The following is a 144,179-nucleotide window of genomic DNA, read 5'->3' on the forward strand; positions in this document are numbered from 1 at the left end:
GAAATTAACATGTTTTTGTGTTTACAGACAACCAAGAGATCGGGCTCCGGGTCAAGATGCATTGAAACTCCAGTGATTTGCATGTCAACACAAGAGTCAACCGAAGGTGGTGTGGAGCTGAAAGACAATGCAAATGCCTAGAGAGGACTCTGACCACACCTATAGAGACGCAACTTAGTATCTCCACTATACTTAGTATAGTAGGAAGTATCGCTTTAGATGCAGATTTTCTCTTTGTTACCACTGAGACTGACCTGACAATGGATGGAACCACTTATTTAACATGAATCAGACACAAGTGATGAATTTGCAGTCATGAAAGGCACCATATTTCCCATACTAACAAAATAACATAACTTGCATGCTATCCCCTCCTATAACCAATAACATGAGTCTTCTTTTAACAAACTAATACATTTCCATGACTGCAAATATCAAACCGCCAAGAGGTACACAATGATTATCAACAACATTGATCATTTAGCTGACACTTTTATCCAAAGCTACTCACAGGTTCTGTACGACAGGACATCAGGAAGGGCACAACTCTATCAGCTGAGTAACAATGTTCATCAAAGTGTTGAGTGCTACAGTGTAGGTTAGTTTATTAGGACAAGTGCATGACAGTAAGGTTAGTTAGGGTTAGATTTATTTGTATCAGTTGGAAGCAGGATAATCATTTACACAATGATTATCAAAATGCACAAGGTATATTAGAGGTAATTAAAGTAATGCTACTTAAGAGTAGACGAGAAAATGAATGGATGTATTTCATGCAAAATTAACTGGCTGCCTAGATTTTTATGTTTTTTCCCCATGCTAAATTATGATGAGCCACACTTAGATGTGAAGAAAACCAGAGAAGTCACAACCCAAACACTGTTAAGGACAGGTTAGTACGAAGATGCATCGACTCAATGGTAAGTAAAATAAAGAAAATGCATAATGGTATTACACAATAAATTAAACTATGAATTGAATTAACCCTAAATGATTTTCCTCTGTAGCAGAAAGGCGTTGTATCATTTATGTGAAGAGTTTTCTAAGGCAGTTTTCATCATCCTCAGATCATGAATTGGTGAGAGGACAGGACGAGTGAGACGACGCGTGACCTGAACCACGAACAACAGCAGAGGACCACAAAGGACACCGTCAAGGAGCTGCGGACGCAACCAGGGCGACGACAACAACCGTGGGAGAACCAACAACACAGACGACCCCAAAGGAGGGGGAGCAGAGACAGAAAGGACGACATGCTGCGCCACCCCGACAGCCTACGACAAACCAAGGCCAACGCCATGTATCTCCACCATCCGTGTGAGAGAGAGCGTCCTACTGACTAGCCACTACAACGGCGGGCCCTCGCCCTCCATCAAGTGGTACCGCAATGACGAGGAGAGGACAGCGAAACCAGCACAACACATTCAAAAACGCCCTGACCACCATGTCTCTGGGCCTGATGGGGGCCAAGCGTGAGCACAGTGGCGGATGTGTGGTGGTGATGGAGAGCAGTGCAGGCTCCAGGAAAAGAGTCTGCAAGGCCACTATAGTTGACCGCCACACTGCTACCGGTGACCCTGTGACCCTTGACAAGGTACACAGGGAATGGACGGCGACCTCCTGTAGGCCCCCTCTGAATGATGGAGGAGTGAATATTCCCGACTGCATCGTCAAGAAGAGACACATCATCAGACACCTGTGGACCAAGAGGCATCTGAACACACATTGTCCACATTATTACGTATTTATTTAATTTTTACTGTGTTACTGTTTGGCCCTGCCACACGACAGACAGAGAACAGATGGTCAACAGCGAAGCAACATCTGTCGGATTCATGCCTTCACAAGCAGGAAACGTTTCACACAATTGTATGTATCTGGAAAATGATGAACTAGGGATGTGATGAAAAGAAATCAATGAGAAAGCATTAACAATGGTTAGCAATAATGAGCTAAAATGTATTGCTGACGGAAGAAGTGGTCACATGATCACATTACATCACATTTGAATTACTTAGGTTACAAAATTGCCTGATTCTAAGTAAAGACCAACAAAACTGAGGCAATCACAGATGAAAGTGACACTCAAACTCAGGTTAAATACAACTGGATCCTAAGTAATTTCATCAAGAATCATTATAAATTGTGCATATATATATATATATATATTTTTGAACAGTTTCCCATAATCAATCATGTCAGTTTTATTAACCACTAGGTTAACGGTTGTTAAAATGTTTTTGTACACATTAGCCACTAGGTTAATGCTTATGTGTAAATCCTATTCCTAATAATTATGCACACGATTTTGTGTTTTCACCCTGTGAGCGGTTAAATCAGACCATTATTAATAAAAGAAAAGGGTAATATCTATTCCCACATCTCTGATATCAAAATAACACAGACTTTAGTCCAGTCAATCATGTCATGAATCACGTATATAAATATTTCTATTTAAACTATTATGCCAACCAACACAGACCACATTGGCCAAAATTCTCATTTATTTTAATTGTTTTTCGATTTCATTCATTATCTGATAACCGATGGATTACACCGGCCCCATTCTATTACCATATCTATTCACTCTTACCTGTTCCAAACAATGCTAGTATATTATACATTAATCTCACCCACATTATAATAGAGAAAAGTGAGTATTGTGGTATAATATATTGATTCCCCAACTCTCTCATGTAAAGATATTCCCCTCCCCTGTGTCCCCTTACCTGTACCCCCCCCCCCCCTCTCTGTGGAATAAGACATTCCCCTCCCCTTTCTCCCCAATCCTGTGCCCCTCTCCCCAAACCTGTATCCCCCCCCCCATTTTACCTATCAAATGGGACCACATCCCCCCCTTGTTAACTATATAAGTCTCCTCCCGAGATCAATCCAGGTCTTTTACCTGGGTCATTTCAGCTGATCACCTGGGGCGAATCCCTCAGCCATTCTCTCTTGTACTATGTATATTTCTATCTGTCTGGATAATAAACCATATTATCTTGACCTCGGTTGACTGAGAACATTCTTCTTCAGGATATCCACGAATATCCCACACTTCCAAATAAATTTTACTTTAAATTTAACCAGACCAAATCAATTATGTTCGAATTACATTTAACCAAACAATTGTTACTTGATCACAATGGACCAGATCCAACCCAAAGTAAACTAAACAACTTGCCAAAAGGCATCCCCTCCTATCTAGTTACACAGTACACCCAAACATTCATTAATTGGAATGATTCCCACAAAATTGCCACCAACCCAGCCCTCCACAGGTACAATTTATAGTGATTTAAATTCACAATTACACAACTACAAACATACATACCAATGGCGTCTCTGGAGTGATTCTTTCACTTGGTTCCCTCTTTTCTAATTGGGCATTCTTCTCCCACTGAAGGAAACTAGTCCTTCCACTGCAAAGAATTTTTTTCCTCTGCCTATTCCACCCCAAGATGGCATTCACACCTGAATTGCATTGCTGCTCATTACCCCCTGCAGCAATCAACTCTCATCCCAGCAGCTCAGGCTTGGCGGCCATCTTGTCACAAATCATACCCCTAGAATGTATTTAGGAAAAATGAACCATTCCCACATTGTATATATATAATATAAATAATATATAATATGAAACAAACATAAATGTAGACATTGTCTTAACAGTAATACCACCCTTCCTTGCGTACGCACGCGCACACACACACACACACACACACACACACACACACACACACACACACACACACACACACACACACCATAAGATGTGAGATACTGGCGTTGATATGCGCGTGTCTTTGTGTTAACAGAAGCCACCCCTGCGTCAAGCAGTAGGCCCATGGAAGAACCAGGTTGACAGTGTAATTATAATGGTAATTATTACCTATACTTTACTGCATGTACGCTACCAGCATACACATTCAAAATAAACCTATTCCCTTCTTATTGTCACACATTCAGATGATGACGACTGTGATCTCCAGGAGGTGATGTCAGAGATGATGCGATTCAGTCGGGACCCCCTCTTCACTGCTGGATTCAAGGCCCTGTCAAGACAGTTTCTGCTGCTGAAGAGAACCCCTTCCGCGCTGTTGTCAGTCCTCCACACATTCGGCAAGTCCGCGTCCGGGAGCCTGTCGACGAGGAGGGCTGCCATATTACGACGAGCTGCGAGACGTCAGGGCCCGATCATTGGCTGCCAGCCAACTGCAGTGGCACGCAGGAAGTTGCCAGCCGGCTCGCGGAGGCGAGTTGAAGCTGGGCAACCTGCGAAGAAACGTGCGAAGCAACACAACCTGAGCGCGTCTGTGGCTTTGAACATTAGTGGGGCAAAAAAGCATTGAAGCTCATGGTTTTTCATTTATATATATATTTTTTTTGGAACAAATGTAATAGTTATGTAATCACATAACTCTTCTTTGTTTCCTATCTATATGTAAAGGTTTAGTTTTACAAGGACAGATACGAGATCAATTACATTTTTGCTAATGTTGGCTACATGTCCTCGGAGCAGGTTGGTACACATACAGTGGTGCGTTATTGAAATCATCTGGGGTGACACGCACCACGTGCACGCGCGCTCCCGGCGCGTGCGCACGCTCCCGCGAATGCGCATTTAATGTCCCCTCGCTTGGGCACAGACTAAAGACAGTGCCTAATTGACTCTACGAATGGAATGTAACACAACAAGTTAGGTGTGAATGCATCTGAGAACGTATTTAACACACCTGATGACCGGCGCTATTGATATGCAAATAGCGAGTACTTATCATGGGGTGGCACGGAGTGCAACCCCGTCCCATGAAGAACGCATGCCTGTACACATATTTATGCTGGGTGCGGTGTTCTTGCTCAGGGGCAAGTCGGCAGTGTTGGAACCATCAGCACCGGGGATCCTGGGATGCTGAACCTTGACTATAATTTATGGAACAATGACTTGTTAGTCTTTAAGAGGTGCTTAAGGCTAAACAAACATGTAACCATTAGTCTGTATTCCATCTGAGCCTGATCTGTGTAGCCAAGGTGTAATTGTAATGCACTACAACCAGGGCCGCCTGGGAGAAATGCGAGGCCCTGTGCGAGACATAGTCTGTACATAGTCAAGGATCTTCAGTCACAGTGCTCAGGTATTCTGCCACTGTGTACTCTCTGTTTAGGGCCAAATAGCATTTCAATTTCTTTCCAATGTGTCTCTCTCTCTCTCTCTCTCTCTTTGGATTTAAGTGTTGATCTTTGTCCTTTTGGATCTCTCATACATGCTCTCTCTCTAACACACACACACATGACAAACACACATGCTCTCTCTCTCTCTCTCTCTCTCTCTCTCTCTTTCTAACACACACAGTCTGCCTAGCGGCCGCCATAGGCACACTGTGTGTGTTAGAAAGAGAGAGAGAGAGAGAGAGAGAGAGAGAGCATGTGTGTTTGTCATGTGTGTGTGTGTTAGAGAGAGAGCATGTATGAGAGATCCAAAAGGACAAAGATCAACACTTAAATCCAAAGAGAGAGAGAGAGAGACACACATTGGAAAGAAATTGAAATGATATTTGGCCCTAAACAGAGAGTACACAGTGGCAGAATACCTGAGCACTGTGACTGAAGATCCTTGACTATGTACAGACTCAGCGAGCACAGCCTAGCCATCGAGAAAGGCCGCCATAGGCAGACTGTGTGTGTTAGAAAGAGAGAGAGAGAGCATGTGTGTGTTTGTCATGTGTGTGTGTGTTAGAGAGAGAGCATGTATGAGAGATCCAAAAGGACAAAGATCAACACTTAAATCCAAAGAGAGAGAGAGAGAGAGAGACACATTGGAAAGAAATTGAAATGCTATTTGGCCCTAAACAGAGAGTACACAGTGGCAGAATACCTGAGCACTGTGACTGAAGATCCTTGACTATGTACAGACTCAGCGAGCACAGCCTAGCCATCGAGAAAGGCCGCCATAGGCAGACTGTGTGTGTTAGAAAGTGAGAGAGAGAGCATGTGTGTGTTTGTCATGTGTGTGTGTGTTAGAGAGAGAGCATGTATGAGAGATCCAAAAGGACAAAGATCAACACTTAAATCCAAAGAGAGAGAGAGAGAGAGACACATTGGAAAGAAATTGAAATGCTATTTGGCCCTAAACAGAGAGTACACAGTGGCAGAATACCTGAGCACTGTGACTGAAGATCCTTGACTATGTACAGACTCAGCGAGCACAGCCTAGCCATCGAGAAAGGCCGCCATAGGCAGACTGTGTGTGTTAGAAAGAGAGAGAGAGAGAGAGAGCATGTGTGTTAGAGAGAGAGCATGTATGAGAGAGAGAGAGAGAGAGAGAGAGAGAGAGAGAGAGCATGTGTGTTTGTCATGTGGGTTAGAGAGAGAGCATGTATGAGAGATCCAAAAGGACAAAGATCAACACTTAAATCCAAAGAGAAGAGGGTCTATACCAGAGAAACCAAAGCAGCAAGGAGCCAATGGCCGACATCAGCTAAATAGGCTAGCCAGGTACTGTGACACCAGGCCACACACAGCTTTGGCCAACGGCCCAACGCTACCCAAGCTACACAAACGACCAAGACATTCACACACAGCACATGTCGTATCTCCAAATGTTGTGAAGTAGCATATGTTTTGCCTGGAAAAAAACATCGTTATTAACAAAACATTCGGGAGGGGAAGGAAGGAAGAGTGGGGTAATGTCATGACATTTTCATTAATCTTACCTGCACCAAGGAACGCAGGGCGAAAGGCCGCAACACACAGGTCTCCACGTTGACGAAAGGCCTCTCGCTGGCGGGACAAAATAAGCCAGAACCCCCTGCTATTCTCACGGCTAATGTCAATGGTCGACTCGTAGCACAAGCTAACAGCTAACTCTAGCCTAGGCTAACTGATAGCATCAAAGTAACGTGCGCAGCCGGCAGCTAGCCGGCAGCTAGCTACGACGTTAGCTGCTGGCTGCGCACGTTACTTTGATGCTATCAGTTAGCCAGTTAGCTCAACCCGGCTATCGCTAACCATTAGCTAACGCACTACCACTGAAACTACAACATGAGAAAAGCAATACAGGCGCTGACACCAGGCCACACACCGTTAGCTACTAACTCCATACTACAACAGGCTACAGCTAGTCGACCAGTTTGGCTCCAGAGAGAGAGAGAGAGAGATAGATCCACGGCGGGAATATAATAATAGGTTGAACTCACCATAACGCAGTATCAATGCCAATGGTAAAGTTGGAAGGAGACTTTCTTGGCCCACGGTGTAATTTCTTCTGATCCATGCTGCTTTTGAAAAGACATCCACTGGCTTCTCTGAATAGCGCTGAATTAGATCATCCCTCTACCTCGTGTGTCTTCTTCTTCTTCTTCTTCTATTTGGTGTATTACGGCGGACGGGAGAAGAGCCCGGAAACACTATCCTAAAATCTGTAGAGCAGCAAAGCCGCAGAAACTGGAAAACTGCAGTCTGCAGAGCCGCAGAGGCAGGAACAAGTCAGACACATTCTACAAACGTGTCTAATGTGAAATATATAAGCATATAAGCAAAACTAGATTTTAGGTCTGTGATGAAAAAGGGCCTCGCGGGAAGGGGGGCCTCGCAAAAAAATAAAAAATAAAAAATTATTTTGCGAGGCCCCCCTTCCCGCGAGGCCCTGTGCGACCGCACTGCTCGCACACCCCCTGAGGCGGCCCTGACTACAACGCTTTATGCATGTAAATGGTAAATGGGCTGCATTCATATAACAGCTTTTTTCCAAAGCGCTTTACAATTTATGCCTCACACTCAGACATTCACTCACACACCGATGTTGGAGGCAACCATGCAAGGTGTGAACCTGCTCATCAGGAGGAGTTGAGGGGGTTAAGTGTCTTTGCTCACGGAGCTGGAATCTAATCGGGAACCTTCCCATTACCTTCCCCCAGACGACTGCTCTAACTCCTGAGCCACTGTGGCCCCGTGTCATCACGTGGTGTGTGTAACTGTACTGTTATTGTCAGTGTGGATTATGTACTGTTATTGTCTGTGTGGATTATGTACTGTTATTGTCTGTGTGGATTATGTAACTACTATATATATGTATGTATATATATATATGTATAAACACATATCTACTAGAAACACTGGTGTTCTGTTGTGTGACTGTGCTAAACTCTTCCACCACATGACCGACATTTGACATACAGTACACCTCCTATCTTAAAACAAAAGCTTATCTTACATTCCGATAAAACAAAGTGTATTTCATTTTCAAGGTCACGTGTGAGAAATACTCCTAATATTAGTATTCATAATATACTTCGGCGTTCTAAAATTTAAATAGTTATATAAATATTTAGGGATTTGGTTAAATAATAAGCTCTCTTTTTACACCCATGGGCCATGTGGAACACCTTTCTAAAAAGTTTAAAGTAAAAATATGTATAGAAACAAATCATGCTTTTCTGCTGCCAGTAAGAAGACCATTGTACAATAATCCACAATTATGTCTGTATTTGATTATGGTGAAATTATGTACATGCATGCCTCTCCCTCTGAAAGCCCATCCACGCTGTGTATCATAGAGACATAGAGCACTGGGTTTTATCACTGGAGATATATTTCTCACTCACCATTGTATTTTGCGCCATCTGACAATATCATAATGATGTGTTTTCTATATTATATCCACAATCATTCATCTAAAAAATTGTATGGGCTTTGTTTATACTTCAGACGTGATGTACAGTGACGAGTGAATCTGGTAGTTGGTTGTTAAAAACGCGAAACATAATAACGTTACGCTTTCTAGTTCAGCGCATTTCATAGCGCTCCACTGCTACCGCAGCTGAACACAAGTTGGTTGGAACAGCAGCTGAACACAAGTTGGTTGGTACACAAGTTGGTTGCCCGCGCTGCCGCGCTTGCTCCTTGGATTTAATTTGGGACGTGGGACGGCTGCCGCTTGCCTGCACGTGGGGGCGGGGGGTCGCGGCCAATCAGAGAAAAGCCGAACACAAGTTGGTTGCCTTTAATATTCACGCTTCCTGGACTCTAGTGAAATGTACCCTTAAAGGAACAGTGTTGCCTTTTTCTGTTGTTTAATAAATACGCCCTTGGTTTTGGCTAACTCTGAATACCTGTCTGTGTCGTGCAATTGGGGTCGCATTACAAACCATCACAGTACAGGCAGTACAGTACTAGACTCAAAGAGACAGGTCACAGGAGATCAAGTCTGAATGAGTCCAGAATGCAGTCAGCAAGGTACTATGGGCCGGGCACGCCCATAACAATGGTTTGGTTATCAAAGTTCAACACACTTTGCTATCAAAGTGTGAGTCTGTGAGTGTTGTATTTCAAGGTGTGGGGCCTCTCTGTGGTCAGCCAGTTTCATATCTGGCATCTGGATCATGCTATTTGTATAAGGTAGAACAATGCTGTGTGTCTCTGTGGTCAGCTAGTTCTATATAACGGCCATGCTGCCATTATCTGGGTCCTGAGGCACGCTTCTACGTGTCTTTAACAGTTTCCTGTAAGTTTAAATCTACCCAGGATGTTCTCAAAAGAAGAACAGCATGTACTCAAAATGAGAACAGTGTAATGTACCTTTAGTTGATAACAATAAAAGTTAATTTATTTACATACTTAAGTTACAGTAGATTTCATTCACGTTTTTGCTGCCCCGTCAGGGGCGCCTGGTGGTACTAAATCCAGATTGAACTCTGACATTGGAAAGGGGAGATTTGGCCCGATCCATAGATGTGTGACTTAGCCATAATAAGGTAATTTATAGGCCTGATATTCTATATTCTATAATCATATTTCAAATTGCATGTGTCCGGATGGCAGAATTCAGTACTGTATCTACAAAACCTCCTGTTAATCATCTGCCCTTTATCAATTTGCTTACATTGTTTGTACGTGTGATCTCAAGAAGGTGCTGAATGAGCTCAGTGGTAATTTTTCATGTCTAGTCAATTTTAGCATGGTGTTATTCACCGTCAAAGATGAAGAAAATTGATATTCTCTTTTGGTTTATTACAATTTACCAGGGGTGTAAAGTACTTGAGTAATTGTACTTTGTTCCAATACTTAAGTACTGTTTTTGGGGATTTGTGTGAGGGCTGATGGAACTCTGTTCGGCACTCCCCCGTTGGGAGGCCCAACAATCAGCTCACGCACCTGAGAGTGGTTGGCAATCAGCTCGTCGGGAGACTACAAGTACTGCTGATTGCCTTCCACTCTTTGCCAGGTCGTTCTGTATGCTACCATCTACCGCCGCGCTCCTGGTGAGACATCATCATCGCTCTCTATTCTTCCACGGGAGGATTCCTTTGTTCTCACTGGGAGACGTCGTGCCATTCTGTACGCTACCATCTACCGCCGTTTCCTGGAGTGGGACATCGTCTTCGCTCTCTATACTTCCACGGGAGGATCCCTATGTTCTCACTCCAGACGTCATGCCATCTACATTGCTACCTTCTACTGCCGCATCTCCGGCGTGAGATGTCATGCCATCTACATCCTACCACCTACTGCCGCGTCCCTGGTGTGAGACGTCGGTGTCGTTCTCCTGCTGGGACGTTTTCATGCTCCTGTGGATACTCCCTGTGTAATCACCGCTTCTGTGCGGTCCTCGTTTTTCAAGTTCCCTGTCGGCACCTTTGCCTGGTGAGTCTCTTGACTACCTGAACATTTCCTTGATGTCCTGGATGTTTTTTCGTTCGCCCTTAAAAGGGACAGCGCTGCATTTTTGTTGTTCATGTACTCTAGTGTATTTCACTTAATAATTATCCTGTTCCACCCCTCAGGGTCGGTACCGACCCCTTTTGCCATTATGATCATAGATCCATATTTTTATGAATGATGAAAATCATTTGCGATTTTAAAATCAACCGTTTTCAAGTATTAATATCACAAAGATGTCACAAAAGCATGTAGAATGTAAAACGTTAGGTTGGCAATAGGTTAGCAATAGGTTATAAGTGTCATAATAAGGTTTTACCTTCTCATTTTGAAGAAGTATATCCGAGCCGGCGACCATTTTGTAAATAAAAGAAAACGCAAATTGTAGTTTTTTTGCGGCCATTTTGTCGAGGGCACTCAGGGCTGTCGATGAGCGTTGACATTTTTTCAAACTACATTTCCCTTCAAGTTCTATGGGGGTTCAAAGTTCAGAGTTGAATTATGGAATATGTCAATAAATGTTATTATTCTTGATAATAAGCCACAAAAGGTAACGATTTGACAAATATTGAAACGCAGTTAGTTTCTCCTCCCTATTGTTAGCATATGGGAACAACTAGATCTGAAATTAGTTTCAAAATGCTTGCACTATGAGAAAAATAAAAAGTACAGTCGATTACAGTAGATATTATTATCTGTTATTATGCATGCCTGGTGATACTAAATCCAAATTGAATTCGGGCATTTGAAAGATACTATATGTATATATATATAAATGTGCGAATTGGCTATAATAAGGTAATGTATAAGCATATATTCTATATTCTATAATAATATTTCAAATTGCATTGGTCCGGATGGGAGAATTCAGTACTGTATATACAGAACCTTTGGTTTTATCATCTTCCCTTTATTAATTTCCTTAGATCTTTTGTACACATGATCTCAAGAGGGTACTGAACGAGGTCAGTGGCAGTTTTTTAAGTCTGGTCAAAAGAAAAATCATAATTCATATTTCCCTGTTTCATCACAATTTAAGCAAGCCTAGTAATAGACACAATATTTCTGACACTGAGAATACATTCACTGAGGTCCATAGATGTACCTAGATACCAAGAATATGCAAATAGCCCTTGTAGAAGTGGAGCAATATTCCATTTACCTAGGTATACATTTTATGCAGATTTTCACCTGGGGTGGAACAGTAGGGTCAGTGTTGCTTTTTTCCCCTGTGAAATAAATAATGCCCTGTTTTTGGCTAACTCTCATACCTGTCTTGTGTTGTGCTATTGGGGTCGCTTTACAAACCGTAACAATTTGTACTTTACTCTAGTATTATTAGGTTTGTATACTTGTACTTTTACTCAATTACATTTCAGAGAAAAAACAGACCTTTTACTCCTTACATTTAAAATGCAGACCTACAAAGTACAAATCTCGCAGGTCCAACCATTTTAATTAGTATATTTGTTTCTCTGGCCGAACTAACGTTAATGTTATTAATCCTGCGGCCGCCCTTTATTTAAAAACAGCCAATCAAATCCCCATCAATGGAAAATGAACCCGCCCATACCTATGCTGATTGGTCCTTGTGCAAGACTATAAAGCGGGGATCTTTGATTAAACGCCTGCTATCAGAAGAATAGACAGTCAGAGTGACAATCTACAGAAGATGGCTGTTGAGATCAGAGGCTCTGTGTAGGATTGTTAGTAACTGTCTAACTGTACATATGGATGTTTACACTAGTAACTGTTTACCTGCATATATGATTGTCTCCACCTGTGATTGCCTAGTTGCATATATATCTGTTCCCACTGGAGGGCGCTCTAGGCGGAGCCACCCAGGTACTCTACCTTATGGCAACTATAAAAGCAAAGGTATACACCCATTTCGTTCTCTCCCCCAATGTCTCTCAGAGAGAGAAGACTTGTGTTACTGCTGCTTACCATGTGAATAAAGACAAGTCACGCCAGTTCAGGCTCAAGATAGAAACCATGCCTCTTGACCACATTATTTTTGCCCTATAGCTGAGTTCTGTTAACAGGTTATGGGCCCAGATAACGCCGGGGCGAAATAGTGGAGGTACTGTAGCAAGCTTAGCTGATGTTATAGGCTAGGATAGCACCGGGAGCACCGCGTGGCTAGTCGCTAGGCCAACAAGAGTAAAAGCTAAGCATAGCATTAACGAAAAGGATGGAAAACAAGAGAAGAGACAAGTGGCCGACATTCAATGGAAAAGCAGAGAACTACGAGCTCTGGGAAGAGCGCATGCTGTGCTGCATGCACGGGCGGGGCTGAAGGAGACGATCCTGGGGGCCCCCACCGGAGAACTGACAGCGGAAGAGCAAGCCCTGGACGACCAGCGGAATGCTAGCGCGTACTGTACTGGGGCTGATATTCCGTGACCCTAAAGACAGAGGCCGAGAAAGCCTGGCGGTACTGAGAGCATTTCATCGGGCGAGGAAGACCCAGTGTCGTGGCCCTCTACACAGCACTAACGGGCCTGAGGAAGGGGACCACCGAAACTGTGACCGAATACGTCAACAGAGCGGAGCAAATCACGACGCCATTGAGGAGTGCCGGAGAAGCACCGAGCGATGGGCTAATGATGGCGATGATAATGAGAGGACTACCGGAGCTGTACAAACCGTTCACACTCCTGATAACACACGGTTCAACGGACATTACGTTGGGACAATTCAAATTAAGGAACTTCGAGGCCTCAGAAGACACCCACCCAGCCGCCACGGAGGAAGGGGAGAGGGTGCTAAAGAATCTAGTGACGCCAAGAGAGAGAACCAGGACCACGACGGACCTGGCGTGTTGGCGATGCGGAGATAAAGGCCATTGGAGAAGCGAATGCACAAAGACTGTCTGGTGTAGCTTCTGCAAATCCACGGGGCACACAGACAGAGTGTGCATGAAGAAACGCAACCAGAGCGAGCGATACGCGCATGGACAAGATGGCGGCTACGGACGAGACGACGGCCATGACAGAGGCCACGGACAAAATGGCGACTACAGGCGAGACGAAAGCCACGGACAAAATGGCGACTACCGGCGAGACGAAAGCCATGGACAAAATGGTGATTACGGACAAGATAACAGCTGTGGACAGGATGACGACAGTGGACACGACAGCGGCGACTATCGACGTGAGATGAATCGAGATGACGCCCGGAGAATCGATGGAGGCGACTATCGACGGGAGATGAATCGAGACGACGCCCGGAAAATCGATGACGGCGACGATCGACGTGAGGCGAGTCGAGACGACGCCCGGAGGATAACGGGACAAGAAGACTGCGCTTTTGGAGCGCGGACGGCGGGCATCGCCGGACCGGCCCAGCTGCAGCGTGCCCAGAGAAGGGGACTGATCGTGGACACGGGCGCGTCGTCCCATGTCATCAACGACAGGAGTCGGTTCAAGAACTTTGACGACACTTTCCACTCGGAGAGGCACTGCATGGAGCTGGCAGATGGTAGACGCATCTACGGATTGGCACAAGAGAGGGGAGACGCACAGGTATGCCTAACGGACAGCAGGGGGCGCCGGCGTACGGTGACACTAAAGAACGCTCTATATGTACCATCGTTCCCACAAGGACTATTCTCTGTAATAGCCGCTACTGCAAGCGGCGCCAAGGTATTCTTCAATAAAGGTAAAAATGTTCTTGTAGAACCTGACGGTACCCGGTTTGACATAAAGATGTACCAGAGAATATTTTTTCTGAAAACGGAGTGTAATGACAACGACCAGTGTAACGATAATGATGATGTGTGTAGCGGGACGGCCAGTCACGATATTCAGACATGGCACGAGATTATGGGTCATTGTAATTACGAGGATTTACTAAAACTGCAAGTAGTGTCAGAGGGCATGCACATTGAGGGGGAGAAGCGTAGACCTGACAAAAATTGTGCAATGTGCAAAACGGGGAAGTTTACCCAACCGATATACAGAAATCCCACAGACAGAGTAAGGGTACCACTTGCACTAGTTGACATGGACCTAGCAGGCCCAGTAAGCAACGAGTCCATAGGAGGATTTAGATATGTACAGACTTTTACAGACGTGTGTACAGGGGCAGTGTTTGTTTACTTTATCAAAGAAAAGAGTGACACACTCCAGGCCACAGAAAAATTCCTGGCAGACGTAGCCCCTTATGGTACAGTAAGATGTTTGAGGTCAGACCACGAAACCGAGTTCACAAACAGAGAGTTCCAATCACTGTTGGGAAGGTATAAGATAAGACACGAGACTATTATGTATTCAAATAACGCACCGGACTGCGGCTTGACGTTTGACGGTTTATTTAATCCGCTCCACCAGTGCATAACACACACACACCATCTCCCGTTACCACAACGCTTTACGGTATATCACAGCAGTGTCGCAACATTACCGTGCCATCTTAAAGGCCCGGTGAACACCGTTGTGATTCACATACACAACATATTCCCCCCCCCCACAGGGAACCCCGAAGAACATCCCCATACAGTTTAATTCATATTTAATTCATACTAACAGTCCCTGCAGCCTACCTAGGTGAACCGGGTAGACTGCCAGTCACCGACATAGTCTTGTGGATTATTCTGCCACGCAACAGACTATGCTCTGACTAAACCGGTCAATGAATAAATATAAATAATCTGTAACATAAATAGTCTATCTCTCAAGTAACATAGTCTCTCAAGTAGGCCGGTCTATTCCGGACGCGGACTGGCCGTGCGTCCCGGTGAACCTGGGGCTCGACTGGCAATGGCAATGGTGAGCCCCGCTGGGCGCGGTCTGGAGAGGCCTCCAGGTGAACCTGGGGCTCGGCCGGCAATGGCGGGCCCCGCTGCGGCTCATCTGGCAAAACCCAGTCCTCAATGTCCAGCTCTGAACCCTCCCTGGACTCTGGGTCCGAGATGGGGTCGTTTGCCACCTTCTTAAGCCGGTTTGCGTGCCACCGTGATCCATCGGCCAGACGAAAGGTGGCCGGGCCCAGCCGGGCCGTGACCCGTATCGGTGCCGACCAGAAGGAGAGCAGCTTGTGGTCCCGGTGGGGACGACGAATCCGGACCCAGTCTCCTTCTGTGAAGGAAGGCGCTTTCACCCTCCGCCTCCTGTCGAACCGCTGCTTCATTCGACGCTGAGCATCTGCGACCCTGGTGCCCTGGCAGGGTATCACTGCCGGCGCGATACTTGCCGGGACCCTCAGCCGATCCAGGGGAAGCTGCAACTCGCGTCCCATCATCAGGAGGGCTGGGGAACTGCCCGTAGTTGTGTGCGGCGTTGCCCTGTAGTGCAGCAGAGTGCGGAGTAAAGCGGCTGAGAACGGCAGACCCTCCGTCAGGTGCGCTCTGATGCCGTTCTTCAATGTCTGATTAAACCTCTCCACCCCCCCGTTTGCCTCCGGGTGGTAGAAAGCTGTACGGACGTGGTTAATCCCCCTGGCCTCCATGAAAGTGGCAAAGTCAGCAGAGACAAACTGCGGCCCATTGTCCGTAGTGAGGGTGTCTGGAATTCCCCACCGGGCGAATAGGGCGGAGAGGAAATCCGTGACCACACGGGTAGTCACAGACCCCGAGGCGGCCACCTCCGGCCACTTGGAATGGAGGTCATAGGCAACCAGGAGGAAACGCTGGTGGTGTGGGACACCATGGAGCTCCCCACAGATGTCCAGCTGGATGTGCTTCCAAGGTGCGGGTGGCCATGGCAAAGGCTGCAGCGGCGCTGGGGTCGGCGGCCCCGTCTTACCGCTGAGAAGGCAGGCTGAGCAGTCCCTCACCATTGTCTCTATATCCCGGTCAATGCCCGGCCACCACACCAGATCCCTGCAGCGCTGCTTCACCCTCACGATGCCCAGGTGCCCCTCGTGCGCCATGGTCAATATGCGTGCTCTGAGGTCACTGGGGATGACTGTGCGAAGCCCCCGAGCCACACAAACACTGCTCCAGCAGGACAGCTCATCCTTGACCCGATGAAAAGGCGCCAGCACCTCCGGGACCTTCACGGGCCACCCCCCCCTGATGTAGGTGCGGAGCTGGGCGAGCGTGGAGTCCCCCTCCGATGCAAGCTGAAGGTCCTCCAGGGAGACTGTGGCCTGGAGCGGGCCGTGAAGCTGAAGGACAAGCTCCGGTTCCATTGGATCCGGGCACGTTTTGGGTGCCGGATCAGGGGTGGCACGGGAGAGCAGGTCAGCCACTACATTCTCCCTGCCGGGAGTAAACACTGTGGTGAAGTTATATGGCTGGAGCCTCTCAGACCAGCGGTGAATCCTCAATGGCTTGTGGCCCGACCCGGATGTAGCGAGCAGGGCGGTAAGAGCCTGGTGGTCCGTCCGCAGCGTAAAATGTCGTCCGTACACGTACATGTGCCACCGTTCACACGCCCAGACACAGGCCAGAGCCTCGCGCTCCCCCACCGAGTACTTCTGTTCCGCTGGGGAGAGAGCGCGGGATGCAAACGCCACTGGGCGCTCCACGCCCCGCTGGACCTGAGACAGCGCAGCCCCGATCGCCGTATTGGACGCATCACAGGTGACAAACGTCGGGCTCGCCAGATCGAAGAACGCGAGCACTGGTGGTGAGGTGAGCTGCGTTTTAAGTTGGCGAACAGCGATAGAGCAGGCTGGGGTCCACTCCCAGACCGCGTCCTGTTTCAGGAGCCTCCGAAGCGGGGTGGTGGTTGTGGAGTATTGGGGAAGGAAGCGAAGGTAGTAGGCTGTCATCCCTAGAAATGACGAGAGCTGCGCTGGGCAGGACGGCTCAGGCAGGCGCAGCACGGCCTCCACGTTAGACTGGAGCGGGCTGAGGCCATCAGCAGACAGGCGGAACCCCACAAATTCGATGACTGGGACAGAGAAGGTGCACTTGTCCCCATTCAGCGTGAGGTTGTGACCGGACAGGACGTCCAGCACCCTCGCCAGGCGCTCGTCGTGGATGGCTGATGTTGCACCATGGACCACTATGTCATCCAAAAAAACGACCACGCCCGGGATGCCGGCGAAGATGGTGGCCATTATTTTTTGAAAACAGCTGGGGGCTGAGCTGAGACCAAAAGGCATGCGGGTATACCTAAACACTCCGACATGTGTCACGAAAGCCGTAAGGTAGCGACTGTCAGGATGCAGTGGAACCTGCAGGTAGCCCTGGCGAAGGTCCAGTTTGGTGAAAACTGAGGAGCCGTAAAACTGTGCCGCCAGTTCCTCCACTGTGGGCAATGGGTACTTATCCGGAATCACCGCTTTGTTCACCTGCCTGAGGTCGACGCATGGACGCAGTCCCCCTAATTTCCTTTTTACTATCACCAGGTTGGAAACCCATGGTGAAGCGTCGACGCGCTCGATGATGCCCGCATCCAAAAGCTTCTGCAGCTCGGCGGTGACATCGTCGCGTAGGGCGAGGGGCAGGCGGCGCAGCGGCTGGATCACCGAACGCACCTCCGGGATGAGGAGAGGCTGGTGGTGAAACGCAGTGAGGCAGCCCAAGCCACTAAACAGAGCAGGCCAGCGCTGGTGCCAGGGCGAACCCACAGACAGAATGTCAGCCCCTGTATTGTCCACCAGGGAGAACCCAAGCCCACAAAACAAATCGTAGCCCATGAGGTTGGCTCCCTGATGAGACACTTGGAAAGTGAATGAGGGAAGGGCCTTGGTCCCATAGCACACAGTGAAGGTGATTGTGCCTGCCATTCCTATCTTAGAGTGTCCATACCCATACAGGTCCTCTGCTTTGGCGGTGAGCGTCCGGCGCGGGAAAAGTCGACGAACCGTGGAAATGTTCAAAAGTGACTTGGAGGCCCCCGTATCCAACAGGAGTGGGAGAACCACCCCGTCCAGTTCCACCGTGCACCATTTAAATGCACGAGAGGTGGCGTCCACTGAATGGATGGTTGTCGGCGTAGGTGGACGTGGCGAGCGTGGCGGCGTGCTATCAGCACCGGGAGCAGAGCGGCAGACCCGGGCGAAATGGTTCTGCCTGCCACAGCGTTGACACCTCTGTCCCCTGGCAGGGCAAACTGGAGCCCGGCTGGGGTGTGATGAGGAGCCACAATTTCCACACACGGCCCGGCGTGCTGTTGACGCGGCCGTACCCCGGCGTGCAGCGAAATTTACCTCCAGGCTGTCATCCGGGAAAACCGGTTCGGGAAACTCCCCGGACGGCGCCACTGTTTGAGTCAACATCAGAGGTTTGGGGAAAACATTACAGGGTGCTAGCTGTGCTGCCAAACCTGCTACTGACTCGAGATGGAAAGCAATATTAACAGCCTTTGTCAATGTCAATTCATCTGGCATCATTAATAGCTTATCCCTGAGCTTAGGGTTGTTAGTATGTTCAGCTAGCTGATCCCGTATCAGTTCATCTTCCATCACTCCAAATTTACAGAGGCTAGCCAGCCCCCGTAGGTCAGCTACATAGTGGTGGATCGACTCACCCACTTGTTGACGTCGCTGACGGAAAACGATCCTCCGGAGCATGACGTTTTGTGGAGCAGCGAAATGTCCCGACAGCAGTGTGACACAGTCCGCATAACTCGGTGCAGCTCCGAGAGTCCTAAAGATCCGTTGTCCCTCGGTTCCTAGGTTGTGAATGAGCAGGGCTCTCTTCCGAGCAGCGTTAGCGTCGGCGAGCCCGACGGCTATTATGAACGTATTAAACGCCTCCAGCCAGTGAATCCACGGAACCGGTGGCTCACCAGGCAGGGCGAGGAACGGAGAGAGAGGTGCAAGTAGGGAATCCATAATCCCATCCTCGTCGCCAATATTATGTATTCAAATAACGCACCGGACTGCGGCTTGACGTTTGACGGTTTATTTAATCCGCTCCACCAGTGCATAACACACACACACCATCTCCCGTTACCACAACGTTTTACGGTATATCACAGCAGTGTCGCAACATTACCGTGCCATCTTAAAGGCCCGGTGAACACCGTTGTGATTCACATACACAACAGAGACGTCACGTCCATACCCCATGCACCAGAGCGGGGTGGCAGAGAGGGAATGGCACACCCTTTTCGAAATGGCTAGGTGTAAGCTAGCAGATAGTAACTTACCAAAGAGCCTATGGCATTATGCGGTGCAAGAAGCCGCTTACACCAGAAAGCTTTAATAAGCACTCTGGCACCACTCCGTATACAGCGCTTTCAAAAGAGACCAGACTCATGCATATTATGCTATAAGTATAAAGTATAATAAATCGCAAATTACTTTGGGTTTGCAATCGTCATAATTTTTTTTTAATTAGCCACATTTTTGCCCGATGCAACGATGTCTTTGCTAACATACCAAATACACCGGATGTTGTTTTTGTTGACACCATGAGCCACAGGGAGGTGCTGGTCATAGAAGTAGGCTGTACCTTTGATCTGTACATGGACCAGGGCTTCCGGGACAAGTATATCAAATACCAACCACTGCTCAGTGTGATGGCTGACCTTGGGTATAGGTGTAGATATAGTGTACTTGTATTCGGAAGTCTTGGCCATGTATACAAATGCACCATGACCGGTCTGAGAATTGCTGCAATGTCTAAAAGAAAAGCCAAACAAATTGCCAAATATTGCTCTGTCTCAGCTATTATTGGCAGCTTAGCTACGTGGAGAAGGAGGTGCTATGTGTACCCTTAAGTGTTCAGTGCTGCTTGGCCCCGATACATTTGATTCCCTGTTTATGTAATATAATCTGTGGAACCAAATAAAGTATTACATTTGATTCCCTGTTTATGTAATATAATCTGTGGAACCAAATAAAGTATTAAAATGTGCGTGTGTGTGTGTGTGTGTGTGTGTGTGTGTGTGTGTGTGTGTGTGTGTGTGTGTGTGTGTGTGTGTGTGTGTGTGTGTGTGTGTGTGTGTGTGTGTGTGTGTGTGTGTGTGTGTGTGTGTGTGTGTGTGTGTGTGTGTGTGTGTGTGTGTGTGTGTGTGTGTATGTAATATAATTTGTGGAACCAAATAAAGTATTAAAATGTGTGTGTACATGTGCTCTTCCTCTGCTAAACCAATCCTTCCAACTTTATCTGGCTGACTGATCTACTGACCTTAAACCTACTAACCCTCAATCGAGTAGAGTGCACGGGTTAGACAGTTCAGTGGGCGGGGCTTAGGAAACACATCAACAGGTGCACAGATAAAGCACAGGGATGCTGTTACTCACACTCATATTTGACACAGAGAGAGAGAGAGAGAGAGAGAGAGAGAGAGAGAGAGAGAGAGAGAGAGAGAGAGAGAGAGAGAAAAGAGAGAGAGAGAGAGAGAGAGAGAGAGAGAGAGAGGGAAGCATCACCAGTTGCAGCAGTGAGGTTGTGTGTGTGTGTGTGTATGTGTTGGAGAGACACTACATTGTATTAGTCAGTATAAAAGAGGGAGAGGGATAGAGAGACACCTAGACACCCTACCATAGCACCTCACTTTGGCTATCAGGTAAGCTGACTGATTATTATTATTTTGCACATAATTGCACACACATCCAAAAAGGGGGTCCGCAAAGACAAAATACAAGTTTATTATATTTTGACAATCTTGTATAAAAAAAATGAAAAAACAACAAAAACAACAGTATAAACAACACCAGCCAAAATAATAATAATAAAATAAAAAGCATACAACAGTAACATGTCAACAACAACAACACAACGACAAGAACATAAACAACAACAACAACAACAGCAATGACACATAACATAATGGGTTCATATATCTGTTATTATGATATTGAGGTCAAAAGCATGAGCAGGTCGTCTCACAATGAGAGGACAGCATAGTTTTAAACTATTTAAAAGATGATATTGAACGGATGTGGACAGGTAGACTATTCCAGTCGGATGGAGGTTTAAACATAAAAGATTTTTTACCAGCTGATTTAAAGGTTTTTGGAACAGAAAAAAAGTGTTGAGTACAATGATGAAGTTGATAATTAGAAGTTAAAGGTACCATATACTGTTTAAGGTATTGAGGATAATTAAAATAAATACATTTAAAAATAAACTGTAACCAATGTTGTTAGTCGTCTTATTGTGGGAGAAGGGAAGTGTTAAATTATGTGTTATATGAACAGCCAAGAACAAATCTGCATATAGATGGTGTTAAGAGGAACAAGGGTAGTTTTCACTAAACATTATATAATCATATTATAATTAATTTGTATATTATATTGAACTATATTTGCAGTATGTACTATTATATTATGGTACTATATTGTATTGTATATATCATGTACTATATATCTCACATCACATTATAATGTGCTGTATACACTATTATGTACTATATACTATTATATACTGCAGGTATACTATACTGTAATGTGTACTGTAATGTGTACTATATGTGTGCACTGAAATGTGTACTATATGTATCTACTATGTATGTATGTAAATTTTAAAATTTTAAAAAATTTAAAAAAAATATGAAACGTAAGTCTTCAGGGGTAGGGCCCGACAAGCCTAGTGCTTCTCCCTAGCCCTTTTCGGACAATTGGACAATGCTGCAATAGCAGCTGGTAAAAGTTTGGTGATTTATGGAATGACCGTTGTTATGTGTCCAAAGCCCGAAATAAAAAATAACTGAACTGAACTGAACTATATCAGCATAGTCCATTATGGGTAGTATGAGTTGTGAAATTTGCTTTTTTATAACTGTAAATGTAAAACTTTCTGTTGCGGTAAAGAACACCCATACTGAAGTAAATTTTCCTCATGATGTTATCTATGACATTTAAATGATAGTTCTTGGTCAAGCCATACTACTACATGACCTATTACCCTCTCTCTCCTTCCAGGATGTCCATAACTATGGGTCTTCAGACTGACAATCCGTTCCTGTGTTCTATATGTCTGGATATGTTCACCAGCCCCTCCTCCACTCCATGTGGGCACAGTTTCTGCATGGCCTGTATAATACGATACTGGGATGGAGCCAAGGTGGGTGATGGATTGGGAGAGAGGGGGAGAGAGAGAGAGAGAGAGAGAGAGAGAGAGAGAGAGAGAGAGAGAGAGAGAGAGAGAGAGAGAGAGAGAGAGAGAGAGAGAGAGAGGGGGGGGGGAGAGGGAGAGAGAGAGAGAGAGAGAGAGAGAGAGAGAGAGAGAGAGAGAGACGGAGAGCGAGAGAGAGAGAGAGAGAGAGAGAGAGAGAGAGAGGGGGGGGGAGAGGGGGAGACAGAGAGAGAGAGAGACGGAGAGCGAGAGACATTCAGAGAGAGTTTAGAAAGTTTCTATGACAACACTGACCCACCTTAGACTCGACCAACATGTTTCATGGCACCCTTATCAAACGTTCTACTGCAGACATTTATGGTGCTGTAGGATAATAGTATTGAAATAGGAATAGAGTCAAATGACTTGCTCACTCAGAGGGTCCAGATAATAAGGTTTATTAACCAGATCAAATCAAATCATTACAACAATAGAGAATATGGCTGGAGATCTTACCTAAACAGACCAGCTCCGTCAGTCAGGTAAAAAGATCCCTCTCCCCAGTTGGGGGAGCAGTTAAGTACCAGGTGAACAATGGGGGGGAGGGGAGGGGAGGAAGGGGGCGTAGTTTATACATAGGTTAAGAGATATTGGCAATATATTCCACAGTTGGGTCCTTTTCTCTTTTATAATGTGACTGGGACAAGTATTCTCAGATATATGACTGGAATAGGTAAGGTCAACATAAAATGAGTTTAAAATAGTGAACATGAGATAAAATAGTAAAATTATAAACTTGTTGTGACCTATTTTGGTCATAGGGTCAATGAATGACACAATTTTAAGGAATGAAAAGAAATATAAAATAGTAAACACATGAGATACACAATTTAAAGGAATGAAAAGAAATATAAAATGAATTAATAAATGAGATAATTTGGTGAAATATAAAATAAACAATTAAAGGAATGAAAGTAAATATAAAATGAATTAATAAATGAGATAGAATATGGTGAAATATAAAATACACAATTAAAGAAATGAAAGTAAATATAAAATGAGTTATTATTTAAATGTCAGTATTTATACAGTGTGGGTTAAGATCTATGTGTATTTTCAGGGTTGTGAATATCGTCCCTTTTACTTTTTACTTGATGGCAACACCTTTTACTTTAGTATATACACTGTCATCTGGCTATGACCATCAGGTCAATGGTATAATATAAAATCATTTAAAGGTTGGCAATGGTAAAATATAAAATCATTTAAAGGTTGGCAAAGAGATATAAACGTGAATGAAAGAAATGAAAAGAAATATAAAATGAATTAAAATAGTAAACAATGAGATAAAATGGTAAAATATACATCATTTAAAGGTTGGATAAAGAAATGAAAAGAAATATAAAATGAATTAAAATAGTAAACAATGAGATAAAATGGTAAAATATACATCATTTAAAGGTTGGATAAAGAAATGAAAAGAAATATAAAATGAATTAAAATAGTAAACATGAGATAAAATGGTAAAATCATTTTAAAGGTTGGATAAAACATGAATGGAATAGGACTTAATGCAAATATGACCATTAGCTCAGTGAATGACACAATTTACAGGAATGTTAAAGAAATGAAAAGAAATATAAAATGAATTAAAATAGTAAGGTTTAGAGGTTCTGCATTGTGGATTCTAGTGCGTATCTGTGGAAGTATGGTGCGAGGGGGTTGGTGGGTTCGTTTTGCATTTCTTCTCTCATGGTCGTGGCGATCATCATGGTTATCGGGGGGGGTTGGCTTGTGCAGAGTACTTTTGTGATGTATCCAACTCCGAATTTTATAGCATGCACACACACTACTAGGATAACAAATATTATTACTGCATACATAATGTACAGTACCGAACTACCACTGCTCCTATTGTACCAAGTTTCTCGGTCATCCAATCGGACATGGTATACGTTGGGGGGATGTGTGCGGCTCTGGAGATGTTGTGCAGGTGTTCAATGATGCTTGGTATAGTCATGTTGTCGTTTGCAGGTATGTAGACACAGCATTCTTGACCGATTAGTTTACATGTTCCTCCAGTACTAGATAGCAGGAAGTCCAGCGCTGCTCTGTTCTGCAATGTCATCAATCTGACTGATGTCAGTTCGTTGCTGACGAGTGACAGTCCTTCAGCATCTGTGTTGGCTAAGTCTTCTATCAGTGTGGATAGGTCTGCGATTTGATCTAGGGCTGACATCACACCATAGGAGGGGATTAGTGCTCTGAAAAAATCGCATGTATTGCAGGCCCGGTCATGTGTGTGGAAGTCATTTGCGTGGCGTGTCTTTCTAGTCAGTGGGTGTTGTGGTAGGGTCGGTGTCACTCTCATGGCTGGCACTAAATATCCTAATGCACATGTGCCTTTCCATCCGGGTGGAAGGGATGGGTAAGCTTTTGCGCCACATATCCAGTAGGTCCCAGGCGGGGCTGGTGTTGTCGTTCGTTGTGTGCTTTGGGGGGTGGTGGGGGGTTCTTTGGTTGTAGGTTTCAGTGGCGTCTTTACAGGGTAGATGTTGTCCCAGGGTGGTGTTAATCTTTGTTGGCGGATGGGGTAGATATTGTCTCTGGTCCGGGGGGATATCGTTCTTCGTTTGCGGGTCGCCTGGGGCACTTCACAATGTTCCAACACCCCGACATTCTTTCCCCAACCCTTTTGAGACACACAATCTGTAAACTTCACTGGGGTAATAGAAACTGGTATTCCATTAGTATCATGACTTTGTCGAATCTTCATATTTGATTTTGTGCAGCTTTCAGCTGTCCCTGTGGACTTGTTTAGAGAGGCTTTGTGGCATTCTGTTAGTGGGAGGCCCATTAACGGAATTCCATCTTCGGTAGAATGGGGTATTAAGCCGCATACATAGCAATTTGATTGGTTAGCAAAATGTGCGACTGCTTGGCTTAGCTTTAAATATAGGTTGTTGCGGTGACTGTTAACATATCTTTTGGTGCGTTCAACTGCTTTCCCCTTACCGCCCTTAAACCCATTGGTCCATGATTGAGGTTCGTCCAGTGTCGCCCACACAATGCATCCCGCTATGCCGCATGCGATGATTAAGCAGTTCCAGTTGGTGGTCATTTTTCCTATTGTTACTGGTCTCATGGTAGATTTGCCCTTTTGCAGTGGGATGCGTGGATCCAGGATGCTTTTCCGTCGCACTTTACTGCCGTGTCCGTTACTAGCAACACCTGAAATGGACCAGACCATCTGGGGTTTAGTTTACTTTTTTCTTTTGAACACCATTATATATACATAGTCACCTGGGTTCAATCCATGACATGGTGTTGTTGGTGGTTGTGGTTGTGCCTGCCTCACTAAGGGGTGGAGTCTCTTCATCTGGGCACACAAAGCTTTGTAATAGTTAATAGCAATTTCGTCTGCTAGTAATAACTGGACTTGTGATAGCGGGGGAAGCATTGTGGTCGGGGCCGTCATTGGACGTCCAAATAATATCTCGTGAGGCGACAATCCTGTTCCTCTGTTTGGCATTGATCTCATTTGCATTAATACTAAGGGGAGGGCGTCGGGCCATTTAAGGCCTGTCTCTGTACATGTCTTAGCTAGACGGTTCTTGATGGTTGAGTTTTGTCTTTCTACCGCACCTGCACTTTCAGGGTGGTAGGGTGTGTGCAGGTGTATTTTCATGCCTAATGCGGTAGATAAGTTGTTTATCAGTTGTGCCGTAAAGTGAGTACCTCTGTCTGAATTTATGGAGTGTGGACACCCGAATCTTGGAATTATTTCTTTGACTAATACCTTAGCTACTGCTTGAGCGTCGTTGCGTTTGCATGGGAAGACTTCGACCCATTTAGAGAACATATCTACTAAGACTAGTGCGTACTGGTATCCCATGCTTTTCTCTAATTGGATGAAATCCATTTGGATGTTAACAAATGGTCCCCAAGGTGGTGGGTGGGCGCCACGTTTAGTCTTTATAGCTTTACCTATATTGTGTTGATTGCATACAACACATCTTGAGCAGTATTGGTGAGCTAAACTGGTGATGCCTGGCGCGTGCCACTGTGAAGTGATACTGCCCACCATTGCGAATTTTGACACGTGGCTAAGTCCATGTGCTAATCTTACTAATAGGGGAAGGAGTTGTTTTGGAGCTACAACTCTACCGTCAGCATGTTTCCAAATGAGGTGACAGCTGAGATTGTATCTATACAGTTATGTGACATTTCGTTATCCTCATATAGGGGAACAAAATTTGCTGGGTTTATTGGCGGTGCACGTTTTATGGTCAAGCTTGGGTTTGCCAATAGGATCGCTGTGTATGTAGTGTGTCTGGATGCTGATAAGTGTTGTGTAGCTGCGTTTTGTAAAATAATACACACAGAATGTGGGACGTAGACTGTTACTGGATGTTCTAGAGTAATGTTGGCGCTTCTCGATACGCAGAACGCGGCTGCAGCAACTGATCGTAGGCACGGAGCATACCCCAAGGCTACACTATCAAGTCTTTGTGAATAGTAGGCTATTGGTCTCATCTTGTCACAATGTCTCTGGGCTAGGATCCCTGTCGCATAGCCTTCTCTTTCTGCGGCAAAAAGTGAGAATTCCATACTGTAGTCTGGCATGCCAAGGCCGGGCGCTGTGGTTAAAGCTTCTTTCATTGCTTGGAACGAAGTTGTAGTGTCGGAGTCCATGTGATCTGTTTGGGTTGGTCAGATAACGTTAGTGCACGAAGAGGCTGGTCTAGCGCGGCGTAGTTGAACAAGTGTTGGCGACAAAAATTAGCTGCTCCCAAAAATGATAGCATTTCTGTCTTTGATTTTGGATTGGGGCAGTTTTGCAGAGCTTGTACTCGGGTGTGGGATATTACCCGTTTCGAACCGTCGAGTGTGTGTCCCAGGTATTTTACTCTGGTTTTGCAAAACTGTAGTTTTGGCAATGACGCTTTGTGTCCTTTGTGTGCAAGGGCAGTCAATAGTATGACAGAGTCTGTGTGGCATGCTGCTTCACTTGGGGATGACAACAATAGGTCATCTATGAACATTAACAGTGTACTTCAGCCGGGGAACTGTATATCTTTTAGGTCGTGGTGCAAAGCTTGACTATACAATGTTCCTGATTCTGTGTATCCTTGTGGTGCTCTTGTCCACGTCAGTTGTTTACCATTAAACTCGAAAACGAAAAGATATTGTGAGTCGGCATGGATTGCGAAACTAAAATATGCACTGGATAAATCCACGACTGTGTAATGTGTTGTTGTTGCGGGGATTAATGCCATTACTGTAGATGAATCAGAAACCAATGGGGTGATGGGGATCACACATTGATTTATGGCTCTCATATGGCTCTCAAGTCTTGTATAAATCGCCAATCGCGTTTGTTAGCCTTTATAATGGGACAAATTGGTGTGTTGCAAGGACTTTCGCAGTGTTTTAAAATACCTTGTGATAGCAGTGATTTTATTACTGGTGTTATTCCATCGATGGCTTCCTGTTTCAGCGGATACTGCTTTAGTTTGGGAGGGGTACAATCTGGTTTCAGTGTGACTCTGTGGGGGACTGCAGATGTCATTAGCCCGACCTCAGTGTAGTGCGATGCCCACAGTTTATGAGGTACCTTAGACAATGAAGTTTCAGGAAGGAAAACAGCGTGTGGGGGCTCTGGTATGCATATCAATGGCCCTTCAATCATGAATGGGGGTATGGCTATTATGTATCCATCTTTCAATCTAGTTAAATTCCACCCATTTTTCATCTTAACAGTGTGGGAGGTAGCCGTTCTTTTGTGTGTCTGTAGTCTTATCATCATGGGGGACAAGTCCTGTTCCCCTTCCGCCGTGTCGAATGCGATTGGTATGTGTGGGGTATAATCAGAGTCATGAATTGCCACTCTTTGAACTTCTGATAAGATTACTGTGGCTGTAATGCCTTCATGGGAGATGTATATTTCTGAGAATGCTGGAAACAGTGTGGTCTTACCAATGGATGATTTTACCTTTTCTATATATACTTTTGGTACGTCTGTATCCCATTTGGACGCTGTTACGTGGTGTTCGGCCAGGAACTTCATCTGTAAACACCTCGCGTTCACTCATGTGTCGGCTTCTGTTATTTCTTTCAATGCTGTGGAAACAAACTCATTGATAGGATCATTATTTAATTTCCATCTGTATTCTATCACGTTTCCCACTCGTTGTGACATCATCTGTTGCATTTCAATTCTTTCTCCCTTCTCTGGTAGCTGTAAAAAGACTCCATCCTGTGAGCAGTAAATGTTAGCGTTCATTTTACAAAGCAAATCTCGTCCACAAAGATTAACTGCTGCTTTAGATGTTAATAACAAAGAGTGTTCAGTTGAAAAAGAATCGCTAGTTGATTCTATTTTAACTGGTATAGACAGTGTCTGTGGGATGCCGCTTATCCCGACTGTTAATACAGACTGTCCAGACAATGGTAATGACATTGTACTCTCATCGATTGATGATTGTGTTGCTCCTGTGTCTATCATGAAAGTAACTTCTTTGTTATTTATCATTAAGTTAATTTTGGGTTCCTCTTCGGGATTTGCTGTTAATATTTGCATAACATTCTCCAGACAGATATTTTTTTCCTGTTGGCACCTCTATGCGATATTCGTCGCCTCGTCTCCTTTGAACGGATCCGCCATAGTGTAATCTGCATATGGTGGGGCGCTAGGATGGGGTTTGTGGGGCCTGCGTGAGTCTCTTTGCATATAGTCCCCTTTCTTTTCATTTTTTCTATTCTCCTTTTGACAATAGAACGCCACATGGCCCTTTTGTTGGCAAATATGACATGTTACATGGGAACACTCCTGTATTCGGTGTCCTGGTTGATTGCAGTGGTAACATGTTTGTGACCCGTTCCCCTGTGGAGGCCCGTTTCGCGTGCTCCCACCCCCACCCCTTTGGTTATTTCCCTGGGGGTAATCATTTCTAGCTGGGTAACAGTGTATTGCTTCCTCTTCTACCACCTCTGGTCGAGATACAAAGACTCCGATGTCTTTGATGACACGTTTCTTGTCGTGATGCTGTCGTTCTATATTGATGGCTGCGTTCTTAACGTTTGTAATAGGAGAGCTCTCCCAATCTAACTGGACGGCTTTCAAATGTTTTCCAACGTGTGGTAGGAGGCCGTTAACGAAATAGGATACCTGGATTGCGAGTCCCTCGTCTGCCGTTAATCCGCTGTTCGCGGCCCAAGCCGCTTTGAATTTACTGTAAAACGCATCGACTGTTTCAGACTCGTTTTGAACGCAAGCTGTGATATTTGACATGCATGCATTTCGCCTTGCCAAACCTTGTACCGCGGCTGCTATCGCAGTAATACACTGTTCCCTAGTGTTGTTTTCACTCCAGGCATCACTGCTTGGAATAGCCATTTGCGTTGAGACGCTGTGATATTTATTTCCTAGACATCCCAACATTAGCTGTTTTATGTCTCTAGGGGTCGGGCTATAGCAATGGCATATTAAATCCAATTGTTCGATAAAACCCATTGGGTCTCTGTCGGGTTTGGGAAATTGTTCAACGAGTCCTTTTAATTCTGTCGGTGACCATGGTCGGTAAACTGTAGCGTTTACATTTTCGCCTAGTGGGACAATTCTCATAGGATATGTGCTGGTCGGTTTCTCGGATCTAGTGACCATTTGTGATGGTTCTGGTGGCGTTTTAACCTTTTCTATTCTGTTCGCTGGTGGTGACGGCGTTGGTCCTGCGTCTACAATTTCTCTGTCGTCTGGGCTCCTATCTAAAACCACATGTGCACGTCTGTTAAACGTTACTCTTGTGGACACGTCATCGTCTGAATCGGCCTCTACCACGCACGCGGTCAGGCTTGGATATAGGCCTTTAACATTTTTGATATTGGGCTTTTTGTTACTTTCTCTGTCTTTTCCGTTGTCAAGCGTTTCGGTTTGAGACTGCGTTATAATAATTTTTTCCGCCTCTTCTTTTAACCGTGTCATATTTCTCAAATCTATTTCACATTGCCACAAAACCAATGCATGTTCGATACGACTATGTTTTCTCATGGTAAACGACCTGGCATGTTCACGGAAACTTTCGCGTACGCCCCTAAGTTTCCCGTTATGAAAACACCCTAGGACTGGCCAGTTGTTTTTTGTCCATTTTGACCATAATCCCAAATATTTTACAGCTATAGGTCCATATTTTGTTAGCATGAAGTCGCACGGAGAGTTGCCGGTAACGTCATTTTTGCTTAGTGAACGCCCCATGATACCAGCTATATGTTCCGCGTTGCCCTCGACGTAACGTCCCTGATATGATCACCCGTGTTGTCAAAACGGTATGACTGGTAAACAGTGAGGAGGAGAGAGAAAGAGCAGGAGAGAGAGATATAGACAAACAGATATAGATAAATAGAACAAATAAATAGAACAAATGCCCTGTTTTTAGTTATAACTAAATAATTGCATATAAGGTGGAGACCAGACACTCAATCTTATATACTTGGTATCTTAATTATAACTTATTTTATATACTTGGTATCTTAATTATAACTTATTTTCTGTAGCAATCTATATTGTTCTAGAGAACCAATTGGGCATTCATTCAAGTCAAAGTTAATTTGTCAGGGCTGATTCTAAGATATATGTATTTCAGTTGTATACTGCTATAACTAATTTAGATGTTGAATCATTATACATATTATCCCAATTACTTTATGTATCGTTATCACTATGTAATTTATAGTGCCGTTATCATTACCTATCGTGAAACCGGAAGTGGAACCAAAACTACAATTCCCAACCGGAAATCACTTTCCTGGCTTCCCTGTATAACGTTAACTCGTCTCCCAATGCTAGGCGCGATATCAGCCGGTTCGTTCTTAACTCACTAAAACACCTTCGGCGGGTTCTAATACTGTGCACATACAAACGAGACTCAAACAGACAAACAAACGAAAATACATAAAAGTTAACGTGTGTATATACCTCGTCTGTATTGGATCGCTGTTCGTTTAGTCGACCAGCACTCTGCCGCGACAAGGCATTTATACCCTTGATCTAAATATACATTGTTTTTAAAACATAACGACCGAATCCTGAACTTCGAAATTTAACAGCGATATATTAGATTATATATACCTTTTAATCATACTCTCTGTCCCTTCAACCCGCGACTAATGTCCCGTTAAATGTACATTCACGTACTACCAAGACATCGCCGGTCACCTTCCCGCTATCTGTATGATCAATTGGTTAATTCAATCTGAATACATCGTTTTCAGGAATGGAAGAGGTTGTGAGCTTAGTTTGAGGTTGAAACTATGAATATAATGACGTTACTCTGTTAAATCTAATTATGATTATAACAGCTTCTCGGTCCTAACTTCCCGCCTCTTTGCCAAAAGAATCACAGAACAGTTTCTAAGAGAGTAGCGTTTTCCAATGATATCACTCTAATAAGCTCACGTATCTCCTTTTGTTGCCTATATTTCAGTCTGCATCAGCTAGACTTGGGTTAGCAATCCAACAACCTTACTGTGTGCCTTAGATTTTGGTCGGCTCCGACTCGACCAGGAATAGCACTTCAACCTAGCAAATCCTATCAGAACCTCCTGATAAGGACCGGAGTACACGCGTTTCCCCCGTAACGAATCCCAATACAGCCCAGATATTCAATACACGTTATTCTATTGTCCAGCCATAGTCTCGAATATTAAAACACACTGTAATGCTCACCTTGTGTAGAGAGAAGTGGGGATCACACCAATGTGTTCCAGATACCGGCCGGCCTAAACTAATCCTTTTCTCTCTACACCTGAGAACAGATCAGTCTGCACAAAACTCGAAGTTCGCGACGCCAAATTGTAGGATAATAATAGTATTGAAATAGGAATAGAGTCAAATGACTTGCTCACTCAGAGGGTCCAGATAATAAGGTTTATTAACCAGATCAAATCAAATCATTACAACAATAGAGAATATGGCTGGAGATCTTACCTAAACAGACCAGCTCCATCAGTCAGGTAAAAAGATCCCTCTCCCCAGTTGGGGGAGCAGTTAAGTACCAGGTGAACAATGTGGGGGGGGGGGGGGGAGGGGAGGAAGGGGGCGTAGTTTATACATAGGTTAAGAGATATTGGCAATATATTCCACAGTGCACCATTCAAGAATGTAGATCAGAATGGGAACAGCTGTTTAATCATATCAATTCTAATTCAAATGTCCTCTGCTTTTCTCCCTCTCCTCTCCTCTCTCTCCGTTAACCATTCCATTCCAGGTGTGCCAGTGTCCTCTGTGTAAGAGAACCTTCCAGAAGCGACCAGACCTCCACGTCAACAGAACCCTGAGGGAGATCACCGACCAGTACAAATCCAGGACTGGAGAGAAGACGGGGGGAGGAGCAGGAGGAGGCCGGAGGAACCGGAGGGGGTCAGGAGGAGGAGGAGGGACTACAGGAGCAGGAGGAGGAGGGACTACAGGAGGAGCAGGAGGAGGGACTACAGGAGCAGGAGACACAGACATGCCTGGGGACCTGTTTGACAAGTTGTGGAAGAAGTTTCCAAGACCTCAACACAAGATTCCCACGATCTTCAGCACAAAGACAGACGGTCGCGGTAGGTACGCATACACCCCGGCCGCCTCCCGTAGCTTTGACATTCAGGCAGGTTCAAATCAAATCAAATCAAATGTATTTGTAAGGCCCGACAACACACGTTAATGTCCCCATGGGCCGGAAACGTCTTCTTTAAACAAGTCAAGAAGAAACACCACAATAAATCAAGAACAAAACAAAAACACCATGAAGTCCAAAACGTTTTAAATAAATTTAATAAATGAATGCAACAGCGGCTGGGTGGCGCAGCGGACATTGCGCTCGTCACCAACGCAAGAGACACCGGTATCGAATCCGGCTGTCTGCGTTGCCTCCGGCTTGGGCCGGCCGTCATACTAACTCAATTGGCAGAGTTAGCGGTAGGGAAGCCGGTGGGGTGGTATTCTGGTCGTTGTAAATAGCGACTCCTATAGGTCGGTTGGGGCGCCTGCACAGCAGAGACAGGAAAATGGCGGGGGCAGTGTGAGCCTCCTACACGTTACTCCTCGCCAAAATGAGAGTCCGCGCTGGCAGGTGAAAAGATGTGACTGGCTGCCTCCACATGTATCGGAGGGGACATGTGATGGGCTTCTATCCTCCCGACAACCGGCCAGTGGGGCGCACATGCGAGCAACGTTCAAGACAGGGGAGGGGAGAATTGGCACGGCTAAATTGGGATGGGAGAAGAAATTTGAAAAAGGAGGAGAAAAAGTGGATAAAAAAAAATGTATTAATGCAACACTCCCAGACATACCCCACGCGTAAGGAAAAACGTACTAAAACCTGGCAATAGGAAAAAATGCACCACAGGCAATGTGGAGGAGAGAAACCTTAGAAGGGCCCTTAATAGTGTTGCAATAAAACAGGCGAAACAGTAAGGTAAGCATGCACACATATACGTGTAATGAAACACAGATAAGTGCCTGCAATAGGTTGGAGTGTTTACATTCCTGGATGGTAAATGGCTTTTTTATATAGCGCTTTTTTATATAGCGCTTTTATCCAAAGCGCTTTACAATTTGTTACTCACATTTGACCCATTAACTCACACATTCACTCACACATTGACGGCGGAGGCAACCATGCAAGGTGCCAACCTGCTCATCGGGAGCAATTAGGGGTTAAGTGTCTTGCTCAAGGACACATCGACACACTGCCCGGGAGGAGCGGGAATCGAACAAGGAACCTCCGGATTGCCAGACGACTGCTCTATCTCCTGAGCTAGCAGAATAATAAGTGACCAGACATCCCCTGAAATGTTTCCGAACAGACGTTTGGATTCAACCAAAAGATCAGAAATCGAATGTATTCGCAAAATGGATCACCATTCAACAGCCCAATTGTTTTACCTGGCAGAGCTTGGGACAAGATTATCATTTTGAAAATGACAATATAAACTAGACATTTTGGGGGTGTGGTGTTAATTATATGATTTGAATAGCAAGCGTTATATCACTAATAGCGTAGTTTATGTGATTTTTGTGGGGGGCAGTCCACTCCCCTTAATATCTTGTTTTTATTGATGCACATATAACCAATGCGTTGTGTACTTTTTTACTGCGTTGTGTACTTGCTCCACGGTCTTGGGTGGTTTATTCTGGTAACACACAAAAGATCCTGGTTAGACAGGTTATGTGGTCGGCTCATCAGACCCCTCGAACACCGTTCACATGGGCTGCTTCCTCATGTAATGGTCAATATAATAACATGAAATAATAAACAATGTACAATCAAATGACAATATTTTGTACCTGGTAACACACAAAAGATCCTGGTTAGACAGGTTATGTGGTCGGCTCATCAGACCCCTCGAACACCGTTCACTACAGAAGAATTGGGAATAATTAGCCTACTAACATGTGGGCTAGTTATCTACATTTTCGACACAATCTCACTTAATTATTATTTTAACACATTTACCATACGGTCGCTACCTTCTACAATGTATTGTCAACATGCCTACATTAATACTTCCAACTAGTAGTGAGAGTTAAACATTTAGGAATGTTATGTTCATTCTGGTGTACTGTCTGTGAACCTACCATGGGCTGCTTCCTCATGTAATGGTGCCACGCTAACGTGAACACTTGGGTTGAAGCCCACAAGGAAACGCCCACCAACCAATAAGAATCCCTAGAACCATTAAATGCCATGCTATTGGGTCTTAGTTACCTTGACAAGTGGAATCACAATAAACTCTGTTACATTCCCCCCTGCTGAATTCCACTTGCCCACACACTCCCAACAGAAAAGGAAAGAAAACAAAAAAAATTATCCAAACCAGGCACAAAACACTACAGCATAATACAAATTACATTAAAAGAAAATCACATCTTATATAAACATTTTTTTTTAAATTCCAAGTCTAATTTGAGGATGCAGACCCTGCAATAAAACAGTCACACGTAGTCCAGTCAAAAGACTATTCTTCACAAGAATTAGAAAAGCAATTGGTCGGCCAAACCCCTTACTCCTCATAGGCGAAACATGCCTGTTACATGTTAAATATACACTATGACTGTTAACAGCTCAAACTAAACCCAAAACGTCCAGAGACCGGATCCCTCCCCAGAACCCAGCCTCCCATCAACACCATGTGAGACTCTCTCACAAAAGGCACGGTCAAAAAAAATTCTCATCTCTTTCCTCTGACTAGAATAAAGATGATAACAAATCAAACAGAAATACCCTGAACCCCAACTGGGTGAAAAATTCAAACTATCTCATATCTATGATCCATCATCTCAATTAACCGTGACACAGGCTTAAATAACCTGCCTGCTCTCGACCTAACATGACTCAATGACCTTCCAACTACAACTGAAATGGCAGTATTGTGTTGTGTGGTGATAGGTGCATCTTTGTCATTCATGTCAGACATGGAAGTACATGTGCGGTCAGTATGAGACAGTCCCTCATTTACATGTGCACTCTCAGGCTCAATTGAATCTTGAGGTACCAGTGCCCCAAGGATATTGCCAAGTAGAGCAGGGTATTCAGGCTGTGATGACCCCAGAGCTGGATCAAGACTTGGAGGGTCCTGGGCACCATCATCCTCCTGGCCCATGACACTAGTCCCCTCTGCAGGCAATTCTGACACCCAGACACTGGTTCTGTACTCAGCAGAAACCGATGAAGCTCCATCCTCATCTTCATGGTTACGCCGCTCACTGAGATCTTCAGACTCAGACATGTCAGACATGTCCATCTCCTCCTCAGAAGCAGCATCCGAGATCGGGAGGAAGTTGACTGGTGTTATCAGATTCCTATGCACTGTTTTCACTTGGCCAGTGGAGCCATGCTGAATCTTGAAAAGTGTGACCGTCAACATTCATCCCAACAACATGGTAGATGGTGTTCCACCAAACCGATCAGCAAGCTTTCGTTTACCACGCTCTCCCTTGTTGGCCAACAATACCCGGTCACCAACTTCGACAGGTGCTCCCCGAACTTTTCGGTTGTATATGTCACCATGCCTCCTCAACTGCTTGACTGCCGTGGCTTGTGCTATTCCCATAGCTTCCTTCAGATCCTTCCGCAAGAGCTGGATGTACTTATCATAGTTCACAACCTCAGGGTTGTCCAGAACCGTACTGAAGACCATGTCAACAGGCAGTCTCGGTATTCTGCCAAACATTAGCAAGAATGGTGCATATCCGGTGGTCTCATGGATAGTGCAATTGTAGGCAAATGTGAGAGACTTGAGTGCCTGCGGCCATCTGTGCTTTGCCTTTGGAGGCAGAGCCCTTATCATGTTTCCCAGAGTCCTATTCATCCTCTCACATGATCCATTGCCCATTGGATGATAAGGTGTGGTGTGGGACTTTTGAACACCAGCAACATTCAAGAGCTCAGCGATCAAAGCACTCTCAAAATTGGCTCCCCTATCGGAGTGAATGCGTCTCGGAAAACCATACACGCAGAAATAGTTATGCCACAACTGATGAGCCACAGCCTTAGCAGTTTGATTTGGGCACAAAAAGGCGTGTGCCATCTTGGTGAAGTGGTCCGTAGCGACAAGCACATCCAAGGACTTGTTTGCAGAATCCTCAGCACACCAGAAGTCTATGCTCACAAGTTCAAGGGGCTCAGTCGTTATGATGTTCTCCAATGGTGCTCTGGCTTCAGGCTCAGGAGTCTTGCTCATCACGCATCGCCGACAGCACCTCACATACTCCCTCACATCTTTCTCCAGGCCTTGCCAGTAGAACCGCTGTCTGGTAAGGTACAAAGTCCGCTGTTGGCCCTGGTGACCAGCCTCGTCATGGACACCTTTCAGCACCATGGCTTGCAGCGAAGCGGGGACCACATACAGATACATCTTCTTCTTTGTAACTGTGTTCCTTGACAGGCGATACAGCACACCCCTCCTCATTGTTAGCTTATCCCAGCCCCTCAGTGACCGAAGAACATCAACAGACTCCTGAGCACGCTCTCTTCTTGAAGGTCTTCGTCCTCTCTCCACAAAGGAAATCACTTTGTTTAACACATGGTCATCTTTTTGCTTATTCATGAGTTGATCATGTGACAGCACCTCTCCACCAATCTCTTCTGATGGCATGACTATCTGAGGAAGCTGTGGCAGCAGCAGCGCATGGGGCCCCATATCACTGTTTTGCAGCTTGTGTGACTCAAAAACAGCTGCTACTTCCTGTCTCGAAAGGGCACCAGGTTGGGAAACAGTCACACACTGGCATGCCACCGCAGGCTCAACATCGGAGGTCACGTCGAATGGATGATTAGACCAACGGAACACATCCTGAACCTGTTCTGTGCGCACAGCGTCAGCTTCACCCAGCAATGTCTTGTACGCAACCCTCGTCAGACGATGGAGTGCACTAGGCCGGATGAAAGGCTCTCTGCTCAGGGCATCTGCAACAATATTTTTGGGACCAGGGATGTATTTGATGTCAAACTGGTATGGGGCTAGCTTAGCAACCCATCTCTGTTCACACGCATCCAGTTTTGCCTTGGATAAGATGTACGTTAACGGGTTGTTATCAGTCCATACTGTGAACTGGTGTCCCCTCAACCAATGGTGGAATTTGTCACGGACTGCCCATTTCATAGCAAAAAATTCCAGTCTATGCGCAGGATACTTCGACTGTGCATAGGTGAGCGACTTGCTTGCGAAAGCAATTGGTCTTGCTGTTGTCCCACCCGCAGGCACCTGTGACAAAACTGCACCAAGGCCATTACTGGAGGCATCCACTGAGAGCAGGAAAGATTCACTGAAATCAGGATGGGCCAAAACGACCCGGTCCAGTAAGGCCTGCTTCAGCTGATGGAAAGCATCCCGGCACTCATCTGTCCAATCTGCCGCAGTCATTGTCCGTCGAGGAGGCCGGCGTTTCTTCCCTTTCCAACGAGGAGCCTTGTTCCCAGTCGTAAGTCCAAACAGTGGTTTGGCTATGGCGGAACAGCCCTCAATGAATTGCTGGTAGTATACCACCATTCCCAGAAATGACCGGATCTTCCGCTGTGATGGAATCTCTGTATCTTCTTCCATGAGGTCAGCTTCTGTCAGCGCAGTGATGGCTTTTACCTTGTCAGAGTCCGTAGCGATGCCATCAGAACTAACGACATGTCCCAGGAACCTCACAGAGCTCTGGAAGAAATGACATTTCTTCTGAGCCAATTTAAGGTTGTGAGCCTTAAGTCGTTCGAAGACCATTTCCAGGCGCTCCAAGGCCAGGTCTTCTGTAGGCGCGAACACCAGGACATCATCCAGATAGCACAGTAGACTGAGGAAGTTCTGATCCCCAAAGATGTTAAGCATCATCCGCATGAAGGTGGCAGGGCTGTTGCACAGACCCTGTGGCATGCGGTTGTATTCGTATAGTCCGAATGGCGATGTAAAGGCTGTATACTTCCGGTCATCCTCGTGCATCTCAACATTGTAGTAGCCGGAGGTGAGGTCCATGGTGGAGAAGTAGGCGTTGCCACCCAATGCTGCTAGAGCATCAGCCTGGTGTGGAAGAGGATGGGCGTCTTTGATGGTGCGTGCGTTAATCCATCGGAAGTCATTACAGAGTCTCAGGTCTCCCGACTTCTTCCAAACAATGACCAAAGGTGAAGCAAACTCACTATTTGACTTCCTTATGATCTCTTGTTCTTCCATCTCACTCAATGCCAGCCTGAGCTTCTCATACTGATTAGGTGGAACTTGTCTGTATGGCAAGCGAAAGGGTTTCTCATCACTGAGTCGAATCCGGTGAAGACAGCCTGTAGCCCTTCCACAGTCTAACTTATGCCTGGAAAATATAGACTGGTACTGAGCTATCAGATGCACAAGTTTTTCTTTACCCCAAGAGGACACATCACAGGAATCAAGATCTATGTCAGACAACCCTAAACCATGTAAGACTGAATCAGGACTTCCATCACATCCACCAGGTTCCTCTTCTCTGTCACATCTGTCCGATAAGGTGGATGTATCATCAGTCAGACTCGATTCATCACGGTGGTTATCATCTGCCCTCTGCACCTGTTGCTGCAAAAGGGGTGGTGAATCATCATCCACCTCAGAGCAGTCAAAATCCTCCAAGGCCATGCATGGATAAACGTCAGCAAGCTTGGCATTTCGTCTGAGGGTCACTGATCTACCAGAGGGATTTATCACCTTCATTGGCAGCCATCCATCATTCCTCAGCAGGGCCACTGTCTTCCCAATCAGGACTGATCCCGGTCTTGACTTCACACAGCTGGGCTCCAGAATGACAGCACTACCAGCTGAGATGTTGTTCACACTCTGTAACCTGCCCCATACCAAATGTTCACTGAAGGGCTCTAGAGTCACGGCTCTTTTTATTTTCACGGTCCCCACTTTGTCATGGATGTCATTTCCTGTCCACATCTCCACATTGGCCATCAAACTCAATAACTTGTGGTGTTCAGCTTCACCGTGTTCAGATGTGGGCCCCTTGTTCCACAAGTCCCCTGATATCTTTAGCTGTACTTTAGGAGGTTACTGCCAGCAATGAGGTCATCTCCCTGATTTTCAACCACGAATGTTGGGACAGTCACACGACAGCCAAACACCTCCATCTCCAGCTCACACACTCCTAAGGGTGTAGTCTTTGATCCACCGCATCCCACAAGAATCGCGTCTGTTGGGCTCAATGCAGGGCTTTTCAACACTCCTTCCTGTAAGAGTTGTGGCAAAATCTTTGCACTCAACGAACAAGCCATCGACCCACTGTCGAGCATGGCCCTCACCTCAACTTTGCCGCCAAGCAATACTTTTGCATGAAACAGATCGTCATAAGGGGAAAGCTTCTGTGTATTCTGCATTACAACTTCAGTCACTGTTCTCATTTCACTACACACACTCTTGTAAATGGACTCTAAATCATCATCTCTCATTACTGGGGTATCGATAGAAGGCCCAACACCCACCCCCCCCCCAAATGCTGGCCCTCTAGTTTCCCTGTTGCCCAGAGGTGGGTTCTGAAGACACCACACAAGATGGTTGCCACGCTGTAGACTTGGGGCATTCCGCACGGGCATGGCCAGATGCATAGCAGAGAAAGCAGAGGTGATTGGCCACACAATGGGAACGTGTGGTATGCCCAACATCCCTGCACACCTCACAGGCCACCGGGGGCCTGCCTCTGTTATTTTGGCCTCTTGAGTATGATCAGTATGATTGTCTGTCCTACCCTGAAACTGGCGCTGCTGAGGCCTTTGCTCAAGAACACGCTCCAGCATACCGATGATGCGCTCCAATTGGTCCGTGGGCCCCTGGGAAGCCTGAGTTGTAGGCATTGGAGCAGGCTCAATAGTAGGCTTAGCAACAGGTGATGTGGGATGACCAGCTGCACCGACTTCCTGTCGCAGCGTAGTGATGGCAGGGGTTACCTTTGGCCAGGAGGATTGTCTCGGATTCCTTCTGTGTTCAACCAGCCTCTCATGGACATCCGCAGCTGTCCACTGTGGTAAAGGCTTGCACTTGAATATGAGAGACAGTTCAGGGTCAGGGCAATGTCTAATAAACATGGCTGTGAGCTCGCGAGATGGATCGTCAATTGTCTTACTCTGTCTCTTTAGACAGTCCTCGGTCACGTCCATAGCCCTGTTTAGTCTGAGCCAATAATCAAAAGGTTGCTCACCAGAGAATGGGATGGTGGAATAAAAGTCAGCTGACGGCATGGTGGAGAAAGCAGTGTCACTAAAGTGCTGTTTTAGCATATCAAAAATAGGACCTGGGCCACTAGACAGATCAAAAGAGGGGTTACTGCGTATGCTTACTCTCACCACCTCTCGTGCCCTCCCCATGAGCCTACTCATGACCTCCTCAGCCTGCTCTGCCACTGAGATCCCCCTTTTTCGCAAGTATATCCTGACTACTGACTCCCATTCATACACTGTGCATGTATCAGAGCCATCACCTCTAAAGCACACTGGCTCCCTAATCTCAGACTTCACCACCATGTTTACCAGGGAAGGGACTGTCCCATCTGAGTTGAATGTGCTTGCTGCAACATTGTACCCCATCCCACTGCTCCCCTTTGACTCTAGGCATGCGGCAATACTCTCCCCTATGGAGATCCCAATCTGCTTTGCTATGCCTGCTACCATCTCCACTGAAGGATCTCCAATATTTGTGTCAGGTACTTCCGATTTAACTGCACTCAGTTGTGGCGGACCAGAGTGACTGTCATTGGCATCTGATAACTCTCCAAGATTAGGCATAGGTGTAGATGTGAGAGGTGAATGCTGAAAACTGGTGCTAGGCCTCCCAACTAATGGAATCGGAGTGTACCTCATTGCCCCCCTCCCAACTCCAGAGTATTCACCACCCTCCATCTGCAGAAGTATCCAGTATACTATAAAAAAATAAAAATAAAAATCCTAATAATCAGACTTTACCAGTACTCTTGTCCACCAAATAGTCAACCTATCTTGAACGACACCATACTAGTATCAATGAAAGAAAATAAAAAGGAAATCAGCAAGCTGATCACACTATCAGTAAAAGAAAACACAGAATGTTATGTAACATCACCTATAATACCAAAAAGAGAACCTCTTATATTTTAGAAACCTGTGTGAAAGTGTATTAGGAATCACCAAAAACCACAGTAGGCTACAGATAACTATAGTAGTTGAATAAAAATGTCTTAAATCCCTGCTCCACTCAAATCAGAACACAATGTGTTCGTTCTGATAAATAGATCAACATTGCCACCTTGTGGCGTATGTGCAATACTGCGCTCTGCTACCTGAGGGAAAACTTCAACTCGTTTTCAATCTGATAAATGATCCGATGCTGCCACCTTGTGGCGAATGTGCAACACTGCACCTTTATTTAACCAGCCTCCTGTTCATATAGCGTGAGTCACACGGACTCACTCTGCTGCAACACTGCGCTCGGACTGTTCATACAGCGCGAGTCAGGCGGACTCACTCAGCTGCAACACCAGTTCTTCTTCTGGAACGTGGCGAATCCCTCGATGACGATTCCAGAAGCACGGTCGCGGCACCATTATAACCAATGTGTTGTGAAGGGACAGATTAAACCGAATATATATATTTATTTATATATATATATTTAATTGTATTTGTATATTCTCTAATATTCCCTGATATCCCTTGTATATTCCTTGTACAATATGCATTGAATATCCATTCTAGCCTACTGAACATCCCATAATAGTCTCCATTCTACTATTGGTCGAGACCTTGGTGCCAGGCTGCCATACCCCCCCAGACCCAGTTCAAACGTACCGCTCAACATGTACGAACAAGTCCTAGTTCCGCGTAGGAATCTGGCTACCGCACCACTAATGGTACTATTTGTTCATAGTGCGTATATATACTGCGCTACTAAAGTAGGACTTCCCTTTTAGTCCAGTTTCTTACCCTCCAATAGAGTGACAGACGTAAAGCCTCCCCGCGACGCCACGTGTGGGAGTAAGGCCAAGTTCGGCCTACCATCGGTATTGAGACATCGTGTATATTAATATTTGAATAGTCATATTTGGCACTATATCGTCGAGTTGGACGTAGTCTATTAAGCTAATAATAGTCTATTCATATGTAGTGCTTCGTGCGGTGAGAATACTATCGTAGTCAGTACCCCCATCGTTTCGGGTAGAACTGGTTGCTTATCCAGGGTGGCCGACCCCATGTGAGGCTGCACCCGAGGAGCCCCAGAGCCGACGAGCGAGTGGACCTGCATACCGGATTATTCTACCGACGACAGCCCGCCTTCCCAGGCACGGATTATGCTTTGTATACAGTGATTATTCTATGGATAAAGACCAACACTGCCGTGTGTTGGAAACCCTCCCCCCCGGAGAGGACGACAGGTGAGGAGACGCTCTACACGACGAGGTCGCTTCACGTCTCTCCATCGTGGACCGGAGGAAGCCGGCCCACAGAGAGTCCAACTGCTTTCATCTGTGGATCGAGGATCGCTGAGGCACCGAGCCGCACAACCGTGGGTTCTCCCAGGATACCCTCGGCCAGACGGATACAGCCAGACTCTACCCCCCTCCCCCTTCTCCAGTTGTCTTACAAGCGACCGGAATTCCCCCCTAGTGTATCCAGTTCTATAATCATTAAAGTATCATTGCTATTATTCCTTAAATATTCCAGGTTGTATATTTACCGCCTGCGCCACCAGAGATTGGACGTTCTCTATTGATATACCAACGAATACTCATTTGCCATAAAAGTGCATCCTATTTCAAATCATAAATGTAATTAAGTGATTGCTCTACATACCTTTTGCTATGTATTAATTATTATTAAACGCAGACTTTCGACTTGGTACATTTGTGTTGGATCGTTTCATCTACGTGGGAGTGTTTACCATAATTATTTATGCCTAGTACTGGGTGGCCAGAGTCTAAAGTACAAGAGGTAGTGGTAGTAAGTATCATATCTAACAATACAGTCAGGGAATTGTACCCCTCAGTTACAATTGTCCTTCGAGCCGGAGGGTAATTAGTGTAATATTAATATAGTGTTATTAATATTGAAATGGCCTATGATGAACACTCCACGAAACGATCCTCCTAACCAACGCCCGCAGCGCGAACGACGGCTCCCTCAGTACTTAGAGGCTTACGCTGTCAGTCAACAACCTAGTCTTCTACTAACAGTAAACGCGGTAAAACTAGAAAGTAAAAGTATGTCTAACCCCAACGCCCAGACTACCCCGACCATAGAGGCCCCTACGGGTTCTAATGTAACTGACCAAGCTCACGGTGGGGACCAGGGGGAACCAGACATGACTTCACACCCCGCCAGTACTGAAGAAGTAGTCCCCGATGAGTCCCGGGAGGAATACAACGCTACCGAGAGAGAACTCGGCACGGAAGAAGACGGGGAGAGCACCGTGGAGATAGAGCTCCAAGGCTCCGCAAGGAGTACCCCGAGGGAAGGCTCCCCTATACAACCGCCTTCTCCCAGCGAGGCAGAGAGGACCCTACAGCAGGCCTTCCTCATCAGCCTGAACGCCGCTGCTGAACGCGACCGACTGCAGATCCAGCAGCGGAGCGAAGAAGAGCATATACGTCTAGAAATAAGACGCATTCAGATGGAAGAGAATGTGGCCCGAGACCGAGCAGACAGCCAGCGAGCAGCTGCTGGTGCTCTACGGGACGCAGAGCGCGACAGACAGCAAGCGCAACTAATAGAACAGCTGATCAGACGGACAACACCCTCTCCCTCCGCCAGAGGCTCCAGGAACTCGTCTAGACACACCTCCAGGGCGGCATCCCCTAGCCGAGTAAACAACCCTGAACTTGACCAACAGACGAGGTCTATACCCCCCACAGACCACCTCCCCCCACCGGTCCAAGCGAGACCTAGCAACCGGGAAGGAGCAGCATATCCTGTGGAGAGGCTAAACCAGAGACTACAAGCACTGGATGACCTAACTGAAGACGAAGAGGAAGAGGAGGAGAACCGCGCCCGACGACAGCACAGTACTCTACCGGACCAGGAGGTCCGGTACAGCCCAGGCTATACTCCCGCGGAGCTGCGCTACAGACCCCCGACTCTATACACGGGTGAGCACGACGCACGACCCGCACCGAGGAACAGCACCTGGACAAGCGGGCCATGGTACACTGCCGGTACCAGCCCATACCAAGGAGCGGGAGGAGACTCGCCTAGGAGGCCTCTCCCCCAACGCTCGCCGATGTATCCACAGTCAGCGTCATACATTGGCACGCCTATGGTACCCGACTTCACCCAAGAGAACCGGGCCCAGTATACAGAACTCCGCATGTGTCTGGAGACCATGTTGGTGGATGTATTGGATGAACGCCATAAATACGCCATCCTACTGAAGCACTTAAAGGTACCCCGCGCACATAATATAGCGCTCGCCTACGCGACTTCCACCACCCCATACACAGCAGCGCTGGTAGCATTGGACCAGAGGTATGGGCGCATATGGGATTACGTGATCCAGGAGATCCGACACATCGACCGCTTACCCCCAGCAATAGACAATCGAGCACTGGACGACCTGTCCATCAGAGTGCAGTCCCTGGTAGGGATGTTGGGAGCGCAGAGAGAGAAGGGGAGGCATGAACTTTACGCCAACTCAAATGTGGAAAGGATCTTGGAGAAGCTGCCGCCCGCTCGACAGGAGCGTTTTAGGCGGCAGAGAGACCACCGAGACCCGAATGGCCCCGAACCGAACCTCCTCGATCTAGCAGACTTCCTGGCGAGAGAAGTCAGCAGCCTACGGCTAGATACATTCGGACGGAGCACCCCTGGCTCCAGAGAAGGAACCAGACGACTAAATGATGGAAGAAGATCGGTGACTGTGATGCACCAATCGGAGTCAGTACCGAGCAGCAGGAGCCACAGTACCCCCTCCAGAACGGAGAAGTGGAAGATAGTGTGCCCCTACTGTGAGAAAGAACACTGGCTAGCGCAATGTGACTCCTTCCCCAAGCTGAACGCGGAGGAAGCAAGTCAATGGATAAAGTCCAACAAGCGCTGTTTTCGCTGTGCGCGCTCACACATGGCAGCCGAATGCCGCTTAAAGAAAAGGTGCACCAAGTGCGATGGAGCCCATCTGGACATACTTCACGACAGTAACAGACGGCGCCCTTCACCCGCACCATCCAGCAGCAAAGCGAGCGTCATGTACATCGATCCCGCCAGCAGCAGTGGAGCCCGAGTACTCCTAAAAGTAGTGCGTGTGACACTAAGCTACCAGAATAAAGTCCTGGACACTTACGCCGTCCTCGATGACGGGTCAGAGAAGACCCTTCTGCTCGCCTCCGCTGCGGCCCAGCTAGGGCTGCGGGGAAGCGAAACCCAAATGACAATTCGGACAATAAGACGAGATTTGAAGACGATAAAGGGCGAGAATGTCTCATTCTCTATCGCAGCAAGCGGCCAGCCTGAGCGACGGTACCAGATTACAGACGCTTTCACCAGCCAAGAAATAGGACTGTCGCGGTACACATACCCCGTCGCCAAGCTGATGGAGAAATATGCACATCTGCGCAAGTTACCGATCCCGCTCATAGACAATGCTATGCCGACCCTGTTGATAGGCTCCGACCATGCAGACCTCATTGTCCCGATAGACCGGGTTCATACCGGACCCCGAGGCTGTCCTGCAGCAGTCGAGACCTGTTTGGGATGGACTCTCCAAGGCCCGCTCGCCAAATCTCTCAACCGAAGTACAGCCACTAGATGTCTCCACTCCCGAGTCACAGAGGGAGAAACCGCACTCCTGCAACACGTAGAGCGGCTATGGACCTTGGAACAAATGCCCTTTAAGAACGGAAAGAAAGACATTCGCTCTAAAGATGACATTTACGCCATTCACCTCCTCGAGACAGGGACCAAGAGAGTCCCGGTCAACGGCGTGTTGAGATACGCCACGCCACTCCTGCGGCGAGAAGGAATGCCTACTTTCCACGCCAAGACAGACGCCACAGAACGGTACCTGCTGAACACGGAGCGGCGCTTAGCCAAGAACCCCGCCCAAGAGAGTGTATACCGCGCCGAGATTGAGAAGCTCATCACAGCGGGACACGTCACAAAGATGGATATTAAAGAGGCTGACCAGACCACTGAATCGTGGTACGTGCCTCACCACAAGGTCCATCACAACGGTAAAGACCGCATAGTATTTAACTGCAGCTACCAGATCGGATCCCAAAATCTGAATAAAGAGTTACTGCCCGGTCCCACACTCGGCCCCTCCCTACTCGGCGTTCTACTCCGCTTCCGCCAGGAAAAGGTGGCCATCAGCGGGGACATTAAAGGAATGTTCCTGCAGGTGAGATTAGTAGAGGAGGACAAGCCCCTGTTACGGTTCCTATGGAGAGAGAAGCCAGGAGATGAGCACCCAGCCATCTACCAATGGGAAGTCCTCCCCTTCGGAATGACGTGCAGCCCCTGCTGTGCTACATTTGCACTACAGAAACATGTAGCAGAGGACCCAGCAGCGGACGAAGAGGTCCGACACAGCGTAAAGAACAGCTTCTACGTAGACAACTGTCTACAAAGCCTTTCAACCCAGGAAGAAGCCGAGGCTCTCCTGATTAAACTCCGCGCCTCATTGATCAAAGGCGGCTTTGATCTCAGGCAGTGGGCCAGCAGCGATCCGCAAGTACTGCGCAGCCTCTCCTCCGAGGACAAGGCAGCCAGCAGCGAGACCTGGATGGCTACAATCCCGGGAGAAGCCCAGGAGATGACCCTGGGATTGGTGTGGCGATTCAAAACAGATTCGCTTCACTACAGACACAAGCCCCTGACTACGGAGCAGGGAAGGCCGGCGGCGGCACCGACCACCAGACGGAGTGTGTACACAACACTCGCCCGACAATATGACCCGCTAGGATGTATTCTACCGTACACCACCAGGGCAAAAATGATTGTACGAGCATTGTGGGACAAGGACCAGGGCTGGGACGACCCCATTCCCGCACACCTTGCATCCACCTGGAGAGAGTGGGAGATGGAGCTCCACTCACTCCCAGGCGTTAACATGCGCCGAAGCTACTTCCCACCCACGGTGAGGCCAGAGACATGTAAAATGGACTTACACGTCTTCAGTGACGCCTCAGAGGTCGCATACGGATCAGTAGCCTACTTGCGGGCCCAAGAAGAGGGGGGAGAGATCTACACAGCATTTGTCCTTGCCCGCTCGAGAATAGCCCCACGCAAGCAACAATATATCCCACGTCTAGAGCTCTGCGCAGCCCTAGCCGGAGCGCACCTAGCCACGCTCATCCAACGTGAGCTCACCATACCGGTGTCTAGAACAATCCTGTGGTCAGATTCCACGACAGTACTCGCCTGGATCAAATCGGACTCATGCAAGTACAAAGTCTTCGTGGGAGTCAGAGTCACCGAGATTCAAGACTTAACTGAAGAGTTAACCGGAGAAACAGAGTGGCGCTACGTTGATACAAAACAGAACCCAGCTGACGTCATCACCCGGGGAATGCCCCTAGATGACCTCACCCGTCGCAATGTCTACAGTGACGGCCCAGCATTCCTAAAGCTCCCGGAAGGAGAGTGGCCCACGCCTATCCCGAGGGAAGCCAGTCAAGAGGAGGCTGAGAATAAGAAACCTATGTTCTGTGGATTGAGCACTGTTATCTCCGCAGACCCCAACATAGATGATTGCACTACCATAGAGAGTGCACAACAAAGGACATTCCTGCGGCACCACCCGGAGTGTAAGTCCCCCGCTGAAATGTCAGCAGCTAACTACGAGGAAGCAGAATTGCTTCTACTGCAGCGAGCCCAGAGAGACTCGTTCCCCGATGAATTGGCCTGTCTACAGGGAGGAAAGCCCGTCCCATCCGACAGCAGATTAATTCATCTGGCCCCCGAGAGCGACGCTCATACCCTCATCAGAGTGGGTGGTCGCCTACGCAGAGCCCCCAATCTACCGGATGACATTAAATACCCGATCGTATTGAACAGCCGACACAAGGTCACAGAGCTGATTATAAAGAAATACGATGAGGATGTACATCACGCAGGAGCAGAAAGAGTCTTCGCGGAGATCAGACGTCGTTACTGGATCCTACAAGGAAGAGAGGCGGTACGACGCTTCCAGCGAACATGTCTAGACTGCCGCAAGTGGCGCGCGCAGCCCAGCATACCAAGGATGGCTGACCTTCCTCCATGTCGCCTCCGAATCGGTGACAAGCCATTCCACTCAACGGGTATGGACTGCTTTGGCCCGCTGCACATAAAGAAAGGAAGAGGAACCGAGAAGCGGTGGGGTATTGTATTCAAATGCATGACCACCAGAGCGATACACATCGAGCTTCTGCCGACCATGAGCACAGACTCATTCCTTATGGCCTTCCGTAGATTCACATCACGGAAAGGAAGACCGTCTACACTATTGTCCGATCATGGGACAAACTTCAAAGGCGGCGAAAGAGAGCTGAGAGAGAGCTTCCAAGCTATGGGCCCAGAACTTAAGACCCACCTCGCTCCAGCACAGATTGACTTCCAATTCAACCCCCCAAACGCACCCCACTTCGGTGGTACTTGGGAACGGGAAGTGCGTTCCATAAAGACAGCCCTGTACGCAGTACTTGGGGCCCAGACTGTGGCGGAAGAAGTCCTAATGACAGTCCTCACGGAGATTGAGGGAGTATTGAACTCTAAGCCCCTCGGCTACGTCTCCAGCGATGTGGCGGATATCGACCCAGTTACCCCCAACACACTCCTGATGGGGCGGCTAGATCCCGCGTTACCCCAGACAATGTACCGGCCTGAAGAAGCGAACGGCCGACGAATGTGGAGGTACAGCCAAGTATTAGCCGACAAGTTTTGGAGCAGTTTCCTACTGCACTACCTACCGTCTCTACAGACCCGCCAGAAGTGGGTAAAGGAGAGAGACAATTTGACAGAAGGAACAGTCGTCATGATTATTGATCAATCACTGCCCAGAGCTATGTGGCCGGCCGGCCGCGTAAGCAAAGTGATCACCGGTGCCGACGGCAAGGTCCGAGCAGCTGAAGTGCTTGTCCAGGGTCGCACTTACACCCGTCCCGTGGCGAGGCTCATAGAACTGCCCCGACTCCCAGACACAATCGATGATGACCATGACCCTATAACCCTATGACTTTGTGAAGTTGACTGACCCCTACAGCAAACCCTTATGTGTAAATAGACAACGCGATTAATCTGTCTCTGCTTAACTGATTAGGTCTGGGACCAATCAGGGGGTGGCTGTTGTGAAGGGCCAGATTAAACCGAATATATATATTTATTTATATATATATATTTAATTGTATTTGTATATTCTCTAATATTCCCTGATATCCCTTGTATATTCCTTGTACAATATGCATTGAATATCCATTCTAGCCTACTGAACATCCCATAATAGTCTCCATTCTACTATTGGTCGAGACCTTGGTGCCAGGCTGCCATACCCCCCAGACCCAGTTCAAACGTACCGCTCAACATGTACGAACAAGTCCTAGTTCCGCGTAGGAATCTGGCTACCGCACCACTAATGGTACTATTTGTTCATAGTGCGTATATATACTGCGCTACTAAAGTAGGACTTCCCTTTTAGTCCAGTTTCTTACCCTCCAATAGAGTGACAGACGTAAAGCCTCCCCGCGACGCCACGTGTGGGAGTAAGGCCAAGTTCGGCCTACCATCGGTATTGAGACATCGTGTATATTAATATTTGAATAGTCATATTTGGCACTATATCGTCGAGTTGGACGTAGTCTATTAAGCTAATAATAGTCTATTCATATGTAGTGCTTCGTGCGGTGAGAATACTATCGTAGTCAGTACCCCCATCGTTTCGGGTAGAACTGGCTGCTTATCCAGGGTGGCCGACCCCATGTGAGGCTGCACCCGAGGAGCCCCAGAGCCGACGAGCGAGTGGACCTGCATACCGGATTATTCTACCGACGACAGCCCGCCTTCCCAGGCACGGATTATGCTTTGTATACAGTGATTATTCTATGGATAAAGACCAACACTGCCGTGTGTTGAAAACCCCCCCCCCGGAGAGGACGACAGGTGAGGAGACGCTCTACACGACGAGGTCGCTTCACGTCTCTCCATCGTGGACCGGAGGAAGCCGGCCCACAGAGAGTCCAACTGCTTTCATCTGTGGATCGAGGATCGCTGAGGCACCGAGCCGCACAACCGTGGGTTCTCCCAGGATACCCTCGGCCAGACGGATACAGCCAGACTCTACCCCCCCCCCCTTCTCCAGTTGTCTTACAAGCGACCGGAATTCCCCCTTAGTGTATCCAGTTCTATAATCATTAAAGTATCATTGCTATTATTCCTTAAATATTCCAGGTTGTATATTTACCGCCTGCGCCACCAGAGATTGGACGTTCTCTATTGATATACCAACGAATACTCATTTGCCATAAAAGTGCATCCTATTTCAAATCATAAATGTAATTAAGTGATTGCTCTACATACCTTTTGCTATGTATTAATTATTATTAAACGCAGACTTTCGACTTGGTACATTTGTGTTGGATCGTTTCATCTACGTGGGAGTGTTTACCATAATTATTTATGCCTAGTACTGGGTGGCCAGAGTCTAAAGTACAAGAGGTAGTGGTAGTAAGTATCATATCTAACAATACAGTCAGGGAATTGTACCCCTCAGTTACACAATGCGTTGTGTACTTTTTTAATTGAATGACAGACACTTGCTCCACGGTCTTGGGTGGTTTATTCTGGTAACACACAAAAGATCCTGGTTAGACAGGTTATGTGGTCGGCTCATCAGACCCCTCGAACACCGTTCACATGGGCTGCTTCCTCATGTAATGGTCAATATAATAACATGAAATAATAAACAATGTAGGCCTACAATCAAATGACAATATTTTGTACCTGGTAACACACAAAAGATCCTGGTTAGACAGGTTATGTGGTCGGCTCATCAGACCCCTCGAACACCGTTCACTACAGAAGAATTGGGAATAATTTGCCTACTAACATGTGGGCTAGTTATATACATTTTCGACACAATCTCACTTAATTATTATTTTAACACATTTACCATACGGTCGCTACCTTCTACAATGTATTGTCAACATGCCTACATTAATACTTCCAACTAGTAGTGAGAGTTAAACATTTAGGAATGTTATGTTCATTCTGGGTGTACATCTGTGAACCTACCATGGGCTGCTTCCTCATGTAATGGTGCCACGCTAACGTGAACACTTGGGTTGAAGCCCACAAGGAAACGCCCACCAACCAATAAGAATCCCTAGAACCATTAAGTGCCATGCTATTGGGTCTTAGTTACCTTGACAAGTGGAATCACAATAAACTCTGTTACACACATACACTTTTACGCAAGACACTTTCTGTAGAAATTGACTATTTTATTTTATATTTATCTTACCTCATTTTGATATTTTATTTTATTTATCGTACTACTACTACTTACTACTTATTGTTATTGGACACACACACAAACACACACCCTGCGTGTTTTGACCCGTTCAGTTTGTTGTCGATGTGCACACCGAGGTATTTGTACTCCTCAACCATGTCCACATCGACTCCCCTGATGGAAACAGGGGTCACAGGTGCACTCCTCCTCCTCCCCAGCTCCACAACCAGTTCCCTGGTCTTCGCTAACATTTAGCTGCTGGTGGTTTTTATCGCACCATGTGATGAAGTCCACACTACCAGTTCCCGGTATTCCCTCTCATCATCGTCCTTTATACATCCCACTATCGCAGTCATCAGAAAACTAATTTTACTACTACTAACTATTGTTACCATTATTGTATTCATTGATGTTTCTTAATTGTGCACTGTTTAGTCTGAGCTCGAAACACAATCATTTCATTACCTGCAATGCCCCCTGTATTGTTGTGTATTTGACAAATAAAGAACTTGAACTTGGACAGCAACCGTTTTGAAGTAAAATTAATAAATAAGAATAAAATATTTTTTAAAAGTATGGGGAGCAGTCAGGTGGCGTAGCGGAGATTGCGCTCGTCACCTATGCAAGAGGCTGCGGTCTCGACTGCCGGAGTCAGCATTGCCTTGGCTTGGGCTGATTGCTATACTAACCCGTTTGGCTGGGTTAGGGGGAGGGAAGTCACGGGTGGGGATCTGGCGTTGTGGACAGCGACACCTACAGGTCAGGTCTGGGCACTTGCTCAGCGAAGGCAGGACTTGATGAAGGCAGCGTGACCTCCCACGCGTTACACTTCACCAATGAGAGTCCTCGCTGCCAGGTGAAAAAAGAGGCACTGGCTGTCGCCGCGCGTATCGGAGGAAGCATGCGGAGGACTTCAGGTTTCCCTTGTACCGACCAGTTGGAGAACATGCGCACAACAAACAGGTAGGGGAGGGGGGGAATTGGCACAACGACTATAATTGGGACGGGGAGAAAACAGAGAAAAATCAGAGAAAGAGAGGATTAAAAAAATATATATATTTAAAAAAGTATGTATCGATTAAATGTTTGCATCAATATTGCCGAATATGCCATATTGGTTGTTGTACAGTATTTCTATTTACAAATGTTTTTCTTAATAGAAGATTTAAAACAGGACAATGCCCTGATTTAATCCCAGGCATCTTGATATCATCAGTTGTTTCAAGTCATATATTAATCCTTATACATCTTATGTCCCTAAGGCGTTCCACTCCTGACCGCCTTCTCATCTACTAAATATCGTCGGTTGTCGGTACCAAACCCACGTCCGCTCACAGCCGTGAGTCAACACCTGGACGAGGCCTCCCAGAATGGGCCTCACCTACAGCCACCAGCCTCCACCTGGATCTCAGGTCGAAGGCGGTTCACTGTGTGTGTAGCAGACGATACCCACAACCTCCCTGTCTGTGAGATCCACCACAGAGGAATACTGGTAGGGTGATACTGATGCTTTTCATTGTTTATGTTGGATCCACATGAAAGAGCCTCTAGTTTTCCTGGGGTCCTGGACAAAACAAATACAATACAAATGTAGAACTAAAAATACAAATTAAAATTAAAACAATACAGTAAAATTTAAAATAAATACAAATATACAAATTCAAGGGGCGCCCGAGTGGTGCACCACATTACTGCGCTGCAAACCTACGTGGTCGACCCGGGTTCGTCTCCCGAGCCCGGACGTACATTTGCCGCATGTCCTTCCCCCCATATCTTCTCCCGACCTTTCTCTCCCTGCTCTCTGTCAGTCATGTCTGACCAGGAAAAAAGCTGTAAAAATGCTAAAAATAAATCTTAAACAAATATATATACAAATTCACATTATAACATTTAATTTTTTAAATACACAGATAATAATTACATACTTGACAAGTTTGCAAGATAAAGCTTAATATATTTTTTGAAAGTCATTTTGTTATGTATTGTCGATAAGATGTTTTTTGGCAGAGCATTCCAGAGTACTATTGACCTATGTGCCAGCCAGTGAGTTTGAGAAATTTAGATTTTTGTGCTGTTTTTGTTCTGATGTCACCAGAAGTGGCCCCTTTAGTGTTGTAACCATGTTCAGAAGTCATTTGCTTGCTACATGCAAAGCACCTCATAGACTGCCAATGACAGTCATTCAGTAATTCACCCACTCACAGTTAGCCACTCTGCCCCTAGTGGTGACTCCCGGGCATGGCACTGATGCTTCACATTGATGACAATGTTATAGGGAGGCCATTTAGTAGTTTAAGGGTTACTGGTTCAAACCCCTAGGGGCGAATTCACAAAGGGATTGCGCAGCTTTTTCTGACGCTATGCCTGTGCAAATAACCCCAAAACAAATGTTGCTATTCACAAAGCACTCGCAAAGGGTGAAATACCGTGCTAACTGCGTTGCCATCATCATTGTGTCTCTGTGCGTCTGTGCTATTTGCGGGTATGGAAATGAGGTAATATGGGTGGAAAACTTGCCCCTTTCTATGCAAATGAGCCTCATTGCAAAAACACTTGTGAAGGTATTTACGTCTTCAGAAAGTTGGTGGTAACTAAGCGCATTATAAGGGGTGTCATGGCCAGCGTCTCCAGTGATCATGGCAGCAGTGATTGTAGCCAGGCAATAATAATCCTAATAGGTAATAATCACAATAAAGAGAATTGTCCAACACTGAACACTGAGAAAAGTTACATTTGATCCGTTTTCAGGCTTATTTCCCCAGTCAGCTGCAGGATATTTCCTCATTTCCCTACCTGGACATTTAATATCACACTTATGAACCTAGAACTAAAAGTGATCTAAAACAAAAAGGTAATGACTATTTCTGGATCTTGGTAGACTTCAGTGTGATTTTCTAACCCCTGTTTTCCCCCAAAAGAAAATAGAGGCGTGGCCATCAGAATTCAGTGTGGATGACGTATTGGCTTAAAATAGAGGCGTGGCCATCAGAATTCAGTGTGGATGACGTATTGGCTTAAAATAGAGGTGTGGCCATCAGAATTCAGTGTGGATGACGTATTGGCTTAAAATAGAGGCGTGGCCATCAGAATTCAGCGTGGATGACGTATTGGCTTAAAATAGAGGCGTGGCCATCAGAATTCCGCGTGGATGACTTATTGGGTTAAAATAGAGGCGTGGCCATCATAATTCAGTGTGGATGACTTATTGGCTTAAAATAGAGGCGTGGCCATCATAATTCAGTGTGGATGACTTATTGGCTGTCTGATGTACCGGTTGGTTCTGTTGTGATTGCAGGTGTACTGCAGGACGGACGGTGTGTGTATCTGTCCAGAGTGTGCGACTCTAGACCACCAGGACCACAGCACCGTGTCCATAGAGGACGAATGGTTGAAGAACAAGGTACATGCTTGTGTATGCACATGCTCCGTGTTCATGTGTGTGTGATGTGTGCACTTGCTACCTTGCTATAATATCTTTGTACATATAACATTTATGCATGTTCTTACATACAGTAGGTATAATGCAATCTTTGTGTGTGTGTGTGTGTGTGTGTGACGTGTGTGTGTGTGTGTGTGTGTGCATGGGTATTTATGTGTGTTTGTGTGTGTGTGTGTGTGTGTGTGTGTGTGTGTGTGTGTGCATGGGTATTTATGTGTGTTTGTGTGTGTGTGTGTGTGTGTGTGTGTGTGTGCGTGCGTGCGTGTGTGTGTGTGTGTGTGTGTGTGTGTGTGTGTGTGTGTGTGTGTGTGTGTGTGTGTGTGTGTGTGTGTGTGTGTGTGTGTGTGTGTGTGTGTGTGTGTGTGTGTGTGTGTGTGTGTGTGTGTGTGTGTGTGTGTGTAGGTCCAGTTGAGTGTATCAGAGCAGGAGATCCAGCTGATGATTAATCACAGAGTCAGGAAGATAGAAGAGATCAGAATGACCCTCACTGACCTACAGGTATAGTGTCTCACACACACACACACACACACAAAGAAAATCAGCTGTCCCTTTTTTTACCTATCCCAAGCTCCCCCTCTTTTCTTTACCTTCCTATCACACGTTGCTTTCCTTGGTCAAGCTAAGAGGGGGCAGAGATACCTCTCTTACCCTACCTCTCTTACCCTACCTCTCTTACCCTACCTCTCTTACCCTATCTCTCTTACCCTACCTATCTTACCCTATCTCTCTTACCCTACCTCTCTTACCCTATCTCTCTTACCCTATCTCTCTTACCCTATCCCTCTTACCCTATCTCTCTTACCCTATCTCTCTTACCCTACCTCTCTTACCCTATCTCTCTTACCCTATCCCTCTTACCCTATCTATCTTACCCTATCTCTCTTACCCTACCTCTCTTACCCTATCTCTCTTACCCTATCCCTCTTACCCTACCTCTCTTACCCTACCTCTCTTACCCTATCACTCTTACCCTATCCCTCTTACCCTACCTCTCTTACCCTATCTCTCTTACCCTATCCCTCTTACCCTACCTCTCTTACCCTATCTCTCTTACCCTACCTCTCTTACCCTACCTCTCTTACCCTATCTCTCTTACCCTACCTCTCTTACCCTATCTCTTATCCTTGTCTAGTCTCTGGAGCGTAACAGAAAGAAGCATTTTGTATAAAAGTATTCTGTACTTCTGTATGACAACTAATAAAGAAACTTGAAACTTGAACTTATGTCTACGACATCTCTGTCTCTCTCGTTGGCATTGGTGTGTGCCACAGATCATTCTCACACACACTCTCTCTCTCTCTTACCGTACCTCTCTTACCCTAGCTCTCTGTAGAGCGTGAGACAGCAGGCAGTGTGAGTGTGTTCTCGCTGCTGTTGGGAGCCATAGAGCGCAGCCAGGCGGAGCTGATGGAGGTGATGGAGATGAATAGGTGCGCTGCAGAGCACCAGGCCGGCGCTATAATACGACAGATGGAGCTGGAGGTCGCGGAACTGAAGACGAGAGGCCACGCCCTCTCCGACCTCGCCCAATCAGAGGATTATTTACACTGTGTCAAGGTTTGTGTTTGGGTATTTGATGTGATTTTTATTTGGGTTTAGTCTGCCAGAAATCTGTATTACCGTACAATCATAAAATAATATCCAATATTATTTTGACCATAAGACACATTTTGGTGATAGATGACTAAATTAAGTTGCAATATAAAAGTATTTGGCGACTAGACTCCATCTTGAAATTACCCCATGGGTAATGAACTCCATGAAGGCAATAAGATTGGATTTCGTCCCAATGGAGTCTAGTGGTGGTGATTGTGTGGTGGTGATGGTCCTCTTCCCTCTGAGACCAGACACTGATGAGAAGACACTGAAGAGTTCCTCCTCTCTCTGAGACTAGACACTGATGGTAGAGAAGACACTGAAGAGTTCCTCCTCTCTCTGAGACTAGACACTGATGGTAGAGAAGACACTGAAGAGTTCCTCCTCTCTCTGAGACTAGACACTGATGGTTGAGAATACACTGAAGATTTTCTCTTCCCTCTCAGACAAGACACTGATGAGAAGACACTGAAGAGTTCCTCCTCTCTGAGACTAGACACTGATGAGAAGACACTGAAGAGTTCCTCCTCTCTCTGAGACTAGACACTGATGAGAAGATACTGAAGAGTTCCTCTTCCCTCTCAGACAAGACAGTTGTTGGATTCTTCTGTTATCAGCCGATCTCATCTCATCATCTCCCTCGTGACTCTCTCTGTTCTGCGTTGTGTTTGTATTCAACCCGTTAGTACATCCGTTAGTCATAAGAAACGACACTGCAACGTGATCTCTTTCCTCAGATCCTCATGTTTTCATAAACATAGCCTCGTAATCAGATGTAACCCCTTCTGTATTGTCCTTGAAAAGTCCAAATTCATTCGTCTTCACCGTCTCTCCTCTCATTAGTCTGATGGTTCTGGGCCTTGTCGTAGCCAACCACCATTTTCCTGTTAGCCGAAGCTAATGGTGATGTGTCATATTCCCTTCCCCCACCCAGCGAGGGTGGGGAAGGATGAAAGTCTCTGATCCACGTCTGCTCGCGTCAGCTTCGTGTCTAGATCTAACCCTACCCGGAAGAAACTCACATCTCATAACATTGTCCCCATAACAACGACAGGCCCGCCCCCTCTTCTCGTTACTATGTGACACGCTGTCTTTGACAACTGGTCCTTTGACCCAAATCACTATAGCAACGGCGATGTCAAACTCTCCCCATAGCTCTCTCTCTGACCAAAACCCTGCCTGCTCTCTGTGCTTATCTCGATTGTTGTTGTTACAAGCTGCCAAACGACCTCGGAGCACTGGGCTCTGTCTATTAGTCTCTAACACACTGACTGCCGGTTACTCAGACAGATCTATAGATCTGTCTGAGTAGATGCTGTCACCCACCGATATATATACATTATATACACATTGAAAAACATAGACATCCTTCACACTGATGAGAAGACACTGAAGAGTTCCTCCTCTCTGAGACTAGACACTGATGAGAAGACACTGAAGATTGACAAGCAAACAGCAACAGCATGTTCCTTTAGATTAAAGAGAATGCTGACTGGTTCTGATTTGATAAATGGGAAGAATGCAAAGAATGAATGAACCGCCGTGCAGTGCAAATAGTCTTCCTGATTGAACTTTTGTTAAACTTACAGAATACATTTACACTTAATCATTTAGCTGATGCTTTTATCCAAAGCGACTTACAGCAGGACACCTAATGTGTATTAATGTGGGGGTCTTGACTTTGACATGAAAAAGGTTGAGAACCACTGATTTAGAATATGACTAAAATATGAATGAGGCCTAAACAAAAGAGGCCTACCTAACAAAATACTTCCTTTTGTTGCTCCGCTCATACAGAGTTTTCCCGCCCTCTCCACTCCTCCACCAACCAGAGACTGGACTGGAGTGTCTGTGAGCCAAGACCTGGGAACGGCCACCATGTATAGGTCACTGGCTGACCTGTTGGAGAGGTTTCAGGAAGACGTGAGGACCATCGCTAAGACAGGTACATACTGTACATAGGAACTGTATAAATACGACATATATCGTTTTGCTCTGCACACCTGCTTAGAATGCTTTCAAAAGGGCATCAAAACGGCAGAGTTATAGAGGTTTATGGGCGCTGACATTGTCTGTCCAAGTTCTCTCACATGAACGTGCTTGAGGGGGAGGTGGAGGGTAGGACAGTGGTGGAGGGTAGGACAGTGAGGGTAGGCACAGTGATAATAATCAATTTCACACGCATAACTCATAATGATTTAAGACAAGCTTTTCTACACTTCTGAAAATGTAGGAGAGACCTTGCTCGTCAGTCATGGAGCAGCCAAGATACGAGAGAAAAGTCAAGAAAACACCAGCCTTCTTCTTTTTCTCTTTTGACAACTTTCCAGATATGATTACTAATATTTCTGTGGGTACAAAGGAAGAGACAGGGCAGTCCTACAGGTCGTTTTTGATGGCAGTCCTACAGGTCGTTTTTGACGGCAGTCCTACAGGTCGTTTTTGACGGCAATCCTACAGGTCGTTTTTGACGGCAGTCCTACAGGTCGTTTTTGACGGCAGTCCTACAGGTCGTTTTTGACGGCAATCCTACAGGTCGTTTTTGACGGCAGTCCTACAGGTAGTTTTTGACGCTAATCCTACAAGTAGTTTTTGACGGCAGTCTTACAGGTCGTTTTGACTACAGATATTAAATAATAATATTAATATCTGTGTAAAATAAATAAATAAATAAAATATTTGTGTCCATCTCCATTATCTGTGCTTTCCCTAATTCATATTCGGATTCAGGATATGAATATTTACAAGGGGTTGGGGAAGCTACACAAAGCTTCTATTCCATCTACAGATCAAATCTCTTCATGAATGTATGCGAACATATCCCATAATATTATTGAAAATGTCCAGGATTGGGTCTTTATCCCCACAGTCAGCAGAATGAACACCCAAACTCTCATTAGAGGCCGGTTAGTTTAGCACTCAAGGCTATGTTTCCCTGTGTTGTCTTCTCATGTCACCAACACCAGAGGGAGCTCCACAAATCATGTTAAACCCAGATTCGGCTCAAACAAGGGACTAAACACGTTTCGCAATTATGCGTTTATGCATACGTGGAACGCCCTACCCACAGCTGTAAAGGAATGTGAATCACTACCCACTTTCAAAACCACTCTCAAAGAGCACCTACGGGAGACTGTAATTCTAAACTGGCCCCTGTAAATGTCCAAACCCAACCCCCTTCAATGTACAGTTAACCCCCCCACCCCACCACCCAACCTCCTCCAATGTACAGTTTCTTCCCCCTCAAAAGTATATACTCTCTTTTTAGACTCTTTTTGTACTCAGAAACAGTACTGTATATTTGTAGATCTGGTATGTCATAAATGTAAAGATGTAACAGTAGCCTACTGTCTACCTGTATGTCATATGTTATGATGAATTGAAAATGGGGGACCCTGATGTAAACAAGACGAAAGTATTTCTCTGGTCTGCATCCCCTTAACAATTGTGTGTACTGAGCTGTACTGTATTGTACCCATTCTGCAATCTGTTAATAACATTTTCAATCAATCAATCAATCAATCACATGTCAGCCTACAGCAGAGAGCGGTGCAAGACTGCCCCCTTGTGGGAGAATTTATTTTTATTTTTATAATAAAAGTAGCTAATGTTAATTTGATATTGATTGATTGATTGATTGATTGATTGATTGATTGATTGATTGAAAACTTTATTAACAGATTGCAGAATGGGTACAGTACAGTACAGCTCAATACACACAATTGTTAAGGGGATGCAGACAAGAGAAAGACTTTTGTCTTGTTTACATCAGGGTCCCCCATTTTCAATTCATCATAACATATATGACATACACGACATACTGATAGACAGTACTGCCACATCTATACATTTGGGCAGGAGGGGTGGGGGGGGAACACTGTACAACTGTACAAGCAAAACTGTACATTGGAATATTGACAACCATACTTGGTCATTTACTGTACATTGGAGGGGGTTGGGTTAGGACATTTACATGGGCCAGTTTCGAATTGCAGTCTCCCGTAGGTATTCTTTGAGAGTGTTTTTGAAAGTGGGTAGTGATTCACATTCCTTTACAGCTTTGGGTAGGGCGTTCCACATTGATGTGGCATAATTGCGAAAATGTGTTTAGTCCCTTGTTTGAGCCGAATCTGGGTTTAACATGATTTGGAAACACTATACAAAGACCAGAACAGAACATCAGACACAGGAATTAGTCTAGAAGAGATAGAAAAAGTCCAGATCACGAAAAAAGAAGTTGAAGAGGCTGTGAAGTCACTGGCCACGGACAGATCGCCCGGCGAGGATGAGATCCCTGCTGAACTGATTAAGAACTCTGGTGACCGATGCATCGAGCTCCTTGTGAAACTGATAAACAACATCTATAACTCAGGAAATATTCCAAATGATTTCCTAAAATCAATGTTCATTCCGATCCCAAAGACCGGAAGAGCCACAGAATGCAACAATTACAGGACTATCAGTTTGATATCTCATGCATCAAAAGTACTCCTGAAAATCATCAAGAACAGAATAGAACCCATAATTGAACATCAGCTCTCGGATAGCCAAATGGGTTTTCGCAAAGGAAAAGGAACAAGAGATGCAATCTGCCAACTCAGAATCATTGGTGAAAAATCGATAGACCAACAGAAGAAGCTGTATATTTGCTTCATCGATTTCACGAAGGCCTTCGACAGAGTTGAACATACAACATTGATGAGAACAATGGAAGAATTCAAAATACCAGTTTCTGACCGAAGAATAATTGCCAACTTATACTGGAGGCAGAAGGCTAATGTTAGAATAGGAAAGGAGAAATCAAGAGACTTCCCGGTGGAGAAGGGTGTAAGACAAGGATGCATCTTGTCCCCTGTACTCTTTAATATGTACAGTGAATCACTGATGAAAAAAGGTCTGAGAGGAGGGAAAGGAGTAAAACTTGGCGAAGAGAACATCACCAATATAAGATACGCGGATGACACTGCTATAGTCTGTAACTGTCAAGAAGATCTACAGGACATGATGAATAAGCTGAATGTCGAATGCAAAAACTATGGAATGTCACTAAACACAAAGAAAACTAAAGTAATGATCATTGAAAAAACACCAGGAACTGTTTGTAAAATACAGGTGGATGGAGAAAAACTTGAACAAGTGAAGGAGTACATGTACCTTGGAAGCTGGATCAGTGAAGGTGGAAGAGCTAACATGGACATTAAGAGAAGAACCGGAATTGCAAAGGGCGCATTCTGGAACCATAAAGAATTATTGAGAAGAAACATAAGTTGGAAAACGAAGACCAGGATTTTGGAAACGTATGTTATGTCAGTCTTTTCATACGGAGCAGAAGCATGGACGCTGAATGAAGAGGCAAAGAGGATGATAGACTCTTTTGAAATGTGGACACTGAGGAAGATGCTGAAGATAACATGGAAGGATAAGATCAAGAATGAGGAGGTACTGAGAAGAGCGGATATGCAAGGGGGACAGCTGCTGGAGAGGTTGAAAAAGAGAAAGATGGAGTTGTGCGGGCATGTTCTGAGAGGATCCAGCGGGGAGATGTTCAAGGAGGTGGTGATGGGGAAGGTGGATGGAAAGAGAGGAAGTGGAAGACCAAGAAGAGGCTGGGTAGACGATGTCTGTGATTGGAGTGGAGTGAGAGGCGGAGTCACGGAGTTGGAGAGAAGAAGTGGGGACAGAATGGGTTGGAGAGTGATAGGCAACCTTCGGAACGAAGAAGCCACCTAATGATGATGTAGTCACAGCCCACAATCAACAATTCGCTCAACAGAGCGAGTGGAATTACTTCCTCAAACAGAGGGTGCCGACAGATAGCAGAGAACGAGCGAGCGAGAGAGAGAGATAGAGAGGGAGAGAGATAGAGAGGGAGAGAGAGAGAGAGGGAGAGAGATAGAGAGGGAGAGAGAGAGAGGGACACACACTACCTCCCGACCACGCAGGAGTGTGTGTAAATGTGTGTGCGCGTGGGGATGGAGCTTCTCCCCCGCAGTCGGGAGCACTCGCATATCACTGTCAAAATATCGTTGCGCACACGCTCCCACGCGCACGCCCATAATCCGATCCGTGCAATAATATTCACAGGGGTATATATTGTCATTTGAAACAAGTTACCAATGCATTGTCCCATGGGATTATGCCCCCCCCCCCCCCCCCCCCCCCTGCGGCGAAATTAATTAGTATCCCCCTCAATCTTTCTATCTCTCTCTCTGTCTGCCAGTCGCAGACTGTGGGTGACTGTCACTCAAAGCGCTTATTGGCGGAGCCCAGCACAAAACAGCTTGAAATCTTGAAGTAGACATTTTTTGCTTTAGAGTACTTTATTAAAAATATAAAACAATGAATTTTTTTGGAAAGAAACTTTACAGATGTGTTCCATAGACAAGAATTGTGTAAAGTTGCCCAAATAGTGAAAGGAATAGCAATGCATGTCCCCTTTAACAACAACAAAAAGCCAATGCAAAAGGCTATTTGAAAATATGAGTTGAGACAAGTAATTTTTTTACAGTGCATGGTGGAGCAAGGCACTATCACTATCAATCAGAGTTAGGGGTTCACTTCCCACGCGAGGCCATCCATACTAAACATGATGTATGCACTCATAGTAAAAAGCTGTTTAAAGGAGCTTTGGATAAAAGCTTCTGCCAGATTATGTTATGTTAGATTAGAGCAGTGGTTACCAAACGTTTTCAATCAGGCCCCACTTGGGTAGTTGGAAATATTGTTGAGCCCCACCTACGCAGGCCCCCACCTACATGTAGGCTAGAATTAATGTTAGGCTGCAAACGTGCCATTTCCACTACTACTAACAAGACAAGATGAACACAACAAGACACAATTATAGTTTTATATTTTATTTGAAAATGAACAAAAGCTTGGCAAATGATCATGTGCCACTGTGAAATAATTAGGCCTAATTAAAAATGTAGTTGTAGGCCTACAGTAGGATAGGAGATTTATTTTCATTCAAATAATAATAATTTGCCTAATAAGTATGTAGGCTTCTGAATGTGCTCTGTATAAAGAATAACACATGACAGTCAGTGAATTTTTGTTGACATTGGCGTTTATCAGTTTTGGTAGGCTAAATACATTTTAAAAGAATTCACACCCCACACTTTGGGAACCATTAGAGCAGTGTTCAGCTCCTGATCCATGTTTTGTGGCTCCTCTTCAGGTTTTCCAACTCTGGTAGTCTGCACCCAGCCCAGTGAGTAGCACCCACCTTTTTTTAAAGTTTTGAATCTCGGTCATTCATACCTTTATATACTAACTTATATGCCTATAGAGAGATTTTCTATTTTCATAAATGTTTCTTTTTTTTCTTCAGAGGTGAAGAGGATACAGGATTATGCAGGTATGTTTTCAATTTCATAAAAAGACAATGGATACGTCTCTCTCTCTCTCTCTCTCTCCATCTCTTTCTCACTCTCTCTCACCCTCTCTCTCTCCCTCCCCAGTGGATGTGACTCTGGACCCAAGCACCGCCCACCCCAGGCTTATCCTATCAGAAGACTGGAAGATGGTGAGTCAGCTCTCTATCAAATTAATGATTGAAATTAAACTGAGAATATGTTGATAACGTGATAACAAGTGTGTGGGGAGGGGGGGAGGTTGTATCTCCTGTGTCTCCCTAAAGCTCTAACCCTCTCATCATTCCTACTGAGTCAATGAGGATGAAATCTATCCCCTGTGTCTCCCTAAAGCATAATAAGTGCCGTGAACCTACTTAAAAAGAGGATAACTATTTGTAGCAGCTCTTTTGCCAATCACATGGTGGACACAATGGTTGCTGGTGGATAAAGGTGTTCTGACACATGCATTAATTAATGATTGAAATGTCGATCCAATTGTTGCAATTAGGGATGCTCGATATTGGCTTTTTTACCGATACCGATATACCGATATTGTCCAACTCTTAATTTCCGATACCGATATCAACCAATATCAACCGATACCGATTGCAGGGTCCCTTAATAATTTCAGGTAATTAACATTACATATATCTTGTTGTGGAATTAACACAACATTATGCATACTTTTGACAATAAATAAAATCAGAATTTGTTCTTACTTGCTAGCCTGGGTAAATAAAGGTTATAGAAATGTAAAAAAAAGAAAAAGAAAAAAAGAAAAATTTAAACCGATACAGATATTTTCCGATATCACATTTTAATGCCGATATCGGCCGATAATATCGGTAGGCCGATAATATCGGACATCCCTAGTTGCAATAATAAAGGGTGATTTATTGCTCACAGTTCATATCGTTTCCAATAAACAAACAAACACAAAGTGTCCAAAAAAATGTCCACCTTACTCTGTGATAATCTATCCCAATAACATACAAAAACAAAATTCAATATTAATTTACAAATCAAATAAGCCGCCACAACACGGTCCAAAACGTGTGCGCTTCCCATTGGTGGAAAGTAACGTAAAGTAAAGTATTTTCACTCAAGTACTGTACAATTTCAAACTAATTGTACTTTATGTGAGTATTTAAATTTTAGGGAACTTTATACCTTGGTGTTGTCCGCTCACATCACAGCGACAACCAGAACCTGCAGATTCCTCCTGAGCAACGTCAGAAGGATACGCCCCTTCCTGACAAAAGAAGCCACCCAACTCCTCGTCCAATCAACAGTCATCTCCCGCCTCAACTACTGCAACGCACTGCTTGCTGGCCTCTCGGCCACTGCCACTAAGCCTCTTCAACTCATTCAAAAACGCAGCGGCCCGCCTGATCTCAAACCTACCGAAGTTAGCCCATGTCACCCCACTTCTCAGGGACCTGCACTGGCTCCCCATTGCCGCACGAATCTGCTTCAAGGCCCTCGACCTGACATATCGTGCGGCGAAGGGAACGGGATCCGCCTACCTCCGGTCAATGGTCTCCAACTACACACCCTCAAGACCCCTACGGCCTACGCTCTGCATATTCTGGCCGCCTCAGACCTACTCCTCCCGAGCTCCAGGAGGGTCATCAAAGAGAAGTCGCCTATTCTCAGTCCTTGCCCCACAATGGTGGAACGAACTTCCAACCACAGTTAGGACAGCCGAAACCCGTCTAATATTTCGCCGTCGACTATTTCATTTCATTTCATTATCTGAAATTAAAATAAATTATTTAAAAAATAAATAATTAAAAAATATTTTTTTAAATCTAACCCTAACTAAACTTACTGTCATGCACTTGTCCTAATATACTAACCTACACTGTAGCACTCAACACTTTGATGAACATTGTTAGTCAGCTGATTGTATCCTTCCTGCTGTCTTGTACAAACTTGTAAGTCGCTTTGGATAAAAGCTAAATGACAAAATGTAAATGTAATGACAAAATGTAAATGTAATGTAATGTATACTTTTACTCCACTACATTTCAAGGGAAATATTGTACTTTTTACTTACTTGGAGAGGACATAATCAGAGCAGCATAACTGGGCCACATACCACTTTAACATAACCTTTCGACGAGAGTCTGAAACTGTCAAAATCCATCACAACCTTGAAAAAATCACTGAAAGAGGAACTGCTCAAATCATATCTCTAAATAGAATCCATACTTAGGTATATTAATTGTCTGTATTTATGTATCTATGTTGTAGTATGTATGTTATAGGTAGGTGTGTAAGCTACCTACGTTGTATGTTTTTGTTTGTTTATATTTGTGATCAGGCTCCCTCCAAAAGCTTTAAATAGCTTCTTGGGAGACCTGGCACACGCCACAATCTCGACGATGATGTTTTCACATGAAGATATGTAATATATTGTGTGTGTGTGCGTGTGCGTGTGTGTGTGCGCGCGTGTGTGTGAATAAATTCATTCATTCATTCATTTTTCGGAGCAGCATAACGAGTTATATGAGTACTGCGTCTTGCTCTTCGCCATCGAGATGTACCTCATCTCCGGTACCTACTGTACTTCATTAACGAAAAAACAAATGCACCCAGCATCTGACCAGGCCCCGCCCCAGTGCCGTACTATAAGGCACCGGGGGTGGTCACCACTCGCCCTTCCTCGGAAAAAGTTTCCATCAGAAAACCCTCCCAAGGGACCTCAGGGCGCGCTAAGAGCAAGACGCTCAGCCAGTACTCATATAACTAGGTTATATACATAACCTATCGTTATATAGTCGTACTGGCGAATCGCGTCTTGCTCTTCGCCATCGAGATATGGGGACAGAGCAGACGCGAGGACCGACAAATGCACCCCCTGAGGACCCGTAAGCCCACATCAGGGGGGAGGGGAGTCCCGTCACCCCTCCTTCCTAGTGAAGAGGGGGCGGCAGTCAACTCCACCCAAGTGCGAAAAAGAGGGAACTAGAAACCTCTAAACGCACAGCACAGGCGGGACCACGTGTGACACAACACCTTGTGATCCACACCCACACATCCCTGCTAACCCACCGAAGGTGGGAAGCAGGGGAGGTTCCAGACCTCAGAACCGCCTGGGAGACAGAACCCCCGGTCATGTCCATGAGGTAAAACCTTACGAAGGGACCCGGGGAGGACCATGAGGCCGCAGCACAGATGTCCTCCACCGAGGCCCCTCCTAACAGGGCGGCAGAGGCCGCCACCCCACGAGTGGAGTGCGCCCTGACACCCCCAGGGGGGCCAGCCCAGCCAACGTGTAGCAAAGGGCAATGCCCTCGCACAACCAATGGGATAGGCGCTGTTTCGACAGTGCCTTACCAGCGCGAGAGCCACCACAACAGACAAAAAGTTGATCGGTAGCCCTGAGGCCCTGAGTACGGCTGAGGTAAATCCCCAAAGCCCGGACCGGACATGACAGGTGAAGGCTCGCCTCCAACTCACTAGCGTGAGGAGGCAGATGAAAACGCCTGAACCACAATATCCCCGGAGCAAAAGAGCTTCGGATATTTTTTGGCACGAAGACTGGGTTAGGCCTCAGAGTGGCACCGCTATCGAAATGAATAGACAGACACTCAGGCCGCACAGAGAGAGCACAGAGCTCACCCACGCGCTTAGCGGAGGTGATGGCCAGCAGGAACGCAGTCTTGAACGACAGCTGTTCCAAAGGCGCTTGCTCAAGAGGCTCAAACGGGGCCTCGGACAACCGACCGAGGACCAATTGAAGATCCCAACTCGGAGCCAGAGAACGTTTCACCGGCTTAAGGTGCCGAGCGGAACCTTAGCCGCTTCCACTTGCCTCTCACCGGGTCTATTTCCATACTGGAAAAAAAACACCTCCGTAACCTCCTCCTGGGGTGAAGAAGAGGCCACGAGGGACCACGGAATGAGCAGATGCCATCATACCGAGCAGGCGTATCACGGACAGCGCCATAACCGTCCTAGGACGGAACCTCCCGAGCGTGTCGACAACACTCTCTGAGAGGGATGCCCATAGCACTCCACCCGTTGACTGGGAAGAGGAGTACTCTACTTCCAGTCTACAGCAAACCCCAGGCTGGTAGGAAACCTGCCTGGTATGAGACCTGACGATCCACCTTGACCGCCAAGGACCAGAACGTTGTCAGGACAGAATACACTTCGTAACCCCTGACGACGCAGAGGCCCCAGTGCAGCCTCCACGCACTTGGTGAAGATGCGGGGAGCCAGAGAAAAGCCGAATGGCAGCCTCTGGTACTCATACGCTAAACCCTGCAAAGGAAGCGTAGGTAAGCCCTAGGATGGAAGATTGGGGATGCGAATACGCATCCTACAGGTCTATGGAGGAGAACCAGGCCCCCACCTGACAGTGTTCAACAGGTAGGAGACGATCCAAAAAATGCTGAACCTTCCCATGGGACAGGTCCAGCATGGGTATGACACCCCCCCCCCTCCCGATTTCTCGGGCACCAGAGAACACCGGGAGGAAAACGCCATGACGATGGCTTGCTTCGTCCACAGAGATTGGATCTCGTTGACCTGAGCTGTCACTGCTGGTGAACCTTACAATAGGGTCTGTACCAAACCCGAAAACGGGTGGGGTTGTGCAAACACAAGTCCCCGCCTCAGCGTTCTCTCCATCCACCTCGACATATGGTACTGCTGTAGCCATATGTGATGATACTCCCAACGCACCCGCCACCATTTGGCGCAGGTCCGCTAGGATCTGTAGATAGGCGGCCCGGTCCCACCCGCTGTGCGTAGCCAACCCTGGACCCGTGCGAGCAGAGCGTTCCGTGGAGTCGGGACATGTGACCCTGACACTACCCACGAGGCAATCACACCCAAGGGGGGACCCCGACAGAAAGGGCCGGTTTGATACGGGGGAAGCTGACATCAGTCTAGGTGACAAATGCTCCCCCACTGAACACCCCTCCAGAACATGCTGAGGAGTATTAACGTGTTATCGCCCGATTCTATTAACGCCACTATTTTCTTTAACTCATGATTAACTTTTAAGAATTATATTTGTATTTTAACTTTCTTTTTTTTTTTACTTTTTTTAACTAGACTTCACTCAGGTGTATTATTGATGCGTGTGTGTGTGTGTGTGTGTGTGTGTGTGTGTGTGTGTGTGTGTGTGTGTGTGTGTGTGTGTGTGTGTGTGTGTGTGTGTGTGTGTGTGTGTGTGTGTGTGTGTGTGTGAGATATAGAGAGAGAGGGGGGTGAGAGAGATGAGGAAGGGGCAAGAAGGAAAGAGAGCTGGGAGAGTGTGTGTGTGAGAGAGAGAGAGGGGGGGTGTGATTAATCAGCCCTTGTGTGGGTGAATGTAACAAGTTCCTAACGTTTTCTTTCCCCTATTATTTCATGCACACTTTATTCATTGTTTTAAATTATTATTTTCTTTTATTAAGTTGTTTTGTGCATCACTCTGTTTTGAATTTGATGCAAATTTGCAATGCATGAGGGTCATCCTTTTGTGTTAAATGGCTGCATAAAGCAAGCATTTGTTGACTCGCATGTTGATAAGAGTATTAAAACTTGGAACTTGAAAAAGATCTGTTTAAGGTAGAAAATCGATTAATCGAGTTAAATATTTTAATCGATTGACAGCACTAATTCCTATGTCTCCAAGGAATCATGGGGCTCTGGGGAATAAAGGTTGGGAACCCCTGCTATAGCCTATCCTAGGCTATTTTATTTACAGTAGTCTATTTATGATTTGTTTCCATAGCCGGTCTCAGTTATGCTGTGGCTGAGATGGGTCGGGATTAATGAAGCTGATAGGAGACTGCTTCTCGGCTACGAATTAAAGCCACGATTTAAAATAATGTACTTCCTTCTTGACAATAGCATATACTATAACAATAATACAAGAGCATAAGAACAATGAATCTCACTGCCATGTAGCCTACGCCATGTATAGCCTGCCTATGTGATCAATAAAAACACAAACTTGAATTCCATCATCATATTTATATGTTGTGTCTGTCCACTATGTTTGTTACTTTGTTATTTTTTTCCCCTATTGTTCGCGCGTGAACCCGTTATAATTACACTACTGTCACTATTTTACAATTAACTATAATGAATTACGGGTCATACCGAACACGTCAGTCAAACTAATGCACGAAAGCTTATTTCGGCGTTGCAATATTCATATTCTACCGCTGGGCGCCAGGTACGCATGCTCTGAGCTGTGCGTAAATATACGCACAAAGTCAAGCACACGTTCAAATTGATAAGTCACACACTTTGCTTAGAAATTATCGTACGCACGGGTTACGCACATATCTGTGCGTACGCACCATTGATAAATGAGGGCCCAGGCCCATTGCAAGTTGCTGTACTCTGTCGTCTACTCTAAGCCATCCTAGGTTGTCAAAGTGAGCAGGGGTGAGGTGGGTTCTAGGACTAAGGTCAAGCAGTAGTCTGACCGGTTTGTTTTGTGATGTTTGTCATTTTGTTTTTAGCGCCTTTGAGGTGCTTTGGTACCATGAGGTGCAAAAATAGTCGTAGTACCCTTGAATGAGTGCTCCTGCCAGAGTCTTCAGGGTATTCTTGTTTACCAGAGAGGAGATCCGGTACAAGAATCTAGTTCGTTGGTTGATTTTTTTTTATTACATTGGATGCCATTTTGTCACAGAAAATATTTGCCTCTAGGATGGAACCTAGGTATGTAATTTCATGTTTCCTTGTGACAATATTGTCACCCACTGTAACTGAGAAGCCATCGATCTTGCTGAGTTTGTTATTTGAACCAAAGAGAATGGACTGTTTTACCCAGGTGTAATGATAGTTTGTTATCAGCAAGCCAGGTGCAGATTTTGCCTAGTTCCGAGCTCAGGGTTTTTTCAACCTGTAACTTGTTCTTGTCAGAGACTAGCAGGGCTGACTCGTCCGCGAACAGGAACAAGTTGCAGTCACAAGCTGACGACATTTCATTTGCATAAATTAGGAACAGTAGCGGTCCTAGTATGCTTCCTTGTGGAACACCACAGCTCACTGGGAGGGGGGGGGGATAGGGTACCGTTTACCTCCACCATCTGTTCTCTCCCCTCCAGGTAGCTTGTATGATTTCTACAACGCAGTTCGACGATTTGCGAATCTGATTGGCCAGGTCATTTCTGGTCATGTGACATGTACGCCCAATCGTGGGACCGCAAGTGTCTACACTGGTTAAGCTTAGGCGCTCTTTCGAAGTTGGTTAAGGTTAGAGTTTGTCTTAGAGCATGGCGATAGAACGCCAGGTGCTTTGCAGGCTGTTCGACACGGAAATGGTCAAAGACACAGCTCGTCACGCTATTGGGCGCACATGTCACATGTCCAGAAACGTCAGTGGCCAATCAGATTCGCAAATCGCCAAACTGTGTTGTAGAAAGCATGTAGATTGCATCCAGATCACTGATAAACTATCAAAACAAGGGATGTCCGATATTATCGGCCTACCGATATTATCGGCCGATATTGGCATAAAAATGTGATATCGGAAAATATCTGTATCTGTTTTCAAAAAAATAAAACAATTTTTATTTATTTTTTACATTTATTTAACCTTTATTTACCCAGGCAAGCAAGTAAGAACAAATTATTATTTTATTTATTGTCAAAGTATGCATAATGTTGTGTTAATTACACGACAAGAGATATGTAATGTTAATTACCTGAAATTATTCCGTTTTTGGGGGGGGGGGGAAACCCTACATATCGGTATCGGTTGATATCGGTATCGGAAATTAAGAGTTGGACAATATCGGTATATCGGTATCTGTAAAAAAGCCAATATCGAGCATCCCTAATCAAGACCAATTGCTTTTAGCTTGTCAATCAGAATGGAGTGATTGACAGTGTCGAAGGCCTTTTGTAGGTCCAGCATGACCATGCCACAGTATTTGCCCGCGTCCACCTCTTGTTTGATGTGGTCGTTCAAATGGAGAAGGCATGTGTCAGTGGAGTAGGATGTTCTGAAGCCAGATTGGAATTCGTAGATTAGATTTTTTTCCGCAAGGTACTTTTCAACCTGTTCGTATACTATTTTTTCCATGACTTTCGAGATGGAGGTAAGAATAGAAACAGGGCGGTAGTTGCCTGGGTCTAATTTGCTGCCCTTTTTGTGCAGGGGGGTTACTCTCGCAATTTTGAAGTCTTTGGGTACGTGTCCCTGTTTTATGGAGAGGTTTAAGCCCCATAGAGGCCTTTGGGAAGTATCGTTCGGAAAAATTCCACCGCTCATCGAAAGTTCTCGGTGTCCTCTTCAAAATGGCATAAAACTACAATTCCCGACGTTCAACTTTTCCAAAATGGTCGACTTTCGCGACCAAAATAGAAAAACGGAAATCTATCTAATAACACTTTAACCTATTGGTAAACGAACATATTGATTATTTACATTATAATTGCTGTTGTGACATGTTTTATTTTATTTGTATCTACTTTTTCTCCCCATTTTTCTCCAGTCCCCAATTTCGTATTGTCCAATTCTACCCTCCCCTGTCTCGAACGCTGTTGGCCATCCCTCCCACAAGCCGGCTGCAATGTGGACGAAGCCTTGCATCACGTGTCCCCTCCGAGGAGGCAGCCGTCGCATCTTTTCACCTGCACAGCGCGATCTCTCAGCGGCGAGGGTCTGCGTGGGAGGGACACGCCGCCCTCGTCGCTTCCTGATTCTACTGCGCAGGCGCACCAACCGACCTGTAGGAGTCGCTGTCCACAATGTCCGATCCCCACCCACCAGCTTCCCACCCCCTAATACTGCCAATTGTATTAGTATGAATGACCAGCCAAGCTGGTAGCAACGCCAAGAGCTGGGCTCGAACCCAGCATCTCCTGCGTTGGTGGCGAGCGCCTTGCCCACTGCGCCACCTAGCCGCCCTGTTGTGACATGGTTATGATATTTATACTTGAATACGTTTGAAAAATAAAACAATACTTTTGTCAGTCAAGACAGATTGATTTATGACATGATGTCATTTGCGGTCCGCCGATGAACCGCGCGGGTGGAAGAGGTTAATGGGATAGTCTGTGTGTTTTGGGAACCATTAATCCCTGGATAGGCTAAAATGGCGAGTTCCCAATAGGGGGGCTTGTCTTGGTGTGACCTTTAGGTGGCTGCAAACGTGGGTAGAGACAGGGACTTGTGTCCACTCGGGAGCACGTTTCTGGCAGAGGGGGTCGCTGTATAACAGTTGCTTATTCTGCCCAGAGTTTCAGTGCATAAGTACCCCCTACAAGTAGTGGCACGAAGACTAGGGTTTGAGTTATTTAGTTATCCAGCCTCACGTTATGATTGGGACTGGCTCTGACCTCGGAAAGGGCAAATACCGCCCCCTATCCTCTCCTGGATGGTATTGCACCCATTGGAATGGACTCAATGAAAATGCATGTGAAAAAAAGAACTCCGGATTCCACTTTTTACTTCTCAGGCATGTAACCCAAGACTATTGCATTCATTGGGGCAACCGAAAGCAGCGTGGATGATCTGTTTCGAGGTCTAATGTTGGATCAATAAACGCGATCGATATTTGGAATGGCGATCAGGAATTGGAATAATCTTTTTGCAGAACATCTGATCTGAGGTAAGGAATCTATTTTACCAGTTTTGGGGTAATCCGATGTTTTTTTCCCATATTTTACAGCGTGTCTATGTGTGGCTGTGTGTGCGTGTATGACGTTAGCGCTGACCAGGTCATAATCGATTTTTCAGCCCGCTTCTCTAGCATGCATAAGTACACATATACTATCGTTAATCTAGCGTTTATTTGAAAACTATTCATAAATCAGCCGGAAAATGACAACGTGTTGTGTGTATTCCAGTAAAGGGCGATTCCTGTGGAATCTTTTTTTTTTTTTTTTTTTGACATTTCCAAAACTATACTCTATAAAAACTATACGGTATAAAACAGAAATGTACCGATGGAAAAACTATCCGTTTCGTACATGTTGACTGCAAGCAAGTCATTGATAAGCGACGGGCGTATTAGACACAATAGCCATAATTTAAGATATAGTTTATGCGTTCGCCCTCTCATTGACTAAAGCGCTGGCACTCAAGCGATAAATAGCCCACACCATACTGGCAATCAAAGTGTTAAGAGTACTGGACCAAAAGACACACTTGGGGGTGACAGTGGCTCAAGAGTGGTGGACAAGCTGATAGAGCTGGATCTGGGCTCCGCTCTGAGCGCCTGGATACTGGACTTTCTGAGTGAAAGGCCCCAGGCGGTCAGGGTGGGAGGTCAGACCTCCAACACCATCACCCTGAGCATCGGGTCCCCCCAGGGCTGTATTCTGAGCCCCCTGCTCTACTCACTATACACACATGACTGTGTGGTCAAGTTCAGCTCCAACTACATAGTGAAGTTTGCGGACGACACAGTGGTGGTGGGGCTGATCTCGGACAACGACGAGAAGGCCTACCGGGAGGAGGTTGAGGTACTGGAACGCTGGTGCCAGGACAACAGCCTGTTCCTGAACATTGGTAAAACCAAGGAGCTGATCGTGGATTTTAAAAGGAAACAGCAGGGGACACACACACCACTGAGGATAAACGGGGCTACCGTGGACAGGGTGAGCAGCTTCAAGTACCTGGGGGTCAACATCTCAGAGGATCTGACATGGACAACACACATAGACTCAGTCGTAAAAAAGGCAAAGCAGCGCCTCTACCACCTGAGACGGTTAAGGAAGTTCAGAGTATCTGGGAAGATACTCCAGTCCTTCTACTCCGGAGCTGTAGAGAGCATCTTGACTGGAAACATCACTGCCTGGTATGGAAACAGCACAGCACAGGACAAGAAGGCCCTGGCCTACAGAGAGTGGTGCGCTCAGCCGAACGTACCACAGGTATTGCACTACCACCCCTGCAGGTCCTATACAACAAGAGGTGCAAATCCAGAGCCTGCAGAATAATGAAAGACCCCCACCACCCCAACAACAACCTGTTCAAGCTGCTGCGGTCACGCAAACGCCTGCAAACACCAGCAACTAGGACAGAGAGACTTCGGCTCAGCTTCTTCCCCCAGGCCATCAGAGCCTTGAACACTGAACTCTCCACACACAAGCACACACGAGCACACACACTGTACACACTCACACAATAGCAGCCACTTTAACATGAGCACACACACACACTCATGCTGCACACTAGGCCTGCCGCGATAAGCAATAAATCGATGAATTGCCGCGATAATTAAAATTAATGCAATGATTTTGACGGGCGCGATTAATTGCTATTTGCGCGTTTGTTTTAATGAGGCGGAACCAGTGCCCCTCGTCAGTCACTGTCCTTGTTGGGAGGCGGGCCGCTGGCTTTACTACAGAGCACAGCACAGGAGCTCCGTGGGGCAACGCCTCATAGCTTAACTACATTTCTCAATAGTGTTGCTCCTTTTAACCAAGTAGCGTTATTTATAGTGTAACGTTAGCTATTTTTAGACCCAAGTAGTTACTCGCTACTGCCCGGAGAAACTGGACTGCTAAATAAAGATGAAAGATCGAGTGTTGATTCTCATTCAATGCTAACAACATTAGCTAAATAGCTAACAAACGAAATACAACGTATAGCATAGCTACAACACAGAATAACGTTAATACAATTACATGCATCATTGTTTACAATGAACGGGTGGGGCTAGTCAAAGGACTGGACACGGGGACAAGTTAAACATGAATTCATTTATTATAACGTAGTAGGTAGTTTCGAGTCGTGCTGCAGTGCCTACGCACCACAGCTATTCTATTATATACTGCTTTGACGCTTCCTCCTCATCGTTGATTGCCTGTAGTAGCTGCATCTAACGTTAGTAGCTAACGTTAAAACTAACCTAAAGTTAGTTGTTCACCAACAATCTCAATATTTGTTTTATCATTAGCTCAAAAACACAGAACCGGACGAGACAAGTTGTCGGCTCATAGGTTCTGCTAGGATAATCACAACAATACTTCCGGTCCGGTCGGTGGGCTTCAAAATAAAAGTCTAAAACACCGGAAAAGACGGAGTGGTGGGCTTCAAAATAAAAGTTTTGGGAAATAAATTTCTAAAAAAAGAAAATCTCTAACCGGTCGCAACAATATCGCTTATCGCGATATTTTCGGGGGCAATTAATCGCCCAGCAAAATGTGTTATCGTGGCAGGCCTACTGCACACGCTCACTTATGGTCACTTTACAAAAGGAAAGGTCACTTTAAGAATAGTATAGTATAACTTGAGATTGTATAATATAGCATTGTATAGCAGTGTACATAAAGACCCAGTGCCTCATCCGTAGCGAACAGTGTATTGCACTACCACAGGACCTAGCATGTCCTACCATGCTCTGTAAATAACGCATGTACATATACAGATATGCCCTACTTTGTTTACTTGTTTTATTGCACAATGTCGTTCTATTGGATTCTTATTATATATTACTATTGTATTATGCACAATGGTTGCGGGCAAGACCCCCCACATTTCATTTGTATCCTTGTATGCCGTGACTAATAAAACTCTTGACTTGACTTGGTCATCTGGTAATCTGAAGGTTCCCGGTTCCATTCCAGTCTCCTCTTGGCAGCGTGTCAAAGTGTCCTTGAGCAAGACACTTAACCCCTAAAAGCTCCCAATGAGTAGTTTGGCACCTTGCATCAGTTTCATGGTTGCCTCTGCCGTCGGTGTGTGAGTGAATGGGTGAATGTGAGGCATAAGGTGTAAGGCACTTTTGGTAAAAGTGATATATAAATTCAGGCCGTTTTGCTTTTCACAAAACATTTAATTGTTTGCCGTTACATTTGATGTAAAGGGATGTTTTAACTATTGAAGTTGTGATGTCACACACACCACAGGACAGAGACAATATACACTTTCCATCTTTAATAAAACTAGCAAACCACTTTTATCTTGTATATGTTTTATGTAGCTTTTTCAAAGTTAAACAACAGACAACATTAACAAATGACAGCAATAAATGAATAAAAATGTACATGAAATAGACATTATCTACAATAACAAATTGTTACAAAAGATAATGTAACAAACTTTTAAGTCGGGGGTAAATTTTTTATAAATATGTGTTGCGAGTCTAACACTACAGAAAAATGTGTTATTAACCACACAGCCAAATGTCTGAATTATTAAAAACATTAATAATTTTGTGGGGGCGTGGTCAGGATTGGAAGTGTAACCGAGTGATGGTACCAATAGGGTATATCTGCAGAGCCGCGAGCCCAACGTCTGGGCGGGGCTTCGGGGCTTGTACTCTGTGTGAGGCGGGGCTTCGGGGCTTGTACTCTGTGTGACTGTGCGTGGGCGGGGTGTCAGGGCTTGTACTCTGTGTTGTTTCCTGTAAAACCCGGAAGTAGTCAGTTTGTGCTGTTTATTTTTACAAGCAGTGAGGACTCAACAGCATTTGCATTTCTGTGTTCCGTGTTGCGGGTTAAGGTTAGGGTTAAAAATAAACAGCACAAACTGACTACGTCCGGGTTTTACAGGAAACAACAGAGTACAAGCCCCGAAGCCGTGCCTCACACAGAGTACAAGCCCCGAAGCCCCGCCCATACGTTGGGCTTGCGGCTCTGCAGATATACCCTACTCGATGGTAGGGTATATCAAGCCTTAATGTCCTCGGAACACCACAGGGTGGCGATAAAGTACCACACAACTTGCTAAAACCAGAGACATTTAAAAAAAACAGGTTCTTCTCACTTCCTGTAATGAGCTCCACAAGGTGAGGCGCGGTGCACAATAACTCCTGAACACACAAGGTGAGGCACGGTGCACAATAACTCCTGAACTTCGTACAAAAAATTGTTTACTAATAAAAAAAAACATGTATTCCTGGCATCACATGTATTCCAGCCCTCTGATCCTCCGGGCCAGCTGGATGTCAGACACAAACAGTGTGACACGCTTCGCATGGATGCAACATAAGTTAGCATCAGACAACAGCAGCACCAGGAATGCTTCTGCAGCCTGGAAGAGGAGGAGGAAAAAGAGGGAGAGGAGGAGAAGGAGCAGGGAGAGGGAGATGAGGAGGAAGATGAGGAAGAGGGAGAGGAGGAGAAGGAGAAGGAAAGACAGGAGGAAGGAGGTGTTAGGAGAGGAGGAAAGAGAGGAGATGGGAGAGAAGGAGTAAGTAGAAAGAGAAGAAAGGAGAAGAGGAGATAGGAATGAGAGGGGGGGGGATAGGAGCTTTTTTAACACTTACAATGAAATGAGTTATGGTTACTAAGTAACAACTTAATAGTTCTAGGGCAGCTGCAAATGACACAGGATATGAATAAACTATTTATAGAGGACTTATAATAATAATGATGTCTGCTTCTGCATGTAAAATCACGGCTTATGTAATCCATCTGATTTCATTGAACTGCATTGTAACTTAAAGTGTGACATAAAACCAAACGCTTAAATTAAATTAAAATTCCCTAAAATGTCTCAGATCAAATGCTGCCAGTATGTTTTAGAGACAACAGAGTTGTGTATCATCACAATATCTCAATAGTGACAGAAAAACTACATTATCATACTGGATTAACATCCAGCCCTATAAACAAAGTGCTTCAAACATTTTTTTTTTTTTTTTTTACAGGTAAAATTTTTTAGAAAATAACTGAAAGTAATCGTTTGTGTGAAACCATCGTTCAAACCTGGCAAAATGTTAAATGTTGACTTATGATCTGTTTGAATGCATGGTTGGAGGGCAGTTAGCCTTCTATTAATTTCACAATCTGCTTCCCACTGTCCTGGATTCATGTGATCACGCACACAGGGAACAAATTGTCTCATAGAGGATTCTGATTTCATAAAAGTTCAAACTAATTGTCTTTTACTTTGTATTAATTGGTTTTGTGAAAAAGTTAAAACGGGTGCTCCAGTAGCACACCATGTTACCGCGCTCGCGCGGGACTCCGTGCTGCGTCACGGATCTGGTTGACTCCAAGTTCGATTCCCGGACTCGCCGTCATTTGCCGAATGTCTCCCCCTGCTCTCTCTCCCATTTCACCCTACAACTGTCGGTCATGCTTGACCAGAAAAGCGATAAACGCTAAAAAATAAAGTTTAAAAAAAAAAAAAAAAAGTTAAAGCACTATAGTACATAAACGTCATGTCTGGAGGCCTGGAGTACACAACAGCACCACCTACTGGTCAGAAGACGTTACAGCAGGCACATCTGTGTTATGAAGACAGTGGTGCAGCAGTGTGTAATATAAACTGCTGATGTAAACAATGTCAAGCAATTATTACATATACATTAGTGCCTCAAACTCATAATCAAGTTGAAATGAGTTCAATCATGACATAGACGTTGTAGGAGCCATTTGTTTGTATTAATGACATAAGTTAGCCCATATATTTTTTGTTTAACACTTTGGCTGCCGGGAACCGTCTTTAGACGTCTTTGCTGGCCATGCTAAAGTTGCCGGAGGACGCGTTACGTCGTCCTTATATCAATATTTCAAAAATCTTCGATCGGATTCATATGTCCCCTCCGCTGGCCTGAGATCCACCAGCAGGACCCACTGAGCTCTCTGGCGGTTCAGGAGCGCCATCTGGTGGCCGATCGGCGCAATCGCCAAACAGGATGTGGAATAGAGGTTGTGCTAGACGTCCGTAGTACTTCCGGGCGCTCGCTATAGGTCATGGGACTCTGGCTCGTCACGCTACACGGTGATCGATTGGCAATAACTCGATAAACATGATTTGGACGTATATACCATTATACAAGCTGGAGATGGACTGGGTAAAAATATATCCCATAATGATAAGATTTCTACTCTACGATGATCGCCCAACGGCGCGCGGAGACTGGGGTGAGTTTCAGCGTGTAACGTTACCGTCTTCGATACTAACTGCTATTATCAACATTTGACCCACATTAGATGATTGGTATAACGCTGCCCACGGAATTATAAACGCCCCCTCGCCCATCCGGTCAACATCAGATGACGTGTAGTAACTTCTAGAAGTACGTCTAGTTGGAATTTTTTATATCGCGCTGATTGCCATCAAACTGTATTTCATCATCAATATAATGCATTTGGGGCTATATATCACGTTCTGGAGAAAGCTGCAGAAAGAGATGAAAACATACTTATACATTAGACCATACTTTACTATGAATATGTGAATGAAAAAGTTTAACGTTGCTACACAATGAACAATACACATAGGACTTTGAATGGGCCCTAATAATGGCAATGTAGCAATAGAATTTAAAAAGTTATAGCCCTGCAAAGAAGGGGACTTTCTCCATAGACAAATAGCGCTGGCAATCTATGGTATATCATGAATTTAACCTTAGGCAGCCAAAGTGTTAAGCCTTAGTTTGTGTATATGGTTAGGTAAAAAAAAAAAAAAAAAATTTTTAAACAAGTGCTCAAGTGCCTTGACTCACCTACTGAATAGGCTTTCTGTGGTAACAACACACACACACACACAAAGGGTTTGCATGGCTTTTTCCGACGCAAAGCCCATACATATCGCTCTGAGACTCAGTTTGTTATCCACAGAGGACACACAACAGGTAGAATGAGGTGGCAACTGTGTTCCGTCAGCATTGCGTCCGGTGCGTATTTAAATGAGGTAATATGGGCAGAACATGTCGCCTTTCTATGCAAATGAGCCTTGTGCAGAAATGCTCCGAATCCACAAAGGCCGGCGCCAATTGCACCGAGCAGTTGTTGCTATGCACCTACCGTCTTCAGACATGGTGGTAAATAAGCGCAAATCCCCAAGCGCTATGGCCGTGTTGTGTTCACATCTGAAAGTCCACGGATAGTCCGGACTTTCTGGTGGACCAAATGTGAGAATGATACATTGTTTGATTTTGGTTTGCGTTCACACTGCCCTTTTTTGGGCCAACCTAATTTGTAAACAAAGGACATGCAGTCGCCAAGTCGTTCATTCTATTGGACAGATCATTTTCGGGAAAATCCCCCTCGCACACACACTCTCTCTCTCTCTCTCTCTCATGCTCGCACACACACACCAGGGTTTCCCATTAATTACCTATAGTCCTGCCACAGTTGTATAATGAACCAAAAGAAATATGTCATTAAATTTTTTTTTTTTTTTTTACTATTTCTTTTTTAAATATAAAGTTTGCCAATATGGATGTATCAGTAGTATTGGCAGTGGTAGTAGTCGTAATAGTAATCCACTATTTTCTTATTTTCTAAAAAATAAACCAGTTCAACACAGGTAATCACTTTTGCTTAATTTCTTTGATGGTTCAAATGTATGCTCTAGTCCAGTGGTTCCCAAACCTCTCCTCGAGACATCCCAGCCGTTCCATGTATTTGTTAAATTCCACCACCAGCACACCTTGATTTAACTAATAAAGGGCTAGTTAAGTTGAATCAGGTGTGCTGGTGGTGGAATTTAACAAATACATTGAACGGCTGGGGTGCTTCGAGGATTGGGAAGCACTAGTCTAGTCGATTTTGTGTTTTGAGCACAAAGTTCATCATAGATCTAGCCTCTTTATTTTGCTCTCAAAGTGCACCAGATTGATTCATTTAACTTTAAAATGTACACACAAAAAAAAGTTCAGGGGGGGGCATGCCCCCGGACCCCCCTAGAGGGTCGGAGGTTCACTGCCCATAGTCTCTGAAAATCCTGTGGGAAACACTGCACACACACACACTCTCTCATGCTCGCTCGCACTAGGGTTGGGTACCTTTCACATTTGAACCGATACCGGTACCTGTGAATCGATACCGGTACCCAACGGTACCTTTTTAGTCTCAACATTTTTTATCTACCTACCTCAGTTGTAAAAACGAAAAATCCAAACTTCAAATAATTTATTATCATTATTATTTATTTAGAAATAATTGTTAATATATACTGTATATAATATATAATATTGCAGCAAGCGTTGTCTGCATCTAGCTTTGTAAAGTGTAACACTTTGGCTTGACATTGCCCTGACTGCTTAGTTGTTGAATCAAGTAAAATCCTAGGTAAGCGTGTACAGGGATTAAAGCAAAAAAATATCTCCTGACTGAACTTTTTTCAGGCCAAGTCTATTCTTATTTTAACCTCCACTGTATTTTTTTGTTAATAGCGTTTTAAGGGAGCCTACTGTCCTGACTGTGACTATAGACCCTACTGTTGTGGTTGTTGTGCCAGGCAGGGAGGCTGTGTGCTGGAGAGCGTGAATGCAAGTCTTGTGGCTAGCTTCTGATTGATGGCGAGCTAGCACCCTTTTCCCATTACTTTGAACCATGAACTAAAAGGCTTGTTATCATACAAACAAGGGACTAAACACGTTTCGCAATTATGCCACAACAATGTGGAACGCCCTACCCACAACCGTAAAGAAATTTGAATCCTCAGTGTTTCCCACAGGATTTAGTGAGACTGTGGTGGTGGGTGAACCTCTGCCCCTCCAGAGGGGTCCGGGGGCATGCCCCCTCGGATTTTTTTTTTTTAATTTTTTTTATGTGCACTTTGAGAGCAAAATTAAGAGGCTAGATCTATGATGATCTTTGTGCTCAAAACACAAAATCGACTAGACACTAGAGCATACATTTGAGCCATCAAAGAAATTAAGCAAAAGTAGTTGCCTGTGTTGAACTAGTTTATTTTTTAGAAGAAAAAAAAATAGACTGGATTAATATTACGACTACTACCAGTGCCAATACTACTGAAACATCCCTATTGGCAAACTTTATATATTTAAAAAAAAAAAATAATAATAATAATATCAATTAAAATATTATATACATATAATCAAATAGACGGAAATCCGTCTCAAGACGAAACGCTTTAATGCCTGCGTGTATTGTGCGTGTGAACGTGCGGCACACTTCATAGGTTTCGTTTAGCGATAAACGAAACGTTGACGTCATTGGACAAAAAAATTAAAAATTAAAAATGTACAGTACCGAAATGTGGCACCGGCGGATCTCACGTGAATCGGTACTCTGTAGTACCGACGTGATTCGGTCGGTACCCTTAATTCGGTTCGGTACCCATCCCTAGCTCGCACACACTCACACTCGCTCTCTCATGCTCACGCTCTCTCATGCTCGCGCACACACACACACACACACACACACACACACGCTCTCTCCCAGTCGCTCGCTCACACACACACACTCGCTCTGTCGCTCGCTCGCACGCACACACTCGCTCTCTCATGCTCGCTCACGCACACACTCTCTCTCTCTCTCTCTCTCTCTGTCGCTCGCTCACACACACACTCTCTCATTCACACTCACTTCCAAAAACCCTGCGCTTCCTAGATTAGGTACTATAAAGTATTTGATTGCGTTCACACCAACAGCAAACGGCACCATGCTCGACTTTGAAAGGGACAGAGTCCCAACTTTAATCAACAGTATTATGGCGTTTATACAGTTTGTTTAAACAAGTGAACGTCCTCCGAGCTCTCTCTCTCTCTGCCTCTCGGCACTGCGAGCCAACTGCGCTGGAGCAGATCAGGGGAAAACTCCACACATAATGGGCGTTAGGGCTGGGCGATATGGAAAAAAATCATATCGCGATAAGAGGAGTTGAACAGTTCTGGCTCTGCTAGTTTATTTTCGATCTTTTGGCGCTTTTTTGGTGGACAAACCACCGCACATGTGCACTGTGACTCGTGACTGGAGTCTAGTTCTGCTAGCACACATAGCCTACTGTGTACAGACGGTTTCAAAATGTATTTTAAATTAGAAAGCAAACAAAATAAATGGACAAGAGAAAAAGAAATCTGAATTTGGTCAGTATTGTCATTTGGACAAGCAAAGCCATTACTTTAAGTTGCAGGCAAGAAAGACAAGTCTGTCCACTGTCTCTGGTTTTAAAACTGCCCTGTTGCAGGTATAAAAAAAAAAAAAAAAAAAAAAAACGATTTTTCGATTTTTTTTTAATTTCGATATCGATTATTAAAATATATCGCGATATTTATCGTTATCGTTATATCGCCCAGCCCTAATGGGCGTGTCTGCGCTGGTATCTCATCCATGCAATGTCATTAGTGAATAGCTCGCAAAGACGGAACAGATACCGCACGCAAACCCCGCGCAGTTAAGGGTGCAATTCCCAATCCATTCTTAGTGGATCCCGTCCTGAGTGTTCAGTCATCATCCACAAAATTACCCAGTGCCCCCACTGATGTATGTTTATTATTATAATAATATATATTTTTTTTTTTAATATGCGGAAATAAACTAAATAGGTTTTTATTTCTATATCAGTGCCGACATTCATCAAAATGTGTGCGAACAGCAGATCTATTTTATAAGTCTGTGCAGTTAAGTTTCACTTTAACTTTGAGAGTAGATTTAACTTGAAGTGAAGAAGAGGAAGGAGTACGTTTGCACTAAAGGCAGCAGCACTGATCCACCAATGAAGGGAGAGAACTTTTATGGAAGGTATTACTGTCCATTGAGTCATTACCGATTCAATGTTTCTGTTTATTTTTCAATGTCTGCGCTACCAGTCAGGTGAATGTCTGCTCTACCGGGCAGGTGACTGTCTGCTCTACCGGTCAGGTGAATGTCTGCTCTACCGGTCAGGTGAATGTCTGCTCTACCGGGCAGGTGACTGTCTGCTCTACCGGTCAGGTGAATGTCTGCTCTACCGGTCAGGTGAATGTCTGCTCTACCAGTCAGGTGAATGTCTGCTCTACCAGTCAGGTGAATGTCTGCTCTACCGGGCAGGTGAATGTCTGCTCTACCGGTCAGGTGAATGTCTGCTCTACCGGGCAGGTGACTGTCTGCTCTACCGGGCAGGTGAATCTCTGCTCTACCGGGCAGGTGACTGTCTGCTCTACCGGTCAGGTGACTGTCTGCTCTACCGGTCAGGTGAATGTCTGCTCTACCGGGCAGGTGACTGTCTGCTCTACCAGTCAGGTGACTGTCTGCTCTACCGGTCAGGTGAATGTCTGCTCTACCGGGCAGGTGAATGTCTGCTCTACCGGGCAGGTGACTGTCTGCTCTACCGGTCAGGTGAATGTCTGCTCTACCGGGCAGGTGACTGTCTGCTCTACCGGGCAGGTGACTGTCTGCTCTACCGGGCAGGTGAATGTCTGCTCTACCGGGCAGGTGACTGGCTGCTCTACCGGGCAGGTGAATGTCTACCGGGCAGGTGAATGTCTGCTCTACCGGGCAGGTGAATGACACATGTACTCCTTGTCAACAGAATGGGTTATTTAAAACACAATGGTGAGAGAGGGAGGTGTAGTCTCTCACATGGCAGCTTACCTCCTGCAGGGCCTGGAGAGCGTGGGACTGCCATCGCATTTGTTGACTGGTACAGTGCTGGCACAGCTCCCGGACCTGCAGAGGACACAATGACCATTTAAAGCTGCTGTTCATTCATCTTCAGGCCCAATCTGCGGCTCCCAGTGTGGGATCCCAGGATCCTCCAGAGGAAGAGATTCCAGGGGATTCCAAGCAAAATGGGGAATGGTTTAAATTCACAAAATACATTAATTCACAAACAATGCAGTCTTTTATACACACAGTACCAGTTATTCCTACTATTATTTTATATACACAGTACCAGTCATCACACAACACAGTAAGGGATGTAGTTGGAATGGGACAACAGTCAGAATTAGGGTTGGGTACCTTTCACATTTTAACCGGTACCCAACAGTACCTTTTTTCTGTACTTTAGTCTCTAAAAATGTAATCTACCTACCTCAGTTGAAAAAATAAATCCAAACTTAAAATAATTTATTATCATTATTATTTATTTAGAACAATTTGTTAATATATACTGTATATACCGTAATTCCTCTAATAGTAACCCCGGCTTGTATTTGTTTCAACTGTAGCGGATACCAGGCTTGTATTAGGAGGAGGCATGTATAAGAGAGAGGCTTATTTTTCTAATTTTCAAACAGATCATAATGAATAAATCAACATTTTGTGTCAGTTTGAACCCAGTAAAATGTACTGGGTTCATTTATTGAAACCAAGCAAGTACTGTATGAAATACGGTAGTAAACAGTGCAATTACAGGTGGTCAAAAAAAGTAAAATAAAGTAAAATAGTGCAATCACAATACTGGTATAATAATAATAATAATAATAATAATAATAATAATAATAATAATAATAATAATAATAATAATAATAATAATAATAATAATAATAATAATAATAATAATAATAATAATAATAATAATAATAATAATAATAATAATAATAATAATAATAATAATAATAATAATAATAATAATAATAACTTCGTTTTATACAATTCTGAGGTAGGCTTACTCTCTTGGTAAACATTAACACCATACCATTATATGGTATTTACTGCACAGCCAGGCCAGCATATAACAACAATAACAAAATATATTGCCTATGGTAAATACCATAAAAACATCAACACAGTGCAACAGTGTCAATTTAACTTTAACTTCAACTGAGGTAGACTACCACAATACTGTGGTCCATCCTATTTATTGCCCATTCAAATACCTGTATATAGGCCTATATACAGTTAGGCTAATAACAGTCAAGTTCAGCTGCAAATAATAAAATTAAAAAAAATTATACATTAAACCCGGCTTGTATTAGGAGGCCGGCTTATAATTGCTTAGCTCAACAGTGCAGTCATTAATAGAGACCCGGTTTTTTATTGAATACCGGTTACTATTCGAGAAATTACGGTAATATATAATATTGCAGCGAGCGTTGTCTGCATCTATCTTTGTAAAGTGTAACAACATCGGACTTCAATTATTATTTTTTTATATATTTTTTTGTTTTGTTACAGTACCGAAATGTTGCACCGGCGGATCTCACGTGAATCGGTACTCTGTAGTACCGACGTGATTCGGTCAGTACCCTTAATTTGGTTCGGTTCCCATCCCTAGTCAGAATCCTCAACACAGTCTAGGGTCTGAGGTCCCTGGAGTTTCAAAGAAAATACAAATCACTCCCTGTTAATATAAGTGAAAATACAGATGGGTGGAATTTCAGTGACTTTTTCGCGTTTGATTTCTCCATCGACTTCCCTAGTAGCATTGGACATGAAAAAGTAATTGAAATGACATGTTGCATCACATGTTGCATCACATGTTGCATCACATGTTGCGGTCTTCATCAACATACCAGGCGAGCGAAGGGCATCTTCCTTAAGAGCAGGTCAGTATTCTTCTGGTATTTGCGGATCTCCATCAGGGCCTTAGTTCCTGGACGGAACCTCCTCTTCTTCCTCTGAGATGCAGGCGGTTCTGGAGAGATTAGATGAGATGAGTATGATTATTCTCTGCAAACGACGAGAGGGCCTACCTGGGAGAGGTGGAGAACCTGGCACTGTGGTGCCAGGAGAACAGCCTCTCCCTGAACGTTAGCAAAACCAAATAACTGATTGTGCATTTTAGGAGGTCTGGGGCAAGGAACTACAGCCCCCTCAGCATCTACGGGGCACCGGTGGAGAGAGTGAACAGTTTCAAGTACTAAGTTCAGAGTCCACATATCCGAGCACTTGACATGGACCACAGCACAGACCAGGAGCACTGAAGGGCAACAAAGTAAGAAAGCGAACATTAACCTGTTAAGTCCTAGCCCTATTTTCAGAAAATACGCCTAAAAATACATACCCAAGTATGTATGGAAGATTGCTCCACTTCTACAAGGTCAATTTGCATGGTCTTGGTATCTAGGGTCCCTAGGGACATCTATGGACCTCAGTGAATGTATTCCCAGTGTCAGAAATATTGTGTCTGTTACTAGGCTTGAGTAAATTGTGATGAAACAAAGGAGAATATAAAAAAAAATCTTTGCATCTTTGACAGTGAATAACACCATGCTAAAAATGACCAGACATGAAATGTCTGGTAATGAACTGCCACTGAGCTCGTTCAGCACCTTCTTGAGATCACGTGAACAAAAAATCTAAGCAAATGAATAAAGGGAAGATGATTAAACAGAAGGTTTTGTAGATATAGTACTGAATTCTGCCATCCAGACACATGCCATTTGAAATATTATAGAATATAGAATATCAGGCCTATAAATTACCTTATTATAGCCAAGTTGCACATCTATGGATCAGGCCAAATCTACTCGTTCCAATGGCAGAGTTCAATCTGGATTTAGTTTCACCAGGCGTGCAGCAAGAACCGTGAATGAAATCTACTGTAAGTACAGTTCCAGTCTTATAATGGATATGGCTCCGCCATTTTTTAATCGGATTGCAATGCGGATTCTTGCAAAACGTTCACAGAAGGTAGACACATTAATGCTAAGCTGTGTAATGTAGTTTTACGAAATGTCAACACTCATTGAGAGCTCTGGATGTCCTCTCCCCATATGACTACAAACCAAATTGTGACGCAAATTCAAAATGACGGATAATCGCTTGGAAATAAATGCATTTAAAAAACGGATAATTTGTTTTGAAAAATACGCAACTTTTATTCATACAGTCTAGAGAGATTGATTTATGACGTGCACATCACACACTTAACACACACAGCTAGTTAACGTTAATGTATGAGAGGATGAGCGCACATCACACACTTAGCTAGTTAACGTTAGTGGATGAGAGTGGATGAGAGGACAGGTGTATTGTTGTCTGATGGATGTTCATTATTGAAAATATGTTCTCAATTTGATGTCCGACTTCTGCAATAGCAATCATAGCTGATTGGTCCAAACAATTGTGGTTCGGGCACAAACGCATAACTTGAAGCCTGACTAGATGGATTTACGTGTGGTCTCACGAAGCCAGCTTCCGTGCAAGGTTAATAGAATGAGCCAGATAGATCAAACCCGTTGACTCCAACATTCCCAATCCTCTTCCCTCCTTACCTCCTCTCCTCACTCTCGTCCCTTCTCACCCTCTTCCCTCCTCTCCTCACCATCTTCCCTCCTCTCCTCACCCTCTTCCCTTCTCTCCTCACCCTCTTCCCTCCTCTCCTCACCATCTTCCCTTCTCTCCTCACCCTCTTCCCTCCTCTCCTCATCCTCTTCTCTCCTCACCCTCTTCTCTCCTCACCCTCTTCTCTCCTCACCCTCTTCCCTTCTCTCCTCTTCCCTCCTCACCCTCTTCCCTTCTCTCCTCACCCTCTTCCTTCCTCTCCTCACCCTCTTCCCTTCTCTCCTCACCCTCTTCCCTCCTCTCCTCACCCTCTTCCCTCCCCTCATCACCCTCTTCCCTCCTCTCCTCATCTCTCCTCACCCTCTTCTCTACTCACCCTCTTCCCTTCTCTCCTCTTCCCTCCTCACCCTCTTCCCTTCTCTCCTCACCCTCTTCCCCTCACCCTCTTCCCTTCTCTCCTCACCCTCTTCCCTTCTCTTCCCTCCTCTCCTCACCCTCTTCCCTCCTCTCATCACCTGCTTCCCTCCTCTCCTCACCCTCTTCCCTTCTCTCCTTCTCCTCTTCCCTCCTCTCCTCACCATCTTCCCTTCTCTCCTCACCCTCTTCCCTTACCTCCTCTCCTCACCCTCTTCCCTTCTCTCCTCTTCCCTCCTCACCCTCTTCCCTTCTCTCTTCACCCTCTTCCCCTCACCCCCTTCCCTTCTCTCCTCACCCTCTTCCCTTCTCTTCCCTCCTCTCATCACCCTCTTCCCTCCTCTCATCACCCTCTTCCATTCCCTTCTCTTCTGACCTCTTCCCTCCTCACCTAAGGGGCCGCTGTCTCTGCGGTTGGAGCTCGGGCTTGGCTGAGGACGGTGTTTAGGCGTGGCACCCTTCCGCCGGCTGGAAGATGTATCGACATTGCGAGGCTTCATAGTCTGGCTCTTATTCTGAAAGGTAGAAATGACATGGCACAAACAGAGAATGACTGCACCGCTACACCAAGAAGAGTGAGCCCCAAGAAAAATTATGTTCAACTTGCTTGTTGCGTTAACAGTAACAGGGTTGTGTCAACACTCAACAGTAACAGGGTTGTGACTGTCTACAGTAACAGGGTTGTGTAAAGTAACAGGGTTGTGTCAACCGTAACAGCCAACAGGGTTGTGTTAACAGTAACAGGGAGGGAGCAAAGTGAGACACAGTCCATGTTGCATTTAAAGTTGATGGGCAACTTTAAGCAATAGAAATGGGCAACGTTAAAGGTTAATTCCGGTATGTTTAAACCTGGACCCTATGTTTCCATCATCTGGGGTTTAATGACTAATAGGGACAAACACCTTTGGAACTGGTCCAGGATAGAATGAGATCGCTTTAGCCAGCAGCTGCAGAACTGGCTGCAATGTCATCATTGGGGGCGTTTGTGCATCAAAGTAAGTCCCCTTTGCTCAGTTTTCATGGGCTACCTGCCTACCTTTGCTGGAGAGAGACACGATTAAGTTGTGGCTAGTTGTGCAACAAATGGATAAAAACACATCATACGCTGCGACATGCAGACCATCGGTGTGACCATTTTGACCGGAGAAGAAGAAATCCTAGACCAAAGCTGTTCCAAGAGTGGAGAGACCTGCTCAGGGCTCTACACCAAGGAGCACATATGCTCCTAATTTCTAAATAAAAAACAATGTTGGAGCACAAAGACATTTAGGAGCACACAAAGACATTTAGGAGCACAGTGAAAAATGTAGTATTATTTTAGTCAGATAACACAATTATCCATTCTTTTACCTAAATATGTAGTGTGTGTTGGGCCCATAAAATAAAATGAAAATAGGATTGTATGGTTATCATCACCCAGTACCCTCCCAGATCTTCATACCACCCAGTACTCTCCCAGATCCCCTCATACCACCCAGTACCCACCCAGATCCCCTCATACCACCCAGTACCCTCCGAGATCCCCTCATACTACCCAGTACTGAAATTGTTCATGCCACGCCCCCCACAAGATGATCAAAGCCTACACTGTACTGCGAGAGTGTGTGTGCACATGTGTGCATTTACGTTCAAGTTGAATATCGGTGTCCATATTCTGTGAGAAAGACGAAAGAGTTCCTGTGGGGGGAGTGGTGCCAGAGGGATTGGGAGAACAGGTGTATGTTGCAAAAAGTTATTGTTCCCAACTTCCCGTGGAGGAAAGAGGTGGGGGTTTGGTGTCTAAAGATCCAAGATGAATCTTGCCTGACCCAAATTTGACCCAGAGTTACCCACAACATTTAAATGCACTGCTGGGTCTTCCCAGACCCGAACACAAAATGATACTTTTTTTTTAGAGACCTTCAGAATTTGCAAAGATTTAAAAAAATCAGTTGTGTAGTCTTTATATAGATGGATTGATTGCAGAATGGGTACAATACAGTAGGGCTCAATAGTACACACAATTGTTAAGGGGATTGACCTTACTCCTAGAACCCACCTCACCCCTGCCCACTTTGACAACCTAGGATGGCTTAGAGTAGACGACAGAGTACAGCAACTTGCAATGGGCCTGGTCTACAAGATACACTATACGACCAAGGTACCCATGTCATGTCAAAATACTTCCCAAAAATCAGTGAATACCACGACCACAACACCAGACGGAGCTCCACAAATCATGTTAAACCCAGATTTGGCTCAAACAAGGGACTAAACTCATTTCGCAATTATGCCACATCAATGTGGAACGCCCTACCCAAAGCTGTAAAGGAATGCGAATCACTACCCACTTTCAAAACCACTCTCAAAGAACGCCTAGTACGGGAGACTGCAATTCGAAACTGGCCCATGTAAATGTCCTAACCCAACCCCCTCCAATGTACAGTAAATGACCAAGTATGGTTGTCAATATTCCAATGTACAGTTTTGCTTGTACAGTTGTACAGTGTTCCCCACCCACCCCGAGGCTCCTACCCAACTCCCCCCACCTACCCAACCAATGTACAGTTTTTACATCAAATGTATATACTCTTTTCTGGACTCTTTTTGTATCACAAACAGTACTGTATTTGCAAATCTGGTATGTCATAAATGTATAGATGTAGCAGTAGCCTACTGTCTATCTGTATGTCATATGTCCTGATGAATTGAAAATGGGGGACCCTGATGTAAACAAGACGAAAGTCTTTCTCTGGTCTGCATCCCCTTAACAATTGTGTGTATTGAGCTGTACTGTATTGTACCCATTCTGCAATCTGTTAATAAAGTTTTCAATCAATCAAAGGATGCAAACCAGAGAGACTTTCGTGAATGAATGAAAACTTTATTTAACAGATTGCAGAATGGGTACAATACAGTACGGCTCAATACACACAATTGTTAAAGGGATGCAGACCTGAGAAAGACGTTTGTCTTGTTTCCATCAGGGTCCCCCCGTCTTGTTTACATCAGGGTCCCCCATTTTCAATTCATAGTGACAAAAGGATATCATGAAGCCTCGTTCCAATGAGAAAAGCTAGAGGGTAGTTGTGTTATATAATTTAAACATGAACGGGTCACGGGAGACAGAACACAACATAAGCCAAGGTTTGGGGGACCCTGATGTAAACAAGACGAAAGTATTTCTCTGGTCTGCATCCCCTTAATAATTGTATGTATTGAGCCGTACTGTACTGTACCCATTCTGCAATCTGTTAATAAAGTTTTCAATCAATCAATCAATCAAAGGGTTCAATCACTCTGTGGATATAAGAAACAGCCACCAATCATAACGTGCTAAATCTGCCCTCATTCATTGCTTCAGAATATTGCCCTGGCATGTATCAGATATCTATGTTACCCCGCATAGAAACGTTGGCTAAACTAAACCTATACAGTTGTTATGGGGAGGGCGTTGATGTTCTGCATAACATACACAGCCAGGAAACAGTTAAGTTAACTTTATGTTAGCGATGTGTTCCATTTCCAAAGTTTAACTTTAAGTAATCGATGATGTTACACCTTTTAATTAAACTTTATGAGGAAAAAAAATACAAGTATTTTAACCTTACCAACGGGTGGATGTTCTGTAAAGACGACCGTGTATTTGATACTAACTGTGGTTACTTTGCAGCGGAGCTTCAGTGAGCTAAACACAAGTTTCAAACAATCCTCGCAGCCAATCAGCTTGTCGCTCGGCCTCTTCTTCGTCGCTGTATTTCCTAGCGGCTGCGGAGCATTTCCGCCACCTACCGGTTTGGACTGGAATGAGATCAAACAGAGAGACAGACAGATTGATTGATTGATTGATTGATTGAAAACTTTATTAACAGATTGCAGAATGGGTACAATACAGTACAGCTCAATACACACAATTGTTAAGGGGATGCAGACCAGAGAAAGACTTTCGTCTTGTTTCCACCAGGGTCCCCCATTTTCAATTCATCAGGACATATATGACATACATGACATACAGATAGTCAGTACTGCTACATCTATACATTTATGACATACCAGATTTGCAAATACAGTACTGTTTGTGATACAGAAGGAGTCAAGAAAAGGGAGTATATACATTTGACGTAGAAACTGTACATTGGAGGAGGTTGGGTGGGGGGGGTTGGGTACACTGGGATATTGACAACCATACTGGGTAATTTACATTGGAGGTGGTTGGGGGGGGGGGGGGGGCACACTGTATAGACAAGCAAAACTGTACATTGAGGGGGGGGGGAGACTCTGTTCAAACAAACAAAATTGTACATTGGACTATTGACAAAACCATACTAGGTAAATTACTGTACATTGGAGGGGGTTGGGTTAGGATATTTACAGGGGCCAGTGTTGAATTGCAGTCTCCCGTAGGTGTCTCTTGAGAGAGGTTTTGAAAGTGGGTAGTGATCCACATTCCTTTACAGCTTTGGGTAGGGCGTTCCACATTGATGTGGCATAATTGCGAAACGTGTTTAGTCCCTTATTTGAGCCGAATCTGGGTTTAACATGATTTGTGGAGCTCCCTCTGGTGTTGTGATCGTGGTATTCACTGACCTTTGGGAAGTATTTTGCCATGTACATGGGTACCTTGGTCGTGTAGTGTATCTTGTAGACCAGGCCCATTGCAAGTTGCTGTACTCTGTCATCTACTCTAAGCCATCCTAGGTTGTCAAAGTGGGCAGGGGTGAGGTGGGTTCTAGGAGTAAGGTCAAGCAGTAGTCTGACCAGTTTGTTTTGAGATGTTTGTAATTTTGTTTTTAGCGCCTTTGAGGTGCTTTGGTACCATGAGGTGCAAGCATAGTCGTAGTACCCCTGAATGAGTGCTCCTGCCAGAGTCTTCAGGGTATTCTTGTTTACCAGAGAGGAGATCCGGTACAAGAATCGAGTTCGTTGGTTGACTTTTTTTATTACATTGGATGCCATTTTGTCACAGGAGAGATTAGCCTCTAGGATGGAACCCAGGTAGGTAATTTCATCTTTCCTTGTGACAATATTGTCACCCACTGTAACTGAGAAGCCGTCGGTCTTGCTGAGTTTGTTATTTGAACCGAAGAGAATGGACTCTGTTTTGCCCATGTGTAATGATAGTTTGTTATCAGCGAGCCATATGCAGATTCTGCCTAGTTCCGAGCTGAGGGTTTTTTCAACCTGTAACTTGTTCTTGTCAGAGACCAGCAGGGCTGAGTCGTCCGCAAACAGGAACAAGTTGCAGTCACAAGCTGACGACATGTCATTTGCATAAATTAGGAACAGTAGCGGTCCTAGTATGCTTCCTTGTGGAACACCACAGCTCACTGTGAGAGGGGGGGATAGGGTACCGTTTACCTCCACCATCTGTTCCCTCCCCTCAAGGTAGGATTGCATCCAGCTCACTGATAGACTATCAAAACCAATTGCTTTTAGCTTGACAATCAGAATGGAGTGATTGACCGTGTCAAAGGCCTTTTGTAGGTCCAGCATGACCATGCCGCAGTATTTGCCTGCGTCCACCTCTTGTTTGATGTGGTCATTCAAATAGAGAAGGCATGTGTCAGTGGAGTGGGATGTTCTGAAGCCAGATTGGAATTCGTAGATTAGATTTTTTTCCGCTAGGTACTTTTCGACCTGTTCGTAGACTATTTTTTCCATGACTTTCGAGATGGAGGTGAGAATAGAAACAGGGCGGTAGTTGCCTGGGTCTAATTTGCTGCCCTTTTTGTGCAGAGGGGTCACCCTAGCAATTTTGAAGTCCTTGGGGACGTGTCCCTGTTTTATGGAGAGGTTTATTATGTGTGTGATGATTGGGGTGATGGCGGCTGCTGAGTCTCTGAGGAATTTGGAGGGGATGTTGTCATGGCCAGTGGCCTTGTTAGGTTGGAGGGCGCTCAGTTTATTGAGTACCTCATCTGTTGTTACCATTTCCAGCTTGAAGTCGTCCTTGCGGACCCCTAGGTTTTTGTAGTAAGCTACTATGTGTTCTACCCCATAAAGCCCTGAGTGGGAGGGTAGTTTGTTTACCAGTGTTGTGGCTATGTTTGTGAAGAAAATGTTTAAGTAATTGGCTACATCCAGCTTGTCTGTGATGAGCGTGTTGTCCGTTTTTATGTTTATGTTTGAGAATCTGGTTTTAAGTTTTTTACTGCATCCTAGTTGATTATTGAGTAATTTCCAAAGTTCACGTGGTTTGTTTTTGTTTTCCTCAGTTTTGTCATTGATGAAATTCTTTTTTGCAGTTTTGATCATGGAGTTTACGTCGTTTCTTAGTCTGTTTCTTTCTAGTTTGAGTTCAGTCACGTGGGCTTGGAGTTCACTGCTCGTGCTTTTAGTAAGCTTTGACTGACTTTTACGAAACTCAGAGCATTTTTTGTCTCTGGTTTTCATAGCGGCCAGTATTTCGGAGTGCATCCACGGCTCAGCGCGATTTTTTACCCTGGTGGTTCTTAGGGGGGCCATGTCGTTTAGTATTGTTGAGAATTTGGTTTTGAAACCAAGCCATGTTTCTTCAACCAGTGTACCATTGAGTTCATCTGACCAGTCCAGGCTCTCCAGTTCAAGGTTAAAGGCCTCGCTAGAGTAGGTTTTAAGGTCTCTAGATGTGACTGTTTTGTGGCAGCCAGCCTTTTGTTTTAGTTTTTTGCGGGTACAGAATATCATATAATGATCACTTAACCCGCATGCTATAACCCCTTTCTTGGAGATCTTGGACTTGTCGGAGGTCAGAATGAGGTCAATGGTAGTCTGAGTTGATTCACATACACGTGTGGGTTGGGTGATTAGCAGACGAGCTGTTGAAATTCTGATTGATTGATTGATTGATTGATTGATTGATTGATTGATTGATTGATTGATTGATTGATTGATTGATTGATTGATTGATTGATTGATTGAAAACTGTATTAACAGATTGCAGAATGGGTACAGTACAGTACAGCTCAATACACACAATTGTTAAGGGGATGCAGACCAGAGAAAGACTTTCGTCTTGTTTACATCAGGGTCCCCCATTTTCAATTCATCATAACATATATGATATACACGACAATACGACATACAGATAGACAGTACTGCTACATTTATGACATACCAGATTTGCAGATCTGATTCTGTGACTGTCTAAACATTTTGTACAAATTGACTCGTCTGAATTCCTACAGCTTCACTGTTTGGCTCATTTGAATATTCCACAACATTTTCCAGCTAAATTGTATTTAAAGTTCAAGGAAATCCACTGTTTAAAGGTCAATAAATGCATGATTCCAAAGTAAATTTTAAATGTTAAATAATCATGATCTCAATATTGAGTCTCAATAAATAATAATGTTCTTTTGCCATAATGAAGCAGCCCTAAAGCACAGCTTACTAAGAATTACTAAGGTAAGGCTACTAAGAATTAAGGGTCTGGAGTGTGTAGTTAGAGACCATTGACCGGAGGAAGATGCGGAGGGTAGGGGTCTGGAGGGTGTAGTTAGAGACCATTGACCGGAGGAAGATGCGGAGGGTAGGGGTCTGGAGGGGGTAGTTGGATACCATTGACCGGAGGAAGATGCGGAGGGTAGGGGTCTGGAGGGTGTAGTTAGAGACCATTGACCGGAGGAAGATGCAGAGGGTAGGGGTCTGGAGGGGGTAGTTAGAGACCATTGACCGGAGGAAGATGCAGAGGGTAGGGGTCTGGAGGGTGTAGTTAGAGACCATTGACCGGAGGAAGATGCAGAGGGTAGGGGTCTGGAGGGTGTAGTTAGAGACCATTGACCGGAGGAAGATGCAGAGGGTAGGGGTCTGGAGGGTGTAGTTAGAGACCATTGACCGGAGGTAGGAGGGCTTGTCTGAGACAATATTAAATACCCCCTTCATCTCTCTATCTCTCTCTGTCTGTCTCTTTCTATCTCTCTCTTTCTCTCACTCTATATACCTGTCCCTCCTTCTTCCTCCCTCTGTCCCCCAACTCCCCCATCATCCCTTCCCTCTCTCTCTCTCCACCCCCCCCCCCCCCCCCCCCCTCTCTCTCTCTAGGTGAAGTGTGGGGATCGTCCCCAGTCCCTCTCAGACAACCCAGAGAGGTTTGACAGAGTGTTGTGTGTTCTGGGAAAAGAAGCCTTCTCCTCTGGCAAACACTACTGGGAGGTAATGTGTGTGTGTGTGTGTGTGTGTGTGTGTGTGTGTGTGTGTGTGTGTGTGTGTGTGTGTGTGTGTGTGTGTGTGTGTGTGTGTGTGTGTGTGTGTGTGTGTGTGTGTGTGTGTGTGTGTGTGTGTGTGTGTGTGTGTGTGTGTGTGTGTGTGTGTGTGTGTGTGTGTGTGTGTGTGTGTGTGTGTGTGTGTGTGTGTGTGTGTGTGTGTGTGTGTGTGTGTGTGTGTGTGTGTGTGTGTGTGTGTGTGTGTGTGTGTGTGTGTGTGTGTGTGTGTGTGTGTGTGTGTGTGTGTGTGTGTGTGTGTGTGTGTGTGTGTGTGTGTGTGTGTGTGTGTGTGTGTGTGTGTGTGTGTGTGTGTGTGTGTGTGTGTGTGTGTGTGTGTGTGTGTGTGTGTGTGTGTGTGTGTGTGTGTGTGTGTGTGTGTGTGTGTGTGTGTGTGTGTGTGTGTGTGTGTGTGTGTGTGTGTGTGTGTGTGTGTGTGTGTGTGTGTGTGTGTGTGTGTGTGTGTGTGTGTGTGTGTGTGTGTGTGTGTGTGTGTGTGTGTGTGTGTGTGTGTGTGTGTGTGTGTGTGTGTGTGTGTGTGTGTGTGTGTGTGTGTGTGTGTGTGTGTGTGTGTGTGTGTGTGTGTGTGTATCTTTATTACGGATCCCCATTAGTCATCACCGCAGCAACAACTAGTCTTCCTCCACACATACATACATACATACATAACATTATAGTAGCATACATTTAAAAATATATTCCTACATATAAAAATAATTCCAAATAGCATTACAGTACACAAACTATCAGTATCAGATCACAGAAAATACAATAAAAGGGATTAAACTCTCAGACAGTCATATCTTTACAGTGTAAACTACAGTATCTGTGTTTTTCTTTCATGTAAACTAATTTATTTTTCTCTCAATGCTCTTTTCAAATTATTTTTAAAACTTATCTTACTGGTTATCTGAGTAAGATGTACTGGCAGTTTATTCCAATATGACATAACAGTTTTCTTTGCTGCATTGGTTTTTGGTAGTAGCAGTGTGAACGTTTCCCTAAAGGCATGCCTAGTATTATACTTATGTCGATCATGTGTACATGTTAGCTGTGAATACAAACAGATACTGTAGGTTCTCTTGAGATATATATATTCCTCATGAACAAGATCAGGCTGCAATCCAGTCTGTCTTCCACCTTCAACCACGACAGCTTGGTATGCATCCACTCCACACTGTTTCTCATTGAGCAGTTCAGGGCCAGATGGGCCGCTCTGTTCTGAGTGAGCTGGATCTTATTGAGCTCTTGTCTTGAGGCATTAGACCAGACAGCTGGACAGTAGTCAAGGTGAGAAAGAACTAATGACTGTATCACTTGCTTCAATATCAAATCGGCTAGAAAATACCTACACCTTCTGATAATTGAAATACCTCTGCTCATTTTGGCAACCACATTGTTGGTGTGAGTTGACCATGAGAGTGTTCCATCAAGTGTGACACGGGCCAACAGCTTTGCCTCTCTAACTTGCTCAATAGCTGTTCCGTCTAAAGATATACTTAGCTTCACGTATTTTCTTATAGCATGCTTGGATCCCAATATTAGGCTCTTGGTTTTTGAGATGTTTAACTTCAGCCTGTTTTCAGACACCCAAGTGGACACTAAGTTCAATTCTCTCTGAAGGACTTCATTAAGCTCTTCTGTCTTGTCTGATGATGCATACATTGTAGTATCATCGGCTTACATTAACCATACATGTATTTTCTAATACCCATGGCAAATCATTTGTAAAAATGGCGTAGAAGAGGGGCCCCAGGCAGCTTCCCTGTGGAATTCCACACTGTAGGGATTTAAAGTTGGACAGGGTACCATTAAACACAACACATTGCTGTCTGTTACATAGATAGCTTTTTATCCAGTTAACAGCTGCAGTTCTGAATCCATATGCAGTTAGTTTGATGAGCAGCAACTCGTGATCTATGAGGTCAAAAGCTGCATTGAAATCCAGTAGTACAGTACCCACCGTGTGTGTGTGTGTGTGTGTGTGTGTGTGTGTGTGTGTGTGTGTGTGTGTGTGTGTGTGTGTGTGTGTGTGTGTGTGTGTGTGTGTGTGTGTGTGTGTGTGTGTGTGTGTGTGTGTGTGTGTGTGTGTGTGTGTGTGTGTGTGTGTGTGTGTGTGTGTGTGTGCGTGCGTGCGTGCGTGCGTGCGTGCGCGCGCGCGCGTGTGTCTTGTCCCTCAGCTTCAAGATGAAAGTGTGTTGTGTGTGTACATGTGCGTGTGTGTCTATGTGCAGGGTTGGGAGTGTTACTTTATAAATGCATTCCATTACAGTTACAAGTTAACCGATGAAAGATGCATGCAGTAACTTAATCTTAAGTATCACAATATAAAAGTAATGTGGATACTTTCAGTTATATTTGGATTACCTCAATAGAAATATGGAATAAGACAATATATCAATAACATGACTTTTACTTAAGTGCAAATGCTTCTTTAAATTAGACGTGGAGTCAGGAATGTGTCTTTTTGACCGATAGCTGCCCACCACAACCAACCTGCTGGTATCCTTCCACGTGCCCCATCGAAGTACTGTACATCAAATCAAACCAAACCTTTATCACCCTCATTTTCAATGTCGTCAAGACTTTACAGACATTTCAATGCATGCATTTTTTTTTATATATTTTTTTATTCAGCACAAAATCAAGACAGTACAGATATGCAGATATATTTTACAACTAGTTCTCAATTAACATCCTGTCTGTACCGTGTCATTAAGAGACAGCTATATGCTTGGGGAAGGGGAAGGGGCGTAAAAATAAATACATAAATAAATTAAAAATTAAAAATATAAAAAAACAGGTACTACATGTGTGGATCAAACCATTTTAAAAAGAAAATGACAATAAAATGGGGAATAAGATAGAAAATAATAAGATGAAAATAAGTAATACGTTGCCTTTATAGCCCTATTCACTCTATACAAGCCCACTTTCTATCGAACTGTTCACTTTGCAACCTGATCAGATGAGTCATCCTCTCCATGTCCTGAATTTCTTTAACTTTGTTTAGCCATTGGTTATGTGTTGGGGGACTGGGTTTTAACCAATTAATTGTGATCATTTTCTTGGCAGCAGTTAACAATATTTGAAGAAGATACACACTTTTCCTTCCCTCAATGCCCTCTGGTATGACTCCGAGGATGGCAGTTTTGAAATCTTGTGGGATGTCCATGTTGAATACTTTTTTTACATCCCTGAATACATCATCCCAGAAATGACATAGTTTTGGGCATGTCCAGAAAATGTGTGTATGGTTACCTATTTGTTCACCACATCCCCTCCAGCATTCGCTTGTGGGAGTCGTACCTGCTTTAGCAGTCAATAAGGGGGTCTTGAAAAACCTACTATAATGACCTTCCATTTATATTCTCTCCAGGAATTAGAATTAGTCACCTTATGTGATTCAGTACAAACATCGAACCACTCCTCTTGTGAGATCTCCTGTTGGAGCTCAGCCTCCCACTTCAACTTAATGTATAGCGAGTCGTTGGGGTTCATTGATATTAGGTTTTTGATATAATTAAGAACGAATTCTTTGTATTGAAGCATCAATTTGGATATTGGCTATAAAGCGTTCTATAGCAGAAGGGTGTCGAATTTTGTCCCAATCTTCCTGGTTTTCTAAAAAATGTCTTAATTGGAGACATCTGAAAAAGTCAGTACTGGGAAGGCTAAACTCCACTCTGAGTTGTTCGAAAGATTTAAGCTGGCCGGAGTGAATAAGTTGGTGAACAAATTTCAGACCCTTTGTCCTCCATCCACTGAATCCTGCATCCAAAGTTGATGGTGTAAAGTCCCCAATGAAACCAATTGAGGTCAGGCCCGGTGTTAAAGGCAACCTGAACTCTTTCTGGACCTCTCTCTGTATTTTTATCGTAAATCTGGACCACACTCCAGATGCATGCATTTTTTACAATATAATAATAATAAATATGAATAACTATCTATATAGCACTTTTCACACATGGAACGCAGTCCAGAGTGCCCCACAGCAATTAGTATAAAATGAACATGGGCATAAAATCAGCACACAGTTGACAGAATAAAAACAATGCATAAAGTGCAGACATAAGAATAGGTATAAAAGTAGTGCAACGTAGAACGTGCAGACATAAGAATAGGCATCAAATAAGTACAATGTTGCTCGAAGGCATGTTACATCAGTCCCCACCACATCCCCATCCAAGATACACCCCCAAGATACACAGTTAAATCCTTTGTATCCTGATCGCGTAAAGCCCTTTATCGTATTCGATTCCTCCCCAAGCCTCTCAGTGTCGATAATACTTTCTGCATTTCCTGTAACAGGTGGAGGTGGGCGGGAAGACAGACTGGGATCTGGGCGTGGCCAGCCAATCAAACAACAGGAAGGGAAAGATCGAGGTTACCCCTAGCAACGGATACTGGTTCCTCAGCCTGAGAGACAAGTAGGTTTTTACTGTGTGTGTTTTGGACTTGGCCTAAAACCAGGGACGCGTTTCAGACTAAAGACCAGTTGATTTGGGACGGTTTGTCTAAGAGGGGACAAAAGCCCTGTTCCCAATTTCGAGACAGCTTAGGCATGTAAGGTTAGTTGTTAAGGTTAAGGTTTGGGGTAGAGTTAGGGTTAGGCATGTAGTTGTTATGGTTATGGTTAGGCATATAGTTGTTATGATTAAGGCTACGGTTATGGTTTCAGTTAGGTTAGGTTTAGATCACTCCAACTGAAACTACACACAGTAAAGTAACACAGCAACCCAGAAATAATATACTTAATTCACACACATAAGTCAGACATGTATTCATCAGAGTCCACCCCATGACAAATGCAAATCCCTAAAAGTGACCTAAGTATGTGTGTGTTTGTGTGTATTTGTGAGCATTTATGTGCGCGATACTTGTCCCTGATCTCAACCACCGTCCACTACATAATAAAAATGTGTTCCCCCTCTCCTCTCCTCAGGAACAGACCTTCTACAGAAGTCCCCCTCAGCCTAAGACCAAACAAGATCGGCGTCTTCGTGGACTACGAGAAAGGACAGGTGCAGTATGGGAAATGTAGTTTAGATCTCACAAAGCCAGCTGCTGCGAACGGTTAAGAAAATACTGTACATACTCTTCAAAATGTAACCCCTTTGTCTATCTATCTATCTATCTATCTATCTATCTATCTATCTATCTATCTATCTATCTATCTATCTATCTATCTATCTATCTATCTATCTATCTATCTATCTATCTATCTATCTATCTATCTATCTATCTATCTATCTATCTATCTATCTATCTATCTATCTATCTATCTATCTATCTATCTATCTATCTATCTATCTATCTATCTATCTATCTATCTATCTATCTATCTATCTATCTATCTATCTATCTATCTATCTATCTATCTATCTATCTATCTATCTATCTATCTATCTATCTATCTATCTATCTATCTATCTATCTATCTATCTATCTTCTTTCCACAGGTGTCCTTCTACAATGTGGATGCCAAACGTCATATCCACGAGTTCTCTGCCACCTTCACAGGCAACATCTATCCTTTCTTCAGCCCCTGTGCCAACAAGTCTGGGAAGAACAACGGACCTATTGTCATCACACCACTTCATATGATAGAATGATGGAGCTATCTACACCACTTCATATGATGGAGCTATCTACACCACTTTATATGATGGAATGATGGAGCTATCTACACCACTTCATATGATAGAGCTATCTACACCACTTCATATGATAGAATGATGGCGCTATCTACACCACTTCATTATGATAGAATGGTGGAGCTATCTACACCACTTCATATGATAGAATGATGGAGCTATCTACACAACTTCATGTGATAGAATGATGGAGCTATCTACACCACTTCATATGATAGAATGATGGAGCTACCTACACCACTTCATGTGATATAATGATGGAGCTATCTACACCACTTCATGTGATAGAATGATGGAGCTACCTACACCACTTCATGTGATATAATGATGGAGCTATCTACACCACTTCATGTGATAGAATGATGGAGCTATATACACACATAACATAGTCATAATGCTATAAAGAACAAAGGTGTAATGAATGACAAAGTATCTGTCATAAATCTAGGCAGATCCTATTTTGAAACGTTACGCATGTGTTATTCTGGCCCTAAGGCTGAGGAGGAGCCAAGAGAAGCATGTTTTACTATTGTAGCCGAGTGGATTTGAACCTGGGACCATAGGATCCACAGGCAGACGCACTAACCAGCTGAGCTAAAGGGTTCGACCCGTTAGCAGGTGCTGCTTTACTGCGACCGATTCATCCGTAGTTTACACTGTTAACACATGACTCATCCGTAGTTTACACTGTTAACACATGACTCATCCGTAGTTTACACTGTTAACACATGACTCATCCATAGTTTACACTGTGTTAACACATGACTCATCCGTAGTTTACACTGTTAACACATGACTCATCCGTAGTTTACACTGTTAACACATGACTCATCCGTAGTTTACACTGTTAACACATGACTCATCCGTAGTTTACACTGTGTTAACACATGACTCATCCGTAGTTTACACTGTTAACACATGACTCATCCGTAGTTTACACTGTGTTAACACATGACTCATCCGTAGTTTACACTGTTAACACATGACTCATCCGTAGTTTACACTGTTAACACATGACTCATCTGTAGTTTACACTGTTAACACATGACTCATCCATAGTTTACACTGTTAACACATGACTCATCCGTAGTTTACACTGTGTTAACACATGACTCATCCGTAGTTTACACTGTTAACACATGACTCATCCGTAGTTTACACTCTGTTAACACATGACTCATCCGTAGTTTACACTGTTAACACATGACTCATCCGTAGTTTACACTGTTAACACATGACTCATCCGTAGTTTACAACACATGACTCATCCGTAGTTTACACTGTTAACACATGACTCATCCGTAGTTTACACTGTGTTAACACATGACTCATCTGTAGTTTACACTGTTAACACATGACTCATCCGTAGTTTACACTGTTAACACATGACTCATCCGTAGTTTACACTGTGTTAACACATGACTCATCTGTAGTTTACACTGTGTTAACACATGACTCATCCGTAGTTTACACTGTTACCGCATGACTCATCCGTAGTTTACACTGTGTTAACACATGACTCATCCGTAGTTTACACTGTTAACACATGACTCATCCGTAGTTTACACTGTGTTAACACATGACTCATCCGTAGTTTACACTGTTAACACATGACTCATCCGTAGTTTACACTGTTAACACATGACTCATCCGTAGTTTACACTGTTAACACATGACTCATCCGTAGTTTACACTGTGTTAACACATGACTCATCCGTAGTTTACACTGTTAACACATGACTCATCCGTAGTTTACACTGTGTTAACACATGACTCATCCATAGTTTACACTGTTAACACATGACTCATCCGTAGTTTACACTGTTAACACATGACTCATCCGTAGTTTCGTAGTTTACACTGTGTTAACACATGACTCATCCGTAGTTTACACTGTTAACACATGACTCATCCGTAGTTTACACTGTTAACACATGACTCATCCGTAGTTTACACTGTTAACACATGACTCATCCGTAGTTTACACTGTTAACACATGACTCATCCGTAGTTTACACTGTTAACACATGACTCATCCGTAGTTTACACTGTTAACACATGACTCATCTGTAGTTTACACTGTTAACACATGACTCATCCGTAGTTTACACTGTTAACACATGACTCATCCGTAGTTTACACTGTTAACACATGACTCATCCGTAGTTTACACTGTGTTAACACATGACTCATCCGTAGTTTACACTGTTAACACATGACTCATCCGTAGTTTACACTGTTAACACATGACTCATCCGTAGTTTACACTGTGTTAACACATGACTCATCCGTAGTTTACACTGTTAACACATGACTCATCCGTAGTTTACACTGTTAACACATGACTCATCCGTAGTTTACACTGTTAACACATGACTCATCTGTAGTTTACACTGTTAACACATGACTCATCCATAGTTTACACTGTTAACACATGACTCATCCGTAGTTTACACTGTTAACACATGACTCATCCGTAGTTTACACTCTGTTAACACATGACTCATCCGTAGTTTACACTGTTAACACATGACTCATCCGTAGTTTACACTGTGTTAACACATGACTCATCCGTAGTTTACACTGTTAACACATGACTCATCCGTAGTTTACACTGTTAACACGTGACTCATCCGTAGTTTACACTGTTAACACATGACTCATCCGTAGTTTACACTGTGTTAACACATGACTCATCCGTAGTTTACACTGTTAACACATGACTCATCCGTAGTTTACACTGTGTTAACACATGACTCATCCGTAGTTTACACTGTTAACACATGACTCATCCGTAGTTTACACTGTGTTAACACATGACTCATCCGTAGTTTACACTGTTAACACATGACTCATCCGTAGTTTACACTGTTAACACATGACTCATCTGTAGTTTACACTGTGTTAACACATGACTCATCCGTAGTTTAGACTGTTAACACATGACTCATCCGTAGTTTACACTGTTAACACATGACTCATCCGTAGTTTACACTGTGTTAACACATGACTCATCCGTAGTTTACACTGTTAACACATGACTCATCTGTAGTTTACACTGTTAACACATGACTCATCCGTAGTTTACACTGTTAACACGTGACTCATCCGTAGTTTACACTGTTAACACATGACTCATCCGTAGTTTACACTGTGTTTTTTTTTGATCAAATTTTTTTATTGACATTCTCACAAAACAAGACAACACATTAACCACAATCACAATACATAGAACTTCACAAGAAAATAACAAAAACAATAATAATAATGACTAACAATTATACAGACAAGAGAAAAGAAACCAGAGTTCAACCTACTAAATTAATTCCAAGGGGTACTATCTAATAAATGGTCTTTCCCAGTGTTCAGTCCCGATTCCCGGCCGTGTGACCCCATATTAATAAAACGTACATCTCCAATCCACCACAAGGACCATTTTTTGGGGGGGGAACACGACCTGAAACCAGAGCAATGAACCTTCATGAAAAAACAAAAACCTGTAGGTGTTCCATAGACTCACAGAGACCGTGTAAAAGTGGCCAAACAGTGAAGAACTAGTTAAATAGCTGCCCCCCCATAATATCCCCAGCTAAACTCAAGATGACAAGACAAGGGACAAGACAGACAAAAACATTTCCTCCTCCCCCTCCCAAGAGACCGCCGGACTCACCCGAACACGCACCCCAACCCCGCTCAGCCGCACACTGCGGTCTTTACCTTCTCAGCTGCTGCGAACCACAGGTCAATTCCAGCCTGCCCCACCCCAATCACCCGGGCTGTGGATATCTCAAGATAAATCACATCCAATAGAGTTAGGGACCAGTTAATCATTGTAAGCTTCTCAGGCTCCTTCCATCTCATTGCTATTAGCTTCTTCGCTGCTGTGACGCCCGCTAGGACAACCCTTTTCAGTTGTACGGACGCGGGTAGTGTCGTTATATCGTTCAGGAGTAGCGTAACAGCTGTGAATGGGATAGTTAAGCCACACAGATCTGAAAGTTTGTCCGTTATTGACCTCCAGAAGCGGGCCACTGGTGGGCAATCCCAATACATATGCATATAAGTGCCTGTGGCCTTTTGAGAGCACAAAGTGCACCGAGAGTCGGTTATCAGTCCCATAGCAAATAGCTTCCTAGGTGTAAGATAGGTCCTATGAATATAATTAAAATTAATTTGCTGGTGATTGGGGTTGCGGGAAGATAATGCCACATTTGCCCAAACATCATCCCAGTCAAACTCGGGGTCCAACTCCGGGATATCCACACGCCAGATTGTATCCAATGATAAATTTTTATACGTGGATTGAATTAAGAGCGTATAAAAGTCGGAGACAAACCCTCTGGATGTCGTCCTGTCCACTATGAGCCTGAGGAAGGGGTGTGGGTGCAAGGCTTGAGCCCACGGTACGCCATGCGCCCTCAGTGCTGACCTTAGTTGAAGGTAAAGAAAGAAGGACTCGCCGGGAAGATCATAAAATTCTCTTAAGTCCTGAAACGCACGGAGGCCGTTCTTATCATAAATATCCTCCAGAGTATGCACTCCCCTCCTTTGCCATTGAGGAATATTAACCGGCTTGTGTCCAACAAGTAATTGCTGGTTATTAAAAATTGGAGAGTCCAGGTGCCAAGGGCATTTAACCCCACACGACCTCTGTACATTACGCCACGTTTGGATCACGTGAGTTATGATCGGTCCATACCTCAGCCGGCATTTCGCAATAGAGACAGTGGAGTACGCTACATCCTGCAATCTTAGCGGAGACACCGCCGCCGCTTCTAAGGAGCGCCACGATACAGCCTCTACAGGGTCTAGCCAGCACATCAGAGGTCTCAGTGAAAAGGACCAGAAATAAAGTTTAAAATCAGGGATTGCGAGGCCCCCATCTTGTTTCCTACGTTGAGTAGTAGCCCTTTTGATTCTCGGGCGTTTGTTATTCCAGACAAACTTGGATACCATCGATTGTACCTTGCGCCAGTGGTCTATTGGAGGGGGCAGGGGGAGCATTGAGCTAATAAAATTTATCCTAGGCAGGATGTTCATTTTGATTATGGAAGCCCGGGCTTGTAAGGAGTTAGGAAGGGACGACCACCTGTCTAGATCCTGGCGTATTTTATCATAAGTACCCGTGAAGTTGTACTTAGTAGTTTGGTTCAGCGTGGGGAATATCTCTATGCCCAGGTATTTAAAATGTTCTACTATGGGGATATCAGCTGGTAGTCGTACCGCCTTGGCCAGTTCATTAAGAGGTAGGCAGGCTGATTTGTTCCAGTTAATCTTAAAACCTGACAATTTACCAAAGTCGTCGATTATCCTCAATAATTTTGTGGCCGACCGGGAGGGGTCGTCCATGAAAATCAGCAGGTCATCCGCATAGAGAGCAATTTTGTGTGGAGTATTGTTGACCATTATGGGGACGATGTCCTCCGATTGCCTAATAAATTGGGCCAAAGGTTCGAGGGAAAGCGCGAACAGTCCCGGGCTCAGAGGGCAACCCTGTCTAGAAGATCTGGAGACTGGAAAGAGTGTGGAACAGTTTTTGCCTGTCAGTATCATCGCAGACGGCGAGGCATACAGGACTTTAATCATATGAATAAAACTCTTTCCAAGACCCATGACCTCAAGTACCTTCCACAGGTATGACCACTCAAGTCTGTCAAACGCCTTCATGGCATCCAAAGACAGAACTGTGGATGGAGTTGTATTGTCTTTACTGTTATCGATTACATGCAACAGCCTCCTAAGATTATCTGCAGCCAGACGCCCCGGGATAAAACCAGTTTGATCGCAGTGTACCAATACAGACATAAATCTCTGCAGGCGACGGGCCAGCACCTTGGCAAACACCTTTAAATCGGCCCCGAGAAGACTCAAGGGTCTATAGCTACCACAATTATTGGGATCTTTGTCCTTTTTGAGAAGTAAAGAAATCAACGCCATATTGACATCTCTTGAGAACTCCCCTTGTTCGATAGCGTAATTGATCATATCGAGCATCAATGGACCCAGTTGGTCCCAGAAAGCTAAATACACTTCGGGTGGAATACCATCCCAGCCTGGCGCCTTACCCCTCTGCATTTCAACAATAGTCTCCCTCAATTCTACGAGAGTAATCGGTCTCCCCAGTTCCTTGGCCTCTTCCTCAGAAATGTGGGGTATCTCAAGCCCGCCAATGAACGATTCAAATCTAGAGTCATCCAGATTACCCTCTGAGCTATATAACTGTGAGTAAAACTCTTTAAAAGTGTCATTGATCTTTTTCGAATCAGTAGTGACTGCACCCTGGCTCGTCCTAATCGAGGGGATATCTGAGAAATGATCATTTGAGCGTATTTTCATTGCCAATAGATGGCTAGGTCTGGAGCCGTGAAAATAGTAATTTTGTCTTGTCCTATGTATCAAAAACTCAGACTGTTGTTTAAGTGTGGAGTTTATTTCTTTTTTGACTATCTTACGTTGTGTGTTTAGTCGTTCATTATAGTCAGTTTGCAAGGATGCGTATAGGTCCGCATATAATGATTCCAGTCCTTCTAGCTTTTTTGAGGCAAATAGTGTGACATGACCCCTGATGAATCCTTTCAATGCGTTCCACAGGACCCTAGGGTCTTCTACTGTGCCAACGTTGATCTGCAAAAATTCAGCTAGTTTACTCCTGAACTCAGAACAGAAGTCATCGTTCTTTAGCAAGGTCGAATTAAAACGCCATCTGGGAGCTCTTGCGGAGAGCCTGCCAAAGGTTGCCGTAAGGAAAATCCCCTTGTGGTCTGAGAGAGCCAAGGGAACCAATGAGACATCGAAACTATCAAACATATTAGGGGACGCGAATGCATAGTCAATTCGAGAGAAGCTTTTGTGTCTGGCTGACAGGTGAGAGTAATCTCTGAGGGTGGGGTTGCATACGCGCCAGAGGTCTGTGAGCCCCGTGTCTTTGGCCCACATCCTGAGGGCCTTAGAGGCCCGTTTCTGGTCGCTCGTTTCAGAGGGCCCGGACCTATCCATCTCCGCATCCCAGCACGCATTAAAATCGCCACCCACAATGAGAGCGTATCCATTAAGTTCCAACATATTCTTCGTGATTGTATTATAGAACGCTGAATCAAATGTGTTAGGAGCATACAATGCTATTATAGCCATCTTCCTATGCAAGAATTCAACTTTTGCTATAGTAATCCTTCCCTCCGTGTCCGACCATACATCCAAGATTTTGATATCAAGGTTACGTCTTGTAACTATGACTACTCCTTTCGTCTTATCATCGGCTGAGGATGAGGAGATAACGTGATATTGCCGATTTGCCAGTCTTGACACGTCACCTACCATTAAATGCGTCTCACCAAGGAGAGCAAGGTCAATATTTCTCCTCTTCAATAGCCAAAGGACACTGGCACGCTTGTGTGGGGCGTTAAGCCCTCCTGCGTTCCAAATTAAAATATTCAATTTAGCCATGGTCGAGCTTGTATAAGTGCGTAGAGAACATACCCGTGCAGCCAGGCTGAGTACAGAGGTGCCGATCCCGGCGGGCCCGGACGGTCAATCCCAGGAGTTCAGAGGAGGAACACTTACACATATATAAGACAACAGTACATAGAACACATAAAAATACCACCCCAGCTACAGCCCCCCCTCCTTCTACTCTAAACCCTAACCCACCCGTCCTACTATAAGTTCCTCTATACCCACTCTCCAATCCCCACCCTATGCACCATCCACTGAGGATGGTCATCTTCCTATCACTTCCCACTAGAGACATGGATCAATAAGACGCTTCCCACTCCCACCCCCCTCTAGATAAACCCCTGAGTAAACCCCCACTAGTCCAATAAACACAAATAATAATAAAATAAAATTCAATAAAGATATCGGTCGAAAACCACCTGAGCCCTGGCCCCAACATGAGACAACCATAATGGTAAAAATAGCCATTATTAAATAATAACTCCGCATCAACCTGCAGCCCTCTATTTCCGAATCTGCGCTTCAACATCACATTGTTATAGCCCAAAAAGGTATAGGAAAATTCAATACAAAATTAAATTAAAGCATCCCAGCCGATAGTCTAAGGCAGGTTCGGGTCACAGGTTAATTGTGCAAAATTGTGTGAACAGTGTCAATTAAACAATGACAAAAAAAAAGGGAGGAAGGGAAAAAAAAAAGGTTATGGTCAAAGTGCACCCCTTTAGCCGTCCCTCTGATCAGGCACAACGGCTGAAATGACCTAACCTATGTAAGAATAGAATTAAACACAATCATTCATTAATCAATCCGGGGATGGTAATAGGCAACACCTGACACCACCTGTCATCATACATTGTTTCAATAAAGATATCGGTCGGAGCAGTTAGTCCAAGGTAGGATCGAATCACAGTTAAATTGCTCATTCAAATGCCCTTAAAACAGCGACACTAATTATTATATAATTACTCAGCATCAACCCTGTAACCAACTACCTTGGAGTCTGCATATTAATGTCGCAACGTTATAGCATAAGTGGATCACGGAAAATTCAAAACACATTTAAGGCAGATTAGCAGTTAGTCCAAGGTAGGATCGGATCACAGTTAAATTGCTCATTCAAATGCCATTAAAACAGCGACAATAATTATTATATAATTACTCAGCATCAACCTGTAACCATCTGCCTTGGAGTCTGCATATTAATGTATCAACGTTATAGCATAAGTGCCTCACGGAAAATTCAAAACAAAATTAAGGCGAGTCAGCAGTTAGTCCAAGGTAGAACCGGATCACATTTAAATCGCGCATATAGATGACATAAAAACAGCGACAATAGGAAAGAAAAAAAGAAAGGAAGAGAGGGTAATGGCTAGAGTGCAAGCCATATAACCATATAGCCATGAAGTGCAAGCCATACCCGACCCAACCTGTTATCAAATATTGTATATGCATATTCAACCGACCTTGGCATCTACTTTGGATCACCAAAGCTCAAAACAACCTGGATATAAAAATAAAAAGCATACCAGAAGTTAGTTAGGGACTCGGTCACTCTTGAACTGTGCAAACCAATGTCCCTTTGAACAGCAACAGCAACCAAAATACGTAACCATTAACGAATGTCTCAGCGCAGACCATAGTCGAAGCCCGCTGGCTAGCCCGAGGCTAGCGCGTAAGCTAGTGACGAATCCGGATAGCACGTTAGCCTACTATGTACATTGTTCAGCTAGCTCGTTAGCTTCCAAAGAGGCGATACACAAGTACGACCATGAGGTCAGCTTTAGCAAGTAACAGAAGTCATTGGGAAGCCCCGCTAGTTGGATGGGCAGAGGACAGTTAGCATGTCTGGGCATGACAGCAAGTGTTTGTGAATAGTCGACCTAATCAATGTATATAGGCCCAAACCGCCAAGTCACTCACCCTCCATAGATATCAAGCAACAGACTCGGGTGTCTCCGCGAGATATTCCTTCGCTTTAGCCAACGACCAAAACAAACGCTGACCACCGACCTTCTCCAACACAGATAGTTTCGCGGGAGCGAATAACGTGGGCCTCAGGCCTAGTTTCCATAGCTTAGTCAGGACCACCTTGTACTCGGCTCTCTGAGCTTGAACCTCCGGTGTAAAGTCCTCGAAAATGGCCACTTTGTGATCGCCAAGCCTCAGAGTACCCCTTCTGGTTCGAGCCGACCGCATGATGATTTCTCTCTGTTGGAGTCTGTTCAGCTTGACTATGATGGGCCTCGGTTCTTTGTTCACGCCGGGAGAAAACCTGCCCGCTCTGTAGGCCGACTCACAGATAGGAGGCGAGGGGAGGACGTCCGTCCCTAGTATCTTCTGCAGCAGTTCGGGCATGGTCTCAGAGAGACGGCCCGTCCCGGTCTATCCCGGGACTGCATCTCCTCCATCGCCGACTGTAGTTTGTTGACTTCAGCCTGCCTAGCCAGCAGGGCGGATTCAAGACCCGCCATCTTCTCACACTGTGATGATACCTCCGTCGTTAGCATGGCTAGTTCGTTAGCATTAGCCGATGAGGCAGCGTGAATCGTCTCCATCTTGTCTGTCAGCGGGACTACCGCCAGCCGTATTTCTTCTGATATCTCACGACGGAGGCTGATACAGAAATCCGCCAACACTTTCTTCTGTGCTTCAGCGATGCGTGCCTCAGAGTCTGCGTGTACTTTCTTCTGTGCTTCAGCGATGCGTGTCTCAGAGTCTGCGTGTAGCTTGGTCATGACCAAGAGCACAGCTTCGCTTAACTCCCCGACAGCGGGAGACGGTGCGGCCATGCTCGGCGGTGTCGGTGTCGTGCCTAATTCTTTCATGGCTCTGGTTTCCACCCCCGCCATCGTAGAAAGTCGAAAAAAGTTGATGAATGTATACTAAACACGACGACCTAGCAAACAGATAAAAAACAAATAAAAATAAAATAAGGACTAATGGGGAGAAACGTATATTCAGCACGGTAGAAGGGAGCTCATGTGAAACACGTCTACTCCATGATCGCTCAGCTCCGCCCCCCTAGTTTACACTGTGTTAACACATGACTCATCCGTAGTTTACACTGTTAACACATGACTCATCCGTAGTTTACACTGTGTTAACACATGACTCATCCGTAGTTTACACTGTTAACACATGACTCATCCATAGTTTACACTGTTAACACATGACTCATCCGTAGTTTACACTGTGTTACCACATGACTCTTCCGTAGTTTACACTGTTAACACATGACTCATCCGTAGTTTACACTGTTAACACATGACTCATCCGTAGTTTACACTGTTAACACATGACTCATCCGTAGTTTACACTGTGTTAACACATGACTCATCCGTAGTTTACACTGTTAACACATGACTCATCCGTAGTTTACACTGTGTTAACACATGACTCATCCGTAGTTTACACTGTTAACACATGACTCATCCGTAGTTTACACTGTTAACACATGACTCATCCATAGTTTACACTGTGTTAACACATGACTCATCCGTAGTTTACACTGTTAACACATGACTCATCCGTAGTTTACACTGTGTTAACACATGACTCATCCGTAGTTTACACTGTTAACACATGACTCATCCGTAGTTTACACTGTTAACACATGACTCATCCGTAGTTTACACTGTTAACACATGACTCATCCGTAGTTTACACTGTGTTAACACATGACTCATCCGTAGTTTACACTGTTAACACATGACTCATCCATAGTTTACACTGTTAACACATGACTCATCTGTAGTTTACACTGTTAACACATGACTCATCCGTAGTTTACACTGTTAACACATGACTCATCCGTAGTTTACACTGTTAACACATGACTCATCCGTAGTTTACACTATGTTAACACAGTGTATGTGTTAACACATGACTCATCCGTAGTTTACACTGTGTTAACACATGACTCATCCGTAGTTTACACTGTTAACACATGACTCATCCGTAGTTTACACTGTTAACACATGACTCATCTGTAGTTTACACTGTTAACACATGACTCATCCGTAGTTTACACTGTTAACACATGACTCATCCGTAGTTTACACTGTTAACACATGACTCATCCGTAGTTTACACTGTGTTAACACATGACTCATCCGTAGTTTACACTGTTAACACATGACTCATCCGTAGTTTACACTGTTAACACATGACTCATCCATAGTTTACACTGTGTTAACACATGACTCATCCGTAGTTTACACTGTTAACACATGACTCATCCGTAGTTTACACTGTTAACACATGACTCATCCGTAGTTTACACTGTTAACACATGACTCATCCGTAGTTTACACTGTTAACACATGACTCATCCGTAGTTTACACTGTGTTAACACATGACTCATCCGTAGTTTACACTGTTAACACATGACTCATCCGTAGTTTACACTGTTAACACGTGACTCATCCGTAGTTTACACTGTTAACACATGACTCATCCGTAGTTTACACTGTGTTAAAACATGACTCATCCGTAGTTTACACTGTTAACACATGACTCATCCATAGTTTACACTGTGTTAACACATGACTCATCCGCAGTTTACACTGTTAACACATGACTCATCCGTAGTTTACACTGTTAACACATGACTCATCCGTAGTTTACACTGTGTTAACACATGACTCATCCGTAGTTTACACTATGTTAACACATGACTCATCCGTAGTTTACACTGTTAACACATGACTCATCCGTAGTTTACACTGTTAACACATGACTCATCCGTAGTTTACACTATGTTAACACATGACTCATCCGTAGTTTACACTGTGTTAACACATGACTCATCCGTAGTTTACACTGTGTTAACGCCTCGTTGCACAGAAACAATGCAGATAGTTCATTATGACAACTGGTCAACTTGAATTCTCTTCCTCATAGCCACCAGACCGGACTATGTTCCACACCGCCAGGAGGTTTAGTCTCAGACGGCTGCCTCTGTATCCTGGTTAACTGCCCCCTCTATCTTGTCTTTACATGCATGTTTATATACAAATGTACGTTTATTATTCACATGTGTTAAGACTAAAACATAAAATAGCAGAGAAACATAGAATAATAAAACTGATCAAATAAATTGGTAAAAGAACATAAAATGTGTGGAGCAAAAAATTTGATAAAAGGTCAACAGAAGGCTCTACTAAAAAGGTGGGTTTTGAGGCCTTTCTTAAAAACATCCACAGTCTGTGGTGCTCTCAGGTAGTCAGGGAGAGCATTCCACATACTGAGCGGAGGAGCAAAAAGCCCGATCTCCCATAGTGCATAGATTTGTCCTTGGGCGCTGGAGGAGGTTTGCCTGGCCAGAGCGGAGATGTCGAGAGGAGGAGTGAGGGGTGATGAGTTCTTTGAGGTATAGGGGGGCGTTTCCATAGAGGCATTTGTGGGTGAGCAGGGAGACTTTGAACTCAATCCTGAGTGAGACAGGGAGCCAGTGAAGGGACTTGAGGATGGGGGTGATGTGGTGGTATTTCCGCACTCTCATCAGGATCCTAGCAGCGCTGTTTTGGATACATTGTAGCCTTTGGATGTTCTTGCTAGGAATCCCGATGAGGAGTGCGTTGCAGTAATCCAGCCTGGAGGAAACAAAGGCGTGGATGAGCTTTTCGGCATCTGACAGAGTGAGGGCGTATTTTGGCGATGTTTCTAAGGTGGTAGAAAGAATTTTTGTATAGTTGATTTATGTGTGCCTCAAAGGTCAGGTGAGGGTCCATTTTTACCCCTAGGTTGGTTATTGTTGGTGACAGGGTGATGTTTTGGCCGGAAAAGGTGATGGTGGTGATGGTGGATGAACGAACCTGGTGTGGGGTGCCAATGATAATGGCTTCAGTTTTGGAACTGTTTAGCTGTAAAAAGTTGTGCTTCATCCATGCCTATTGCCTTGGTCTCCTCCAGGCATGTGGTCAGCGTGGAAGATGGCAGAACTGTGGATGGGGTGGGGTTTATTTTTAGTCAACTTTGATCCTGAAGAAGGTGGCAAAGTTGCTACACTGTTCCTCAGAAGAACATGTATGTTTATATTCACATGTAAGTTTATTATTCATCTAAATCACTTTATTCGCCACACAATACATTCAACTTGGTGGTATTGCTGCAAAAACACAACAGAACACAGAAATGCATGAAATGCATTCTATGGTACCTAAACATGAAATTAATGATATGGTACCTAAACATTCTATGGTACCTAAACATGAAATGGATTATATGGTACCTAAACATTCTATGGTACCTAAAAATGAAATGCATTCTATGGTACCTACACATTAAATTAATTATATGGTACCTAAACATTCTATGGTACCTAAACATGACATTAATTCTGTGGTACCTAAACATGAAATGGATTATATGGTACCTAAACACAGTCTATGGCACTTAAACATGAAATGCATTATATGGTACCTAAACAGTCTATGGTACCTAAATGTAACTGGTGCCACCTAGCACCTGCCACGAAATTCGACCGTGCCTCGAGTGGGAGTCGAACCCCGGGCGTCTGCACCGGGGCCGACATAACAAACCGTTGCGCCAAGAAGGGAATTCCCCTCTAAGCGCTCAGTTTGTATGCCTCTGGGGAGTGAGTTTTACACACTTCTATGTGCCGTAGTCACACTATCGCGGCACATATCTGTTACATTCACCCCCCCTAAACTCACACCACCCAAGGCATCCGGGTCACGGCACCACTGTAACTGGTGCCACCTAGCACCTGCCACGAAATTCGACCGTGCCTCGAGTGGGAGTCGAACCCCGGGCGTCTGCACCGGGGCCGACATAACAAACCGTTGCGCCAAGAAGGGAATTCCCCTCTAAGCGCTCAGTTTGTATGCCTCTGGGGAGTGAGTTTTACACACTTCTATGTGCCGTAGTCACACTATCGCGGCACATATCCGTTACATAAACATTATGGCACTTAAACATGAAATGCATTCTATGATACCTCAAATTAATTCTATGGTACTTAAACATTATATGGTACCATCACTTTATTCGCCACATACAACACACATGCAGGAATTCGTCTTGGTGGTATTGCTGCAGAACACAACAGAACACAGTATGGTACCAGGAGAACAGGACGTCCTTCATGACATCATGAAACTGCAAGACGTACGACAGACGGTAGACTATTCCAAACATAATGCATACTGTACAGCAGGGGTTCTCAACCAGAGGTCCGGGGACCCTCTGGGATCCTTGAGGTTTTCTGGGGGTCCCTGCAGGAAAATAGGGAATAGTTTAATTTCACAATGTCATTTACTAGAAGATTATACTGAATAACAGTGACAGTTTTGATCGGTTTCACTCTCCATTGTCATCTCCTCAGCTACAGTGGACGGCTATGGAATTGTGGACATCATCATATCTTATCAACTAAAATATCCTCTGATGCGGGTTGTAAAATGGGGGTCCGCGGTCTAATGTGCATCACATCGGGGGTCCTTGACACAAAGACAGTTGAGAACAAGGGATTGTACAGCATACTGATGTGATGGAATAGTCTACTGTCTGTTGCACAGGGTGTGAAGAGGCGGCTGATGTAGCCCACAGGTGTGATGATATTCTGTTCATTCATTAACCAGATGTATTATTATCACCCTTTTCTTACACTCTGCATTACTTTTATTCTGTCTATTTTACTGCTGTGACGCACTTTGGGCTGCAATTCCTGTATGAAAGGTGCTATACAAATAAAGTGTATTATTTACTATTATTAAGTTCAAGTTTGTTTATTATTTGTCACAATAAAATACAGAATGATTTACGATGAAATGCTTGTTTCTGTATGAGCCCCTGAGAGAGTGCTTCATACAGTAAAAAAAAAAAAAAAGGGTAAGTAAAAAAAGTCATTAAGAAGTAGGTAAAAAGTAAGTAAAGCCTGGAATGTTCAATATACATTATGTGTACATCAGTAGTACAGTGTGTTTGCAACTGTAATGCTGTGTGTCCCTTCTCTTTCTGTCAGACTCTGACCAGCTCTACCGAACACCAGACTCTGACCAGCTCTACCGAACACCAGACTCTGACCAGCTCTACCGAACACCATGACCCAGCTCTACCGAACACCAGACTCTGACCAGCTCTACTGAACACCAGACTCTGACCAGCTCTACCGAACACCATGACCCAGCTCTACCGAACACCAGACTCTGACCAGCTCTACCGAACACCAGACTCTGACCAGCTCTACCGAACACCAGACTCTGACCAGCTCTACCGAACACCAGACTCTGACCAGCTCTACCGAACACCGGACTCTGACCAGCTCTACCGAACACCAGACTCTGACCAGCTCTACCGAACACCAGTTGAACCCAGTGAACACCAGACATGTTACATTTTCCATAAACCAGTCAGGAGTGTCCAGCAACTGTGGAATTGGTGAGGAACCAAGTCTTGGGTGACTCTGTGGCGCAAACGTTGTTATATTTCATATTGGCTGCCATACTGTGTGCCTAGGGGCGCTCACAGCAGGTCATATAACATAATTCTCGACATGAACGGTCGCAGAATATCCAGCTCTTGCTGTTCCCATGGAAACCAACAACAAAAATCAACAAAAAGAAGATCTACAGGAATATTTATGCATTTCTTGCTCGCCACACTTTGGATTACAGACGTGTGCCTGAATTCAGCACAGAATCGTCAGGAAACGGCGGTGGAAGGCAACAAACGCGCAAATCTACAGTCCCATTGTGACTTTTACCTGTTGAATGGCTCGGAGAGTAAACATCCGGCTATTGGAGCGGCAACTATTCACAGACTGTTGACGGCGAATCCCGAAAGAAAGAGACTACCCCCGACAGGCAAGTTTGATAGAAAATCGATGTTTTTATTGTATTTGCTCCTGTCTGGAGACATTCATCAGAACCCAGGACCTGTTTTAACGCGCCAACAGGCGAAGAATCAACGGCTCATCCTCACACCGTCAATAGCATGCATCTCCACACCGTCGCCGGCCCAGGACACAACGGCCAGCGGATGCACCAACCGACCAGCAGGCGGCGACATCCCCTCACCGAAGCCCAAGCAGAGGAGCCGAGATGCAAGAGGGAGAGAGCTTGCAATCAGGGGACTCATATCAGCGCGGGACGTGAGCACCAGGGACCCGCCGGTTGACTCGGCTAGCCCCGCCAGGACAGCTAGACTAACCGACCCACCCCCCCTCCCCCACAACGGAGGGCCTCCAGAGACATCTGAGGACAGCAACCAGCCCCCCCCCCCCACGTCGCGGGCTTTCACACCGACCAAATACACCAGCAGAGGACAAAGGATCATCCCCACCCCCCCTCCTAACATCAATGAACACAGGACCCCATCCCCCCCTCCCCACCTACCGCCACAAGATCAACCACACGGACTAGGATCCCCCACCCCCCCTCCGGACATCACAGAGCCCCCCCCCCTTCCCACAGAAGAAGAATCCTACCTTTATCTCAATGATATTGACGACACAGCAGAAAAAAACGGACTACATATCTTTCATCTTAATGTAAATAGCCTCAGGCACAAACTGGCAGAAATAAGAAATCATTTCAGTAGCGGAAAGGTAAACATACTATGTTTCTCAGAAACCAAACTGGACCCATCAGTAACAGACCCGGAAATTGAATTAGAGAACTATTCTTTAGTCCGCAATGACAGGAACAGGCATGGAGGAGGTGTCTGTATGTACATCCATCAAGACACCAAATTTATTAACCGTACAGACCTAGATCATGAGGCTATTTAAACTGTTTTTGTAGAAATTCTATTTGAAAGGGCTAAATCTGTTCTAGTCGGCACAATTTACAGACCGCCAGACCAAAATGGCTTTTATGACGTGTTGGATGAGTGCTTAGCTGGAGTTGAGGATACAGAAATGATTCTTATTGGGGATTGGAACACGGATATGCAACAAAAAGATGCACCCGTCTTCAAATCCTACAATAGGTTTTGTGATCTGCACGGCCTCAGCCAACTAATCACACAACCCACACGTGTGTGTGAGTCAACTCAGACTACCATTGACCTCATCCTGACCTCTGACAAGTCCAAGATCGCCAATAAAGGGGTTATAGCATGCGGGTTAAGTGATCATTATATGATATTCTGTACCCGCAAAAAGCTAAAACAAAAGGCTGGCTGTCACAAAACAGTCACATCTAGAGACCTAAAAACCTACTCTAGCGAGGCCTTTAACCTTGAACTGGAGGGTCTGGACTGGTCAGATGAACTCAATGGTACACTGGTTGAAGAAACATGGCTTGGCTTCAAAACCAAATTTTCAACGATACTAAACAACATGGCCCCCCTAAGAACCACTAGGGTAAAAAATCGCGCTGAGCCGTGGATGCACGCTGAAATACTGACCGCTATGAAAACCAGAGACAAAAAATGCTCTGAGTTTCGTAAAAGTCAGTCAAAGCTTAACATAAGCACGAGCAGTGAACTCCAAGCCCACGTGACTGAACTCAAACTGGAAAGAAACAGACTAAGAAATGATGTAAACTCCATGATCAAAACAGCAAAGAAAAAATTCATCAATGACAAAACCGAGGAAAACAAAAACAAACCGCGTGAACTTTGGAAATTACTCAATAACCAACTAGGCTGCAGTAAAAAACTTAAAACCAGATTCTCAAACATAAACATAAAGACGGACAACACGCTCATCACAGAAAAGCTGGATGTAGCCAATTACTTAAATAGTTTCTTCACAAACATAGCCACAACACTGGTAAACAAACTACCCTCCCACTCAGGGCATTATGGGGTAGAACACATAGTAGCTTACTACAAAAACCTAGGGGTCCACAAAGACGACTTCAAACTGGAAATGGTAACAACAGATGAGGTACTCAAAAAACTGAGCGCCCTCCAACCTAACAAGGCCACTGGCCATGACAACATCCCCTCCAAATTCCTCAGAGACTCAGCAGCCGCCATCACCCCAGTCATCACACACATAATAAACCTCTCTATAAAACAGGGACACGTCCCCAAGGACTTCAAAATTGCGAGAGTGACCCCTCTGCACAAAAAAGGCAGTAAATTAGACCCAGGCAACTACCGCCCTGTTTCTATCCTTACCTCCATCTCGAAAGTCATGGAAAAAATTGTATACGAACAGGTCGAAAAATACCTTGCGGAAAAAAATCTAATCTACGAATTCCAATCTGGCTTCAGAACATCCCACTCCACTGACACATGCCTTCTCTATTTAAACGACCACATCAAACAAGAGGTGGACGCGGGCAAATACTGCGGCATGGTCATGCTGGACCTACAAAAGGCCTTCGACACTGTCAATCACACCATTCTGATTGACAAGCTAAAAGCAATTGGTTTTGATAGTCTATCAGTGAGCTGGATGCAATCCTACCTGGAGGGGAGAGAGCAGATGGTGGAGGTAAACGGTACCCTATCCCCCCCCCTCACAGTAAACTGTGGTGTTCCACAAGGAAGCATACTAGGTCCGCTACTGTTCCTAATTTATGCAAATGACATGTCGTCAGCTTGTGACTGCAACTTGTTCCTGTTTGCGGACGACTCAGCCCTGCTGGTCTCTGACAAGAACAAATTACAGGTTGAAAAAACCCTCAGCTCAGAACTAAGCAAAATCTGCATATGGCTCGCTGATAACAAACTATCATTACACATGGGCAAAACAGAGTCCATTCTCTTCGGTTCAAATAACAAACTCAGCAAGACCGACGGCTTCTCAGTTACAGTGGGTGACAATATTGTCACAAGGAAAGAAGATATTACCTACCTGGGTTCCATCCTAGAGGCAAATCTTTCCTGTGACAAAATGGCATCCAATGTAATAAAAAAAGTCAACCAAAGAACTCGTTTCTTGTACCGGATCTCCTCACTGGTAAACAAGAATACCCTGAAGACTCTAGCAGGAGCACTCATTCAAGGGTACTACGACTATGCTTGCACCTCATGGTACCAAAGCACCTCAAAGGCGCTAAAAACAAAATTACAAACATCTCAAAACAAACTGGTCAGACTACTGCTTGACCTTACTCCTAGAACCCACCTCACCCCTGCCCACTTTGACAACCTAGGATGGCTTAGAGTAGACGACAGAGTACAGCAACTTGCAATGGGCCTGGTCTACAAGATACACTACACGACCAAGGTACCCATGTACATGACTAAATACTTCCCAAAGGTCAGTGAATACCACGATCACAACACCAGAGGGAGCTCCACAAATCATGTTAAACCCAGATTCGGCTCAAACAAGGGACTAAACACGTTTCGCAATTATGCCACATCAATGTGGAACGCCCTACCCAAAGCTGTAAAGGAATGTGAATCACTACCCACTTTCAAAAACACTCTCAAAAAACACCTAAGGGAGACTGCAACTCGAAACTGGCCCCTGTAAATGTCCGAACACAACCCCCGCCAATGTACAGTAAATTACCAAGTATGGTCTTGTCAATAATCCAATGCACAGTGTTGTTTGTACAGTTGTACAGTGTCCCCCACCCACCCCTCCTACCCACCCCCCCCCCCACCCACCCAACCACCTCCAATGTACAGTCCCCACCCACCCCTCCTACCCAACCCCCCCCCCCCCCCCCCCCCACTCCTACCCACCCCCCCCCCCCCAACCACCTCCAATGTACAGTCCCACCCCCACCTACCCAATCCAATGTACAGTTTCTACGCCTAATGTATATACTCTTTACCCAATCCAATGTACAGTTTCTACGCCTAATGTATATACTCTTTTCTTTTTGTATCACAAATACAGTACTGTAATTGCAAATCTGGTATGTCATAAATGTATAGATGTAGCAGTACTGTCTATCTGTATGTCATGTATGTCATATATGTTACGATGAATTGGAAATGGGGGACCCTGGTGTAAACAAGACGAAAGTCTTTCTCTGGTCTGCATCCCCTTAACAATTGTATGTATTGAGCTGTACTGCACTGTACCCATTCTGCAATCTGTTAATAAAGTTTTCATTCATTCATTCATTCAACCTATTGCAGGTCATCCATTTGTCCACTAGGGGGCGGAATCTTCACAGCAATCAAAATCACAGCAAAGAAAAGTAAAAGTGACAAGAATATGAAAGAAATATTAACAGAGCTGTTTGTCTGGGGGTTTATTGTAACTTATCTATCATGTTATTGGTGCAAAGACGGAACAGGACAAGAAAACCACCAAACTGCATATTTGTTTTCAAAAACAACTCTACATTTCTTATAGCGTTCCCATTAGGCCCGTAGGCACTTTGAGGCCACACACACACACGTCACACACACACACACACACATCTATGTCTGTCTGTCTGTCTGTCTGTCTGTCTGTCTGTCTGTCTGTCTGTCTGTCTGTCTGTCTGTCTGTCTGTCTGTCTGTCTACCTATCTGTCTATCTATCTTTCTCTCTTCCTTCCTTTTCTCTAAGACCGTTATTTCTTTGGCACTTGAATCCAGGCACCCCCGGTTAGCGTTCGCACCCTGGAACCTGTAGAATGTGTGAGGAGGGATTCCATCAACAAGACCCGACAAGGACCAGGAATTCTTCACCTTCTCCGTTTCTCTTTTCTTCTCCTCCCACGCAACTCTATCGCACACACACAGATGAATATACACGTGCATGCACACACAAAAGCACCAAAACATACAAAAAAACATTCACAAATGAACACTGAGCCTCAGGGTTTATGCAGTTGTGTATTTTGTAATAGAATGGATTTTGGATGAGTATATGTTTGGACCTCCCACTAGATACATTCATTCCCTAGATTGACGTTAGCCCTAATCCTAACCTCACCAATACATGTTTAATCTTCACCTCATCAATACATGTCTAATCTTAACCTTATCAATACATGTTTAATCTTCACCTCATCAATACATGTCTGTATACAGTACTGTATATTTGTATATCTTGTATGTCATAAATGTCTGGATGTAACAGTACTGTATATCTGTATGTCGTGTATGTCATAAATGTTATGATGAATTGAAAATGGGGGACCCTGATGTAAACAAGATGAAAGTCTTTCTCTGGTCTGCATCCCCTTAACAATTGTGTGTATTGAGCCGTACTGTATTGTACCCATTCTGCAATCTGTTAATAAAGTTTTCAATCAATCAATCAAGTCTAATCTTAACTTCATCAATACATCTAATCTTAACTTCATCAATACACGTTTAATATTCACCTCATCAATACATGTTTAATCTTCACCTCATCAATACACGTTTAATCTTCACCTCATCAATACACATTTAATCTTCACCTCATCAATACATGTTTAATCTTCACCTCATCAATACATGTTTAATCTTAACTTTATCAATACATGTTTAATCCTTCACCTCATCAATACATGTTTAATCTTCACCTCATCAATACATGTTTAATCTTCACCTCATCAATACATGTTTAATCTTCACCTCATCAATACATAATCTTCACCTCATCAATACATGTTTAATCTTCACCTCATCAATACATGTTTAATCTTCACCTCATCAATACATGTTTAATCTTCACCTCATCAATACATGTTTAATCTTCACCTCACCAATACATGTTTAATCTTCACCTCATCAATACATGTTTAATCTTCACCTCATCAATACATGTTTAATCTTCACCTCATCAATACACGTTTTATCTTCACCTCATCAATACATGTTTAATCTTAACCTCCAGCGCAGAACCCTAACCTAACTCGGCCGTGGCTAGAAGGCCTCCATATTACATTGAAATGGATCATAACTTTGAAAATCGATGACCACACTCATTTAAAAAAATAAATGTCACCTCTTTTTTAGTTTAGGGTGGGGCGTGATGTCTCTACATTTTCTGTTTTGGTCTGACGTGTGGGTTGGAGTGTAGTAACTTATTATCCCGTGAGTTTCTCCAGACCTCCATCAGCAGAGCCTGAGGTGTGGCCAGTTGTAGCAGCCCCTCCCCCTCCCCCGTCTCAACTCCAACCCACACGTGACACATCAAACCAAAAACGACAAAGAATTTAAACAACGAGCAGTACTAAAGTGGGGCTCTTTTGCCTAGAGGTCCCCATCCCCGGCATTACAACTCAAAACTTTTCCTGACAAGAATATAGTAACACTGCTGCACGCAAAAAACACACACCTGGAGAAGTAGCAACGAGCGTGTGAATAAAACACCATACGAGTCCAACAGATGTAGAATTCAACGAAGCACATTTAATGTCACAGGAACCGTGGTGCAGACCTCTCGCATGGGCGCTCGCCACAAAGCTTTACATGCACTTCATGTCCACATAACCCCACAGACGATGGACACATCACACGCGCGAGACCCGTGTCAAATTAAAAACAAGTTCCACAGGCTACAGTACGGTGTGTGTATATCAAGGCTACAGTACAGCGTGTATATCATATAGTATCTCACACGGAGATAAAACAGTCTGATATGTACAAAGAGAAGGCACTTTGATATTCACATAGAAAACCAACTCACCACAGAAAATTATATTTACATGATACAAAAGCCACTAATCGCCCTACTGCCTCCTACCCTACAATGACATTACTCTGTCGACAGGCAGACAAACAGATAGATAGATAGATAGATAGATAGATAGATAGATAGATAGATAGATAGATAGATAGACAGACAGACAGACAGACAGACAGACAGACAGACAGACAGACAGACAGACAGACAGACAGAGACAGATAGCTGACTTGGTCTTCCGTCTGTTGATTATGTTTCATGATTCTTGGCACACGGCATCTTATATTTGTAGCACCTTTCCATCAACGAAGAGGCCTTTCACAGAATATTTAGAATGCCCACTTTTCCTCCACGTCGGAAGCGACGACGCTAGAAATGTGCAAAACAATTCTGTTGCTGAGGAACAGTTTGGACCCCAGTGCGTTTCCCGTCGGCTACTGCATTAGCAAACGCTGTAACGGGAAATGGACTTGGGTCCATTTACAATTGTTATGTTGTCAAATTGAATAATCTATATCGCCGAACAAGGGATGTTAGACCCCGAGATTTTCAGTGCACATTCATGACCCCTAAAGGATGAACTCTATGGAGTGTGACCTTTCCTCTAGCGTCATCATCAGGCCAGACTTAAAATTGTCTAATTAGTTGATCTCGAATAGCTTTCATTAATCTTTTCAAATTTGTGGTACACATTTATGAGGAAGAAGCCATGGGATTCTGGTGACCTCATGACCTTTCCTGTGGCGCCACCATCAGGCCCAACAGTGTATTTTCTGATCCGTTAGTCATTATAGTCATGAAACTGGTATCCAGAGACGTTTCTACTCATGAATTCCACCATAATTATTTTAACTTTTTCCCTACTCCCCCCCCCCCCCCCCCTGTTCACTTGATTCTCACCAAACCTGCTGTGTGGAATCTAGGGACCAACATATTTAAATGGATCATTTAGATAATTGACAGGCGTGAGAATGTCGACCAGTGACAGTAAGTGTCTCCTGGATCTTATACGCACGTCACGGTAGAACAACAACACCAGGCTGTTCCAGTGTTTTACCGACTCTACCGCTGCACAGAAATGAGGCATTTTCTTTCTAAAGTGGTTATAGGAAGAATGTAGGAAGAAAGACAACTCCAGAAACATTCAGTGCAAGGCCTCTATTGAAACAGGTGAAAAACATGCAGGTTATCTGCAGGACCCCAGATGACAGTAGAGTTTATAGTTGCCCTTTAACCTTTATACAAATTAAAAAAAACATTTCATATAGTGTTCTCGTTATAGGCACTTTAAGGTTACACACGCATATGTGCGTACGCACACACACACACACACAGTTTACTGGCCAGACGGTTTACTGACAAGACATGACAAAAATATTTCAACCAATGAATTCCCCTGTACATTAGTGGTGACAGGGTTACACAGCAGTAGCTGCAGGCAGGTTCTCTGACAGTAAACATCACAGGGCTCTTTCCACTGTCAAGTTCTTCTTGTGCAATAAAACATTCCTTTTTTACCTGAGTCGTACAACGGTTTGGCGAAATCTGTCCCGTGAGGACAAACGGAGTAATATCTTAAATCGATTAGATAGTCCAGAGTTTGGGTGTCAATATGGTCGCTTCGCAGGAAAATCGTGCCTCATTTGTTTACAATATAAAACATTTTAAAATAGTGTCCTATTGCAAAATTCTCCCAACCTCCTATAGGCCTCCGGACCTTTACAAACTTGACAACATGAACATTCTAAGTGGGCCAAAGTGTGTTTCATGTTGCACGGACAGGAGATGAACTTGGGCCCAAGTGGTTCCCCCTAGCAACGGAATTACATTGAAAAAAGGTCTATATAATCTACCTCTGCTTGTGACCTTGGGGCCATGTGCATAAATATGACAGCCTTTTTTATGATTGGAAATTACATCGCGCAGCCCTCCTGCGCTCAACTTCTCTGACGTTTGGACGCTTTGCATTGTGGGTCGAGTTATGACGTCAAACTGGGAGGCTGCCATCTTTACGCAACTGAACCATTGAGACGACACCGGCTACTTGATCCGACTCAGACACCCGCTGACAGTGTAACGACAAACAAACAAGGCACTGGCCTTCTTTATGCCCACATATGCAATACATAACAAATACATTCTCATGTAATATATTAATCCCTTTTAATGAGTTGGCTATAGCATGTCATAGAAGATTTGTCTTTTTCACTATACACACACACACACACACACACAAACCCCCCAACAGGCAATGATCAGGTACAAAATATAAACATCAATATATCACCAGAAGAAGAACATTAATCTCCACTTCCTCGGAACATCCATCCATCCATCCATCCATCCATCCAATCATCCATCCATCCATCCAATCATCCGTCCTCCATCCCTCCCTCTACTGCCCTCCAGACCCTGTCGTGTCATCGCTTTCCACGCCGTGAGGTGACCCGGGCGCAGACCCCCCGCCCATCCCCTCATCCTCTCCTCCGCCTCCTTCTTCTCCTCCTCCTCCTCCGCCTCTCCTCGCACCCTTCCCCTTCAGGAAGGGGCTGTCGGGGTGCAGTGCGTGCAGGTGGAGCAGCAGTGCATCCTGGGTACCCACGGTGTGGCCGCACTCCTCGCAGACGTACAGCTTGTTGCGGCGCTCCTTGTAGGCGTACTTCTGCGTCACACTGTGGATCTTCCTCATGTGAGACTCCAGAGAGCAGCGCTGGGTGAAGGCCTTGTCACACACACTGCACTTGTAGGGACGGACACCTGGACGGAGAGAGAGAGAGGTAGGGAGGGGGTTAATGATGGAGAGAGAGAGAGAGAGAGAGAGAGGTGAAGGCCTTGTCACACACACTGCACTTGTAGGGACGGACACCTGGACGGAGAGAGAGAGAGGTAGGGAGGGGGTTAATGATGGAGAGAGAGAGAGAGAGAGGTGAAGGCCTTGTCACACACACTGCACTTGTAGGGACGGACACCTGGACGGAGAGAGAGAGAGGTAGGGAGGGGGTTAATGATGGAGAGAGAGAGAGAGAGAGAGGGAGGGAGAGAGAAAATGAGAGAGAAAGGGAGAGAGACACACAGAGAGAGAGAGACAGAGAGGGGTAGGGAGGGGGGATAATGATGGATAGATAAGGATGGAGAGAGAGAGAGAGAGAGGGAGACAGAGAACGACAGACAAAGGTAGGGAGGGGGTTAATGATGGATAGATAAGGATGGAGAGAGAGAGGCCTAGGAACAGAGGGAGGAATGGAGAGAGACAAAGATCAGAGGAATTGAGGGATGATATGAAGAATGACAGAAAAATAAATATAACTGCCGTATTCACAAAGAGATGGAGAGGGAGGAATATAACGACCCTTGACAAAGAGAGAGAAAGACAGAGAGGTATGCAGGCGAAGGCCTCGTCGTACGGGTTACACTTGTTCAGTAGCTCGTAGCAGACACCCCACGAGAAAGAGATATTACTCCATGTATTGTTGTGGCATCTGTCGAATGGTGTTGCACTGGAGCTCCTTTGTAGTTGAACGGTCTGAATATTTGACATGTCTCTTACCTATGCGTCTGTGCATGTAACCTGCCTTTGTGTGTGTGTGTGTGTGTGTGTGCGTGCGTGCGTGCATGTGTTCATGCAGTGCATGCGTGTCCAAGCTTGGGTCCTTTACCCGTGTGTTCAAACATGCGTGTGTGCGTGCATTTGTGCATCCGTGTGTGTGTGTGTGTACTTTTGTCCATTACCTGTGTGTGCATATATGTGTGTGTGTGTGTGTGTGTACAAACTGTGCATGCTTGGGTGCCCTACCTGTGTGTACATGTGTGTGTGTGTGCGTGTGTATGCATGCTTGGGTGCGCTACCTGTGTGTGTGTGTGTGTGTGTATGTGTGTGTATGTGTGTGTGCATGCTTGGGTGCGCTACCTGTGTGTGTGTGTGTGTATGCTTGCATGCCCTACCTGTGTGTACATCTGTGTACATGTGTGTACATGTGTGTGTGTGTGTGTGCATGCTTGGGTGCGCTACCTGTGTGTGTGTGTGTGTGTATGCTTGCATGCCCTACCTGTGTGTACGTGTGTGTGTGTGTGTATGTGTGTGTGTGTGCATGCTTGGGTGCGCTACCTGTGTGTGTGTGTGTGTGTGTGTATGCTTGCATGCCCTACCTGTGTGTGTGTGTGTGTGTGTGTGTGTGTGTGTGTGTGTGTGTGTGTGTGTGTGTGTGTGTGTGTGTATGTATGCTTGCATGCCCTACCTGTGTGTGTGTGTGCTTGCATGCCCTACCTGTGTGTACGTGTGTGTGTGTGTGTGTGTGTGTGTGTGTGTGTGTGTGTGTGTGTGTGCATGCTTGGGTGCCTTACCTGTGTGTGTGCGTACGTGTCTCTTAAGGTCGAAGGTGTCGTTGAAGCCCTTCCCGCAGAAGGTGCACGGGTGTCTCTTTGTCTCATTGTGGCACTTGATGTGTCTGTTCAGCATCCGCTGGTACTGAAAGCCCTTCTCACATATCTACACACAGACAGAGATACACACCAATGTATAAATACAGTACATTTTATAGTCACATTTTGAATGGGGAGTCTGTCTGAGAGAGATTGACTACTGGTGCGATGGTCAGCATCAGAGACAATAGAGAGATGGACAACTACTGCTATAGTCGACATCAGAGACAGTAGAGAGATGGACTACTGCTGTAGTCAACATCAGAGACAGTAGAGAGATGGACTACTGCTGTAGTCAACATCAGAGACAATAGAGAGAGATGGACTACTGCTGAGGTAGTGAACATCAGAGACAGTAGAGAGATGGACTACTGCTGAGGTAGTGAACATCAGAGACGGTAGAGAGATGGACTACTGCTGAGGTAGTGAACATCAGAGACAGTAGAGAGATGGACTACTGCTGAGGTAGTGAACATCAGAGACAATAGAGAGAGATGGACTACTGCTGTAGTCAACATCAGAGACAATAGAGAGAGATGGACTACTGCTGAGGTAGTGAACATCAGAGACAGTAGAGAGATGGACTACTGCTGAGGTAGTGAACATCAGAGACAGTAGAGAGAGATGGAGTACTGCTGAGGTAGTGAACATCAGAGACAGTAGAGAGATGGACTACTGCTGCGGTAGTGAACATCAGAGACAGTAGAGAGAGATGGACTACTGCTGAGGTAGTGAACATCAGAGACAGTAGAGAGATGGACTACTGCTGCGGTAGTGAACATCAGAGACAGTAGAGAGATGGACTACTGCTGATAAAGTCTGATGCTTTATCATCAGAAAAATAAAAAAGGTATTGTTTCCCTCCCTGCACTCTTTTGACATACCTGGCACATAAATGCTACTGGCAGTCCCACAGACGAACTCTGACCTCCTGCCGACCTGGTTACAGAGGGGACTGTCACTGGGGTAGTGGTGGCTGTTGTCATGGAAACATCTTGAGTGAAAGATGGCTGGAGAGGAAGAGGAGGGGGAGGAAGAAGAGAAGGAGAGGATTCGGCGGGTAACTCCCCTGTAGTGATCTGTGTGTGTGAGAGAGAGAGAGAGAGAGAGAGAGAGAGGCAGATTATAATCTGTGTCATAATGGATGCACTAAAGAAGGTTTCACTGGCATTGCGTTGCTAGGGAACCTAGCCTTGCCCTACAACAGGAAATAAACTTGATCATGTTGTCAAGTTGAAACCATCTATTTATATTATAGACAAAACAAAACTACAACACCGACAATCCCTCACTCCTCACTTTGAAACAGACGTAGAGTTATTTTAAGATAAAATACCTACCATACCTTAAAATGATCCCAAATCATATAATTGTATTGCAACCTAATCCACACCTAACCCCTAACTCTAACACTAACCCACACCTAACCCTAACCTAATCCACACCTAACCCCTAACTCTAACACTAACCCACACCTAACCTAATCCACACCTAACCCTAACTCTAACCTAACCCACACCTAATCCACACCTAACCCTAACTCTAACCTAACCCACACCTAATCCACACCTAACCCTAACTCTAACCTAACCCACACCTAATCCACACCTAACCCTAACTCTAACCTAACCCACACCTAATCCACACCTAACCCCTAACTCTAACCTAACCCACACCTAACCCCTAACTCTAACCTAACCCACACCTAACCCCTAACTCTAACCTAATCCACACCTAACCCCTAACTCTAACCTAACCCACACCTAACCCTAACTCTAACCCCATGGCTATCCAAGAATCTACTTTTCCCACAATCCCCTCACCTTGATTTTGGAGCGGACATAAGTGGAGCCTCCCTGCGACCTCCTCCTGACATCTGACCTTTCCTCCGACAAGCCCGGGGGGGTCTGGGGTCGCCCGAGCACCGTGCACGAGGGCAGCTCGGCGTGTGTGCGTGCGTCGGCGTGTGTGCGTGTGTCGGCGTGTGCGTGGATGTGCTTTGTGAGGCACAGGGGCGTGGCCTCGGCTGGGCTGGCCTCAGCTCCCATCATCAGGATGGAGGGAGGGAAGATGGAGACTGCAGAGAGAGAGAGCATACGTAAATAAAGTGGACTCAACATGTCATATTCAGACTACCTACCAAACTAGAGATGGGGGTAGAGAGAGAGAGAGAGAGAGAGAGAGGATAGAAGGTAAATGGGATGGTAGTTTGGTACAGATAGAAAGTGAGATGGATGGGGTATAGAGAGAGAGAGAGAGAGAGAAGGATAGATGGTAAGAGAGAGCGAGAGGAGGATGGATAGTAAGAGAGAGAGATGGTAAGAGAGAGAGAGAGAGAGAGAGGAGGATGGATAGTAGTAAGAGAGATGGTAAGAGAGAGATATGGTAAGAGAGAGAGAGGGGAGGATGGATAGTAAGAGATATGGTAAGAGAGAGAGAGGGGAGGATGGATAGTAAGAGAGATGGTAAGAGAGAGAGAGAGAGGGGAGGATAGTAAGAGAGAGAGATGGTAAGAGAGAGAGAGGGGAGGATGGATAGTAAGAGAGAGATGGTAAGAGAGAGAGAGGGGAGGATGGATAGTAAGAGATAAGAGAGAGAGAGGGGAGGATGGATAGTAAGAGAGATGGTAAGAGAGAGAGAGGGGAGGATAGTAAGAGAGAGAGATGGTAAGAGAGAGAGAGGGGAGGATGGATAGTAAGAGATTATAAGAGAGAGAGGGGAGGATAGTAAGAGAGTGATGGTAAGAGAGAGAGAGGGGAGGATGGATAGTAAGAGAGATGGTAAGAGAGAGAAGGGAGGATAGTAAGAGAGAGAGATGGTAAGAAGAGAGAGAGATGGTAAGAGAGAGAGAGAGAGAGAAGGGAGGATGTAAGAGAAAGAGATGGTAAGAGAGAGAGAGAGAGAGGAGGATAGATGGTAAGAGAGAGAGAGAGGAGGGTGGATAGTAAGAGAGAGAGATGGTAAGAGAGAGAGAGTACTCCATAGAACTAGAAGTGCACACTCCTTGTTTTTTATTATTTGCACATTATCTGTTAATTAGCGAAGACATCCTGTGGGCTGTGTGTATGGAGCCAATAGTATTGTTTTGCTGATGTAACACACACACACACACTCCCATTACAGTTGGACTAGTCTGACCAGACAGTCTTGCGGCACCAGATCTGTGCCTTCCTCAAACAATCCACCTCCACAGAGGCGGGTGTGTGTGTGTGTGTGTGTGTGTGTGTGTGTGTGTGTGTGCCTGAGCCTATTCACTACTCTGCAAACACTATAACACAATATACCAAAGAATGAGAGAGGAGAGAGAGAGAGAAACAGAAACAGAGATAGGGAAACAGAGGGAGAGAGAGAAAGAGGGGGGAGAGAGAGAGAGTACAGAGGGGTAGAGACTAGAGAGAGAGAGAAACAGGGAGAAAGAGAGCGAGAGAGAAACAGAGGGGGGAGAGAGAGAGAAACAGAGGGAGAAAGAGAGAAACAGAGGGAGAGAGAGAGAAACTAATGACAGGTGTTCAGTGAGGAGGACAATGAATCTGTTGACTCTCTGTGTCTCTCAGAGTTAAATCCGATAAAAGGCAAATGCATGCAAATGAGCCGTGTGCCCGTGTGGAGCTCTAACGGTACATGGAGGAGACAGAGAGAGGTGTAAACTACAGTTAACGGTACATGGAGGAGACAGAGAGAGGTGTAAACTACAGTTAACGGTACATGGAGGAGACAGAGAGAGGTGTAAACTACAGTTAACGGTACATGGAGGAGACAGAGAGAGGTGTAAACTACAGTTAACGGTACATGGAGGAGACAGAGAGAGGTGTAAACTACAGTTAACGGTACATGGAGGAGACAGAGAGAGGTGTAAACTACAGTTAACGGTAGTTCCACATGCGGACCAACAATGTTACAGGCTATGTTTTATCAGATTGATGCAAGTAGCCGAAATTCCGAGTTAAGTGTACATTTTACGAGCGCTTTACAGCATGACAGGCCCGCGGGTTTGGGACACGCCTATTTCCTGGAAGCAGCCTTGAGTGTAAAACCTCTGAAAATAGTGAGCGAATCTTTCCGAATTCTTTCTTGTAAACAAATAAAATAGGAATTGTGACCCCCCCCCCCCCCCCACACACACACAAAATCTGAAATAGCCACTTGAAAAAATAGATATGTATAGTAAGAGAGTGAGAGAAGGATAGATGGTAAGAGAGAGAGATGATAAGAGAGAGAGAAGGATAGATTTGTTTTCTTGTAAACAATGGGAATTGTGACCCCCCCCCCCCCCCCCCCCACACACAAAATCTGAAATAGCCACTTGAAAAAAGAGATATGCCAGACCTAGTAGTACTGAATTCCCCTCGGGATCAATAAAGTACTTCTATTCTATCTATTCGATTTTATTTTTATATTTAGGTCATGCTTAATTTTTCCCCTGTGGTAGCGATAATTTCATGTCAAACCATCGGTAGGTTTTTAAATCTAATCTCTGCACTGTTTGCTCACCCCTCCTTCCGCCAACACACAGGCCCCGCACAGGTCAATAAACCGGGGCTGGGAAGGTGTGTGTGAGTGAGTGAGAGAGAGGGAGAATGGGGTTCAAAACACCCCATTGTTTGCAAAGACCCAGGCAGAGAGAGAGAGAGAGAGGGGGAGAGAGAGAGGGAGAGGGAGGGAGATACTCTCGATTTGTGTACTTTTCCTTTTTTTAATTTACAACAATTGGTAGAAAACGTTATCAAACACAAGGTGTGCGTGCGTGTGTGTGCGTGCGTGTGTGTGTTTGCCAAGGGTGGATATAGGTGGTGTACTGTGTGTAGCAGTCAGTAGGCTATCAGGGGAGTCGGTGCAATGAGGTCCGTTATATTTCCTGTCCAATAAACATTAACCTGACCACCAGGGCAGCGTGCCATACCTTCCCTTTCCAGTGCGCGTGAAGTTGGTCGGTTGGAGGTTGGCACAACAAACACTGGTATTTGTTCATTTTTAAGGCCCTTGTTGATAAGCTACCTCCTTATACTACATCATTATTGGAATGGAATTTTGGAGCCTGGTCCTTAAAGGTCCCTTGAGTTTCCTCGGAACAGTGTCTTAAAGCAGTCTTAATAAGGTGTTTTCTACAAGAGGGGTGGCGAGAACTTGCATTGTTTTCAGGGGCGGCTGCGAGATTTTGAAAGAAGATCCAAAATATTCCCTCGCATTCCACCTTCAAATCTCCCATTTATTGAAGTCCTCCTCTCTATCCTATAGCTACTGATGTTTAAACCGGCCCTTTCAACACGCTATAAAAATACATCAAATGTGGAATACAGACTAAATATGAGCACGCGCTGACACGTAAAGGTCAATTATTCAGCGCGCCTGTTCCTCAGCATCATGGTTGCTGGGGCGTCTCTCTCTCTCTCTCTCTCTCTGTGTGTGACTGGCAGGTCAGGCAGGAATGTCAGGTAACGGCACATACCAGACAGGGACTGTAGGGTGACTGTAGCTGAACCTGCTTCACTGTCAGAACAGAACAGACAGGGACTGTAGCTGAACCTGCTTCACTGTCAGAACAGAACAGACAGGGACTGTAGCTGAACCTGCTTCACTGTCAGAACAGAACAGAACAGACAGGGACTGTAGCTGAACCTGCTTCACTGTCAGAACAGAACAGACAGGGACTGTAGCTGAACCTGCTTCACTGTCAGAACAGACAGGGACTGTAGCTGAACCTGCTTCACTGTCAGAACAGAACAGACAGGGACTGTAGCTGAACCTGCTTCACTGTCAGAACAGACAGGGACTGTAGCTGAACCTGCTTCACTGTCAGAACAGAACAGACAGGGACTGTAGCTGAACCTGCTTCACTGTCAGAACAGAACAGACAGGGACTGTAGCTGAACCTGCTTCACTGTCAGAACAGAACAGACAGGGACTGTAGCTGAACCTGCTTCACTGTCAGAACAGAACAGACAGGGACTGTAGCTGAACCTGCTTCACTGTCAGAACAGAACAGACAGGGACTGTAGGGTGACTGTAGCTGAACCTGCTTCACTGTCAGAACAGAACAGACAGGGACTGTAGGGTGACTGTAGCTGAACCTGCTTCACTGTCAGAACAGACAGGGACTGTAGCTGAACCTGCTTCACTGTCAGAACAGAACAGACAGGGACTGTAGCTGAACCTGCTTCACTGTCAGAACAGAACAGACAGGGACTGTAGCTGAACCTGCTTCACTGTCAGAACAGACAGGGACTGTAGGGCGACTGTAGCTAAACCTGCTATGGCTGCTTCACTGTCATGCCAAAAATTCGAAATTATGAATGCTGTTAGTGTTCTTACATTGTCTGCCTATAATAATAATAATAATTTGTCCCTAGAAAGTTAGGCATTAGAAATGTACGCTTCCCCTAGCCTATAAGATTGTATATAGGCTTTGTTTCTTCACGTAAAAGTAGGTACTGTATATGCCTTTTCCAACTTTGTAGATGTTGAGCACAAATTGATCAGAAAGTATGTTTCCTTTTTTCCAATGATTATATGTCAGTTGTGTTAATGACTCGTTACCCCAGGCTACACAGCAGGTTCTCGAACTAGATTCTTGTACCGGATCTCCTCTCTGGTAAACAAGAATACCCTGAAGACTCTGGCAGGAGCACTCATTCAAGGGTACTACGACTATGCTTGCACCTCATGGTACCAAAGCACCTCAAAGGCGCTAAAAACAAGATTACAAACATCACAAAACAAACTGGTCAGTCTACTGCTTGACCTTACTCCTAGAACCCACCTGACCCCTGCCCACTTTGACAACCTAGGATGGCTTAGAGTAGACGACAGAGTACAGCAACTTGCAATGGGCCTGGTCTACAAGATACACTATACGACTAAGGTACCCATGTACATGTCAAAATACTTCCCAAAGGTCAGTGAATACCACAACCACTACACCAGAGGGAGCTCAACAAATCATGTTAAACCAGGATTCGGCTCAAACAAGGGACTAAACACGTTTAGCAATTATGCCACATCAATGTCCAAACCCGCCCCCACCCAATACAGTCCCCTTCCCACCGCATGTATATATTCTCTCCCCACCGTATGTATATTTCTCTCCCACCCACCCACACACCCCCTCCTAATGTACAGTCTCCTCCCCATCATATGTATATACTCGCTGTCAGGATCTATGGGTAACAGTACTGTATATTTGCATATCGTATATGTCACAAATGTAACAGTACTATATACCTGTATGTCATGTATGTCCCTATGCCATAAATGTCATGATGTGATATATGTTGTGGATGTCATAAATGTCACTATGAATTTAAAATGGGGGACCCTGATGTAAACAAGACAAACGTCTTTCTCTGGTCTGCATCCCCTTAACAATTGTGTGTATTGAGCCGTACTGTATTGTACCCATTCTGCAATCTGTTAAATAAAGTTTTCATTCATTCATTCCGCTTATGCAACTGGTCGTCCGATGGCCTCAAGAGGATGTACAAGTCAATGAGAGGATTCAAGATGGCGGAGTAGCAAGTGGAGAAATAATATGCCCTCCGTTGTTTGATTTATTAATGATTTCAAACTTTCACTTGAAATATTTACTCTAGGAAAATAGCAAGATAGATTTGTGGGGATATATTTAGTTTGTCGTTTTGATTATACCCCTGATTTTTGAGTCCTCTTTTTTATGCCTATAGCTACTGCTTAAGAAATGACTGTTTATATATATATAGTATAGTATTTCTACATTTCCCCCATACGTTTTATAAAGTAATAAAAGCAAATAAATGTTTCTCTAAATGTATATTGATAACGTTTACATTGTATTATATTCTCTACGATATTCTTTTAATTAGTTTAATGTGTGTTCAATCAAAAACTGAATTGACATTTGAATCCGCCCAGCTCCACCCAGCCATGGGTCTGGCATCATGACAATAATGAAACAGCGGCTTCTTTCTCGGTTGAAAAAGCGAGGAAAAAACGGGATGTAAAAGTCAATGATTAAAAAGTAACGGTGATGAGATGAGAGAGGAGAGTTGGTTGAATGGAGGAAAGGGGGAAGGGTGTCCCACTCAGAGAGAGAGAGAGAGAGAGAGAGAGAGAGAGAGAGAGAGAGAGAGAGAGAAGTTAGGGTGTAGTCCGTTAACTGTTATCTGACACCAAGGTGGACTAACAATAAAACTCTGCCGATGGCAACAATGGAGATTGTTCTCAAGGAGAGAGAGAGAGAGAGAGAGAGAGAGAGAGAGAGAGAGAGAGAGAGAGAGAGAGGGGGGGGGGGGGGGTCCGCTTGAGTAGTTTTAATTCATTAATTTAATGAGAAGTCGACAGCATCCAGGGTCTCTATCCCATGTAAACTAGGCCCGTGATGAAAGTACATATATTTCCAGTCTCAAATAGGCTGGATATGTATGTCAACCATGTGTGAGAAACACATTATGCAGACAGTAGTGTCATCATGAGGCAATATCAATTATGTGAAACGCATGAAAACCGGGAGAATCGGGGCCTGTCGGGGCAGGTGTCGGGCTGTGGGTTCAAATATGCAGTAGTCAGTAGAATACAGGCCGTTAGCAATAACTGCACACGACCACACGTGTGGAGGCGGCCGTGGGTCCGAGACCCGCACGGATTACACTCTGCACGGCGGCAGGGCGGCGCGGTGCTGTGTCGTGGCCCAAGAAGGAGCTGAAAGCAGGGGGTGAAGGTCGATGAGAGAGAGAGGGAGAGAGATAACGGGTCCTTATGTCTTGCACACACACACACACACACACACACACACGGCTATGGCCTATATGCAGAAGTTATAAAACGACAGGTTGCATTTTAAAAAGATTCAAGAGTTATATATTCATCACACACACACCAGGGCATAGCCTAGAAGAGTGAAATGCGGTAAATAAACAACACCACAACATGTGGTCGTGGACTGTTTTGCATTAGAATAATAATATCCTGAACTTGACCCGTTTATTGTTAATCATTTTATGTAAAATATTTTTTGGGGACCGTATTATTTTCAACAGTCGTGCGGATACACATTATGCTCATCCAGTCGGCTTTTTCCCCCAGTTATATTTAGTAAGATAGTAATGTTAATAAGGTATTATTTGTTTTCAATATCAGGTTATATAGTAGTCTACAAATGTATATGAAAAACTTTTGGGCAAAAGTGTATAAATAATACTTTGGGCGGTGCGGTGGCGAGTTCACTTCACGGCCCGCCGGGTTCCCGTTATATCCGCGGTGGTGGCCGCGGCCCGCGAGACAAAATGGCTCAGTGTGGGTTAGACTGGGGGGTTAGGGCTCCAGGCCGGGGGGCCTCACTCTGACTCACCTGCCGGGATATACACGTCCCCGCGCCGGTAGTCCGGGAGGTCGCTCCAGCTCCGCTTACCGGGCGGCACGCTCGCCTTTTTCACCAGAAAAGCCCTCGGCATCGTCCCGGTTAATAATAATAACCAAAACCAAAGGGAAAAATATAGAAAAAAGGGAATCCCCAACTCCCGAACTCTCCCTCTCTTCTTGTGTAAGAAAAACAACGGGAAGGTATCAATCCCCTCTTTTCTCTCCTTCCTCTTGGTCGCGCACTCCTCCCACCTTTCCTTCTTCTACCTTCGCGAACTTCGGTGGCGTTTAGTTCTCTCTCTCTCCGTCCTCCTCTCCCCCTTCCGTCCCCTTCCAGAGAAACAAAGCTCAGGTGAGCCGCAGGTGAGCTACTGTACCGAGAGTCCCGGACAGGTGAGACCGGCAGGTATCAGCTCTAGCGCCGCGGAATAACGGGAGTGTGTGCAGGAGTCGGAACGTAGCTCTCTCTGACACACACACACACAGTTACACACACACTACTACTACACACTCACACACACAGGTACTCATTTTAAAGCAGGAAACGGACGCCAGCGCGCATGCGTCCCAGAAATAACGGTGACAACAAGTCGAGGAGGGCCGCTACTACCTGCTCAACCGGTTCCCCCTCCTCTTTCTCTAACTCTTCTCTTTTTTTTCCTCCTCTCTATTTTTTTTCTCCACCGCTTCTCCATTCCGTTTGAAGGTGGGGACGAGTATAATAAGTGGTAAAACGGTAGTGGGCTATTATAATGGGGAAGGAACGCGTGAGAGAGCGAGAGAGAGAGAGAGAGAGAGATGCTGGGAGGAGGGGAATTATATACATGCCTGCCCCGATTGATTGATTGATTGATTGATTGATTGAAAACGTTATTAACGGATTGCAGAATGGGTACAGTACAGCTCAATACATACAATTGTTAAGAGGATGCAGACCAGAGAAAGACTTTCGTCTTGTTTACATCAGGGTCCCCCATTTTCAATTCATCATAACATATATATGACGCACACGCCATACAGATAGACAGTACTGCGCCTACATCTGTATTTTTTTTTTTTTATTATAATTTTTTAAACAAACACATAAACAAACATGACAACACACGATAAGATATACAAGCATTAGTTGTCAGTGCACATCCAATGAAATCACATTTTAGTTAATTGTCTTGGCTACATCTATACATTTATGACATACCAGATTTGCAAATACAGTACTGTTTGTGATACAAAAAGTGTTCAGAAAACATTTGACGTAGAAACTGTACATTGGAGGAGGTTGGGTAGGTGGGGTGGGGTTGGATGGGTGGGGGGGGAGGGACTGTACATTGGAGGTGGGGGGGGGGGACACTGTACACTGTACATTGGAATACTGACAAAGCCATACATGGTAATTTACTGTACAACTGGGTTAGGACATTTGTAGGGGCCAGTTTCGAATTGCAGTCTCACGTAAGTGTTCTTTGAGAGTGGTTTTGAAAGTGGGTAGTGATTCACATTCCTTTACAGCTGTGGGTAGGGCATTCCACATTGATGTGGCATAATTGCGAAACGTGTTTAGTCCCTTGTTTGAGCCGAATTGAGCCGAAGCAAGCATCACACTATGATTTGATGATGAGGTTTCATCATTATTATCATGGTTAGGATGATCTATCAAAAAACCTAATAGCTCTCTTACATTTACATTTGCATGTAGTAATTTAGCTGAACGCTATTATCCAAAGCGACTTACAAGTTCTGTACGACAAGTCAGCAGGAAGGGTACAACTCTTACAGCTGAGTAACAATGTTCATCAAACAGTGCTGAAACTTGGGTGCTGCAGTGCATAGTAGTAAAGACATATTAGTATGGTAGGAAGAGTGCATGATAGTAGAAGACAAGAAGGTTAGTGTTTTTTTTCTCTGTTTTTTTCAGATATTGATTGAAGAAGTGTGTTTTTAGTTGAAGACTGAGGTGTAACTGTGGAAGGAGACGTAGGTTAAACTATGTTATACAAGTAATTTATATACTTTATGCAGAAGAGCCTATAGCTCTTATCGCACTCAGAAAATAATGTACTTTCTTAAATAAATTATGTTCTTAAACCTATTCAAATTACAAATGTGTTTTTCTGGCTGAAGGCCCATGCAGGCTCAGGTGAGAGGACCTACCAGCATTGGGCCTGTACTTAAAAATACAAAACAAAACAGGGACTATAATATGCAGTGAGCTTCAATAAGTATGATTTCATCTGATATAAAGCTTTTTATGGTTTTTATTCAATCTATTTACCGTAATTGTGTAGGCTCTAATTATGTTCTCAGCTTAAGTATATGAAACTCTGCAAGTCATCAACTGATATTCTGTCATCATGATCAAGGATATTAGCTGAAGTGGTCATTCACTGATGAATGTAAATTAAACTTTAAGTGTGTGTGTGTGTGTGTGTGTGTGTGTGTGTGTGTGTGTGTGTGTGTGTGTGTGTGTGTGTGTGTGTGTGTGTGTGTGTGTGTGTGTGTGTGTGTGTGTGTGTGTGTGTGTGCGCGTGCGTGTTTGTGTGTGTGTGTGTGTGTGTGTGTGTGTGTGTGTGTGTGTGTGTGTGTGTGTGTGTGTGTGTGTGTGTGTGTGTGTGTGTGTGTGTGTGTGTGTGTGTGTGTGTGTGTGTGTGTGTGTGTGTGTGTGTGCACGCGCCCCCTGCTATGTGTGTTTACAGACCCCTCCCGCTTCACCGTTATCCTCTTGTCTTTGTAATTACCCAAATACAGAGAGAGAGAGAGAGAGAGAGAGAGAGAGAGAGAGAGAGAGAGAGAGAGAGAGAGAGGTCTCCCTCTCCCCTATTAGGGCCCATTGAAACCTAAAACATAAAGACCCCCACCACCACCCCCTATCATTTCAGTTTCATGCTCTCTCCACACATTAAACACATGTTCATCATAACATGATCACATCTCCATGGAAGCCATCTCAGGCGTGTAGCCTATACTGAAGCAAACTACTGCGATACACAATGGCATTTTCAAATTCTGTTGACCCTGGGAAATATATAATAAGATAAGATAGCTATGGGCAGGGTAATAGAAGAAAGACATAAATGTAGACGATACAAATACATCTGATTATAAAAATATGAGAAAAATAAACCGTGTAAACAATATAATTAACTCTGAATAGAAAAATATGAGAAAATTAACCAGTGTAAACAAAGGTGCAGATGAGGGTCTGTATGCACTACTACTATAAGACAATAAATATAGGTAATACATAATATAAAAAATGAATAAAAGTAAACAGAATATAATAGAATCTCTTTATTTTGCCAGGTATTTGTCTGCCTCTGCATTTGACCCGTCCTAACTACACAGTGCGGCGCCTGGGGACCAACTCTACTGCCAGTACTTTATGGGACCAACTCCAGTTCTACTGCCAGCACCTGAGTCAAAGGACCAACTCCAGTTCTACTGCCAGTACCTTAGTCAAAGGACCAACTCCAGTTCTACTGCCAGCACCTTAGTCAAAGGACCAACTCCAGTTCTACTGCCAGCACCTTAGTCAAAGGACTAACTCCAGTTCTACTGCCAGCACCTTAGTCAAAGGACCAACTCCAGTTCTACTGCCAGCACCTTA

At 44.8% G+C, this 144,179-nt stretch overlaps 3 protein-coding genes across 4 annotated transcripts in view; 1 reads left to right on the forward strand and 2 right to left on the reverse strand.

Moving 5' to 3' along the window:
• Positions 1-22,438: 22,438 nt before the first annotated feature.
• LOC311243505 (zinc finger protein RFP-like) lies at positions 22,439-103,841 on the forward strand (the record flags this gene model as incomplete). Its single annotated transcript, XM_084332746.1, has 12 exons — positions 22,439-22,567; positions 32,824-32,975; positions 37,780-38,056; positions 55,788-55,892; positions 57,255-57,488; positions 59,325-59,472; positions 64,858-64,884; positions 64,988-65,052; positions 98,069-98,179; positions 102,538-102,656; positions 103,172-103,250; positions 103,689-103,841. 12 exons carry the CDS (start codon positions 22,439-22,441, stop codon positions 103,839-103,841), a joined length of 1,599 nt encoding a protein of 532 aa, XP_084188872.1.
• cenpa (histone H3-like centromeric protein A) lies at positions 77,759-93,762 on the reverse strand. The gene is made up of 5 exons (XM_084314336.1): positions 93,658-93,762; positions 90,459-90,582; positions 87,940-88,061; positions 86,075-86,149; positions 77,759-78,830 (listed from the first exon to the last, which is right to left on the reverse strand). Exons 2-5 carry the CDS (start codon positions 90,565-90,567, stop codon positions 78,702-78,704), a joined length of 435 nt encoding a protein of 144 aa, XP_084170462.1. The 5' UTR covers positions 90,568-90,582; positions 93,658-93,762; the 3' UTR covers positions 77,759-78,701.
• Positions 103,842-127,701: 23,860 nt separating the features above from the next.
• The window catches only part of ovol1a (ovo-like zinc finger 1a), a 23,587-nt gene continuing 7,109 nt past the window's right edge, over positions 127,702-144,179 (reverse strand). Inside the window, exons 1-5 of one of the 2 annotated variants that reach the window (XM_084314089.1) lie at positions 140,565-141,031; positions 133,069-133,322; positions 132,130-132,324; positions 131,168-131,312; positions 127,702-129,583 (exon numbers count right to left, since the gene is read on the reverse strand). In XM_084314089.1, the coding sequence (XP_084170215.1) occupies positions 129,222-129,583; positions 131,168-131,312; positions 132,130-132,324; positions 133,069-133,322; positions 140,565-140,667 (1,059 nt within the window). In that variant the 5' untranslated portion in view covers positions 140,668-141,031 and the 3' untranslated portion in view covers positions 127,702-129,221. Of the gene's footprint in view, positions 129,584-131,167; positions 131,313-132,129; positions 132,325-133,068; positions 133,323-140,564; positions 141,032-144,179 lie in introns of those variants that run through there. The other variant, XM_084314090.1, reaches the window with a different exon arrangement.

Source organism: Notolepis coatsorum, assembly GCF_963971535.1.
Source record: "Notolepis coatsorum genome assembly, chromosome: 1".
NCBI lineage: Eukaryota > Metazoa > Chordata > Actinopteri > Aulopiformes > Paralepididae > Notolepis > Notolepis coatsorum.

Bases quoted from the DNA above. Each gene is read 5' to 3' on its own strand.
- cenpa (XM_084314336.1), bottom strand. From the start codon at position 90,567: ATGAAGCCTCGCAATGTCGATACATCTTCCAGCCGGCGGAAGGGTGCC. The intron at 86,150-87,939 runs GTATGTTGATGA...TGTCCTCTGCAG, and splicing joins AGATGCCCTTCGCTCGCCTG to GTCCGGGAGCTGTGCCAGCA. The intron at 78,831-86,074 runs GTAAGCTGCCAT...CTCCTCTTCCAG, and splicing joins CTCTCCAGGCCCTGCAGGAG to GCTGCAGAAGCATTCCTGGT.